Source organism: Vidua macroura, chromosome 10 (assembly GCF_024509145.1).
Source record: "Vidua macroura isolate BioBank_ID:100142 chromosome 10, ASM2450914v1, whole genome shotgun sequence".
Lineage (NCBI taxonomy): Eukaryota > Metazoa > Chordata > Aves > Passeriformes > Viduidae > Vidua > Vidua macroura.
In genome coordinates, this window is record NC_071580.1 from 12021923 (window position 1) to 12166101 (window position 144179).

General features: G+C 41.1%; 2 protein-coding genes across 5 annotated transcripts; one reads left to right on the top strand and one right to left on the bottom strand.

The window, feature by feature from the left end:
- Window positions 1-2898: 2898 nt before the first annotated feature.
- ATP13A4 (ATPase 13A4) lies at window positions 2899-40493 on the bottom strand. Its single transcript, XM_053986037.1, has 30 exons — window positions 40412-40493; window positions 32824-32997; window positions 30245-30379; window positions 27949-28019; window positions 27776-27856; window positions 26860-26929; window positions 25906-26040; window positions 25418-25490; window positions 24647-24778; window positions 23318-23488; window positions 22719-22876; window positions 20999-21187; window positions 20623-20684; window positions 19748-19898; window positions 19082-19168; window positions 18265-18418; window positions 17542-17653; window positions 15127-15251; window positions 14138-14301; window positions 12988-13110; window positions 12277-12356; window positions 11461-11503; window positions 10763-10872; window positions 9887-9983; window positions 9086-9158; window positions 7640-7814; window positions 7009-7217; window positions 5976-6064; window positions 3871-3951; window positions 2899-3389 (listed from the first exon to the last, which is right to left on the bottom strand). The coding sequence occupies exons 1-30, from the start codon at window positions 40472-40474 to the stop codon at window positions 3168-3170; spliced, it is 3609 nt and encodes a 1202-aa protein (XP_053842012.1). The 5' UTR covers window positions 40475-40493; the 3' UTR covers window positions 2899-3167.
- Window positions 40494-44212: 3719 nt separating this feature from the next.
- OPA1 (OPA1 mitochondrial dynamin like GTPase) lies at window positions 44213-92690 on the top strand. 4 transcript variants are annotated; one of them, XM_053986131.1, is made up of 31 exons: window positions 44213-44301; window positions 46488-46806; window positions 47112-47208; window positions 48462-48569; window positions 49792-49845; window positions 50706-50773; window positions 54102-54200; window positions 58212-58265; window positions 59370-59474; window positions 60391-60477; window positions 61345-61458; window positions 61777-61857; window positions 62255-62329; window positions 62659-62730; window positions 62872-62971; window positions 63514-63644; window positions 64152-64224; window positions 64316-64388; window positions 65146-65261; window positions 65864-65928; window positions 66519-66595; window positions 66834-66999; window positions 67522-67674; window positions 68265-68373; window positions 68993-69072; window positions 70154-70294; window positions 71617-71733; window positions 73011-73104; window positions 73423-73533; window positions 90148-90225; window positions 90744-92690. In XM_053986131.1, the coding sequence occupies exons 1-30, from the start codon at window positions 44273-44275 to the stop codon at window positions 90210-90212; spliced, it is 3033 nt and encodes a 1010-aa protein (XP_053842106.1). In that variant the 5' UTR covers window positions 44213-44272; the 3' UTR covers window positions 90213-90225; window positions 90744-92690. The 4 variants fall into 4 exon arrangements, with proteins under 4 accessions (XP_053842106.1, XP_053842108.1, XP_053842107.1 ...); XM_053986133.1 differs by lacking the exon at window positions 54102-54200; XM_053986132.1 differs by lacking the exon at window positions 49792-49845.
- Window positions 92691-144179: the final 51489 nt, after the last annotated feature.

The window sequence follows — 144179 nt, forward strand, 5'->3', positions numbered from 1 at the left end:
ATGTGTTTGTTTTGTCCTTTGTAGAGGAAGATCTGTCCTGCTCTGTGTCCTTATTTATGCAAGAAAAAAACCATCCTGTGTCTGTCGTAGGAGAAAAGGAAGGTATGAGCTGAAAAAAGCAATCAAAAATAGCAATTTTGCAAATATTTCCCTCTGTTCTAAAACACACTTGTGCTTTACTCTGCTGTTGAGGCCACAAGCAAGCCCAGCAGCAGCATTTCTCTGGTGATTTGTAGTCTCTGGACTACTAAACCAAGGCTGTTAAAGAGGAATGAGAGTGCCTTAGCTGGACTAAAATAAAGATCATTAGCAAGAGCCTCCATGAAAGGGCAACTATGATTTGGCTGTGGTTCCAGCAGCTGCAAAAAGCACGAGCACTCCAAGTCTGTGTCGCTGTTCAGTCAGGAGACAAGATGTCCCTGTCCACAGGAAAAATTCTGTCAGGAAAAAGGACCAACAGCAGAAGAGAAGGACATCAGTCTTTGACAGTACTGCTCTTCAAGAAGGGACACAGTCATCGTAAGGGAAATATTTAGCTGTTACAAGTATGTAGCACCTCCTTAGCTTCCTATCATTCCCTGCAACCTTCTGCCAGGAAAGTGTGCTAATAGCCAAAGAGGTTCTGCAGCTTTCCACCATGGATTATGTCTATGACGTATCAGTCACCCCATCCCAAAGCACCCAGGTGAAATCTTTATAACTGTCCCCGCAACTGCTTGCCTGACTCACTGCCCTCTTTGAAAAGGAGCAGAGGTGATTACAGTGCTTAGAGTGGCAGAGGTTAAACATTACCTAGCATCTGAATTCTGCTCTCTTGCAGGTAAGGCTGTATTTCAGCAGCAGGCAAGCAGTTCTTTATCTCCTCAACCCAACAATTACTGCAGGTTTACCAAGACTTGATACTTTATAGTGTTAGTGATATCTAAACATAAATCACATGCCTGGTCTGCAATGCTACTGCTGCTGTCACTGTATCACATGAAGCAACATATTAGTTTTGTCAGGGAGTTCATAATAAGACAGTGAATTTTGTCTTCAGAAAAATGTTATTTTACGTAAAAGATAGGATGTCAGGAGTAACTCCACAAAACCTGCTCTTTGGTGCCCCAAGCTGTAAGGAATGCAGAGAGCATCTATCTAGCCTTCCCCTTCCAGTGGCTTTTGCTGCGAGCTGGGAACCCGTGAAAACTTTAGAGACACTTCTAGGAATTAATATGAAATATTTCTAGTTTGTATCAAGTTGTGTGGCTTTGTGACAGGCATTTACTGTTAGGTAAACTACTGTAGGCAGGAAGGTATTTACTCCATTTGCTTATGTCAAACTTGTTAAAAACAGATGATAAATTTGCTTTGAGTCAAATAAATGTTTTTTTCAAGTTCAATCAAATATTGTTTGGTTAAGTTTGTTGGGGTTTTTTTCCTTTTTATTCTTAACTATTATTTCTTTATTTTCTTAGTTATTTTTAGGTTCAGGCTAGATTATTTTCAGACTCTGCTCTGGTGCAGATATGTTGACTCAAAACAATTAATGATTTCTTCTGATTTGTTCTCTGTTTCCCAAGCTGATTTTTAAATCTGAAAACCAAACAAGTTTTCCCCATGATTCCCAACTTGCCTGTTTCCTGTCTTTTTGTGGCAGCACATGAGTGCTTCAGCACACAATGGTGGGAAAATACAGTTTCCAGTAATAAAGTGCTTCTTAGCCCCACCCAGTAAAAACATAGATTAGCTTCAGCTATGGAAAACAAACTATGAAGTCAACTCAGAAGGCACAGCTGCCCTGCACACCTTATCCACAGGAGGAAGTGTTCCTCTCGATCCAAAGCCCTTCTGATTGACTATCTTGTTGTTTTATCCAGCTGGGGACCAAAATTGCAAAATGCAGTGAGGAGAAAGGCAGATTAACATCAGAGATTAACATCTCAGGGCTAAGAGAGTATGTGAAGGTAGAAGCTGCTTTTTTTTTTGACTAGGTAACTCTTGCAGGAATGTGCCGTGTTGTTTCATTTATTTATGGCAAATACAGCACAGCAAAGTGAAAAATTCTTCATCAAAGGTTAACAGATGAGGGATATGAGCTGATGATTGAATTGCTGATGATTGAAAAACCAGAGACTAAACCTCAGATGGTTCAACTTAAGAGCATGCCACAGAATTTTAAAAAATTATTTTGAGACCTAGCTGGCTCCACATCTTTTATTTCACACCTTAGGTCCTTGAAGTTAATAACCCCTTCAATGTTTGCTTCTTTTAGCACTGGTAAAACTGATGCCAGGAGGCAGCTCAGCTGTGCAGAACCTGCCCTGGTAAAGCAAGCTCACACCACAAGGGACAGCATGTCCTTGAAGGATGAGATCATAACTTGTAATTAACACATTCTACTCTATATTTTTAATGGATATCCTGAAAAAAACACCTCCTGCCCCCCCAAAAAATAGTTAAATAATGAAATAGTTCTGCTCTGCAGGTCAACAATTTTTTACACATAAAATGCAAATATCACTTGCTAAAAACTAAGAGGGCAAACAGGTTTCCTGGTAGCAGTGAGCTAGCAAGATAGTGCATCTTGTTCCCATCATAGGACAAGCACAATGGTGCTGGGAGTGGACACTTCCAGAAAGGTTTGGCTGTTTGCAGCTTCTTTCAGCTCTGGAAGCCAAGTATTGCCAGAAGGGTTAAAACCTCCAAAAAAAAGCAAGACACTGAGTAGCAGTATCTGAAACTCCACGAGGAATCCCAAGAACGCCTATGCTCAGCAGCCTCTAGCAGCAGTTCTACTTGTTTTCTCAAAGGGGATCTGCCCAGAGGAGTGCTGCTATTGCAATTAGCTACTTTTCATCCGGAGCATCTCCCACCCTTAGGGCCTGCATAATACAGTTCAACAGAGGGACACAGCAATGGGGTGTTCCAACCACAAATACTTTACCAACATTCAGCAAGGTGTTCAATTTACAGCTGGCAGCCATTTGTATATGGGCAAGGGGATAGAGGAAACATTATCGTGGTTGTATGTCACTGCAGCAGATTTTATGCTTCCAGTTAATTTAGATGTAAACAAGAGCTGGTTACTCCTAGAATGGGAGAGTCAACCCTTCCTCTTTTTAAGTCACTGAGTCCTTTTAAGATCAAATGCAACTGTCCTGGACATGTGTCCACTGCAGTTTCCTTCACAGCAAGTCCTCACTGCTGTCAAATGTTGGATTGCTATGGCCTCCCATATTTCCTTCTACTGTTACTGCCACAGAATCTGAAAAGAAGGTTTCATTCAGAGGTGGCCAGGCTGAGTCCTGCTCCAACACCTGCTGCAGCCTCTTGTAGTGGCTCTTTGAGCGATACCGGAATGTCTTTTTCAGAAGCAGCCACAGGGATCTGTTCTCAATGACAGCTTCCTGTAAAGGTAAAAGCAAAAAGAGAGTTTAAGAGGACCTGGACAGCCTTTTACTCTTCATCCAGAGTACAAACATGGGACAAAGAGCGGAGATCCAGATCTCCCACCTGCCCTGCTCATCCATGTCCCTTAAGCAGCCTTTTATTGACCACATTTCATACCAGCTCCTCCAGAGTTCTCCACCAGAGAACCGTGACCAGTTCCTCCTGAGAGTCTTCAGGATCTGAGCAGAAAACACCAAAGACTGCCTGTATTTTTCCAGCCTGGGGCAGGGCCTGATAGGTCCCACTCACCAGAGGAAAGAAAAGGTAGCCAGGCCTTATCATTCAGATGGAGTGCTTAAAGAAAAGGGAGCAAGGGTGAGGTAGCAGCAACTACTCCTGTCCAAATTGAGGGAATATCAAGGAGGGAGAAAGAGCAAGACTAGCCCATTTTTCCACTCCAGTTAGTGCTGACCAGCACATCCAACGATCCACACTCACCTCGACAAGGAAGGACACAGCAAATGTCACTGCAAGCATTCCCACCATGGAGATTCGCCACGTGGTGGGGGTGCAAACAAGCTGGGGAAAAAGCAGGAGAAGCATTGCAAAGCATTGCCAAGTCCACCATGTCCCTAAGTGCCACAACTACACTTCTTTTAAATACTTCCAGGGATGATGGCTCAACCACTTCCCTGAGCAGTTTGTTCCAGTCTGTAACCCTTTCAGTTAAAAATTTTTCTCAATCTCCAGTCTAAACTTTCCTTGGCACAACTTGAGGCCATTTCTTCTCTATCACTTGTTACATGGGAGAAAAAAAGTGGCTACAATCTCCTGTCAGGTAACTGTCTCCCCTGAGTCTCCTTTTCCTGAGACTAAACAAACACAGCTCCCTCAGCCACTCCTTACATGACTTATGCTCCAGATCTTCAGCAGCTTCATGTCATAAAAAGCCAGACTCCCAAACTGGCTTACCCTGCTGATGAGTTAATACTGCTATTTGCCTTGAGGAATTACTGATAAAGATGCTTTTAAATCTATGATGCAGTAGAGAAAACAGATAAAACCATTCTTTAGAACTGCAAGAGGAAATCTAACTGCTTTTTAAATTTCTAATATTAAGAAATAATTCAAACTAAGTATTTCAGCCTCAAATCCAGTTCCAGCTTCCCTGAGATGGGACTGGCTTTCTGGCTGTAGCTGAACTGTTTTTGGAGATGCAGCTCAGATCCACAATTTGGATTGGCATTTTCTCCAGAGCTAGGCTATTGCAGAGGTTTTTATTGCTACTCCCTCCTTTTCTCTTCTCAGCAATTCCTGTAAATTCCCTCCAGGCTGCTCGGGATGGAGTATTTTGCCGTTCTCCCCAAAAGCATTTTATCCCCTTGCAGCTGCAGTGATGAAAAATGTCCTGTGCCACCACATTCCACAACAGGACGGTGACTTGCTTTAAAGTGCCATCTCGTGGCAGGTTCTCTAACTGGGTCTGCCTGCTGAGCCGGGCTCTGCAGATAGTTACAGGCAACAGTGGTAAGTGGGCTGTTTGACATTTAAAATCGAGACTCAGACTTGATTTTAAACTACTATCTTTGACTATCTTTCTTTTTACAAATTCCATTAATCCCATGTCTAAACAGACTTGCTAACAGGCATGCTAGCATACAGGACTGGAAGCTGCATTGTGTTCAGCACTTGTGGCTCAAAACCACTGCTCTGTTTGCAAATGTACAGAAAAAAATAGCTGTGAGGTGCTTTTCTTGTTTTGTTCCTGTGACTCCTACAGCAAGACTGTGAGAGTGTCACAGCAGAGGAGGTTAACATCTCCCAGCCTCAACATACTGATTGTCAGCTCCACTGACAACCCCATCCTTCAGCTGATGTAGATCTTATCCTTCCCTCACATTTCCCTTGGGATGGATTTGCACAAGTCAACTCCCAGCTTGCATTCTGCCAGACTACATAAGTCAAGCCTTATTGGTATTTTTTAATCAAGGATCAAGACAGATACTCTCTTGCCATGGCAGCCACACTAGTCTTTCCCTACAATTGTTCTAAACCCAAATCCTGCTTCAGGAAACTGTAGGCTTTTTCAAATTTAAATGGGGAGCCTCAAAAGATTGGGGACTGGAACTGAAAGTTGCTCTGAGTGCCAACTGGCAGATTTTGGCAAGAGGACCTTTGCTCAGATTAGCACAGCTTGAGAAACACAAGAACATGGTGCTTTATTTTAAACTCGCAGAGCCCAGCCCTGTTCTGCTCCTGGCTTCACAAGCCACCAACATACCACACACAAGCTTAGTGATGTTATCTTCTGTTGCTTGGACAATGTGCTGAAACAATCAAAATTACATGTGTAGCTGTCCCACTGAATGAACAGATAGCATTCTGTAAATGCACATGACTGTATTCTGTATTCTGGAAGTACTTCTGTATTTCCAGAAGTTTCTACAATCCACCTAAATCTAAAATCCACCTCTTTAAATATTATTTGTCTTTAGAGGGGCCATGTCTCCCTGCAAAAGTCTGTGCCTCTTGTTAAAACAATCCCAGTGTACTTATAATGGACTGGCAGTAGGAAGAAAAATCCCCTTTGGAACAATACTCACATCCATCTTGGAGTAGAGATCATCAATGTCAGCAAACATCAAGAAGAGGCAAATGCCCAGCTGCCCTGTGAGCACCAGTATGAACACATCTGAAGGGATAAGAGCAAAGAAAGAAACCCACAGGTTTATGAGCAATCTCAGCTGTTTGCCTTTACTATAGAAGATTGTAATAATTTTCTGTTACACAGTCATCAAAAGAATCCATGACATAGAAAGGAATTTTCAACTAAAGAAAAATGAACAGAGTAAAACTCCAGCTTTACTTAATCAAGTGGCTATACATGAGTGTGGGACAAGCATTGTAGCCACAGATTTAAAACACCAAATGGGTATTTTGAACATTTGATTTGACCTTTTACATCTGAGAAGCTTCATAGCCTTCCAGTGAGTTCTCTCTGATCACAGTATATCCTGTGATTCAGATAAACAGCCAGGATATAGTCTTGATCTTGTTAACATGGTTAGGAATGCTGCCTTCAACTTCAGTGATGTCAAGACTTTGCTCTTGATCAGGATCTAAAGAGTCTAAGTAATGGAGAACCTATTACCTTCTCCATCTGTAGGTAAATGTTCCAGTGATGTAAATTCATTTTCTCTTCAGTTGGCATGCACCAAACTTCATCCTCCACCTACTCATTTGTGTTTTGCCTTGTTCTGGGAGGCTGATGACCCATTTTTCTGCTCTCTATAAAGAATGTCCCCTCCTCACTATTACTATACTGAAACATCAAAGCCATGAAACCTGCAGAATTATTTTAACTCTTCAGTAAAATAAAATAAAAAAGAGCTGAAGACAGTTTTGTCTAAGAGCATGCTGCAGGATTTGTCCCAAACAGGAAAAGAACAGCTCTTCCATGACTCACTGCATCTTCTGGAATTGTCACAAACATATGTGCTCATCTTCCCTTCACATAACAGTTTTTCTCCTGATTTTTTGGCTGACATAATTTTGGTCAAGTTTAATTTTTCCCTGTTAAATTGACCTCCTTATATAAGTTGACTTATATATAATTTCTTCTCTCCCCATACTTACAGTTGGTGTAGATGGGTTGCCTGAAAGGCTTTCCCTTGGAAAACACCAGTGCTACAATGAGGCAATTGATGGTACTAAGCAGCCACACTGTGGTGTTTTCATAGCTCTTGAAGCCATTGTCTATTTGCTCATGGGCTCCATCTCTCACCCCATGGAGCCCCAGGCTGGAAGATGAATTCCTCTCATAGCTGTTCACTGGCAGGCAGGCACTGAAAAAGAGTGTCACACTGCTCAGGGAATGATCATTGTCCTGGTTATTTCCCCCAGCTTCCACTGTCAACTATCACAAATCCTCCTTCGCAGCCATGATATTGGCAATGCCTTCAGTCTCACCACTGGTTGAGCTGGGTGAACTGGTTAGACCTTGAGCTCAAACCTGGTCTCTCCTGCAATCAAATCCTCCTCTCTGTGCCCAGCAGAAGCATTCTCACTACATGAACAGTGTGTGGCAGGTTGCTGGAGAGCTTAGGGACCTCAGACAACACTGGTTAAAGTGTTTGCACCCTGTGGGCAGCACAGGGTTTGCTGCAGCTGCTCATCAGGCCTGCAGTTCAGCTGACAAATAGTTTCACACAGACCTGCCTCACTAGGTCAACCCTGTGGTACCCAGAGTCCCAGAAAGGTGTCCTACCTGTGTATGTCGGTCTTGGAATACCAAGGCTGCTCCTGCACCACCACAAACCCGAAGATCTGCATGCCGAGGCTGAAGAGGATGTTAAGCACAACAGAGAGCAGCAATGGGGGTGAGATGAGCTGGCTTGGAGGCCTGTAGGGGACCAGCTTTGGATAGGCACGTGTGAAACTCACTGAAATATGCACAGATGTGTTTACTAGTGTGTCCAAAACACAAGCAGTGATGCTGTGTAATGGCACTGTATTGACTGTATCAATGGCACTTTTGCAGTCTGTAATATTCTTAATAAAACATACAAAGATTGTATCAAGTACAAAACACAGAGTTGTTTTCTTACAAAATCATATTGACACAGAAAAGGTTAACTAATGTCATCTATCATGAGGTATTTTGGAAAAATAAAATGTTGGCTTTTTATTTTATTTGGCTACTGTCAGGCCCAAGATTATGAACATTTACTTATGCTCTTCTGTTCTCTTTCTGTCACTTGTCAGCTGTGGCTTGGGATTCTTTACTGCCCATGTTCTGTTCATCTTCCTGAACTAAACACCTAACCAGGTTATTTGAGCTGGAGAAGGACAGCATTAGCTGACACAACAGGTTTTCCTCTGTTCTTAGGTTTAACAAAATTATCCAGACTTTGAGTTCAAGAGTTATGCACAAAACTTTGATGCAATTCCAGATAAACTACTTACAGCAATGTAGATTTTGGCACCCCAGTGTTGTTGTGGCTGACCTTTTAAGGCTTGATTTCATCAAAGTCTTTTCCTGTTGTCTGTGTTCCAGCATGGGTGGAACCTACCAGGATGTGGTTTTGCTATATGCTTTTCATGGCCCTGTCCTTGCCATTCCTGTTTCTAAAACTCTCCCTGCACTTATTCTGTCTCAATAACATTGTCTTTCTCTTTCTGCCTCAGCACTGGTTTCCCCTCTTATTCTTGGCTTACAGCTCCCTGCTCTGTAGTGTCTAATACCTGTCATTTCTTTCTTCTATTTTCACCTCTCTTCTTTCAGGGCTCTGGTTTACACAGCTTCAAATGTGAGCTGGACTCATAAAAGCTAATCCCTACTTTTTCATTTGGGCATGGAGTCAGGTGTCTTCTTAATCTACCTTCCTAAGTCAACAGGAAAGTGCCTGAATAGACTTTCTACTGCACTTGCTGTGGGTTTACTCCTTGGTCCTAAAGATAGCATCCAGTTAGCAACAACCTACACACTCAGCAAATGCACCACTAAGTACTTCCCATCTTTAGGGCTTTTTTCAAACAAGATCCCTCTCCTACTAATCCAAACATCCTGTATTCTACATAGAGGATGATTAGTCTGCAGAAAGCTTGGTCTCCATTTCCTTTCTTTCTCTATGCACAATTATGTATTTCCAAGGAGGAGAAAAATATTTGAGATCATTCTCTCATTAATACATAGGATGACTAAGGGGCTTACTTGTCACACCAATTACGGTGGTAATAGCCAAATCTTGGAACAAAAATTGGTAATTCCCAAAGGCGTTTAGTTGCTGAAAAGAGGAAAACAAAGGAAAAAAATCACAAATGAGACATTTGCCATGGACATGTTTCTATCATCTCCAGAAAGCCGTATTATATCCATGGAGCTACTGCTCTGCTCATTGTTCTGAAATGCTACTCTGCAGATAAGGAGACTACACATTTTACCACCCTGCCAATAGGTTCCTCACCATTGGGTCTGTGGTGAATATTCTCATTTTGCACATTGTTCAGACTAACTACACTTTCAGTTCACTCCAGGCAATAGAAGAGAAGAATATTTGAAGAGACTGCTTTCTCACTGCTGGGTTATTTCTGAGCACAAAGCCCTCCTATCCATCTGGGAGAAAGCCATGAAAAAGTGGTTTAAGGCACTCCAGGGGATTTGCTTACTGTCAAGCTAATTCATGCTTTAAATGCTGAATAAATTGTAACAGCATATGCTTACACCAGATTCTTCCTTTTCATAGACATATGCCCTCATCCAAAACACCATTCAGTATCTCAGCTTTCTTTCTGCCTGGCTTGGATCTTGAGCCCTCTGGCTGAAGTTAATGGGAAGAACCTTGCCAGTTTTCTGCTGAGGTTACAGGAGGACCATATGATCACACCACAGAAGTTTGCACCTCAGGTAAAGGTAAATCTCCATCTCCCAGTTTCATGTGGCTTTTATGCCCTATTTCTCCTACAAGGAAATAGTAGCTTATGCAGTTCCAGCCAATGTGTTCCCAGTACGTACCCAGTAAAGCAGGAGAACACCAAGGTACTGAATTATGCTGTACAGTGCCATGTACTTGAACATGCAGAAGGAAGTGACAAGAGCAGCACGGCCTTCCCTGTGTGAAGGCACAAATAAAGTACAGCAATTAGGTGGTGGGTCTGTCCTGGTGCCAGTTTTCTCAAAAGGCTGTTGAAAAGAAGGCATGTGTCACAAGCAGAGAGGCCTCTACCAGTATCTTGCTGGGAGGTGAAATAAATAAAATCTGACCTAAATGAAAGTAAAGACTTCACTTGCCGATATCTTGTTCAATGAAATAGCTTGATTCCAGTCACCTGTGTTCTTTAGACTACAATTTACCCCAGCAACATTTTCTGCTGACATTAACAGTGTAGGTAACAACTCCAAATGAGGAAAAACTTGCAAAGCCAAGCAGCTGCTCAGTAAGCTCAGAACTAACAAGTCCTCTCCTCCTACAGTGAACATATAATATCCAATCAGAATAATGCTCTCTCCCTGGCTCCTCAAACACTCCAGTAAGCAAAATCAGGATCCTGGCATAATAGATGTCATATTTTACTAGCATAGGGTATCAGAGGTAGGACCTAAAATTTTTGTACAGGTTGGCTGGTGGACACTTGATTAATCTATACAGAGCATTGTTCATTTTGTTATTTCTTTTGCATATAAAATATTTTTGATGACATAAAGCTCAATACCCTCCTCTTGTGATAATTAATTCAGATAGGGACTAGGCAAATGGCAATTTCAAGGTGAAAGACATTTATTTTTCTCTAGATATGTATATTGTGACTCGATGGGAACACCTAAGCCTAATGTTTGAGAGGAGTGGGAACTTTGTTCTTTATGAAGTAGGAAGCAAAACCCCATGCTTACCTGACTAGCTCTGGAACACAGGCTATGCTGGGCGTTCGGGATGTGAAAGGTGAAGCCACAGACGCCTCCTGCTCCGACAGTGATATCCCTGCATGTGCCACTTTCAAAGCCTGAAAGTCACATTCCTCCTCAGTGCTCACCATGAAGACACAGCAACTTACATGTCAGCCAAGCAGTGACCCCCTTATTATAGGATGTGTTCTGTGGCAGCAGTCCCTCTTCACTCTCTGGGTGTGCTCCACCCTGAGGGTTCCTCCAGTGAGATGGCAAGTCCAGGGAAAGAATGGGGATGACAGCATGGGAAAGTTCATTTTCCACAGACCCCACAGCCATCCACTACCAGCTGCAGAAGACAGTTTTGGCTCTGCCTCCTTTTTTAGCACTTGTTTATTCCCACACTTTATGCAGCTAGTCTAAGTTCTCTGTTTGCTCCCCCCAGAAGTATCTTCTGGTGGTTTTTGCAAGGAAAATGAATCAGTCTTTGAGATCACAAATTGCAAAAATCTCTGCGTAGGACAGCTCTTGCATGGAAAGGACCACACAGTGGGATCAGATCCAAATCAATACTGGTGATAGTTCAGCTGCTCTGTGAATAAGTGGTACACTCCCATCTCCAGCATGTGCTCAGTTTGGAATATTCTACTGGCATTGCATTAATTTCTCATTTTAAAAATATATTGTAAAAAAGTTTCACTTACCCCACAGTCATTGGCTCCATCTCCACACATGCCCACAAAGTAACTAAAAAATAAAGTGATAAGGCAAATGAGGAATCAGACCCTGCTCCATGCAAGTCATTTATGCAAGTCATACAAGATTTTTGTTAAAAGCCTTTTTAGAAAGTTAAAGCCTGTCTGGCCAGACAGCAGTTGAGGTGCTCACAACTGCACACACCAAGTTGATAATCTGAAATGGCTTAAAGTTCACCTTGCTCTAGAACAAGGCCTAGGCCTAGCTAGGTGAAATAAGGGTGAGGATCTTCAAAAGACTTGGGAAACAGCTGAACAACAGGCAACAAGATGCTTGTGACTCAGGAATCTCTCTCTCTCTCCCTCCCTCTCTCTCTCTCTCTCTCTCTATATATATATATATATATCACTGTGACTGTGAACAATCCAGACTGCCCTGCCACATTTTCTAACCCATCACACTGAGCCAGCAGTAGCACTGTAAAAAGGCAGCAAGTTCAGAAAAGCTGCAGTGCTGGGAGAGATTCTTAAAAATCTTGGGGAGACAAATGTCAATCATTCAGGCCCAGAGAGAAATAAAGATGAAGGATGATCTGAATAAAAAAAAAGCCAGGACCATTGAAGAATTTGATCTTTGACAGGTTGCCAAACCAGAATTGAGTTCCGTCTCTTTTTTAATGGACTTTTGGAATTTAATTGCCAACTTGCAGATGTGTGAAGGTTTCAGTTTTGTGCAGTTCCACAAAACTCTATGCTAGACAAAAGCTAGCTCTTACTCTTTTCAAGCCTGGAAATTCAACAATTTCAAATTCATTAGGAACTTACTCCAGCTTTTGAAACTCTTCTACAAGGCTGGATTTCTGACTAGGAGACATTCTAGCAAAAACTGTTCCATTCAGCAAGAGCTATAAGGAGAAAAATAGGAAATTGTTTTTAAAACAATTGAAGTGACTTCAGTAATAATCTGAATTAAAATCACCAAATATCACATTTATAAACAACTGATTCTAGACTCTGAAGCAGGAAAGGCTGATGGTCAAAGATAAAGGGGATATTAATAAATATTTTTTAAAAGTAACAATGACAATAAGGGCAAGAGGCCTGGTATGCCATTTGAGTTACCTGATTAACACAGATTGCCAGGCAGCTCTAAGAAGAGAATCCATGAGACTATCCTGTCCATGGAACAGACAAGCTATGCTGAATTGCACCATGTATAATATCACATTTTCTCCTGTTCTCCAAAACAGGTCAGAGTCAGTGCTGTGCAAAGGGTAGGGATATGGGCACAAATGTTTTAAATCATGTCCGCACACCTTAAGACATGCCTGCTCCTCTAATGTGCAGAGAAAATGACAGGGATTTTCAGATCCTTCCCCATATAATAATATCAGAGATTCATCCAGCCCATAAGCATTTCAGGGTTATAATTGTTCCCAAAGATGTCCTGATACAGGTCTCTTCAGCTAATTGGACCAGGACAATTCATATCTCCTGAATGGCAAGGCTACTCCAGTTACATAATCCAGATCTTACCTTTGGAAGTAAGTGCCTGAAATGCTGTGCTACAATTTGGTAAGATTTTCCACTCATGGCAAAATGATACTGGCCTGATCCCAATGACAGACTGATTCCTGGCTCAGTCTGACTGTCATCCTCCTACAAAATGAGACAGAATGAGTGCTGTGCCCAGACCCTCAAAAGCTATTCTGCATTTGCACAGACACTACTACAGACAAAGTAAAGGACATACTGTGAAGAGGGTGTTTTGAAGGCTCTGTGAGACTTGGATTCAAGCCCCCTTGCCTTTGCTTGGATTTGTAAAAGGATTGAGGCATATAACGCCAGTAACTTCAGTGTTAACTGAGTGTTCATTGCATGGATTGTTGCATTTGGTAGAATTCATGCAACAGTGCCATTCTGGTGGGCTGCACTGGAGATGAGAGGGACTAAAGACAGCAGATGTGCACCACATCTAAGGAAGTCTTTGTGCAGTGAAACACAAGGCACAAATTGCTCAGGCTGAGGAACCACTGCAGATACTCCCTACCATCTGCCTGACTCTGGGCTTCCCAGAGAAGGGTCAGCACTTTCAGACTAACTCTTCTAGAAAGTAACTGGAGAAAGGAGAAAGTAACTGGTCTTTTTCCCAGCTTCTCTGTGGAGATGCTTGATGAAATAAATTTCTTAGCCTGGCTTGCCTATGATTCATTGTGTATATGCTATTTCTCAACAGTGGGTCTGTGTTTTAATTCTGCAGGTATGGGAAAGTGCTAACACTCTACCTGCTTGAACAGGGCTGGTTCATTCAATGCAGCTCCACAGATTTTAAGTCCACATCTACACCATCAAATTTGTCTTGTAGGAAAAGCAAGCATTTAAACTGGCATCAGCTAAGCATGCAGGCTAGAGACAAATCCCAGAAATCTTTCTGGGATTTCTTCAAAGCTGGTCTCAAACCCAGCTAGGTAGTTAGCAAAAATGTGTTCACAGGATAAAATGCTAGGAAGTAAGCTCTAGGGGAGCACATTTTTATAAATATCCCCCTTCATAAACACTCTTCTAGCATATATTCTGGTGGTGAATGGCAGTTCTCTGTTATACTACCATAATCCCATTCCTTGTTTAAAGCATTCCATCCTAGTTTGTTTTCCTGCTGCACAAAACCTGCTTCTGATATGCTCACCAGGCTTCTGTAGTCTTCAATTTTGTTTTCTTCTAGGGATTTCCACGTTATATATGCTGAAAAAGATCCAGGCACTTTGTTTGCTTCCACAAGAATCACTCTGTGTGTTGGAGCTATCATGCCAGCATTTTTGGCAACTGTTATAGCTGTCTGAATGTTGTCCCCTACAAAAATCAAAGGAAGTGTTATCTAAACATTTCTGCAGTGAGGAATTGTTTATTCATTAGCCTGAATTCTGAGTTTTCAAATATATCCAGAAGAATTATTAAAATTTCAGTGTCTGTGCATAAGAAAGTTTTTGATAAAAATTAAAATTTCGCAGTTAAGGTTTGTCTCAATCAATAAACATATTTTTATTTGGAAAAGAAACATTTTGATCTGGACATGCAGTATGTTCATATTCAGCTCGAAAAAATCCATACGGGGAATGTGCTCCTAGATTATTTGTTTTAAACAAAAAATAGTAAGGGGTCCAGTGCTAAGTTGCTGCTGGTATCTTTGATTCTCATTGATTGGCTATGGTGTATGTGGGCTGAAAGGGGTGAGGCCCACGTCTTTGGACAATGGAAAAACTTGGGGTTATTTTATCCAAACCCTGGTTTGGATAGAATAGCCCTTCAAGAAAAAAGAAAAGTATAAAAAAAGGATAAAAAAAAGGATAGACAGGTACTGGTAGGCATGAGTTACAGATGTCAAAATGTTTGGAGATTTGTCCTGAGCACACATGCACCGTTTCTGCTCATTTCAGGAGGCCCTATAAAAAAGGGATCTTGCATGACAAGCCTTTATTAGAATCAGACACAGCCTGGTGAAGTTACCAGGGACAATATGCTTCACCTTATGTCATTATTAAGACACAGATGTTTCTTGGATTAAATATCCTTGCCTGCCTACCAGTGGGGTTGACAACAGCAGACTTTTCACTTAAACATTGGTGGACTCCCTATCTGGGCCAGTGACCACAAAAATAATCCACCATTTTTAGATACCTGTGACCATAACACTCCTGATGCGGGCAGCAGTGAGCTCTTCCAGAACAGGCTTTGTCTCCCTCTTTAATCGATTCTCCATTATCAGCAGACCCAGGAATGTCAGATCAGATTCCACCTCCTCCCTAACAGTCAAAAAGAGACAGACAGATTTAATCATTTATTTTACCTTTATCACCACTGGATTTGGTGATAGCCAGTTATAACTATCAACCATCCCACCTAACTCAAAAGAATTAAAATAATTTGTCGATTTTCTGCAGTCCCAGGATGTCTCTCTTTAGTGATGCTATTTCAATACCAGCAGTGCTAATTCACTACCAGAACCCGAATTTCCTTCAGGACTCCCAGACTGTGGTGGTCTGATTTGGAAAGTCCCTGCACACTAGACCTTCTCATTTGAGGACTGCACAACAAAGAAACACACCTTAGTTAGTGTGTCTGCTCCTCTTGACAGCTGGACCTAAGCAAACAGCCAGTGGCAATTTGGAAATTGTTCCCCAGTTTCTTCCAATTCTGTTTCCCCCTACATTTTTCTTTTCGCCTGTGCTATTGCTTTTCTGCAGTTAAACATATGTAGTTGAGAACAGAATTGAGTAGACACCCCACCCCTGAGTCATGAACTAGGGGTCTCTAAGGGACAGATTCTCTGAAGAATCTGAAAAGAAGAAAAGCTTTCAAGCACTCATTTTAGACACCAAGGAGATGCCAAACACTTGCATGCAGTCAGAGTAGCTGAGTCAGATGGTGCTTGAATGGTCACTGCTTTCACAGCAGATCTTGTGTTTGACCAGCAGCTTTCTCCTTTCTTTTGGCAGCATAAACATCACACATGGTGTAACTGCATACACAACTGCAAAATCTGGGCCATTTCACACACATTTGCTCATTGGGTTGGATAGGTCTGTTATGACACCAGTCACAAGAGTGAAAGAAGCACTTGCACTCTGCCTCAGTGTCATCGGCCCTTTCAGCAAAGCAAAAAACCTCATGAAAAAGCAAGTGACCCTCACCTGATTTAGGACCTACAGCTAGTAAAGAGAAAGGAGATGCTCAGTAACTGCAGATGTTTCAGAAGTGGTGTTTCTGGAGTATCACATACAAAAGCAAAAGGGTTTTAGAAAAAGCTATATGAATTCATATGCAAAGGGCTCTTTTGTGATGCTCAGTTTTTACAAAACTAATACCACAAGCATAATAGAAGAGTTTGCTGACTTCTTTAGTAACTAAACAGAGCAAGCACTAGAAAGCTAAATGATTGAACTAACAGAACAGCAAAATATAGTTTGCTCTGGGCTTTGTGGTTTTCAGAATCCTAACCCTAGCCATAACCCTAACCCTAGGCAGAGCAGTAAAGGCAGCCTTGGGCTAAGGCTGGTTCAAAGGAGAAAGGTGTGGAACAAGGGATATTTTTCCAGTTCTGTCTTCTCATTGGCATGCCTTTTGCAGCTGCAGTGTGCTTGGATCTCTGGGCTTTGTGGTTTTCAAAACCCTAATTCTAGGCATAACCCTAACCCTAGGCAGAGCAGTAAAAGCAGCCTTGGGCTAAGTGTGTTTCAAAGGAGAAAGCTAAGAAGGAAGCCATATTGTTCCAGTTCTGTCTTCCTCTTGGCATGCCTTTTGTAGCTGCAGTGTGCCTGGAGCTCTGGGCTTTGTGGTTTTCAGAACCCTAACCCTAGGTGGAACCCTGCCCTAGGTTGAGCAGAAAAGCAGCCTTGGGCTAAGCTCAGTTCAAAGGAGAAAGCTGTGTAGGGAGCCATGTTGTGGCAGTTCTGTGTTTCCCCTTGGCATGCTTTTTGTAGCTGCAGTGTGCCTGGAGCACTGGGCTTTGTGGTTCTCAAAACCCTAACCCTAGGTATAACCCTAACCCTAGGGAGAGTAATAAAAGCAGCCTGGAGCTAAGGCTGGTTCAAAGGAGAAAGCTGTGGAGCAAGCCCTGTTTTTCCAGTTCTGTCTTCCCCTTGGCATGCCTTTTGCTGCCTTTGGGCTGGAGAACAGTAATGGGGGTCATCTGCTGCCTTTGCTTAATGGAAGAGTGTGGATAATAAAAAAATTTTGAAAAGACTTCCCTTCAACCGAAACATGGGTAAATCTGCAAGGAGAGTAGCGTAAATGATGGAATGAACAGGGGCCATGTGCTAGTCTTCAAAGTCTAATAGGAATATGCTTTCTCTGTAAATCCAGACTTGAGAAAGTTAAGAAATGTGCAAGGATTCTGTGCATGTGCCATAGGAGTGCCCTCTATCTAGTCCCAGACCTATATCCAGATTTAAATCAGATTCCCACTGGCCTGAATCCAACAAAACTCTGTACTATGACTCTGCTCTTGGCAGGGGTGATGTGGTGATGGTGCTTTGTGAGGCACCCCTGGCCCATGGCTGAACGTGGCCAGGAGCAGTGTTTTTTATGGCTTACCTTGTTAGAGCAGCAGGCAGCTTCCCTGCCTGCAAAGACTTACAGGCCAGGCCGATGACCCGAAAGCCCTGTGCTGTGTAGAGCAGGAGCTTGCTTTCGAAGTTCGATGGGACTGTGCAAAAGAGGAAAACACAGTTTATCACAGCATTTAACTGCTTTCTAATTAAAGGAACCCTTGGAGCACGGAAGGTTTATGTCCCAGAGGACCTGTACACCTGAAGTCTACCTATAGGCCAAGCACATCAAAGAAAGGAGCTTTTGTTCAAAGAAAGGAAATTTTGTTCAATAATAAAATCTTTTCCTCTCCTTTATAATTTTGGTCCTAAACTGCAAAGACGTACCTTCTTCCAGGGTCTCATGAATGATATGTGCTTCTCTAAGATGCCCTCCCAAGGTTTGGAGGAAAAAACCCAACTTTTTTGAGGGAGGTGGTCCTGTAGACAACTTTTCCAAATATCTATTCTGCCAGAGAATCATCTTGTAAAGAAACATCTTGTAAAGGAGTTGGTAGTTACTTTTATCTCTTATCTCTCTCAAAACCCTTCTTTGTTGAGAAGGGCTGTGTGAGAGCTTAGCCTTAGACTTGGAATACAACACAGACACTTTTCAGGCTTTACTATAAAGTCTTAGACAGAAATCTCATTTCAGCCTTCCATTTCATTGCCCCATCCAAAGTCACTTATACATATATGTTTCTAGGATGCATTTATAAATGTTTATTACCTGTTTCTGCTCTACACAGCATGGCTACTGTTTCAGGAGCCCCTTTTATGAAGGCCTGTGGGGCCCCACCAATTTCCTGGGCAATGACAGACATTCTTTGCAAGGCCGAAGAAAATGGGAACTGATGCATAATGGTAATTCCTTCCACAGGAGCCTAGGAGAAAAGCAAGTGGATTACATACTCTAGCAAGGATTTTAAACTCAGACTGAAGGATTTTAGGTCTGTCCTTTGGGCCATAGTAAGAAGCTAACAATGTATAATGGGCTAATTTGTTACACTTAGACAGAAATGACTGGTACCTAAAGATGAGATTAAATTTGTGCAGAAATATTTAGCTTAAGCAGTAGGAAAAGTTTGTCGACAATTTTAGCAGACTACAAAATGTAATTTACTGAAAGGAATTTACTAGTCCTATTTCTTTAATAAGACTCTGTTAGGTCTTACACTGGTCTTGCAAAGGGAAAATGGTTGTCAGAAAGTGTCCTACCAGTGTATGTTACCAGTAAGGGTCTGACATCAGCCACCAGACTCCACTGCATTCCCCACTCAGCTGAGCTCAGACTGAGTCTCAAGCCATGAGGACAGGCACATCCCTGAGCTGGACAATCTCTAATGCAGCATCCCCCTGTTTCTCGTGCAAGCAGCAAGCTCCCCCAGGCGTCTGTAATCAGAGCAAGGCAATCTCTCTGCAGGCAGTACAGGAAAGTGGGGAAGAGCTCTCTTGAACAAGGACATCCAAGCTTTCCTATACTGAAAGGTAACCCTTACACCGACAGTCTAACTTGATCGTGGATATGAATCTTGCAATTAACTTACAGTGGTGGCTTTAAGTCCAGGTCTAACAACAGTGGCATGTGTGGATCCTTGACCTTCATTCTGGTGTCCGCTGGAATCATCTATCACCTGCGTAGTGAAAGACAAAAATATTTCAGACTGAAACACCAGTACAGCTGAAAGGAATGTCAAGGATCCATTTAGAGCTTTTCCTTGCCCCTAAACAAGGTATCTTGTTCATTCCTGGGAGGGGTCTCTCTGATGTCAAACTAAACACTTCCAATAATGGAAAATCCACTGCCTCTCTCAGCAACCGAGTAGAAAGCCTCAGCAGGTTCACTAAGACACTTCTGTACCCTTGCACAGCAAATAGACTATGTCCTCTCATTGACAATAAATCCTTTATTCATTACAACAAAATTAAATAAAGAAAAATCTTGAGATATAACATAGACTCAATGAGACAATAATACACAAGAATTTATATTAATGTAGAAAGCTCTGCTCTTGAAGTATTCCACAAATAATATGGATTTTTTATCGTCACAACATGATTGTGAGGAACAAAAATATTTTTTGGTGTCAAAAGAAACCCAAGTTATTTAACAGAATTCCTGAGTTTTTCATAACTTTGATAGGTATCTGGCTAAACCTGAGATGGCAAGGTTATCTACCCACTGTTTGCATAACAGCAAATCACAGCTTTACCCAGTTAGTGGCCTCAAACATTTTCACATCCAGTGGGTCTCCTTGGATCTTGCCCTCCCAAACAATTAATGAGTGACAAACTGCCAGTGCTTTGAACACTGGCCCCCAAGGCAGGCCATGGTCTGCAGGGAAACTCTGAATATCCTGAAAGCTAAAGCAAAAGAGAACATAAAAGTTACTCTCAGAGAACACCAAACAACATAAGACTAACAGAAAAAAAATCCTAAATTGGGGGCAGTTAAAGTCTCATCCTGAGCCCACACCACACAGATGTTCTGGGGAATTGTCCTCCCCCATGAACTGCTTTTCATGCTCCTATAAAGGCTGGGATACACATGCTCAAACCAGGTATGTTATGCCTTGTTAGGAAATCCAATGGGATGGAGAGAGGATCAGATTATTATAAAATATCTTCCTCGAGGCTTGTGCAAAGATTCTTTGAGTTCTGAAGCTGATATAAATTTGAGCAGCTCTGTGTATGCACATTTCTGGAAATGTAAATGGACAAAATCAAGGCCACTGAAAGAACAGAATGTCAATCTTGTGGGTAACAGTGACTTCATGTCATAAAGGGTTGGGGTTACACTGCAGCTTTGAGATCTAACCCAGACTGTCTACTGAACGCTGCCCAGACATGCTGTGCCAAATACTGGCAACAGTGGCTGTATCTTTTCATGTGGAGCAGGACCCCTGGGATAAGGCAAACAATTCACTTTCCAGGGGAAATAGAAATAAAATTTCAAATCTAAACATGGGAAACTTCAAACTGCTTAACTGTTTAACAATAACTGTCTGTCACATTTGGTCCTTTGTCTAGTAGAAGAATCCAATCACTAACCAAATTTAGATGCCATTCATGTGTCAAGGAGCCTTACCAGTTTCTTTCAGAGGGCAGCAAGCCCCAAAGATCCAGGCCATCTTCTGTTAAGGTGCCAGTCTAAGTTAAAATGTACACTAAAATTAACTTCCCACATGAGAGCTCCAATAGGAATAAAAAACAATACATATTTTAAGAAGTTACTGCCCAGAAAATACCAGCACAGAGCAGAGCAAAAAGACTACCAGACAATGCCTAGGTTCCAAGAAAAACAAGAAATTACCACAGCTTCTGTTCAGACAACAAGAACTAAAGTACAGAGCACTGGTCATTTTGTTTCTAAAATACAATGGAAATGCTCAATCAAACCCCAGCCTCCCACTCCCAGCATGGCTCCATTACCAGTGAGGGCATAACCACCACATAGCCATTACTTTATCAAAGCAGACAAGGTTCAGCTGTCCACACATGTTGATCCTCTGTGGGCTGATGCAAAAGATGCCCTTTTTCTTCAACCTCTGCTGGGTATAAATGACTCCTGTTGTCAAGGCAGCTGGCAGAGCTGGTGGGACAGCAATAGTGATAACATCCAAAGCCTTCTTCACCACTTCTCCTGTCTCCTCCTGACATAATAACAAGGACAGTTATCAGGAAGAGAGTGGCAAGGAATGCTGCTTGCACGGAGCCCTCTTCATTGCTCCTCCCGACATAATAACAAGGACAGTTATCAGGAAGAGAGTGGCAAGGAATGCTGCTTGCACGGAGCCCTCTTCATTGCTCCTCCCCTCCACTGCAGGTGCTCCAGGCTGTGCTGTTTTCTGCCCATGGTCCACCACATATTCATCTCCATTAGAAATTAATAGGCTTGATTTAACCAGAGGCTTTAAAGCCTCATCACTGCTATAGAGCAGCCTCCAGGCCTTCATCCATTCTCCATGCAAACAAACCTGCCAGGTTCAAAGCCTCCATCAAAACACATGTGTTCAGACATGCCAGCTAGATCATTGCACCCTCAGTCAAACCCATTTTCCCATGACACAGCACACAGGAATCTGCTGTCTATATGGGCATTCATCCAAATGCCTACAGGCACAGCTCTGGACTCCATGTTAAGGTGACAGGTGAGACATATGGGATGGTGATGAAAATGAGGGCAGAATGTATGAGCTAATGATTTCTTCTGACCTTATGTTCTAGCAGTTGTGAAAGAAAATTGCTTTTACTTGCAGGAAGAGACATGGAAGTAACAGTTACCTTTGTAAAAGCAATCTATAATTTGGGAGCTTAGAGGTCAGTGTAAAACCAACTGCCAGGATGCCAAGCATGGACACTGTTATTCTGGGCACTTGATATGAATGCTAAAGAATTAAATGCTTTTCAAACTGGGGTCCCAGGACTGAGACACTGTAAACTAAAGCAAATTTGCAGTTCAGAAGTACTTGCAAACTCTCATAGAGATCTACTATTACTACTTCTGAGCTTGGGACTTTGACCACAAATCATGCTGCATTTGATGTACTGAATTTCCGCCATATTCTGGTTCTCCCTTCGTTCATATTTTCTCAGACCACAGAACACACCAGTTTGATCATATTTTGTATCTATTTTATGTTAGAATGAAGTACTTACCACCCACCGTTAGATAAAGACTCATAGAAGAGAAAGCATTTAGTACATCCTATGATTCAATCTTAAAAGTTTGACAAGACAATTTCAGTGGTTGAGATAGCATCAGCATGTATTTACATATTACAATGGGGAAGTTAAATTTAAAAAAAAGAAACAACTGCAAAGCAGATACAAGAATATGTTCTTAAATATGCTTTCTTTGATATCATAAGGAGAAATAATATTCTGAGCTAATTGACTGTAGATTATTCCTCAGGAGGAAATTTATTCAAAAGCTGAATTACAGAATCAACCTTGCAACTCGTGACTTGGACTTTACATTGGCAGATAATTATCATGGCATGAAATGATTTCTCGAAAGCTTCTGAAAAAGTTCTAAATCAATTAGGCTTTAAAATTTGCAGAACTACTGTTTACAGCATAAGTGTTCTCACATTGACTTTGATACATAAGAATGAGTAAACAGTTTTAAAAGGGTTTCAAGTGAACCATTTCTCCTGCATGTACTCTCCTGGAGTAACTCACCCCATTAAGTGCAAATACACACACTGTGTAGATCATTCCAATGGCTGCCAATGCTATGAGGCACATCAGGAACCGGAGGGCATCTCTGTACAGCTTGAAGTTCATGGGTTTAGGGTAGAGAATGGACCTCACCAGATCTCCCTTGGCTGTGTTGAAACCTGGAAAGACAAATTAAAAGCATTCCAAGGGGAAAATATTTCAAAAAATTCTCTGCAAAGAATTGAGGGCTTCAAAATCATTCATAATTTCTGCAATGTATGAAGGAAGGCCCAGGTATTTCATTTTAGTGTATGTGACCTTATCTGCAGAATATAGAAAAGAGTTATTTTTGTCTTAGGGGGAAGGATTTTTTCAATGTCTTAGAAGCAAAGCAAAATTCTTCTTTGTAATTATATGCTGGCAGTTTTTGTAGAAGTTATGTCAAGCAAAAAGAAACAATGCATAATAACTTAGCCCAGCCCAGGATAATGATTCTCCATTCTCCATCTGTCTGTTGTAAATATGGATTAGTGCCTTTAACTGAATGTGATTTGATACTTTGTCAGACTGTTCCAGTGAAAAAATCATGGAAGGAAAAGTGAACTCAAGTGTTGACTGACCAGTCCGCAGCACCACAGCTTTCACTACTCCTCTGTCATCTGCCTTGGTCTGGATGACCTCTGTTCCACAGAAGAGGACATGTTTTCTGTAATCCTCTGCACAGTACACTCTCCAGGGCTTGAAATTATCAGCTCTGGGTAGGTGGATCTTTGTTACAGGAATACTTTCTCCTAGGGAAGATTAGCTCAGATGAGGAAAAGTACAGTACACTTAATAACAGCCTGCTGACGTTCAAATAAGTACCTAGACATCTAGGTGGTAAGTTAAAGGTATTTACTAGAGAAACCAGTTTACAGAAATTTTACTTTTATATTTTGACATCTTCAGAGTGAATAGAGCTTAAAGCCTAGCAAACAGACTGCCAAAGAGTTTTCCTTTGCATCAGTACAGCAGCTTCATGTAAGTCTGAGAACTGAAAGCAGTCCAAGGACTCCAAAGCCTGACTGTACATGTAAATACTTGAAAAGAGGCCTGAACTGGTGTTGCATGACTGCCTTTGAATGGCCACAAGTTGTTTACCTAATTTCATCCTCATGTGTAGGTCACTACACATTCCCTCAAGCAGATGGGAACATGATATCCCCTATTCTCCCTCTCTAGTAAAAAGGAGAGCCTTTAGCTCAATTCTTGACAGGTGACAAATACCCTGTTTATGTCAAAGCAAACACTAAGGTGAAGAAGAAATATTTTGTGACAGATGAAGTTTTCTAAATGAAATGTGTTTCTGGAATTTCTCATTTATATGAAATTTCAGAACTGCCAGTTTCAGTTTGATTCAGACCAAGACCATATTTAAAGACAAGAAATAGAACTGTGACCTCCTCCTGCACCAAAAATCCTGCTTTCCAGTGACCTCTCCCATCCACTGTGTCCTTCACTGCTATCCCAGGAATGTGAGTCTCTGGAGGGCTAGACAGACACTCCACAGTTTGGAGATATTGCAGTGATGAGACATCCAGTGAGTGACAGAAACTCGTGCAGCCAGAGTGGACTGTGGGCGCTGTGTAGGAACAACTTTGCTTCACATCCATTTTCTTCTCCTGTCCTGCTCACTTCTCTTCACTGTCCACTCTTTCCCTTCTAATCAGATCAGCTCTTCCTAAATGCTGTACCCCATGAAGGTAGGAAAGGATAAATTGCCCTTCCTAAAGTTCATATTGTGTTTAGACAATTAACAACAATTCAATCTCTATTATATCGAACCAAAAGAATCCCCTGCTCTCACACAAAGAGATGTACATGATAACGTCATCTGTCCTGTGTCACTGGCTGAAGCCATGGGGCAATGATGGTGTTCAGGTGGCAAACCTGGGAGGGATGAGCTGTACCTGTCAGCATGCTTTCATTTACAGTGCACTGCCCACTGATCAGGATGGCATCACAAGGCAAAAGGGTTTTGCCCTCTTTCAAAATCAGCATATCTCCAGGAACAAGATGGTGTGATTCCAGCTCTTGGAAACCTGAAAATTACAAGTAATGCAAACTTTGTGCTTCATATATTTCTCTGTAGCAAGGGGGGGAAAAAATACGAGGAACTAATTGCTGAATAGAATTCTTTATAATGGCTGATAAACAAAGGACCACAGCAGGACCTATGTATACAACCTCCAATATTTAAGAAAAGCCTAGGCATCAGTTCCAATTGTAGAATTCCCCCTTATCTACCCAGGATCCCAACCAATGGTTACTATTCCATTGCATTGACCTAACTGAAGAGCCTTGGATCTAAATTTCTTCATGTGACTTCATCTCTTTGGACTGAGCTCTAGATACCTTGACAATGAACAGATTTTGCATGGAGCAATTAGGCAGGCTCACAGGCATTTAATGGGTATGTTGTTGGCTATGTCAGTACTGCTTTAAGAAAAATTACTTAGTTTTCCTTACAATTTTCAGCTAAGGCTGCACTCAATTATTAATATGTTTGATATGCCACAACATATTTCTAAGTCAAATTAACTCTATGTGCAGAAGTAAGTTAACTGAGCTGAGAAACAGAAGATGAAAACCACTTTAGAATAAATCTGGTACTATACATGCATTATATAAATTGTTATAGAAACAAAGCACATTGAAAAAAAGAAGCATAGAGGAGTCACCTTCCTTATTTCTGCAGACAGTGACCATGACGTTGTTATGAGACTCAACCAGTCTGTGCAGTTTAATGGATTGCTATAAATTAAAGAAGAACACACAAAAGTGTTGCATCTTACTTATGTGATACAATTTGTCCACTAACAATTATTTCCTTTTGTTATTTGTGGTTATGAGAGCCTTCAGAAACTGGGCTCCGGCTCTACCAGGAACTATACAACCACTCAGAGAAAGAAATTCCCCACCCTAATTACGGAGAGTGTAACAAAATGTTACCAAGTGAAGCATTGGAATGGGGAAGGGAGGATGTGGGTAAGGTACCACACAGAGATTATGATGACTGGGAGGCCAGGCCATTGCACCTGCTACTACACAATGTCACAGGACTAAACCTCTGAGTAAGTCTTGTAGCACTGTGTGCATGTTGTAACATGCTGGCCTGTCCCAGACATTAAAAGTAAATCTGCCTTGTGGAAAGTGTGAGGTGTCTCACCTTTCTAAGTTCATATACAGTCAAAAATATTGAGAGGAGAGACATAAATATGATGGCATTGGCATACTCCATGTAATCTTCAGCAAACCACAGACACACACTGAACAGCTGGAACACGTAAAATGGATTTAGGACCTGTTTGGAGAGACAGCAGCAGTAAAGAGCTGGCCACATTTAAATGGCCCCAACATACTTAGACAGTCCAACCTGTTAGAAAAGGTTTGAAATAAGAGACATTAAATATTGTGACTTCTGACCCCCTTTGTAATTTTCTTAGTAGTCACTTTAGTCTAATCAGATTGGACCAGCTTTATCTGACAGAAGGGACAAATAATATGGACCAATAGGATATTGTCTGGGATGTGAATGACTCGACCCAATCCATGTTTTGTTTGCTTCTTACAAAAAATGTAACAAAGGTGAGAGAAGAGCAGATTGTGCTGTGAGCATGTAGCTCATATACGATAAGCACACTGCCACAAACACTCTGTTTAGGCCATATATAGGCTGTTCCTGTCTGAAAGAGATATTGGTGCTTTGTGTGGTGCTGTGCCAAAAATCATGAGCCCATTGGAGCTCTCTGCAGCCATAGGCATGTACCAGGTACTGCTGTTCACTTAACCTCTGTTGATTAAGAGACAGCCCTTGTCTGGAAGGTTTGATCTCCAGTGCAGCTCGGAAGCCTTCAATGGTCCTAAGAAGGCAAATAGAACGAGCTCCCAGGACAGAGATACATAGAAATACCAAGCAGACACAGAGGTATGAAGGTGGAGGATAGAGAAAAAGGGAGAATGAAGGAATTTATGATGATTTCATAGAACAGCTTTCAACAGGATTTGAAAAAGAAATGTGCTTGAAGAATGAGTAGTGGGAAGTTAAATCAGATATAGAATCAATTATATGTACACATGGCCTTCCAAGCAGCTTAGAATAAAAGCAACAGAAATGCTTAACCTCTTTGATGAGTAGTTTCCAAATAGGGATCACTGGAACATCAATAGTGTTTGGCCCACATATAACTCTCCTGTTCAGGATAAAGATACATCACTCACAGATAAAATAGTGACAATGTCACTTGCTCAAGAAAATACAGATTTCAGTAGTCCTGAGAGCTTCTTTTGATCCCAGTTTAAAGGCTGGGAGGATATTTTTTTCAAGAAAAATATTTTAAATGTCCCTACAGTTCTTATGACAGAAAAGATGGCTGTACCAGTGACATTTACTTTTGCAGACAAGAGATGTAACACAACCTATTAGGCAAATGTTTCCATCATACAACAATTACTTTGAGAGACCATAAACAAAGCAATTCTGCATCTAAAACTAAAAGATCCAAACCCAAATAATTTTACAAAAAGTTAAGAATGATTGGAATGTAAGATTTTATATGAGCTAAGGTCAGGAGCTGGATTTTCAGTATTCAATCAAGTGAAGATTATTTCTCTATAGCAGTTTCATAAATACATGTTCTGTAACTTGCTTAATGATACAGTAGTTTATGAAAATAAGTTCAATGACTAGAATGAGTTGATTTGGAGCTCCAGTGAAGAAGCAAACACACAACTTATCTGCACTCTTCCACAGAGACTTTCTCTTCTCCAAATAAGAACAGCTTAAAGTTAGCTACAGGACATAGTTATTTCCTGAATGAGAACAATAACTGAGACACTGAGACACTTCAAAAACTTTGACAAGGAATAAATAACATTCTTTAGCCCATTTCATTCAATATTTCTATGCGTGGCTGTTTCATCTAAAATTATGTGCATATTAATAAATACACAAAAAACTCATGGGAAGCGCACCAACAGAAGGAATTTACATCTCTTTGAAATCGGTATGTTGGGTGTTCATGTTTTAAAATGAGTACCTGACATTCTGTTCATTGCAGGTGAGACCGGAACCAAATTTATCATGTATAGCTGAGCAGGTGTACTGGTCTTCTAGGACTCTAAAATAGAAAGGGAGTGTGTTCCTTAGGACATTATTCACAAAAACACTTGACTTCTTCAGAGACTTGTGCAACCAGTGCAGTGAACTCACCCAATTTTCTGGAACTGTTGTGCACAGACATTCCAGACATAGCGGATTTTTTGTACTTGGATAGTTTTCACCTGGAAAACAAGACAGGGACAGCAATGCATGCAACACAGCATGAGACTTGGTCACAGAGTTCATCTAGGCATCCTCACTGGGGTCAAGTACAGGTAAAGGAAATTTTGTGGGGGCAAGGAGGGAGAGAAGACAGGATTACATACAATGACACCCTAGTTGAATTACAGATTGGGATCCCCAGCTCAGTGCGGGTTCCAGTAAGCTTTACAGATCTTTAGGTCAAGCAAGTACAAAGCAGTGCTCTTTCTGAAGAAAGGAATAATCTTCACTCTGATCTCACAGAATAAATGTAAGAGATCACTGATGACATGGTGGATACAGAGGCAGCTGAAAAAGACTGTCTTCAGCCAACAACTCCTTTGTCTTCTGTCTGGCTTTGGTGAAAGCAGGGGGTTTTGGGCCATTTCCAAGCATGGTGCTGAGTCCTTCAGCTAAACAGATGTGCCAACAGACAAGAAAGGCCATCCCAGGATACTGAGTCACTGCTAATGCTAAGCCCTTGCAGAGCAGTTACCCATTAGGAACACACGCTGTCATTTATAACTTGCAAGAGGAGTCTGTCCTGTCCTGCACAACAATAACAAAGCCTATTAGAGATAATGGCACTTCCTATCAGCTGGCAGAAGGCAGGGCTATACACCTGTACACATGAGTGATAAAGAAATCAGCTCCAGGGAACTCTCCCTGCCCAGCGCAATAAGCATTATTACGGGCCAATGAAATCTAGACTCAGCTCATCCACCAACTCAAAATGGAGCTATAACTACAGTCATTAACTTAACAAGAGGTCTGAAGTTAGGATTTCATGCAGTAGGAGCTGAAATATCTGCAACGCTAAAAACTGGAGTGAGAAACAAGGGATCAGTGCCCTGTCGGAAGAGGTCCTTGGACAGCTCTTGGGCACTACACAGAACTCTGTGCACTTAGGTAGCTTAAATGGCAAAACCACTTTATAATTGACTTACAAGTAGGGGCTTTTGAATTGCTAGGGAAGGATTAAACTGTTCTCTCTTTGCTGCTTTGAAATCTGGTCTTTTCTATTTAGATGTTTTGATTGATATGAAAGTGGTGTTCAAAGGGCCTATTATTTGAGGCTATATTTGGCTTTTTTATGTTACTAATTTGATCCTCAAAAGAATGTTACAGACCTGTCTCCACTTTCTTCATATTGTGCCAGTTGATTAAACTAGTTGGCTCTACAGTTTCCTATGTACATTAATATATGTCCACAGCAGAAATAACAACAGCTTTGCTCAGCTAAAGTTAGCTTTATATTGAAAATATTTACTAAAAAATGTTGTAGATATAAAAAGAAATTTTAGTAAGCTAGAAATTTATTTCCTGAAAGAGAAAATAGCTCTTTTCTGGATTCCTCAGTGCAGTGCTCTAGTATCTATAATCAAGAGCCAGATATTAGTAAACATATCATTTTGCATTCCTATTGCTCACACAAACTTAACATGTAATGCTAAGCAAGGCACATAGCTGAGCTGTCTGATACATATTTTAGACATGGAATAATTACATTTACTCAGCTCATGAGGGACATTGAGATCTGCTAGGATCAATCCATCATCTACCTTCTCCCCAGTGTCTCACTGGGATCTCATATCTATGGGACTGGCAGACACCAGAATACATTTTTGCAAGAACAGTTAACAGTGACTCAAGTTAACCTGACTCCAGCAAATGCTCTTTAAAGAAGAAATTGGTGCACACAAAGGCAAAGAAGCAAAACGTGTTGATGAAATGTTTCTGGAAATACTGATGTAGCTCAGGTACTTTTCTATTCTATTCCCTATCAGATGCATTCATCCCTGTTTTCATGTTACTGGGGAAGTTGCATTCAGTTCTGCACAGTCTCCTTTCAGACACACAGTCACCCCTAAATTCCCTGATTCCTATGCCAGGAATGTTTTTTTTTTAATTTGGAACTCTGATTCTCAACTGCCATCCCCAGTCTCCTGAAGCTCTCCTACTTATAACATAGGTGTTCTCTCAAAAATAGTGAGAATTCTCATTTCATAACCCTCCTCAGAATAAGAGAGGATTTTTACAGAGGTGAGTACAGTTGAGTACAGTTCTCTTCTTTTTCCACAGCTCCCTGTGTTCCTCAAGCTGCAAGATTCTTAGCTGCGTATGTTTCACAGCTCACTTTTACTTCATGAAGCACGGCTGAGATTTGCCATTATCTCCCAGATGCTGCAGAAAATACTTTACTTACTAGCAAACTTGGCTTCATTATGGCTTTGCTGAAGATTGAGTCCTCCTCAGTGTTTGGATAGTCTGATCTACTTTTGATAAATGCAGACACAGAGATCCATGTCACAGTCTTACGAGAATAAGTCCGAAAATCATCCTGAGTGGGTATAGAAGAGTAATGTCACAATTTGCCCCAAACACAGACCAAATTCACTTTCACCTTGGAGTCAATGATTACAGTAGCCTTTCTAGAGGACTACTCTAGCTTTTTTAAAGGATTAGCCAACAGAATCCTCCCAACACTTGCGGTTTAGAGAAAAATCATTAGAATAGGAACAGAACCACTGTCCTGTTGAAATGTGAGTACTGCAAATACTTCAGTGACCACAGGTCTGGTGTTTGGCTTGTAAGGATGGAACGTGAACACCCAGGTCAAGATCTAAGACAGGCAAACAGCACAGGACAATCTGAGATGCAGTGACCGTGCTGTAAAGGGAAGATCAAAAGGAACACAGTGCTATGCTGCAGAATGGATGTTTAGTGCCAGCACCTTTACAGTCACTCCTGAGTTAACACTTCATTGGAAGAAGTGTCAGCACTTCTGGCACCTTAGACAAGCTTTCACCACAACTGAGTTCATGACCTTCCCATTTTTTATAAAGCAAGCTGAACATCAGAACTGTCTGATAACAAGGGTTGGTAGTACAGTCTGAGAAATTAGAGCGACTACTGTAGTGAGTAGCCCCATGCTAAGTTTCCGTCCCAAACACTGAACTACATGCATTAAGGCCAACTATGAGACTGACTTACATTCAGTGTGTGAGCAGTTTTGCAGTAAGGAAACTTTAATTGGAAAAGGGAAGAGTAAAAAAGATTTCTGTACCAAATATGAGTCCTTTGGAATAATTTAATTATTAAAAGAAGAACTTAAATAAAGTTTATATATCTTACTTGCCTGCTTTTCTTCTTAAACTGGTCTTTTGAGTAGAATAACATTTATTTTCTGATATTTATCTTTAATTTAGATTTCAGAATGAGTAGACATTGGGATGCAGATTGAGATGGGAACCAGTGAATAATACAGGTGCTCATCATTTGAAATAAAGTGAATCAAAATTCAATAACAAAAGTGAGTTAATAGGCTCTTATATTGCAAATGCAGAGATAATGATGACTTAAGAATTAAGGTTTTATGTGAAGCAAAAGATAATTCCAAGGATCACGCTGATGAGATTACTTGTATCCTCATTAGAAGTAGCCATTACATTTGAGAATGGATATAATCATAATGTAGAAAAACAAAACAAAACTGTCATTTTAACACAAAGAATCATGAAGGAAATCTTAAACACTTAAAGCACATTTAAAAAGCTTCTTGATAACAAGAATATACAATATGATTCAATTCCTATTTAATTACACAAAGGATCATTTAAAAACTCATTTATTTGAAAAGTGCTTGACATGGCACATCTTTGTAAAATTGCACACAAGAATAGGTAATTAAAAATGCAAACTGAATTGAAGATTAAGAAGGGATATTAAGCCTAATATGATGTTTTTAATAAAAGAAAAAACATACCCTCAGACTATTAGGATGCAGATTGTTTCATTATAAAGTATTCAACAGGCAGATCTGTGCTTTTCGAAACCTGGGATTTTAACTGCATACTGGTCTGCTCATTTAAGAAGGCAGGTCAAACACAGAGGCAGTAAGTGATCCATTTTGTAATTGCAAACATTGAAAATGCCATTGTTCAGGAAGCTTTGAAGCAGAACAAATCAAATTTCTGGAAGTGAACCAACTCTGCCAGCTCCTGGAGTATTCAGTCTCAGCTGGGATTCAGACCCAAGTCTCAGTTTACCTCTTTAGTGTTGCAGTAGCTTCCATGAAATAAAACCAAGGGTTTGCATATGTTGCAGTGCTTCACTACAGTCCTCAGCAGGGAGAGACCTTTATCAGGAAACTACTAGCAAAATGTGCCAGGTCTGAAAGCATTAACTGCAGGATTGCAAGCTTATTGGACATGGGGAAGGGCTGATGGGAAATGGAAACACAGAGCCAAAAAAGCAGTGTAGGCTTGGCCTCTTCTGTGAACTGATCCCTCATAACACACTTGGACACTGCTGGGGACACTGCTAGACAAATTTTTAATTTGTCCCAGTAGATAAATTTTGGCAGAGAAGGACATCTTCGCCAGAACAGCCAAGTGAAAGAAATGGGATCTGCTGTATACTGCCAAACAAACAGATGCTTTAGAATCTGGAGCGCAAGGCTACAATGTAGAAAGCACAGGGATGGTAGAAGGGAGGAGGAAGGACTGAACAAACAACAGTCTTGAAATGACAGATATTACAGGTTTTATCAGCTCAATGTCTTTCACCTTGTCTGATCAGCTGTTACACTCCATTCCCATCATCACCATCCACATAATTTGTGGGATATTTTGAAGGTCTTTAGATCAACAATGTTACACATAAGATATTATTGCAGGAAACCAGCAGTGTAAGAGATTTCAGCTAACTGGATATTTACAGTTAACTCATGTTCCAAATAGCCACCTACTAGGGACGAATTAAAATATTAAAGTATACACCTACTGTTGTTCTAAGCAGAACAATATCCGCTTCTTCCAAGCTGCATCGGATGCAGTTTATCCACACATCCCACTCTGGCTTCCAGTAAAACAGCAGCCTCAGAGCCCCACAGGACAAGATGTATCCAGCAATGCACAAGGCCCTTCGCCAGCCTTGAGTTTTGTAGCCAAATATGTCCTGTACAGCAAAAAGAAGGCAAAAATCATAACTGCTTCTCCTAAAGAATTGCCTGGAATACTATACCTTCCTGTCACTCGCTGCTCTCCCATAGCTACTGTTAGGTATGGTACTGTGAGAAACATCCACCTTCACAAAATCCATATTGCTGTAGCCTGACCACCATTTTTATGTAGTTGTGAAACTCACCATGAGACATTGTTGTGTGTGTGCATAAGCAGGAATGATAACAAAATATAGAGGTTCAAACCTTTATTCCAAGTCAGGAATTCAGATTTGATTATCAGCTTTTTTAAGGGTCAGACAGCTGAAGAGCTTAAGTACATCTGCATCAGGGGATGATGAGTGATCAGTGCAGAGCTGCTGCCTTAAAAGGGCTGCTCCCCTGCTCTAGCAGTGATCTGCAGTAATGCACCTACACTTCAGAGACTCAGCCAGTGTCTCTGCTTGGTGCTGAATGGCACTGTGTGCCTGCACCAGCTGGAGCTGCTGTGCACAACTTGGCACAGACACAGCTTTTGTAACTGTTACCCTCTTCCATGACAGCTCCAGTATGGGCATTTTGGAGCTTGCCAATATGCCATTGGCCTAACATCTAATGACAATAATAATAATAATAATAATAATAATAATAATAATAATAACTGTTAGGAAGAACATCTAATGAACACTTGCAGAAAGCTTTACATGAAGGCCAAAGGAAGCTACTTATTTTAGTATGAGTATGTATTATTATTCCATTTTTAAAGCTGGAGAAATTGTTACAGAGAGGCAGGATGACTTGTCCAAAACATGTCTGTCAGCATTACATTTTAAGAGCTGCAGGTCTTGGTGCCATGGCCAAATTTCCTCTCAGTACTGCTAGCAGGGACTTAGTAAATGTGAAACAAAATGTATACAGTGAATTTATAGAAAGATGCAGCCTAAGCTAAGATGGGAGATTCCACGGCTGCAATTACATCAGGTGACCAGGAGAATTTGCTAGCATAAGCGTTAAGGTTCCTCAATTCCTTCTTCTGAGTATGTTTGCAGCAACTGTGCAATCTGCTTCTGAGGATCAGATATCTGCAGCCCCAGATATTGCAAGATCCATTTATAAGGTGAGAAGAAAGGCAATGTAATTGTAAGGATGACTAATGCATAATTCCTGGCTCTGTGCTGGTGTCTTTGCTTGTTATGTGAAATGCAGGCCCTGCCCAGTGGTTCCACATGCTGCCTCGGCACACCTGCTCTGTAGTATTCTCCAAAAGACAGACTGTCATCCTAGGCAATCTCCAAGAGGTTTCTAAGGAGAAGAAGTTGGCAACTGTGAGGAAAAGTATGGTAAACAACACAGGAGAGTGGTCTGCACTGCACAGAACCTAGTTATGCCACCTGTGAGATGCACACACAGCATTTTCAAAGGCTTCTATAATTTCTGAGCAGACCAAGATAATAACTGCAGCAGATAGAAGGAAGCCCGTGGAGGATAGCAGACAGGCAAGCTTGCTAGGAGGTAGTTGGTGAGGCAGTCATGTGCAATTAATATTCACATGCTCCTACAAGAAGGTAAAGGTCTCCATTCAACTCTCTCTAGCTGTAATCTGACTAAAAAGGTTAAAGAAACAGTGTCAGCACCAGCATATAGAATAATACATAGGACAATGTGAACTTACTCTTCACAGCAAATGCTTACTAGCAGGATCCAGATTGCTTACTAGCTTGGATCCAGACTTCACTTGTCAGCAAGGCAAAGGATCTCCCAAGGAGACAGAGACACCTAAGGGAAGAACTGTTAAAAGAACACACCTTTGGACTTCCTTCAGTATATGGCTGGACCTGGAATAACTGGAATAGTATTTTCAAATTGGGATGGGCATGAATATCAGGGTGGGGAAGAACAGGATTACTGCCATGTGCATCTAGCTTCTGCCTGTGAATCACTCCTTTAATTTTCAGTTTTTGTGTCTTACACCCAATGTCCGAGAAGTCAGTAAGGCTGTACTAATAGAATTAAGAGAGAGGGTGGATGCTCTGAATATGATTGGCAGTCATTTGGGATCATCATCTGTTGGCAGTGTTCTTCACTGAAATGTTCAATGGTTTCCCAAGTCTGATACAACAACGTAACCACAAAACCAGAGCAAACTCTGTATTTCTCTGTATTTTTGCCTAAGAAACAATTCACCAATATATGAAAATATGTATCTGAGTCCCCCTATGCCAGCATATGTTTTAAGGCCTTTTTTCCAGAGTAGTTTAAACTCAAAAAGTTATTTGAATCCATAGATTCCAAGACACTCCCCAGAACCAAGCATGCATCAGTATTCCTCATCTTGAAATACAGAAGAGAGGCAAAAAAGGAAAACAGCTCATCTTGGAAGAAAAGACCATGCTTCTTAAGATATCCATTATGCTGTGTGCTGGATCTTGCTGCTTCTCACAAGGGACTTCCCTGAGACAGACAGAAAGATAGATAGATAGATAGATAGATAGATAGATAGATAGATAGATAGATAGATAGAGGGATACCATTGAGCTGTTCTGACCCTTCAAGGGCATGATTTGCCATATGAACAGAGGTGTTGGTTCAGGTTTGTTGGTTCATGTCTTGAGGAGTGTGACATTTCTGAATACAGCTGTTTAGGAGTTCTACAACGAGTAAGGTGGGAAAGAATAAACATCAGATGTTAACTGATGCATCTAGATGTCCATGAAGGAATCTAATGCCAAAGCAAATAATTTCCCACATTTTGGAAATGTCTGGAATGGGTCACCTGGGCCACGTCACTGAGAAGTAAAGCTAGGCAGGGAAATAGACTGAGTTCCAAATTTGACTTGTGCCAAAGTCCACTGAGCCAGAACCTTTCAAGCTTAACTTCAGTACAGAATGTTCTGTTAGGTTGAGGAGTTTTTTTCTGGCCCTGTGCTTTCAGCTGGAAGGATTATAGCAATGAATGCTGCATTCATAAAAAAAAATTAATACATGAATGACTCCTTGTTGAAGCAGAAACTTCTCACAACTCAGATAAGTCAAAATGAAATCCTTTAGAAGAATTCTTAAAACTATTATCTTCCATGAAAAAGTGAATATTAGACCCATAACAGAGGTATCCACAATGTGCATGAAGAAGGGAGGAACAGGCACACACATGGTTCAGGTTTGTTTAGCCACATGAACGACTTATAGTAATTAGGGTTTAGAAATTCTCGATTCACTCGGCCTCTGCTAAAAGGATCTCTAAGCAAATGCATGTCTACTATGGCAAACAATACTTTCAAGGCTGGCAGAAATCCTGGTGAGAGGATGCAGTGAGGGCATGTCTGTCAGGTTAGTTTTATGTTGTTAAGAAACTTACTTTTGCTGTGTTACATTTCATTGTGCTGGTGCAGACATGCTTCTTTTGAAGAGGATCTGATTGATACAGATTTGCACTTTGACAACTTTTCTAATGCATAAACAAGTTTTTAGAGTTAAATGAGTACATTTGGCATATTAAACAGTTCACAGTCAAAAATTCTGGGTTCTTGAGTGCATCAAATTAGAAAATGGTGGAAAATAAAATGAAGATTAGCTGTCTGTAAAACTCCTCATGGGAGGTAACACCATCTACAGAATAGGCTGGTATACAGTGTTCATCTCATCGCTATAGAATAATTTTTAATAAATTGTAATGTATAGTAAAATTTTATTTCCTCATCTGTTAACATCCCTTTTCTCTTGAGACTCACAACAGTAGATGAGTGATTGTAACAAAATGGTTTGACTTGTGAGTCAAGGGTCTGAGAAGGGGCCAGGATTATTGGACAGAAAAAGCTGCCAGACCTGCTCAGTTGGCAGGTAAGGTTCTTAGCTGCTTTTACAATCACACAAAGCCAGCATTCAAGGGCTTATCACTCTAGTGTCCAGCAAGTCTTTGTTACTTATGTTTAAAATAAAAATTGCCTCTAACTGCAAGGTCATCTGCACAGCAGAATTTAAATGCAAATGTCAAACAAATTCAGGCACCTTTTTCTTTGGTGAAAACAAAGCCCATAGCTACCATCAGGGAATCTAAACAGTGGCTGTGAATGGTCATATTTCTGGCAACCTCAACATCAGGTACCCTATTATGAACAACCTGTTGCTATAACAACAGATAATAGGATTAGACTTGAAAGACTGGCTAAGTTTCACAAGCAATTTAATAACTGAATCTCATTCTTACCAACCAGAACCTGTTTCATCAGAGGTTTCTTCTTGTTCTCTCCGAAACCAATAGCAACATTGACTATTGTTCCATTAGCAACAAGATTGTACCTTTCAGATTTTATTGCAATTTTTAAAGTTATGTTTTCCAAATTCAAAGTATATAAAATTCCTGTATCAGATTCCCTTCAGAATTGCGGCATCTCAAAGGAGGCAGACAGCTGCCAAGATGCAGTGGTAAACTGGGGTGCACCAGCTGACTGACTGCAGTTCTCCCATTCCTTCAGCCACAAGCAATAGGGGAACACATGCTAAAGACAGGCTGCTGGCAAATCCTTCCCAAAGCAGCAGCCTGTCAAAGTCTATCACAATCTTCTGCATTGCAAGACTTAATCTTCACACTTTAGGTTTTGTGCAAAGGGAATGATTATTCCCAAGCTGTGCAGAGAAGAACATCAAATTGGAAGAGGGCATAAAGCTGTGGTTTTCCTTTCTCTTCATATTACACAGTAAATGTAGTTCTCAAAATCTTGAAGCAGATTTTTCTGAAGCGAAGTATACTATTAGCCCTCTCTGAGGCAAGCTGCTGTGTGCAGAGTTCTCTCACACTACTAAGTTCTTTCTGGTACTACAAATGGTTATGGAGAGAGAGTTTATCTCGTGCTCTGAATACACTTTGTTAAGTTTTAGCTGCATAGCAGAAGAGTGAACTTTCATTCAAGCAAATGTTCTGCAGAAATTGTAAAGTAATCCCAAAGACATGCACAAGAATATACAGGATAGATTTCCTAAGTCAGAGTGATTACTCTTAAATCCAGGACTATCTAGCACCTCAGATGTACAGAGAAATGGAAATACTGAAGAAAACTTCAAAGCATTTCTTCTTATTAGAGTTCCCCAGCTTTCCTCAGCAAAGAGGACAGCTGGTTCAACACAGGGAAGCATTACACATCCAGAGTTCAAGTGAGTTACTTATATGCTTTCAAATTACTTGAAGTATTCCACTCTGGAAGAACTGGCACTTGCACAGCGTCAGCTGTTACATTATTAGACCAAGAGATCTGATCTTGTCTGGAAAGTTAAGAAGTGCTTGTTAATAATTTGGTTCAGGTAGATTAAACTGACTGTTGAAAACAACATTGAAAAAATATTTTTCATGGCTTTGAATTTTAAAAAAGTAATTCTCTTTACTTCATGTATTCTTCTTCACTCCTCTACTTAAAGAGAGCCTTCTTCTCTTTCTTCACAACTCTCATTTACATACTACTTTCTTTTTTCCTTTCACACAAATACACACATTAGCTGTTCTCTTTTTTCTATACACACATTGCTTTTTTTATCATCCTCTTACAGTACCTCATACATCTTCAGGGATATATTCCTCTATCTCATACTTTTTTTCTCTCTTACATCTATGTAACAAACATACACACATTCCTACCTAATTTAGCATAATTTGGCTACAATTTTAATTGCATTTTCTACTCAAGTGCTTTGTAAGTCTTTTTTCTTCAATTTCCATTTGGATACCCCAGGTGAGTGAGCACTGATCCTACTCACTGCAGGCATGGAGAGCATGGCAACTGCCAGACACTCTGGATTCACAGACATTCTGACTGACTCAACACTGGGCACACACAGCAGCTGTGAATGGAAAACCTCAGATTCACAGATCCCTGAGCACCAGATTCAGAACACATGGGCTCAGTATGATACTGCTGAGAAACAAAACCATCCTTGGGATAACTGGCTCCATACAACCACAGCTTGGGCATCCAGCTGGAAGTGCACAGCTGGAAGTGAACATTCAGGGTACAATAGTGTGACTGTACACAGCACCAGACAATCCACTTAAACCTAATTAGCTCCAGCTCAATTCTGGCATTGCTAGAGACAGCACCAATAGTGGTGAGAGCACAACAGGGTGTTTATAGTCCTAGAAGGACAGGGCAGGGTGGAGCAGAAGCACAAACCCAGCAGCTGTTTGGAGCTGGGGAGCAGTGGCACATCAGCACCAGGGCTAGAGCCAGGAGCGGGGTGCTGCCAGCAGGTTTAGTAACTGGCCGGCGGAGCCAGTCGGGTTCTGCATTGCACGGAGCTAATTAGTCCCCACCCACGGAGCCAGTGCCTTCCCGCACTGCTCAGTTCATGCTGCTGGGTGACTCTCTACAGCATTCCCCAGGTCTGCATTACGCAAAATGTGGCACCTCCCCTTCCCTGGATGGCTGAGAGAGCTGTCTGAAAATCTACATTTTTCTTTGCAAGACAACAAGTATCCACGTTTGCACACGACACAGTCTCTTTCACTGGAACAGGAATGTCAGTGAGGAGATTTTGAAGAATTTTCCAGGATTTCTGAAAGTGAACAGTTGTGTCAACTTGTAAGTGACTTTGCTATTGAAATCCTGCAGGCACTCACAGCAGTGCTCCAGTGGCTCTGCAGCACAGGAATTATGAGAAGCACTCCATTTACCAGATATGCCCAAGAACTGTTGTTGTACAGCTGCGTCGTGGATCTGATATCTCCAGCAGAATCTATTAGAGGGACAGAACCCATGTGAACAGCTGACTCATAACACACAGTAATGCCAAAGCAGCTCAGCAGCACTGCATTCACTTCATTCGTGTACTGGCATTACTATTTAAGAGCATTGCCATGCAGGAGACCAGAGATTTTGTGTAAACATAGGACTTATTTCCAGATGTTACAAAATGCATGCAAACATATTTCTCCCTGGGCAACTCTAGAAAGAAATATAGTATTTCAGTATTTAGGAATCCCAGCTTCTGAGATAGTGCTGGCAATTCAACAGACTGCATTTATCAGTAATTTATGCAAACATAACAGGTGTTTTTATGTTTTGGAGAAAGCCAAGGTTTCCAGTTCTCTAACTGGAGCTGATCCTGAAGACCCAGCTGTCAAATGGTTGGGGATGCCAGTCTGGCCCATCCCTCAATCTCATATTAAACCATCTCCATCTAGATTTGTAACATCACATGAATAATCTGTTGAGCCATCATCCCCTGTTGGAAAGAATAACCAGTTAAATCCAACGGACACAACCAACCTTCTTTTCTTTCTGCTAAAAAAAAAAAAAAAATTATATCCCCTTCTAACTGTTATGTTTCTGCCAAGGAAACACTCCAACTAGCAATAACTCAATTACAGTCTGTAGCATTTTATTGCAGAACACGTGCCACCTTCTGCTTCAAGCTAAGAAAGACTTAGACAGAGATACAACTCACCATCTCATTCTCTTCTCCCTGGTTAAGCTGTGCATAATGGTTCTTGGCAGGATTTTCCCCCATGAAATGACCCTCTGGAGACTTCCTACAGCACCCTCAGGACAGGTCTTCAGCATAGTGTGCTTTAACTTCTACATTGAGGAAGTGCTCTAAGTACACACCTTCCTTACAATTCTGATGATGTTTGAAGTAGGGAGCTCCTCCCTCTCTGGGGTTAGCAGGTAACACTTTATCCCTCCTCCCTCCATTCTGTTGTTGGAGTTTTGCAATTGTGAGGGCTCATGCAGAATTCAGTCAAAAATGCAAGAAAGAAAAAGTTCAATCTTAAAAGTGTTTTCCACAATATGACTCCAGAGCATAACTCTGGTAGGTGCAAGCAAGCGCTGCTGGCACAAAACTTTTAGGGGAGGGCAAGAGGGGAGTATTTTTCTTCAAGAGATTATGGAATCACTGGAGACCAGGAGTGTGTCCAAATAAGAAACAAAATAGCCATTGCTGTTGCTAACATTCTTAGCAACCAGTCTGAGCTAAGTGTCCAGCAGTGATCTCCACATATGCTGTAGAAAATAAATCAAGCTCTGGCACTGTAAAAAGGGGCCCCAGTTTGTGCAGGTGGATTTATACACTGACTGTGTGTCAGAATTCAGCCAGGTAGGAGCTGTAACCAGGACCTTTATTCATTATTGAGAATATCCTCATAGAATGTCTTCTGACCTCACCATACAGTTTTGGGAGATATCACTGAGGTTATTTACTCACTCCTGCGGAAAACTGGAGCTTCGCACTGATGTCAGTAAACTGGATAAGATGTCTCTGACCTTTAAATCAGAGCCAAAAGGAAGCTGGCAGAAAAACAACACTGAGAGTTTTGCCACCTCTTTTTTTGCATTTGCTGATTAGTCTTGTGATTCATTCCCATTCCACTACTATTTCCTTGTACTTTGCTACTTTTTAAGAAGTTACACAAGAAATATTTTAGGAGTGAGGTCAGGAAAGGCAAACCTGTTCTTCCAGCAAGTATGTTAAGAAAACTAAAACATACTTCTAGGGTGACTGAAACAGATCAAGAGGTATCAAGTTAGTTCCTATTCCTCAGCATTTTGCTGCCACGAGGCATGGACTTGTACAAGTCCATACCTCAAGTGACAGGAAAGACCACTGCCTATCCCCAAGTAGGCAGGCTCAGAGAAACTGAAACAGAGAAATGCAGGAAACAGAGAAGAGAAATGAAGGAATTAGGTCAGGTAATACAAACAGATGTGCACCCCTGTCCAGCACAGGGACAGATGTGTTTGAAAATGCTGGTGATAAGCACTGGAGGCAAGTTGTTCTGCCTTGACACCTACCACACCTCCAAAAGGAGCCCAGACCAGAGGCTGGACTGACAAGGATATATCTGTACTAAGCTGTGTAAGGGTGATTTATTGCACAAGATCAAGGGGGAAGAAGGTTCTCCCCAGACCCAACTTCAGTGCTACCCTCTCCTTCCTCTCACTGCAACTTGCTCTGAGCCTCTCAACTTACCATTTTATTCTTCTGAGACCGAGCAAAGGGAACTCCAGTTATTATATGAGAGTCACAGTATAAACTAAAACTAAAAAAGAACATATTAAATTCCATTTCTGCTAAACCTGATTACATGGGGGAAATGAGCATTGCTATCTTGAAGCTGTAACAGACAGGAAACAACTGCAAAGGTGCCTTTTCTAAGGCAGGCTGATGATTTTGGGAAATGACTCATTATTTTGGGAGGTGCTAGGGGTGAAAAACAGGACGGTCACACATGCTTTTTCTGCCTGGTCAGCTTTTGCTGCTTTCCCAAACATTGCTCTTTCTAGTGTCTGTAGCAGACTAGGGTGCAGCAGGGGTCCTTGGATGCTGTGGCACAGAGAAGAGAGATGCAGAGCTCCCACGAAAGCAGGGTCTCCAGGGAAGAATAAAGGCTCATACAATCTTTTCACTATTTGTAGTTTTATTCCAGCTCCAAGGTGTTCTGCACTCCTAGAGAATACCCTTGTAGGAGTATTTATACCTTCACAACTGAAAACAAAGAAAAAACAGGTTAAAGGTGCAAAACATTAATCATTTCCATAGTCTGACAATCTGTCATAATAATTCATCAAAGTGTTAATCTAGAACCAAAGAAAATAGTGACATTTGTTCATTTTCTTAAGCATATTCACCATCACCTGGAGAAAGAGCAGCCCAAATTGGAACCTTCAGGAATATGATGCTCTCTACTGTTTGGAGTAAGAATTACATAGTATATATTCATAAAAAATTATTTGTTAGCATGTCCTATGGAGTGTCATCATTCATATTTTTAAATTGAAACTTGCCTTAAAAAATCATAGATATATTACAAAAAGAACTGGTCAAGCTAAAATATAAAAGCAAAGTAGGATTTAAAATATAGTCCCTTAAACTTATAAATAGTCACAAAGTAGGCAAGCAAGAGACAAAACCACATGCCTTACCTCAACCCAACTTTTATCCCAGTCCTGAAAATACATGTATGTATTATGTCATCCTTATACAATTTATTTTGCTTTGAAAAATCTCACAGTATAAACAGAAACCTGACCTCTAAAGCACCCCAAATCTCATTTTGTTTCTCAGTATGTGACACCCAGTTCTGGCCACATTACAGAAAGGAAGCTGTGAATCAACTGGTGACATTCCACAGGAGAGCACAGAGAAGAATGACAAAGGAGTCATAAAATATGGAAGAGGTACTTAGTGTTGTTCTGTCTAAGGAAAAGGAAACTGAGAAGAGTCAGGGCAACAGTCTTCAAACACCTAACTGGAGAATGGAATATTATCCATGTCCACTGTGGACATGTTACAAGAAAGATTCAAATCAGGCACAAGGGAATACTTCCTATTAAAGTCAGCAAGCACTGGCACTGCCAGGTGAACACTCCAATGTCTGTGGTCTTTAGGGACAGGTGTGGCATGCACTGCTCAGAAATGACCTAACCAGAGGTGATCCTGTGTGAGCACAGATGGACAGAGCTGACGAACTCTTCTGGTGCCACCTCTGCCTCCTGCTTCATTGTGGCCAGAAAATAACCCCAACAACTCACAGAAGCCCAGTGGGAAACACCTTGTGTTTTCCAGCTTTCAAGGCAGCGCTGCCAACCATGTCATGCACTCCCCAGGCACAACGACAGCTGGGGACTCATCAGAATCTCATCTGTACCAGCGTGGAAGGCCCTGGTACCACCATCCCGGCTGGGCTTCACCTCAGCACCCTCTCCAGGCCTGCCCTGCCGGGCCCGGCCGCGCTGGGATGCCCGAGAGGAGCCGCGGCACAGGGACGAGACCCCGAGGCGATCACGGGGGTGTGGGGGGGGATCCAGAACCCCAGCGTGAGGGACCCCTGATCCAAGTGTGAGGCATCCATGATCCAAGTGTGAGGCATCCATGATCCCAGCGTGAGGGACCCCTGATCCCAGCGTGAGGGATGGCTGACCCCAGCGTGAGGGATGGCTGATCCCAGCGTGAGGGATCCCTGATCCCAGCGTGAGGGATGCCTGATCCCAGTGTGAGGGACCCCTGATCCCAGCGTGAGGGATGGCTGATCCCAGCGTGAGGGATGGCTGATCCCAGTGTGAGGGACCCCTGATCCCAGCGTTACAGAGCCAGCACTCCTGGCCGACCAGCCCCCGCGGTGCGCCCTCTAAACCGTCCCTCCTTCTCCGCAGCCGAGCCCGGAACCTTTGCGCGGTGAGGCGCGGTTTCCGGCGGGGCGGGTCGCGCGGACCGCGGTGCCCGGAAGCGGCTGCCGCTGCCCTTGCCCTCAGCCCGGCCGCGCTCCCGCCGCTCCCGGGCCGCTCCCGCTCCCTCCCGGCCCTTACCATGTGGCGGACGCGGGCGGCGGCGGCTTGGTAAGCGAGATGGGCCCCGGCGGGCTGCAGGCGGAGCAGCACAGCGGGTTGGGCTGCGAGGTGCGGGTGTGAGTGGCGCAGGGCTGGGCCTGCGGCTGCTGCAGGCGACAGCCTGGTAGCCCCGGGCTGGGCAGTTTCGCACCCTCCAGCTCCCCTGGGACCTGGGGGAGGCGGGTAGGAGGGGGCTGCTTCTCCCGCATTCTCGCCCTGGGGAGCTCAGGCCGCTTTCGTGTCCAGGCGTTGTCCCTCCCAGCAGCTGCCTTGCGTCCCGCTTGTTTTCCACCATTCTCCTACAGCATTCCCGGCTGGAGCAGTGGCAGTGACTGGTGGATAATAGCACGGTGTTCCTCGGAAAATTGCTTAGAGTCGTGGAGTGGTTTGGATTGGAAAGGGAACGTGAAGATCATCTAGTTCCAACTGCTATTTGGGAGCAGCAGTGGGAGAATAAGCGTTGTCTAGTGCTGAGTGAGAAAGAAAATGCCACCGTGCTGTTCGCTGGGTTACGTTTGCTTGGTAGTCAGAGGCATAGCGAGCCACTTTTTTGTGTTTTGCAAGACAGTTATAATCTCAGCACAGTGTTACAGGTTGCAGGCCTGTAAATCAGGCAGAGCCACTCGTGTCTGGAAGGATGGTTTTTGTTATTGTTAAAACCAACGTTGCAGAGGCTTGAAATTTGGACCTCATTCAGTGCTTCATTTAATAGCATTGCTCTGCCATTCTTTTCAATCTGGCTGTACTTTTCATTGAAGAGCTCAAAGTGATTTTTTTGGTCAGCATTCATCAGGAGATTTAGCAGCAGGAGGAGGGAGGAAATAGAGAATGGAAGTTTGGGTGTGATAGAGGAGTAGTGGGGGTTTTAATGAATTATAAAGTTTTGGATGTGCAAGTAAAGCAGTTGAGTTTGAAATATGCAATAACACTCAAAAGGAAGTTGTGGATTGAGGTTTTGCCAGACAACTGTAATAGAATTCAATTTTCTCTTCAGTTTAAACACACAAACAATGCTGTAAAACGCAATGTGTTCCAAAAGAAAAGTCACAGAGAAGAAAATTAAATAATATTACAAAAAATGCCTTTAGCTCAGGTGAAGATGAATAATGAGGTGTGACTGCCACAGTATGTGCTACCACATGGTCTCTGCTGCAAATAATAAATATCTGAAACGGTAATGACTGCAAAACAAAATAATGAACTGCCCAGTCATTGGCATGCTTCATACAGGCTTATCACACCCTGATTTAAAAACCTGGCTTCAAAACTGGGAAATCAAACATTTCAAGTGTGGAGGCATTTTTCTGTTGGTTCTATTTGTAGCTAATTTCTGAGCCTTTTTTAATTCCATGTCCAAGAGGAGAAATGCTAACAAAATTGCCTCCAACTGTTGCAGTGTGCAGATAGTGTAATCAAAAGTACACAGGTTTTATTCCAGACCACGTGTTTGTATAACATAGGCAGGATTGATTAGGCTCCTCTGTTTTAACATGTGCTTTTTATGGCTGAGCTCTGCTTTCAGAGTCAAAACTTCCAGAGTTTTCCCTCTTAAATCTGAATTCCTTCATGAAAGCATCATTGCACATGATGCAACCACCTCGAGAGCTAATCTTGTCTATGCACGACCCAAGACAAAACCATAGTCTTGTATTCCTAGAACCACAGCAAGTGAAAGGAATGAAAGATGTCATTAAGCACATGCTTGGCCTAAATAGGACAAATGTATTCTACAAAGAATTCTTTTCTGTATATTGGGTTTTTTTTAAAGTTTGGAAATCCTCTACTAACTCATGTTCTCTAAAAGTTCATTTAGAGAATAAGACAGGCCAAACTGTTAAGTTTTCTTCTATGTTGGAAATCTTCTGTGGACTCTTAGCCCAAACAATGCTTTATCACACGTGTTACTTTACTGCCTTATTCCAGTGTGAAAGTTAAATTTAATCCATAACAGACTTCAGAATTTGTAGTTAAGGGTTTGTGTCTGTAATCACTGGAAATACTATACCCATTAACAATGTTTGCAGCTTTTTATTTTCCTCATAAGTATAGCAGTAGTGGCTGGAAATTGTGGATTCAAGGTGATGTAATAAGGTGATCTGTAACCAGCTGAAATATAATGTGGATTGCTTCTAAAGAGGTTTGAGTTAATGATGTGTTGAGGAAATCAGTTAAAGGTTTTATTTTTTTTCTCTTAGTGTCATCTGCCAGAGTCTAGCAAATAGCAGCTATGGTATAAAGAGAAAATCACCACTTCAAAACCTGCATCTGGTTTCCCGAAGTATACATCATCCCTACTATCCAAGTTCAAAGCTCCAGAGACCTCCCTTAAGGATATCCATTCAGCAGTTCTCTTCTCTGAATCGTCTTCCCCTTCACAAAACAAAACTTTTAAATGTAAAACATGGATACCAGTCCCACAGGAACTTTTGGCTGGCCAGATTAGCCTCAAGGCTTCTCAAAGTTCGCTATCTCATCTTAGGATCTGCAGTAGGAGGTGGCTACACAGCTAAGAAGGTATTTATCTCTGGAAGATACGTTATGCATTTTGTCTTTGTTATTACATACTTCAGAACAGAAGTTCTTGTTATAGCCACAAAAATAGGGGATGCCACTGCTTGGTTAACTGATAATAATGAAGATGAGTGAAAATGGAAAACATTGCTTAGGAAGCAGCAGTAGATCTTAAAAGATCAAAATACTACTCATATCTAAAGATGGTGGGTTAGTGTGTTTTATGTGTAGGTAGTAGTTGCTCATACACTTCTCTATGTACATTTCTTTTTCGATGTCTACCATGATTTTTTTCCTTTCTCTGTTAGACATATGAGCAGTGGAAGGACATGATGCCAGATCTCGAGGATTATAAGTGGATTGTTCCTGACTTCATTTGGGAGCTTGATGAACTTGTTGACTTCGGTATCACAAAGCCATGATGTTACTCTGTCTAAGGACTGGCATGTGTAAAACTTAAACATAGGAGTATAGGTCCTCAGGGCCTCACTCCAGGAGTGGCTTTTCAGATGTAATTTGAGTGGACTTTTATTTTTGGAGTTTGATGTGTGTTTCACCAAAGCATTTGTATCAGTGTGTTTGTAAGAAGAAATGAAGCTCTGTTTAGCATGGATATTCCCTAATGCATCCTTTCATTTGAGAATGTTCTTGGTCCTTTCATAAAGCCATATATTCCCATTAGTGAAAGGAGAGTTGCAGTGTGATCAAGGGGACTCACACAGGTTTTGATAGTATTATGCAGAAAGTGTTTACTTTCTATATGCATAACTTACAAATGAAGATATAAATAGATGGTAAAAAATATGTGTGAGTAAAAGATCAGTTGAAAATGCAGAATAGTGAACCTGCCTATCCACAAAATTATCTTGAAGATACAGAAGAAAAGAAAATGAAAAATAGAGACTTGCTTTCCTGAGCCTTCAGGTTGCAATAGAGACTTTTGTGTATTATTAGCTGAAATACAGAAATCTGAAAATCAAGCACTGACTTATATTTTTATATGCAGGGTAGAAATGTGATTTTTTTTTTAATCATCTCTATGAAGATTTTACTGCATAGAATTGTAGAATGGTTTGGATTGGGAGGGACCTTATAGATACTTAGTTCCAACCTCAGTGCCATGTGTGAGAATTGCATAGATGTATGCAGAGATTGAAAACTGATACAAGTTTTTCTTGTTCTTACTGGAAATGGACACTGCATTTTTATAGTACTGTAAAGCTAATGATTTTTTACTTTTAAGGATCACAAAATTGGCTTGTATATTAAATTGAAAACTAAGCTTTTCTTAAAAAGATTAAAGACATGAGCATAGTTACAGTTTCACGTAATTTTAAAACATTCTCTACAAAGTATGTGAAAGAATAATGAATGAAATATGGTAAAATGCAGCAATAAGTTTTTGGCAATTATAAAGTACCTGAGGCAGCCAACTTATCAGGAAGTTCAAAGTCTAAAAAAGCAAGTGGTTTTTCAGATCTGATAGCCTTTCCCAACAGTAGTGGGGGGAGGTGCATGTGGAAGGAAACTTCTTCATACTTGTTTAAAAAAAAATTAAAAGCTTGAAACAGTTGCTAGGTTTTGTAGCCTAAGCCTTTTTTCCCCGCAAAAATAATAGAAGAAAGCCCAACTCACTAACTGTTGTACTGTTTTCCTAGAAAAACTTCTCAAAGCCCTCCCTGATGCAGATGACCTTGCCAAACTTCTGCCTGACTTTGATAAAATTGGAGAGAGCCTCACTTCACTGAAAGGATTTCTTTCTCCTGGTGAGAACAAATTTTCAGCTAAGTTTTAATTTCAAAAACTGAACCTATTTGATGATGAGGGTGTAGGTATGTCCTTAGATGCTAAAAAAAAGCAGATCCTGAAAGTGTTTGTGTTTGCATTGAATATCTCTTCTGAAAGAGTTGTGGACACAGGTAAGTGTAATGTATTTTTAAAAGCAAGAATTCTAGTAGCAAGTGCAGAGAACTATATTGTGAAATTGAATAGAAAACTAGAATTGGTGTACAACTCTAAACTAACAGCTTGAAAGCTCAACTCTTCAGTGAGTCAGAGAAGCTGGATGTGTCCAGCTAGAACATGGTGAGAGTGTCACTGGACAGTAGCAATATCACAGCTGTTACAGGAGAAAAGAGTTGGATTATTAAGAGTGAAGGTTCTTAATGTTGCAAGCATGTGAAATAGATTTGTAACAGAGGTATTCTTCTGGGTTGAATGATGTTTTCCATCTGGTCATGCACCCAGGAATATTTGCTTGGAGATTTAGGTTAGGTGGGACAGTGTTTCAAAGGAGCAGGTGAGTTTTAAATCCTTCAGAAAAGGCACAGGGATGGTTTGTCTATTCAGTGTACCCAGGCAGTAGCAGGCTTAACAGTTTTCAGGTTTCAGCAGACTAAATGAGACATTTCTGTCATTGGGCTTTTAAAAAGTGAGAACAATTAGATTTGATCATCATTTCTGACTTGTTAATGAACACAGCTCAAAACTTCATTCATTCTTATAATAAACTGCAAGATTATTTGTATTTTATACCTTAGTAATTGTCAAACCTCATAAATCTGTACTCATGAAAGAGTCTATCTGTGAGGGGTTAGATCATTGTTCTAAGTGTGTTTGAAAATATTTTCATATCAGTGTGCATTAAGAAGTGTGGTTTTTTTTCTTTGAAATACTTTCAATGGCAGAACTAATCTATTAATCTTGCAAACACAGCAAGAATCTAAGTAGGGACCAAGTTCAGCAGAGTGGCAAGTAGATTACAATCTCCTATGTATTTTGACTGTTTAAACCTTTAACAGTTTAAAATTGTGTTGTTATTGACTGATAGTGAGATGTCACCTATTACTTGTTATCATACTCACACTGGCATAGTGGCCATTTATGATTGTGTGGTCCTCCAAATGAAAAAAAAATCCCTCATCTTTATTTTGCATTTTGTTTTGTGTTTATAATTTTTATTTCCCCTCTTCTGCTGATTTTTCACAGGTTACAATTTGGTTAGTGAAGTCATAGGAGCTTCTGATCTACTTCTGTTGTTAGGTGTGTAAAAGCCCTTTTTCCTGCCCTTAACCTGCCTTTTTACAGCAAACTGTTAAAGCACTATATACTAAGAGGAGTGAATATCAATACAAATACAACTATTTACAGCAACTTAATATGAATTTATAAATACCTTCCAACTATTTTAAAAATACTTCATGGAATCACAGAATCACAGAATATGCTGAGTTGGAAGGGACCCATCAGGATCACTGAATCAAACTCATGGCCCTTTTCAAGGATATCCTAAAAATCCCATCATGTGCCTGAGAGAGATGTCCAAAAGCTTGTTGAGCTCTGCCAGGCTTGGTGCTGTGACCACTTCCTTGGGGAGCCTGTTCTAGTGCCCAGCTACCCTCTGGGTGAAGAACCTTTTCCTGACCTAGGTCCTCCCCTGTGAGAATGAATAGATGAATGGTTGATATATCTCTGCCACAGTCCTTAGCAGATGCTTTTTATTTCAGGCTTGTTCCAGAAGCTTCTTTTGAAAACCTGTCATTACAATAGGAAAGTTTTTTTTTTTTTCTCATTACAGTAACATCAGTGGATTTTGCATTATCCTTCTGTCTTTCTCAAAAACTAATTCTACAATATTTTGAGAACTTCTAATAGTCTAACTGAAGCTCCCTGCTTCCTTGTGATATAATTAATCTGGGTCATAAACTAGATATAAAATTTTCAGATGAGTTTTAAACTGATTTTCTTCTTCAATTTAGGATGAATTTTTTTTTATAGGAACTTCAAAGATTATTGAATTACTAACTCATAGGGGTTGAAGCTTTAATTTTCTAGTAACTGTAGTTTGAGAATTTTTAAGTGCCTTTTGCATCTTATTATTAGTTTCTGTAATTGTGTCCTAGGTTCTCCAGGGGAAACAGCATTCCGGGCTACTGACCAGGGATATGACAACGACAAACAGTTCAAGAAGGTAATTACTCACTTGCAAACCTGAAAATGTCTCTATAAACAGGTATTTATTGTTTGAGAGTACATCAGTAGCCTATTGCAGAAGTTCATTTGAAGCAGCTTGAAAAGAATTTATTGTTGAAAATTAGTTCAGTATGCATTGCTACTTTTTGTATATAAAAGTGTTGCAGGGATAATTAACATTTTGGTGTAAGGAAATACAAGGCAGACATGAAAATGTTTAGTAATTGCATTATTAAGAAAATTGGTCCATAATAAGAATGTGATTTTAGGTATTATATGTGCATTTGCAATTTTTCAGGGCATGGTCCCCATGGCACTTGAGTTTATAACTTGTTACTGAAGTTGGTTTAGGTGTTTATATTTATTTTTAAGCATTTCTGCTTGCAACCTCATTTCTCTTGACATTTTCACAGTTGTAATTCTTACTTAAGAATTTCTGCCTTAAAGAATTTCCATTTCTTAAAGTAGTCTGTTTTTTACTTTCTTTATTTAAATAAGGCATGCATCATATTTTTGTTACTGTTTTCTGAAAAATAATATTACTGTATTTTGATAACTTAATGTTTTAGCACTTTTTTTCTTAAAGTCATGAAGGTGAAGTTTTTTTTTGTTTTGTTTTCATGAATATTTCTGTTAAATTCTTAAATTGTCATATTGCTCGTTCTTTAAAGGCTTTTTATTTTTCTCATGTCTATTTTTAAAAATTGTTTTACAAAAATTGAAGGAAAACAATATATATCAGGGAATTTGTAAATTATCATATAGTTACTTTTTGAACTGAAACTTTCTGAACTATAACTGTGGCTTTTCCATAAACAACTTTTCTGTATATGCAGGCATGTATACATTTATTCTACATTAATTCTGCATGGTAACTCAGTGACACATGTACAAAGGTCAGATCTTAGAACCATTTTTCCCCCTGTAGAACAGTGATGGATTTTTAAATGAGAATTAACCTAGCTTTTTATTTCCCCATTGTCTGTAAACTGTCTATATTTTTCTCCAGAGTGATTGCTTAGCACAGGTTTCACTGTATAAAAGAACGCCTTACTATTGATTTGTGAAAAAGTGGCCATCTTAGTTTATTGTCTCTGATGATTGAAATAACTGGCACTTCTATTGAATACTAGTAATATCATTAAAACTTGTCATGATCCTGTGGTTGTTTCGGATGCAGTGATATCTGCATTTTAACTTTGACTGTGGTGTGGAGAAGATCACCAGCTTAAATTAATATGATTAAGAAAATTTTGTCTGGTCTAATAATTTTATCTGATAAGAAACTGTTAATTTGCTAATTTATATGATCAGTTTGGACAGACTATTTCAAACTAGGCACATATGAATACCTAACAGAACATAATCACCAAGTTTGTTGGCAGGCAAAATTATTACTTTCAAGACAATGGATAAGATGGCCTTTTTGCATTCAATGCTTACCGCCGCCAACCACTGCTAGTTTAAGAACTGTAATTGTATGGGTTCATAAAGTGATTGTATGGGTGCTATATGATATTAAATGTTTCATTGTGAAGAGATTAGTAACTGATAAATCTAGAAATTATCTGTTTGGAGGAATTTTCTGAAGAATTGTTATAGGATGTGATCCTCAGACAGGTCTCTAAAAGCTTCCAGTAGAATGAGTGAGAAACCAGTTGTGTATAGTTCTGTGCTATTTAAGGTTCTTAATTTTTTTATATTAATTTATTTTTTCATCTAAACCAGTGAATTAAGAACTAAAATATAAAGGAAATAATAATGCAATTATTGATAGATAGATACAAAGAAGATAATGTTACAGTGAAGTCTTTTAAATGACATTTTTTATTTGAATATTTTATTAAATGGTGTGAGTGTACTTGAAAATTATTCTTGTCATACTTTATTGTGGAATAGAAGTCACATGTACCAGATGTCTTTGAAAGGAATTGCTAATTAAGTAATTAGATTTAGTGACTTCAAACTTCTGTTACATTTCCTGTTTAAATGCTGAAAAGCCTTCATGGCAGATTTTGTTCAGTGTTTTTTCTTGTATTTTTGGACCCATAGCATAGTGTTTAAAGGGAATGTGTTGGGTCATACTGAGAGTTTCCTTGTCTGCAATGTATTATTATTGTTCTTCTAATACTAAATGTAGCCATGAGGCTTCCTCTCCTTGCTGCTGTGTGGGAGTGAAATCTTTTGCCTGAGTTCCGGGCTCAGTTGTAGTGCATTTGCTAGTCTGGCATTAGAGGCATTTATTAAAAATGAAAGTGGTTCAGTAAAATGCAAGAAGATTTTTCTATGCTTCAAATTATACAAATCACTGTTTAACAAATGTTTATATTTGGTAATTTCATTGTGTCTCTCCATTTATCCGTTCTCTTGTGTTGTTTATCCTTATGTGTACATGCCTGTGTGTGTATTTCATGGAACAAATGTATACCTTGATGATGGATGTCTTGAATTCTTACACCAAAGTTCTGTTTCAGAGCTTGTTTTGATTGCTGAAGTTCATTTTTGAAGCATTTAATTTCACTGAGTGTTTTATTAGAAGATGTAGTATTTTTTTAAGAGCTTTGTTTAAATAGTTCATTAATATTCTTCTCTACATTCTCTGAAATAAACAGTTCACAAGTTTCCAGTAGTGAAAACTTGGCATAGCTGGCATAGTATTTCTCAACCAATTTTGAAAGGCAGCTCACCATTATAGGATTGTGTGGTGTGGAGGGAGAAGAGAAGAAAACAAAGCTTTGTGGAGATGCTGAATGAGTAAAAGAATAAGCATCAAGTTTTAGGGATTTTTGGAATGATCAGGAAGGGTTATGACAGCATGAATTTAAATTGCAGTGTGTTACAGAAGTGGAGAGGGAACTTTTTCTTTTTTTTATGCTCGAGAAACTATTTTTCTTCTGCTAGTTTGAGAAAGTTAAGTAGCAGGCAAAAATCGTCTTTTTATGTATGTTGCTAGGAATAAAATCAAAGCAAAAAAACCCTAAAGAGCTTTTACTGACAAAGCTGAAATAAACAGTGGCAATACTTTGAAGCTGGGATAGTTGTAGATGGAATTTTTTAAATATTTAGATGCTTAGTTAAATTTGACTATAACTGTAAAATGTAGTTATATGTTGGTTGCTTTGTTCTACCTGGATTTGCAAAATGCATGGTTTTGCTGGCTCTGTCCACTCCAGCTAGCAAGAGATCTTGCTAATGAAATTTCACTTGCATTTGAACTGACCCGTTCATACCTGTTTTTCATCTGTCTTTGTCATGCCTTTTGGTTTAACTTTGTTCTCCTTACACCCCAAATTTTTCCTCTCCTTTTTATTATAAACTCACGGCAGGGCCTGCTTGGGGAACTCATTCTGTTACAACAGCAAATCCAGCAGCACGAAGAGGAAGCACGCAGAGCCGCCGGCTTCTCTTCCCAGCAGAAGCGAAAGGTGATGCCTTAAGGGACGATATGTTCTGCATTCACTCTAATCCAATACTTCAGCTCTCTGCATTTGAGCTAGAAAAATCTAACTAATTAAATCGTGGACGCAAGTAATTGGCCAACTTCACTACAGATGTGTAGTCCTGTTTCAGTTTAACCAAATTGCATTTAAAGCATGATGTTAAAAGCAAAACAGGTACTTTGTGTCACTTTGAAATTGTGTTATCTCTGCCTTTATAAAAACTGTTACTTAAAGTTCGTACATGAAAAATGCATTTAAGGAAAGTACATGAATTAATGTCAAACCTGTTTACTGTTGCTTGTTTCTGGTAGCTCTGTCTTGTAAGAGTGTAGCTATTTACAGGGAATATATCTCTGGGAGTTTGTCTCCCCTGCTTTATAATGTTGCCAATCTGAAAATGACAGCAGCTCCTTAGTAATAATTTTGCACAGACAATAGAATACTGGTGATAATAACAGTATCTACTGTGTATTCATCAGTGGTAGTCCCTTGTCTGTTTTCCATCTTAAAGCAGAATTTTTACAGAATTGTTGCGCTTGTTGAACATCTGCACTTCTCTTTACTTAATTAATTTAAGCTCTGATCATTTTGTTAATTAGTATATGCCTGATTGGAAATCCCTCTTAAATTGGGATATTTTAGTTGTCTGATCTGTTGCAATCTGTAATTCTTGACTACGTTGCTTTGTTGGCTGCTTTTGTACCTCCTTAAAAGCTTTCTGATTAGTCATACTTTTCAGCAGCTTTGGAATTGAGCACTGAATGCAGAACTTGATCTTCTGTACATCTGAAGATAAATCCCACAGAAAGAGGAATGCACTAAATATGAATTAAACTTTTAGACATATTTTCATGGCTGTAATTGTCATGCTTTTTAGTCCATCAACAGAGGAAAATCAGTGTTCTCTGAAAGTATAGTAGTACTGCAATGTTTTATTTTCTTGCCATATTATTTTATATGGTTTAGAGTTACAAGCTCCCTTGTCAGATTGTATACAGTTTATTGAGAGAGCTGGAGTATGGAATAATAGATTGAAGTAATAATAAAATGTATGAACTTGTAAAAATTGCTGGAAAAACAACATAATATTTGATATATAAAAATTTATCAGCCCAATAAACACATTCGGGAAGAAAAATGAGCTTGATACATTTGTTTGAGATTCTGCTTTTTTAGTACTTTGTTGCAACTAATTCCACAATTCCCAAGCTGTGAGGAAACTGCAAGGGCTGTCTTTGTAAATGTTATCCTGTCCTCCATGGCAGGTACTGTGTCTTCAGAAGATTGAAGATCTACCTTCCTTTGCATGTAGAAAGTTTTCACTTAGGATTCAATGTGCTGTTTGACATACATGCCTTCAGACAATGAATGAGTCTTGTTTGTCACACTTTTATATTTGAATCAGTTTGAAAGAGATGGTAAACTATTTTCTTTAATACCTTGATATGAAGATATGGGTCAAAGAAGCCAATTATTGATTCACATTCTCTTTTGGAAGAACAAATTGTGACTGTCATTGAAATAAGTCATTGCAGGCCCTTCTGACATGGCATAAACTAAACCTTTTTATTTTTTAACTGAATTGGATTGCTTGCATGTCTATAAGAAAACATGATATTTTTATTTCTGTTCTTGAAAGTTTTGTTGCCCAATTTGCCTGCTTATTTTTCCATTTTAATTTATTTACTCAGTATTAAATCTACTGCAGTTGTAAATTGAGTAACAGTACAAACCATCTCACAATCAGAAGATACTAAAAACAAAAATTTAATCCTTTCTTGTTGATTTTTTTTTTTTTTGGGCAGCCTGTTAAATATTTAGCAGTAAAATTGTTTACAACTGCACTGTACTTGGCTGCTTGAATGCATTTTGTCTGGGCCTTCATATTTTCATTTAAATTATTGAAAATCGTTGTAGTTCTGCACATAATCAGTTTAAAATTATTTGCCCTGTGTGCAAGAGCCCTTGATTAAAAATAAGTCTCCAGTATTATTTTCTCATAATTCTTTATGGTGGCAATGGGGAAAGAGGGAATAATCTTGAGTTACAAACCATATTGAATTGGATTAAACAAATACTCATGTGCCTGTATAAACATACTTTAATAGCTGGTTTTTTTGGGGGGGGGGATAGAAATCCTGTCTTATGTGATTGTTAGTACTTCAAATTGATATATTAGCTTTAGCTTTTATTGGCAACTTAAAAATTTCTAGCAATATTATGGACCACATATTCAAAATACTGTATGTACTAACATTGAAATGACACCTGCACCAAGCACTGAGGCAAACACATCATTCTAGAGCTGTTTGTTGGTTTTAACATAACTTACCTAAAGTCCTTGTTAGAATTAATCATCTAGTGCTAGATAATTCTTTGCTTCAGATCTCGCAATGCGAAGCTGTGCATTATTTTGGCTTTCTGTGTTGAACAGAAGCATCAGCCCACACAGACATTGCCCGTGGTTGGAGGTGTCTGTCGGGAAGCACTTCAGAGGTGCATCATGGCCCCACAAGTCCTCTGAGAACAGCAGAGAGCAGGAAAATGTTACCTCCTTTGAAAGTCTGCAGCACATGGAAACACTTTGTTTTCCTTTTCTTTCCTAAATTTTCTAGCTTATTTTGGCTTTCAACATGATTCTCTTGGCCTCCTGTTTTTATTTTCCCCTTATATCTCTGAGGTGTTGGAGGTTTGTGTATATGTAAATGTTTATTTACATATAGCAGCTTGTGGCTGCATGCATCAAGTCCTCTGTTCAACTAATCCTGTTTCTGATGTACTTTTGCTACCACTGAACTAACAGCAATGAAAAGTTAATTTACAGCATTTTGTCTTTGCTCTTTATGAAAGAAAATAATGGCAATAAGATGGAAGTGTCAGCTTGGATTTCTTTCTGTAAAGTCTAGGCATAATTCTTCAGGCTCAACAGCTAAATTATATTGACCACTATGAATAATTGTGGATTATATTCTTGTAGTGTGTAACAACTGTTGTAAAGTTTTAGTAATGGAATTAATTTATGTCTAAATAACAGCTGTTCTCTGCATATTAGAATATAGTCTCTTTGAAGCCAACTTGAATTGTAAATGTCACATGGGCTTTATCACGTGAATGTCATTTAAATATTGACACACTCAGTAATTGTTTAGGTTATCATTTTTTCTAAATTGGATATTTCATCAGTCAACCATCAGATTTTATTGTTTATAAATATTTACATCTAAGAATTTGTATTCCATCATTAATGCTTTTTTGTCTTTGTGTTATTAAAAGGGAATTGTTTAAAAAATCTGTTTACTGCATCTTGATGAACACATTTTAGGAACATTTGGCTTAGAATATTTCTTAGTGCTTGATCTTATTACATTAATTCCTTGAATCTCAAAATCTCTTGTACTATAATATCCTAATTTTTCCAGGTTTAATGTAATTTAAATAATTTTGAAATAACCCTTCAAGACAGTCCTGCCTATCTAAAATGTATGATGTTGTGTAGCACATTTAGAATTCTGACAAACATGAATAAGAATGCTTATGAATATGCATAAACAGTGACTACTCACCTGAAAGTATTTTCTATAGGAAGCAGGTGTTCAGTGATTTTATCACTTTAAGATGGTGCTGATTCAGAAAGTGGATATACAAGATCCTGAGAGTTTGACCACTAAAACTGCATTTAGTTCAGTGGCCAGAAATCTCAGCACCATATGAAGCTGCTTTTCCTTAAGCCCACTTTCCCAGTATTAAGTCTTGAAGGGTTAATTTTTACATTTGCATGTACTGAAATTCAGACAATTCTTCGATGTAAAGCTCCTGTTGCAGATGGGGCTTTCCATCAGCTTTAAATTCCAAATGCTAATTGAAGAATATTACTTGCTGTAAAACGCATGTCTAGTCACTTTTCTTATGTGAAATGAAGCTTTCAGTTTCTAATCTGGTTACTTACAGTGCTTAAACTAAACAAGTGATGGTAGCCATGATTATTTTTCTTTGTAGGTTTCTGACAAAGAGAAGATTGATCAACTTCAAGAAGAACTACTACGCACTCAGGTGACTTTTCTGAGTTACTGATGCCTTAAGTAGTGATTTATGTTCAGCAGACTCAGATTTACTAGACAAAAGCACACCTGAAGTATACTTGGTAAAAATGCAGTGCTTTTTTCAATCTCTGAATGTATCAATGCAGAGTCCCCTCTGCTGGCACAGACCAAAGGTCAGTCTAGTCTGTTCTTCTCTGACAATAACTTATAGAATGCAAGGCCTCATTCCAACCAAGTTTTAATCTCTCCTTGATTAGCAAGACAGAACTAGTTCTTTGTAAGCTAGATTTTTTCAGGGATGATGCACATTAGTCATATTTGTCAATGTTTTGATTTTCTTGCTCACATTAATGTACAATTAATCTTTTATCTGCAGGCTTCTAAATTGATTGGCTCTTTGGCTCAGCTACATTGTTTTATAAGGGCTTTCCTAAACTCATTATATATTTGCTAGTTTTGAGTGCATTTATTTTATATTACAGTATACTTACCTTTTTTAAATAACATATTGAAATTTGTTGGTTTTTTTTTTTAAGTACACTCAGGCCAAATACATTTCCACATTGTAGAAAAACATTTTCAGAGTAGATATCAAAACTATACACATCTCTCATATTCAGAGTACTACTGCAATCTCCTAAACAGGGCTAAGCTGTTACAGTTGTCTTGATCTGAGGTTTTATGCTGAAGAAAGGGTCTAAACAAGGCTTGCACATTTACATTCAAGCTCCATTTTGGTTGAATGGCCAGTTCCCACTGACACTGATTTCTTTCTGGTTCCATATGTGTAGCTTCTTTGAAAATGATGCATTAAGATGCTTTAATATTGATTTTTGTGTCCTGAGCTTTGAACAGTGTGGTCTTATAAAAACTTTTGAAGCAAAAGTGTTGCATTGCAAAAAAAAAGTAATTCTAACACTCTTCTCTTGGTGACCTTGTATTCTTAATACACAAAGTGATCACAAAGGTGATTCTTAAAACCAGTGATCACGAAGGTTTCTATATTTTTGAAAGATTTGCCTGAAAGATTATAAGTTTTTCATAGGTAAAACTTTGCTCATGTGACTCTACCATGTCCATAATTACACAAATATGTTTGTACTACTTTTTATAGCTCAAATACCAAAGAATGCTTGAGCGATTAGAGAAGGAGAACAAAGAATTGAGAAAATTGGTACTGCAAAGAGATGACAAAGGAATTCATCAGAGGAAGTTAAAGGTATGTGTTACAAAACCACATTGAAATATAATTATACCATAATTTCCATTATGCTATTCTAAATTGCATTTGTTAATTCATATATAATCTTCTAACATTTGTTTTAAGATACCTCTGTTAATTTTTTCAGTCATCAGGACTTTTATACATCCTTTATTTTTTAACTATATAACTTTTGGAAGTGGCTTCAATTGAAAACCACAAAGGAGTTACCATGTCTAACTAAATAGCTTACCTAAGTGATTGGCAAATGTGGCTTGGTTTTTTCATGTAGCTTCACTGTATTTTCAGATAATCTTGCTTCCAGCTCTTCTTGCACACACAGTCTGATACCTTTGTGCTTTGTCATGGGCCTCACTGAGTTTGGTAGGAGTAAGTTATGGGGTCAGGGAACATAATTTAATGATTGTATAAATCCAGTGAGACTGGCTTTTGTTTTTGTCTGCCAACATCCTGAGCATTTTTAAGATAGATGTTTTCTACTTCTCTGTGTCATTTGTTAACCAATATGGATCTTACTCTCTCCTCTGGGATCTGAAAGATGAATCTTACTTGTGCGTAATAAGTTTGATAATTCTGTATCCTTGTTAATGTTTATTGTTCATCAAACTGATTAAGTCTAGATTTTAATGGAAGAAACTCAATTTAGCTTAACTTGAATGCTGCAAAGTTTGCACTCAGTTGTTCTCTTATGTACATAGGAGCTCTCATTTTCCTCCTTCATCCACAGGAGTCAATGAATGACTTTACTTTGTATTGTATTTCATAGAACAAAGATCTGTGCTGCAGTATAGATAGCTGTGGTTTCAAACCATCAGGAGAAAGTAAAAACATTTTTATACCAATTTACAGAAAAAGTAGTCTGAAACCTTTGTTCTCTTATTTGGCTGTTTTCTCTCTGTACTTCTTTTTGTAGAAGTCATTGATTGATATGTATTCTGAAGTACTTGACATCCTGTCTGATTATGATGCCAGTTACAACACTCAAGATCACTTACCTCGAGTAAGTAGATAACAAGTTCAATGATTCTTACTAAAGCACCAGTTTTACAATTAAATAGAGCATTTAATTATATTCCAGAATAATCCAGAGTTAATGCCAGGCTATTTTCTTGTAACTCCACCTTTTTGCTTAAGACATGTCTTTCATTTTAAAAGCAATAAGATAATTTTGAAAATAACCAATTTAACCAGGCTAAGCCTGTTTTGGCTCTTAGATAAACCCTGTCTAGATTCAGTTACTGCTGCTGTGCTCAACTTTTTATTTTAAATGGTTTCAGTCTGTGCACCCCATCCTCCTCAGCTTTGCAAAATGGTTGTTGTTTCCCACTGTGTGTGAGTGGAGCTGAGCAAGTAAGGTGCCCTGCCCATCTCCCCACAGCATGCTGCTGTTGGGGGGAATTTGGGAAGGAGTTAGCCTGACTGCTGGTGTAAGAGAGAGCCAGGAATGTTTCCTGCTTTCACAACCACCTGTAGCATTGGTAGCTTCTATAGGAAGCCACTAAGATGGAGAAACTCAGGATTCAGCTATTTCCAGGCAGAAGCTGCATCTACCAGATGAGTAATGTTTTGCCTGCAGAAGAGAAGAGCTGCCTGCCATGAGAGCAGCAAGCCCTCCCTTTCTTTCTTCATTAAATGCCCTGGCAGGGTGCTTTGTGGGCTGTACTGTCTTAAGCACAAGTAAATTTTTTTGCTTGACTACAAGTTAGTACTTCTTCAAAGATTCCATCTTTAAACCAATGCATTTATTATCAAGCAGAATACAGCTGGTGTTGATACAGATTGTCAGGTATGTCTTCCTAGTCAGCTTTTGTCTAAGCTTCCGAAATATCCTTCCAAAAGCCAATGACTGTTTAAACTTTCACTTAAGGTGGTAGTGGTTGGAGACCAAAGTGCAGGAAAAACCAGCGTGTTAGAAATGATCGCCCAGGCTCGCATATTCCCTCGAGGGTCTGGGGAGATGATGACACGTTCCCCTGTCAAGGTAAGAAACAGCCTCATCTCTGAATCAGCATTTGCTGTATTGTTCTCCCTCTGATTATGACATTGTTTGAAGCATACATGTACATAGGTTTATAAAATGGCCTGTAAGCAAGGCAATTGTTTCAGCCAATGGCAGAAGCTCTGCTGGTCTGTGATCCATGTGTACTGAGTAGTAGCAGTGCCATTTAGTAATTTTGTGCTAAATAAGCATTACATATAATTGTGTTTCTACAGAGGAGAGTGTACATATGCCATGTACTTCTCATGTTTCTTTGTGTTAGATTTGCTATACTTTCTCATTAAAGCTTTTAACATTTAGGTGACCCTTAGTGAAGGTCCCCACCACGTGGCTTTATTCAAAGACAGCTCTCGGGAGTTTGATCTGACCAAAGAGGAGGATGTAAGTATAATAAAGTGCCTGGAAGTTAATGAGACTTCTAGTGATTCTCTGAATAATTTTGTCTGTGATCTCTAAGCCCCTGTTTAATTAGAGTGAAGGATGTTTAGTGGGCAAGGCATTGTATTAGTTATTAAATTATCTCTTTGGCTGGCACTGAAGTGGATAAAATGTTGAGTGCTCCTTGTGCCAAGACACTTTTTGAAGCATGAAGGGATTTGCAGGTAATCTGTCATTTAGTGCCCTCCACATTTACCAGACTTACTAAACATGCATTTGAAATAATACTTACAAACTGAGATTTTCATCCTAACTAAAAGTGGTTTTCTGTGTAGGTAGTTTTTCTTCTATCATAGTTATAAAGAGTTTTGTGTTTGATATTTTGCTTTTCTTGTAACAGCTTGCAGCTTTGAGAAATGAAATAGAAATCAGAATGAGAAATAGTGTGAAAGAGGGGTGCACTGTTAGCACTGAGGTAAGACTTTTCAAATAGTTCATGGTAAATATCTGTATGTGTATATGTTTTGGAAGTATTCTTCAACTGGGGGACTGTGATGAATCCAGTCTGCATATACATCGTATTTTGCAGTATACAAAATGTATTTGGACTGTTAAAATCAGTTTTATACAGTACTGCATTTATACTTGCATTAAAAGTTGTACTTCCTATTTAAAATGACAGGTTGTTGCTGAATAAAATGTGTGTAAATATGTGTTCATATAGTTTAATATATTCTGTTTGTCTATGTAACTGTATTCAAAGTAGATTGTGTATAAACTTCTAATTTCAATTTTATTTCATAGACCATCTCCTTAAGTGTGAAAGGTCCTGGTTTGCAGAGAATGGTATTGGTTGATTTACCTGGAGTCATTAGTGTGAGTATGCAATAATTTAAAAAATGAAGACATGTAAATGAGGTAGTGTTATTGATGAGAACTTTAGCTGCTGGGGGTTTTTTAACATGTTGGTTTTTTTTTTTCTTTGTTTAAATATTTATCTCCATATGCATATTAAAGACTGTGACATCAGGTATGGCTCCAGATACAAAGGAAACTATCTTCAGCATCAGCAAGGCCTACATGCAGAATCCTAATGCCATCATCCTCTGTATTCAAGGTACTAACAGTCTAAGCAATTATTCATTTATGTTTTTAATCATGGTTCTTATGTTACTCTGGAGTCTGTTCTTGTTGCAGCGTGGCAGGGTGGTATTTTTCCTTTTGTGATAATTTGTGTAGTGTACAAAACAGCATGCTGTGAATGTCTGTTTATAAATTAAGACAATCTGTGCAAAATTTGTGGCAAAAGCAGCTTTTTGCTAAGAGTTTTTTTAGCATTAAAGAAAAATGGTCGTGATAATAAAATTCAAGTTTTCCACAGAAGTGTTTTTGGAGGTAGCATGCAATAATACTGAATATTATACAATGTTGAATATTTTGAGTAAGCTGGTACTTGTTGAAAACTTACAGAACTACAACAAACTGCTTTGTTTTGATTCTGGGAACAAAGCAATTTTTCCAGTATGTGTATCCAAAAATGGAACATAAGTCTACTTTTACTGTTAAATTCGTAACATGAAACTTACTTGATGATGGCTACTGTGTTTTCAGTACTGTTAGATTACATAGTCCCTAAAATAAACTTTGTATTTGTTTTAGATGGGTCAGTGGATGCAGAACGCAGTATTGTTACAGACTTAGTCAGCCAAATGGATCCCCAAGGAAAAAGGACAATATTTGTACTGACTAAGGTTGATCTTGCAGAGAAGAATGTGGCTAGTCCAAACAGGGTGAGTTGAAACTCTTTTTCTCACACATGGTAAAATGCTTGAGATGCTGGCAGAGATATTGGACCTCACCTGTGTGCTCTAGATGGTTTTGAGTGCTTACTTCTGTATTTAGTATGATGATTTTTTTGGTGGTTGTTGTTTTAATCTCTCTCAGGCCTTGCTTTTAGTGATCAGCTATGGGACTTCAGTCTCAGCTTGCTGTAATACTGATTCCTTTCATGAAGGTGACCTGAGCAAGTTCCATTTCCCAAAAAGGCTAAGGATATTCCAATATAGTAATTTTTGTTGTGTTTTGTGTTCTGCTGCGTTATGCCTTTTTAGATTTATGCCTTTATTTTTTTCATTTGTTTTGTTTTCAATCTCAGTAGAACTCATAGTCCCACGACAACCTGCTTCCTGCTGTGGTCTGTGCATAGCTATGACTATATTTGGCCTTAAAACTGTGCTGAAGGAAAGAATGTGTCTGTGCAAAGTTAATGATTTTTTTTTCTTCCTTTATTTTCATAGATCCAGCAAATCATTGAAGGCAAACTCTTCCCAATGAAAGCTTTGGGTTATTTTGCAGTTGTTACTGGAAAAGGTAAAGAGAGCTCTAGCTCTGCTTATTTTGTCCTTGGTAGCCCAGAAGGTTGTCTAAGTGGAACTGTTGCAGCACTCTTTTCTTTCTGCAGGAAACAGCAGTGAAAGCATTGAATCCATTAAAGAATACGAAGAGGAATTTTTTCAAAATTCAAAGCTTTTAAAGTATGTTGCTATTTTATTATTTCTATTAAAATGAGCCTCTGTTGGTAAATGCTAGCATCAGTTTTTCTTGTGGAATTTAAAAGGATTGCAATGTAGAAGCACTAATCGAGATTTAATATGCTTAAATTAAGTATCATGTTGAGGTGACCAATTTATCCTGGTTTCCTAATGCTTGCTGTAAGTCAGTGGAGACAGACGGGCATCTTCAGGCAGCAGCTGATTCCACTGCAGTTCTGGGCCACTCTTGCAAGGTTTGTGTGTCTCTCCATCAGCTCTACAAGAACTAAGTTTCAGCCTGTCTAAGCACTTAGAGCTGAGAGGAGTGAATCGAGCCCAAAAGTGAGTGTTAGTGCCTCTAAACATCAGTTGTTGTGGTGTGACCGTGTTGTATTCAAAGGGTTAGCTGGTATTCTGAGGGAAGCTCACTGAGTGGAGTTTTGATTTCACAGGCTGGTATTCCTCAGGAAAATACAGTAGATGATCTTTGGGACTGTAGTACCTGCATTGCAACCTCTAGAATAAAAACTTATTTAGGATGGGGTTTTTTGTTCCTGTGTTTCGTTTTGGGGATTTTTCCCCTTGCTTTGGTGATGATCTACATGGAATATTTTAGAGTAAGAGACTGGAATTTGGGTTAGGTACACAGTTATATGTTATTTTCTGCTCTGAGAAGCAAAGCTTTATTCTAGAGAGGAGCAAATGGGGATCCAAAAGCATAGGTATGCAGAGAACTTCCTCTGGCTGTCTTCCTTTACAGGACAAGTATGCTGAAAGCACATCAGGTAACAACCAAGAACTTAAGTCTTGCTGTCTCAGACTGCTTTTGGAAAATGGTGAGAGAGTCTGTGGAGCAGCAAGCAGATGCTTTTAAAGGTAAACATGTTTGGAAGAAAAAGGGAAATAGCAACTTGCTATTAAACAATTGTTTCTTCCATATGCATATGTTTTGTCAGCATGCTTGTGCAATTGTTTCATATGTTTTAGATGATCAACATTTCCCATTACTTGATAATTGCCCCGGGTAATTTCTAGAAAAAAACCTAAAAAAGTAATTTATGTTGCAAAGTACTACTTGCTCTAAAAACCAAAGGAGTAAAAAAGTATGAAGAATAAAAATCAAGGTTGTTTTGTTTTTGTTTTTGTTTTTGTTTTGTGGGCAAAACACAGTTCTTACACTGGATTAAGATGTTTAAAATGGCTTCCTATATAAATGTACCATCTGGTCAGCCAGGGCAGAGCTGGAAGTTGAATGACTCCGCTGTGCTTTTTTAATGAATGAATTCTGCAATTTGTAGACAGAGTATCTTGGCATAGACAGAAAAAAATTCTGCTCATTTGCAGACACACTTTAAGTTCTTGGAGAGCTTTTCATAAGCAACATTTGTGGCAATTTTAAGACCTGCTGAACTTCTAAGGTAGTCATGAAGTGCTTATGGACAATTAAAAAAACAACGCCCTGTTTCTGATTTTTGCAGCCACACGTTTCAATCTTGAGACAGAATGGAAGAATAATTACCCGCGGTTGCGAGAGCTTGACAGGGTAAATTATACTACTGCTATTACTGTGTGCTACAAAGGGTTGAAGACTATGAATTAAAATGTATGCCTTTTAATTTCATTTATAAAGGTTTCTTAAAGTTACCATAAAGTACTGACATTTCAAAATGTTAGGAGAGTGTAAATTATTATAAGGGAAGGAAATACTGTTCTTCAAAATTTGTGATGCACTTATGTCTTTGACTCTTTTAGTATACAGTTGCCTGGCCTAGCTTGCCTCCAGGGACAGGTCAGTGTTTCTTTGTGATCATGACAGAACTGGCAAAGAGAAGTTACATTCCCTGGTCTACCAGACAGAGTAACAAAACAATTGGGATCTCATTTTGTAATTCTTTTATAGAGATCCTGTATATTGAAATGCCATGCCTGGACAAAGGCATGCAAGAAAGAGATGGAGGGGAAGATGTATGTTAAACCAGGGTAGCTGATGATATGCACACACATTGTTTAGAACATGACCAGGAGGTATCATTTGATGCTTAAAGGCCTTAAAGAAATGGTTTTGGATTTTTTTCCCTTTTGTATGGAGACATGATCAAACTACACTTAATCTTATTATTTCCTTTTGCACAGAATGAACTGTTTGAGAAAGCAAAGAATGAGATTCTTGATGAAGTCATAAGTTTGACTCAGGTCACACCAAAGCACTGGTACAGTAATTTTTTTTCTATATTTTTTTTTCATAATTTACTAGGAGAAGTTTGCCTGTAAAATGGATTTCTAGTAAACAACATTCTCAATTATAAGTAAGAAACTGTTTTTCTTGGACAATGTATTGTGTTCCTGTGATCTGTAGTCTTGTTTTCTGTGTTCCTAACAAATTGAATGCACACCTATTAGTCACTTGTGTACTGGAAACCATCACATATGTTACAACTCTCATTTTAGGGAGGAGATGCTTGAGAAAACTTTATGGGAAAGGGTATCTACTCATGTGATTGAGAACATATACCTGCCAGCAGCACAGACTGCAAACTCAGGGACGTTTAACACCACTGTGGACATAAAACTGAAGCAGTGGACTGACAAGCAACTGCCTAATAAAGCAGTAGAGGTGAGAATTTAGTTGCTTAAATTTAAAAAATCAAATTAAAACTTAATTAAAATTTGAAATGAAAGTATAATTCCAGAGAAGTAAGGTGGTGTTTGAATGGCTGACTGCAGTTCTTTTAACTAGCTTACATGTCAGAAACGGCTGGCAAGATCTTGATGTCCCAGAACCATTCAGAGCAAAAAACATTTTATTTTGCTCTTCTGGTGAATTTTGCCTATTAAAGAAAAAAACACCTATTTTTACAATGTTAACAAACCCTTCAGGTATGTATATTCACATTTAATAGATTTATGCAAGTTTAACAGAATTCTGCTTGATACAATACAGTGAAGCAAAGTTTAATGTTGCTTTTATTAGTAGTGGATAAAGCAGCAAAGGAAAAGTCAGTGATTTATGCTTGCATGGTTTTTTTGGAAAGTCTCCAGATTTTCATACTTGGAAGAACTGTAGTAAATGTTCCTTTATCAGCTGGTGCATTGTGTAATGGTCCATTTCAGGAGAAACTGTTTGCTAACTTTCCAGGTGGCATGGGAGACTTTGCAAGAAGAATTTTCCCGTTTCATGACAGAAAAAAAAGGAAAAGAGCACGATGATATCTTTGATAAACTGAAGCAAGCTGTCAAAGAAGAAACTATTAAGCGACATAAATGGAATGAGAGAGCAGAAGATAGCCTGGTATAATGTAGTGGGTTTTTTTGCCTTGAAATGTTTTTATTAGAGTTGAATAATCAGTATTTTTGCGTTCTTTCACTGTAATCATAAAATGATTGTTGTTGTGTCCATCTCACGTTTTCTATATTATGTTTTAATTCAGTGTTTCTCATTTCATTATTATCTTTTATTAGTTATTGCCCTAAATAGTATTTAATAAAACTGTTTTGGTTGGTTCATGAATGTCCTCCATAACCCACTGGATGCATAAGGGCAGCCTGGTGAGAGTTGCTTGGCATCAGCTTATTTATTCTGTTCAGTGTAGCCCTATAAAATAACATCATTTCATTTCCTTCTTTATAGATTCTGTAATCCAGAGAGATTTCATATCTTTTGCTTTATTTTTTCCATTATTTATGCAGGCTGTAGAAAAGAGTCAGAGGCACACAAAATTTTGACAATGCTTTGAAAGATACCTCTTGATTAGCTTGTGTGTGCCCAATATAATCTGTTTTGGCAGACATTAAAAAATGAAAAGAATACTAGAAATGGGTTATTAACTGAATCCTGAATAAATGATTTCCTGTGTGCTAAGGTGACATTGTGTATTGCAGCGGGTGATCCAGCACAATGCTTTAGAAGATCGGTCAATATCTGACAAGCAGCAGTGGGATGCAGCCATTCATTTCATGGAAGAGACGCTCCAAAGTCGGCTCAAAGACAGTGAGTGGTGTCATGTATTCCACTCTTCTTCCCTTTTTAATCTGAGCCAGTCTTGATAGCTCACTTCTCTGAAGGGCAGCCTTTTTATCAGCCCAACTGACACAGTGGTGACTGCTTGCAGTGGTACTGAAACTGATGGAAAATTTAGCAAGATACAGCCTCAAAAGCTCTCATGCTCTTGCTCTTAAAAGCAACTGAATGAGAAGCAGTAGAGATCTATAGAGTCAAAAAATGGTCTAAATGCACATGTAGAACAGAATAGATTTGAGGAAAATAGTTGGTCTGTTTATGGTTTCTAACATAATCAATTTTGATGCAAGTTGCAGCCAAGGTAAGATTTTTTTTCAAATGCATGACTTGGGACTGGGAGGGTTGTCTCAGTAGAGGGTTGTTGTGTTTTTTATGTAGTTCTTGAAGTATTTACTTGGAAGTATTTTTAAATTTTAGTAAAATACATCAACGATTGCTTGAAGTAAAATACACCTGACTTAACTAAGTGTGATATATTTTATGTTCTTCAACATAAAATGTTCATTCTTGCTCACATACTTAATTTTGAAAGTATAAATTTGGCTGGTTGCATATATTTTGTTTGATAGTATCATAACTCCTTTTTCAGCTGAATCTGTTATTGAAGATATGGTGGGTCCAGGCTGGAGAAAGAGATGGTTGTACTGGGTAGGCCGCACCAAAGAACAGGTAAAAGAAAAAAAAATAATAAAGAATTTAGATTATTACTCAATAAGTTTTCAAACTACCAATTCTCTTTACACTATCTAGATGACTACAAAAAAACCTCACTTGTCATTGTTTTAAATAGTATGGAGAATTTAGTATACTTTTTCCGTGCTCCATCTACAGAGTAACTTGTAAACTGTTTTCCATTTTTCATCTGAATTACATCTTTGCTATTATGCCATTGACCTGTATATTGAAGTTCTTGCAGTAGAAAGAATCAATGAAAGCAGTGGAAACTGGGCTATTCTCTTCTATACTTTTCATGTCTGCCTTCTAAACAGAAGTCACATGCAGTTTTCTGTCATGCTCCATTTGGATTTAGTTAGTATGTGATAGCATTATCAGTTGCATTATAATCACAGTTGTATATTCTGATTGGCCATACTCATCATAACATCTCATTTGCTCATAACTTTTGGAAATTTCCTTTGAATTTTAATTGCACCTTTTTTTTGATGCCCAGAGATGATGGGCTTTTTATATTAATTTTCCTGGATGTTTCTCAAACAGATTCATACTTTAAAGAAGTAAGCAGAATTTAAAAGGATAGAATAGGAAGTAATTGTTTCAGAGAAAGGAGTTTTACAGTCAGCTATATGCAGCCAGCATAGTTGATTATTTGACTATTATGAACAGCAGCTTAAAGGTATCAGCTCATGGAGAGTTCCTGCTAATTAATAGTCAAAAATTACAATTTTAATCAGTGTCACAAGTGGCATATGAATGTGAAACCTTCTAGGAGATATTCATGTAGGGGAAAGGGGGTTGACACCTATGGTTTTTTTTTTCACCCTTCTATTCTTGTTCTGCATTTCTGTGTATAATGAAAAGGGAAAAAAAATGAATTGACAGTGAATTATCCATTAAAATGCTACATTTGATCTATCTTTGCATAAATTCCTTTTGAAGTAACTTAAAAGTAATAGTTAGTAATGTCAGAGATTTTTTCTGCCCTGGCTTATTAAGCAAATAGAGTGTTTATTGAGGAGGTGCTGACGATCTCTGAGTCAATAATAATTCCAACTAATCATTCCTATCCTAGAATATTCGTAATGAAACAAAAAATGAACTTGAGAAATTAATCAAGTGCAATGAAGATCATCCAGCTTATCTGGCAAATGATGAAGTGACGACTGTCAGAAAGAATCTGGAAGCAAGAGGAGTAGCAGTGGATCCATGTCTGGTGAGATGCAGAATTGTAACAAGACACATGGAAGCCCCCTGTGAACATCTGAATGTTTTCTAGATGCCAAAGAAAAGATTTCATCTGAATACTGAGTTTGTAATGCAGATGTTTCCAAACAAATCACTAAGTGACTGCTTGCACGCAATTCACACACTTCTGTTGGCTGGCAGAGAAATGCTTTGGAATCTCTCCGTTTAGACTGGAATCAGAATCTGCTGAGCAGACTTTATTGCCTACATTGTAACAAAGCTTGTTAGAAATTATTGTTTAGATGTAATCAAGGCCTTTGTGAGCATGTTACAGTAAAAACATACTGTGTATCCTAAAGCTTTCAGTGTGGTTGTATGTGAAGTTGGCAGACCATTGGTATAATGAAGAGAGAGAATTTAAAAAAAAAAATACTTAGAAAAAGGCAGGATTTTTTTAGAGTATTCCAAGGGATTGTATTGTACATCTGAAATGTTCTGGAAAATTACATATCTCATTGCAGTGAAAGGCCCCTAAGGGTAATTAGACCTCTCACCTAATTAAATGTGAGATTTTAAATAAATGAAAATTCAGACATTAATAAGTAATAGATGTAGATTTTCTATAGCAGTGATTTATTTTCTGCAATAACTTTGGCTACCTTTGCACTATTAATACATGCACTTCTTCCAGGAAGAAGAGTTGTTTTAATATCTGCTACTCCCTTCCTATGCAGCACTTATCATTTTTTATAAAGGTCATAGTAGTGATCCACATCCTCTGCATGAGGAGGCTGAGTGCAAATTGAGGTTTGTTTTTTTTTAGCTAAGCAACTGATTTTCTTAAATATGTTTTATGAGTTTTCCAGAGAGGCATCTTGATACACAGGTTTAATTTTGAAGAATTGAAACTAATAAGCCTAATGAAGAAAAGTTATAAATGTTTGTTTACGTAAGACCCATTAAATATTTCTCTACGCTTTAATCTGGTTTAATTTGTAAATTAATGGGTACAACTCAAAAATGTGTTCTCAGTGTTAATGTAAAGAATGTTTGCTAGTATATAATTTTAACGTGTTTTGGCCACAAACAGTATTTTTAAGCATTCAGTTATGTTCATGGAAGAGTAGGATTTTAAATTGACAAGTCATCTGTACTGTTTGGCAAGTGTAACTAGCACATTAATCATATCCCGGTTGCCAAAAATTGCTGAGAAATATTTAGATGTCTGTTACATGATAGGAACAGTGGAATTTGGAGTTACATTTTAAATTAAATGCAATCATTAATCTAAGCACGATAGTGAGTTTATGCATTTATTTATTTAGTCGAATTTAAATACTCTTTTCCTAGATTAAAGACACATGGCACCAAATTTATAGAAGATACTTCCTGAAGTCTGCTCTGAACCACTGCAATCTATGTCGAAGAGGCTTCTATTATTATCAGAGGCATTTTGTGGACTCAGAGGTAAATTGAAGAACAGATGTTCTTCATCTCCACTGGTGTTTTGCCTTAATATTTCTATTTCAGTTGAAAAAAGAATCTAAAAATACTTCAAAGCAGCCTGATCAGATAGCTGGTGATCTCAGATATGTTTTACATGAGGCTTGTAATGGATAAAATGCCATCCTGGTGGTAATTATGTAAAATGACCACTAGGTATCAGCCATGACCTAAACATCTGTTTCTAATTGATGTGTATTAAAAATGCACAGTTAAAACCAGTAGTGTACAGCTGTTGATATGTTTTTGATAGCCATTTCTCCTGTTTTCCCATTGATAGTTATTTACTTCACTTATACAAAAAAATTTATAAAACATCCCTATGGATTTATAGGAAAACTATGGTCAGTAAATGTTTATAGTTAGTGCTTCAAACCATGTGTGATCAGTGGGGAAAAAAAATGAACAGCTATGAAGTTTCCAAACATGTCTTTAAAAATAACTTTTCCGGTTTTGTGAACCCAAGCAATAAATGACAGTATACATCAAATAACTCAAAGAATACACTATTTTCTTAACATTATATTTTAAATCAAAGAGAAATTGCTGGAAAGGTAGAGCTCCTCACTTTTTCTCTTAATGAGCCATGAAGCCAGAAATATTTGTTACTTTAGAAATACCTTTGCCTGTAAGAGATAAGAGAGAAGGAGATCACAATATGGAGAGCTGCCTCTTCATGACACTTAAACTCCTGATCATGTTCCTGTCTTCTTTAAGGTGCCCTAATGTGAACTTAACGGTCCCTCCTGCCATCCTTGCAGGTGTAGAAACTCTCTTCTGTTGTTAACAAATACAGCCCTTGGCTGAGGTCTGTCTTCAGAAGCATTTGTCATGCAGGGAGGCATAGCCTGGAGCTCAGCTGTTGTTTCTCACTATATTTGCTACCAGCAGTGGTGTCCAGTGAGCATTAGGTTACACTCCCCAGCCTGCATTAAGTGTGTGCAAATTGTTTTTCCATGGTTTCCCGTCATACAGCTCTTTCTGTTGAAAGTAGCAGACGTGAAGGTGATGCAGTAGATTAAATAAGGCTGATGTGATTATTGTGAAGTATTTTTGATGTGACTCTTGTGAAGTATTTTTGATGTGTTTCCTTGTTACCTACCCCAGTAATTTTGTGGAATTTTTGTCTGGATATATACACATGAGGTTACAGTTGCTGCTAAAAGTGTCAAGAGATTCTTGTGTGTGTAGGATGCTCTCTGGACATCAGAGGTCTGACACCACAAGTTCTGTCGTTCCAGCTCGAATGTAATGACATCGTCCTCTTCTGGCGAATACAGCGAATGCTGGCCATTACGGCAAATACACTGAGGCAGCAGCTCACTAACACTGAAGGTAAGGCTCGGTCAGTGGAAGGGCTTGAAACAAAAAGTTATCTCCTTCTAAAAAAATCATCCAGTAATAATTTTGCTTAGAGGGGAAATACCCTTTGAAATTTAAAAATCTTTCTCAAAGAATTTCCATTTTTAATGGCCCAAAAAAGTGGCTTCTCTGTTCAGAAGTTTGCTTTCTCTCCTGTCAGATTAATAAGTATGGTAATATATACTGTGTCTCCAAAAGACCTTCCCAAAATTCTGTCCTTAGGTCATTGGAGTTGCAAAAGTGTTGCCCCTCACTTTTTTTTGGTTGCTTTGTTGTTTTGTTTTTTTACAGTAAGGCGCTTGGAGAAGAATGTAAAGGAAGTGCTTGAAGATTTTGCTGAAGACAATGAAAAGAAAGTGATGCTTCTAACTGGCAAGAGAGTCCAGCTTGCAGAGGATCTCAGTAAGTACCCACTCTGCAGTGCTTTGGAATGAGCTTGAAATGAAGCAAATTCTACCATTGTCCTTGAAAATATTCAGTGTGTGAATATTTTCACACACTGAAAACATGAACAATGCGCTGGCATGTGCTGGCATTTATTTAATATCATGCAGATTTTTTCCTAAATACAGTCAGATCTTACTGATTCTAAGGTGGACATGGATAATATAGTGTGATAATATAATTTACACTAGATGTAATTTCACTTAGGTAAATATATTGAAAAAATGTAGTTAGAACAGAGTAATAGGTAAAGAGAGATTCCCCTTCCAGAGGGATTACAGTAGTTTAATGCTCTGGGAAACTCAAAAAGTGCTCAAAAACCATTAGGGTTTTATGATTAATATAATACAGTTTTAAACAGTGAAAGTTTTTAAGGTGACAGTCCAGGTTGAGGCTGTCTCCTGTTGTCTGCCTGCACATCCAGTAGGGTTTAGACTGACTTTTAGCTGATGGACCTTGTCTTGCACAAATACCATTGTTTTTTTGGCAGTATTCTGCCATTCTGTGAGACTTCCACTTAAACCCCAGCTGGGCACCTGGTCCGGGAGGGGAAGAAACAGTGCTGTGCAAAAGGGAAAAGAAAAAAAAACTAGTGATAAATGAAGTTCCTGTAGTTACATAAATATCTGCATGTTCACATCACAGGTGACCATTCTTCTTAGACCTCTATCTTGTGTTTGATGTAGAAACTAATTTTTGTCTTAAAATATTACTTGGGATAGTTAATTCAGAATAAATGAATATTGTGATCAGTGTTTTTTCTTTCAATTAGCAAAGTAATTAGGAAAGTTCTTATATCCAGAGTTCAGTGGGACAGAGAAGCCTGCAATAGCTGTTAGTTACCTACGTGTGAATCTTTTTTTCATTTTTTACATCCAAAATGTAATATCAAGTAAATGTTTTGCTTAAAATAAACTCAAAATCTAAGTATTTACTTTTAATAGTGCTGGTTTGGCTACACTGAAAATACTGTCTTATTGGAAGTATTGTTACTGAAATCCCAGTGAATTGTGTTTGTTTTCCTTTAGAAAATGTAATATTTTGGAATTGTGAATAGGAGTTTTGGTGATCTAGGGCAAATTGCCTAGGTTTTCTTGACTGATCTCTGAAGCAGGTGCTATGACTGTATAATTTTCATATGAATATATAATTTTTTCCAAACATCCTGTGTTGCTTTTGAAATCCTGTATGAACCTTTATGTAAACAGTCTTTTAGAGTAGGTAGAACATGTTTTACAGCATAAGAGGTTCTCCTCCTCTCTATCTATGCTGAGGTAAAATGAGTGGTAGCTGCATAGTAGGATATAGACTTTTATTGAGGAAGTTCTCTTTTTCAAGCAATGCTGCTTGCTTTATTGCTTTGATGCTGGATGCTGATTTTTTGGGCTTTTTTCCTGTGCAAATGCTGGTATGGAGTGAACCTTGGTGGTTTTGATTTATCCTCAAGTATTCCATGTTTTAAAACAAAATTTAAAAACCCTAACATGCCCATGATGTTTAAATTAACGTGTCTTTATTTTGCACTGAAATCAACTTAGAATTTTTGTATTGTCAACTTAGCTTTTCCCCAGCCTCAGTAATAGGCTCCCATTTCAAAGCAGTGGCAGCTGAGGTCATTATTTTGTAAACTAAGACTAGACCTGTGGGAGGAGCCTGTGTGTGTTCATAACCTGAGGTGTCAGTGCTCTGGTATAAATGCTTGGAAGTGTGTAGTTTGCATTTCATAAATTACTGTGTAGCAAAAACATGTCACTGCACTGTATTTCTTTAAATTCAGGAGGTCAGAGATCCCCCCTGCATTATTCTAAAGAAATAATTGTTACTCAGTACAAAACAATGTATGATGACATGTTCTGCTTTATTGTACCTGTGGGAAGATTTTAAAAATACCACTGCTTAGCTCTGTACTCAGATCAGCTGTGTTCTTTCTGCATGCTTTTATTGCTAAGTGATTTTTATGGGAATATGACTGAAAAAGGGGGTTTGTTTGCCTTTCCCTTGGTGAATAGAATGCTTTTCTATGGTGCAGACATTTTTTTTATATCCCTGAGACAGATTTTGATAGCATAGGGCATTGAACTCTCAGATGGCTGTAATTTCCTTCTTGTAGCACTTAGTAAAGTTCAGAACTCTCCTAAAGGAAAAAATCCTGACTCTTGAGACATATGTTCATAAAGTATTGGTATTTTAATTAGGAAGGGAAGTGATCTCCTGAATCACGAAGTCCAGTCTCTCTATTCCATGCAGCTGTGTTTATATAACCCAGCTGATTCAAACATCTTGAGCTCTGTCTTCAAATCAGTTATTTGTTGGGGCACACTTATTGACACTGAAAATATGTTCCAGGATGTCATTCTTCTGGTGGTTACAAATAGACTTCTAATTTCCAGTCTAAATTTATAAATATGGGGCTTGGATTCACTTCCTGATTAGAAACTCTACTTGCAAATGTAAATTATTTATATACCTGAGGCTGGGATGGCTCCTCTTGATGCTGATTATATGGGAACAGTCTCACTTCTGTTACATCAGCCTTTCAGCGCTGAAGCACTGAAAGTGTTTTATTGTTTATTCAGGATACTGGTTAATGGCTATTACTAACGTGGGTGACTGAGTCTGATGATGAGAACTCACATAGGACTCAAAATTTACTTGAGCAGGTTTTTTTGTTTGTGTTCTACAGCCATGAATGGTGCTTTAATCCTTTACAAGAATATTCCTTACATGACATTTATGCCCTGAGTCTTGCTGCTTCTCACTGTTCATATCTCAAGTTTTATTCTAAGTATTTTAAAGAGTGTAAACAGATCTTTGAAACAAATGATTAATTTTTTTATGTACTGAAGGTTGCTTTTTCTTCAAAAGCATACTTTAAATGTAATGTATATGTATTCCTTAATGTAAGTATTCTCATGATACTTGTACCAGTGAATGGTTACAAGTTTATGGAAATAAAGAAGCCCTAGGATTAGAGTCCTTTGGGAAGAAAGGATCATAAGGTGCAAAAAGGGGCAGAGGACAGTATGAATAGTTAAATTGGGAAAATATACTTCAAAAATGTCCTAAAATGCAATCACTCTATAAGAATGCTTGTACTGAAAGATACACCTGTGGTTGATGTATCCCAGAGTCCTGACCCTGGCAGTGAGCAGGCGTGGGAACAGCATAACCATACAGTAGTACTTGCCTGTTGTGCTCTCACAGCAGCCCACAATCTGTGGTTCCAAGATTTCCTAATCCTGAGGTAATATCTGTGTGATTAATAGGCATTCATGGAGGTTTTTTTTTTCCTCCTGTGAATTTTTCTAATTGCTTTTTGAACTCATGTAAACTTTGGCATCTGCAACATCCTGTGGCAATTAGTTCCAGGGTTCAACTACACATTGTGAGAAAAAGTACTTCCTTTTGTTTGTTTCTGAGCCACCTGCCAGTTTCATTTGGTTCTCCTTAGTTCTTGCACTGTGAAAAACATTCAGTAATCTTTTTCCTTTTCATTTTTTGCCATTCATGACTTCACAGACATGTATGCTATCTGCACTTGATGTTCTTTTTTCTGATTTGAAAAGTTCTCATGGTGTATCTGCTCTTTGCATGGACATTGTTTCCTGTTTTCAATCAGCCTCGCCACTCTTCTCCTCTTTCTTAGTTCCACTAAACCCTTTTTGAGGTGAAAGAGCAGACCTTGCACAAAATATTTGAAATGTATCTACATTATGGATTTATATACCTGTGTTATGATGCTTTCTGGGTTTTACTCTGGTCTTTTTACAGAAATTCCTTTTAGTCTGCTTCCTCTTTTGCATATTACTGAACAGCGAGCTGATGCTGCAGTGGTCTATCTGCTACAACTCCCAAGTTCTTGGGTGAAAAGTAACTGCCATGATACTTTCCTTTTCTTGTCATGTTTTAAAACTGTAGGTGCAGTTGAGATGTGCTTATTAGTTTTTCATTATGAGGATTCAGAAACAATAGTAATTTGCTATTAGTCTCTTACATGTCTAACTGGATACTGTAGGCTTATTCAGCAGTTGATAGGAACCTGTTTTAATGCAGTTGTTCACAGCTCCCTCACAGCTTTGGGGCATTATCTTTATTGAAGTTCTTCACCAAAGTTGTCTGCCATTTGGGGAACACAGCCCTGACTTGGATAGCTTCACCAGAAATAGGAGGAATTACATTTACTTTCCAGTTGGCACCTGCATCTTGATTGTGCTCACTGCTGACGGACAGAATACTTTGATTTGAAATTTATATTTCACACAACTAAAGTATTTGATTAGCTGTATCAGTATCTTAAATATGCTGTGTTTCATAAGAAGTAAAATGGGATAGAGGGAGCTAAAAGTACAATGGTGAACATTAATATTTTAAAAGAAGAATTTCACAGGAAAGCCTCTAGGCAAGACTGCCCAGTTTGCATTGCAGGCTTTAAGGCACTCCTTTGGGCTGGAGGGAAGATCTAACGGTGGCAAGTCAGTCCCTTCAAATTCCTGCAGCTGTTACACACAAGTGTGTGCACCTCTACACAAATATTTTCCACTTGCTCTTTTTTTTTAGGCATTAATTACCCTTTATTTCTACAGTACCTTTGAAAATGGATGAGTCAATATATATCCCTAATCAGTGAACATTTGCCGTATTTGCAAGTTCGTACTGTTTTCTCCAGTAATTGTGTTTACCTTTTCAAAGTGAATGATACTGAACATTCATGCAGGCTGCCTCTGAAGTTACTGAAGGTTTTAAATGTTACGTGTATTTTAAAATGCCAGCTTGGTTGTTATTTATAAAAGACAGTTATTTGAAGTCACACCTTCCCTAGAACTGTATATTTTTAATTATGTTCTTCAGTATTGGGCAATACTTTTTTTTAAAGGAGAATAATACATAGGTGAAAGACTTCCATTTCAACATGAATAATGTATTTTCTGCTGTTTTATTTTTAACACAAATGACAGACTGATAATTTCAGCAGAAATACCTGATAGCATGTGATAAATCATACCTTTCTGTAGACTATTTATAACATGGTAACTTTTGGAAATGTTGAGCTCCCAGTAAAACACTTCGGAGGAGTACCTCACTGATTGCAGGCTCTCTGTGTGCTGGACGTGCTGTTTCTCCGCGGGGCTGGAGCAGCTGGGGCGAGCTCCGGCGGTGCCGGTGCCGAGCGCGCGGTGGCGCTCCGCGGCCGCGGAGGGGGCACGGGGCGCCTCCCGGGGCTCCCTCCGGGACTCCCCCCCTGCCGCCCGCAGGAAGATGCGCTTGCCTGTCCATGTCCCTCTTGTTCTGCGCTCCCCCTCGGCGTTTTCTGGTTTGTTTGAATGACATGTAATTTACGAAGATTATAAAGGACATTCATTTATTTTTCTCAGCTGCACATTTCTGGTCAGCAACTGCATGGAAAGTACTAGTTTAGTAAGCTTTATTAAGAAAAGATTGTTAGGAATTGAATCCTTTAATCATTTCAGAAAGGAAGTGGATCTTCCAGTGTCTTATCCTAATGCTAAGTGCCATCTCTGCCCATTGCAGTAGCACCTGAAGCATGCTAGGTGGTGCACATAGATGTTGAATGCTTCAGGTGAATCCAAGCTTCAGGCAGGCAGCAGGAACTTTGCCATTCACTTCACTAGAGTTGAAATCTCACTGACTCAAAAGAAATACATATGTCCTATCTTCATTTATTTCTTCTCCTTTTAATCCTTTTGGACAGCAAAACTATGAATGTTGCAAAGCCACAGGATAAACAATACATAGTACATACAAAGCATCTTTCCTAGGTCAGCATTCTATTCATCCAATATCCTGTGTCCTCACAAGCTGGAAAAGAAAACCCAGTTCTTCACCAAATTATAAGTAAAACCATGTGCACAGGAGAGTCATTGGCAGGAGGTGGGAATGCCTGTGGAAACTTGATTCTGAAATTGCTAGGAATGAATGTGAATGGATCAGCCTCCAAGTTCATTTATCAGTAATGCTGACACCTGTACAGGTGTCATGGGCTAGCTGAGACTTTGTTCTTCACAAAAGCTTTTTGAAACATTTGAGGAGTAAGCCCTCACATGAAGAAAATACAGCTTAGGGCCATTTGTTTCAATTCTGTCATACGTTTGTAAGCTATGAAATGTAATAGTTTGCAGAACTTAATTATTTTCTTGTAAAGACTAAAACATATAAAAACTAAGCAAACCAGAGTTACAGTGAAATACTTCCAAGTTTTATATCTAAAGTCATTGCTTTGCAGTCACAGCATTAAATTTTTTATTTACTTTTTCTTTTGTTGAATGTAAGCCATTTGCCAGCTTGGAGCATGAATGATTTAATATCATATAGTCATATAATAAACTGGCCATTTTAATGGCGTTAGAAAGCTAAGGTTGGCACTTCCATATGCAAGTTGCTGACTCAGGACCTGAAGTTCCTGTGATTTGGCTAAGCTGAGTGGGTTCTGTTGTGTCTGTTCTGTGTAACAAACTGGTTTTAATCCAAGTGAGTCCCCTTTTTTGTTATGCATTTATTCAAAGTTGGGGATAAAGTCTGTGAAGAGTACTTTGCATATAATTACTTGCTCTGTGGTTACATTTTTTCTTTCATTGCTGTTAGCTGTAGAACAAAAATGTTGCGTGAAAGTAATCCTATACTGTGGTCATTACTGTAGCCTAATTAAATTTCAGTTCCTTCAGATGACTGCCAATCGTGTTTTGATTTGACCTCTATCTTTCATGACATTGTTGATTACATGTGCTCCTTAAAATCAGGCTTTGATTTGGCTTTCTAAAGCCTTTACTTCCATTTGTTCTTCTATTATAAGCTTTAACTTTTTTTTTAAAAAGGTCACAGTGTTTCATAGGGGCAAAGCTCAGCTGTAGGGGGAAAGATCTCTCAAATAAGCAGATCAGAGGTAATTTTCCTGTAGAAACTAGAGGCAGACAGAACAGCTCAAAAGACAGTGGTTAGTAGTTCTTAAATCAGAACCAGTGTGGTTTTCAGTGTTTACGAGATACAGAAAAAGGGTATAATTTTCAAGACATTTGAAGGTAGTGCCCAAATGTCACCCCTGCTGCCCAAAGACAGATATAGGAAAGAGAAAAGCAACTTAGGAAATGCACATGGAGGAGTAATTTTATTAGAATCTGATTAATTAGGGTTATTTTGTGTTCTTATTTCTTCCACAATGCCTAAATATTGGAGTTTTAGAAGCTACTTAAGTAAAAATATGGTTACTTTGTAGTTGTAAGACAATTCCAGAGGTGTCAGCAGTCTTGCTTTGATCTCGTTCTCTTTTCACCTGGTCATAGCAGCAAGGAACACTCACTCATCTCATCCTGGGCTGGCAGAACATTACACCAGGAAGATGGTGTGACCTTCTACCCAGAGAGATGCACAGCAGCCATTTCCCTCTGGAAATCACCAAACAGATTTCCAAGTTCTGCTAAGCATGTGCAGGGTAGCTGCTCTCTTCACAGTCCCCTGCCAGCAGCTTCCCTGAGGACATTAGTATGGCCTGTGTCTTATCAGGGGCTGCTTGTCATTTAGAGCACATTCATTTCAGCCCAGATCTCAATCAGTCACAAAGTGTGGGCTGTCTGTTTCTTAACGAGTTCAAACTTGTGCTGGTGTCACCAGTGTGCTGGTGGCAGCACGACTCCTGTGCTCCCTTTGAGCTCTGTAGAGGTCCTGGTGCTCCATGACGCAGGAACTTGGGGGACAGTGTGCTTGGAATCAGTCTGTATGGTCGTGTCTTTGATTTCCCCTAATTTTGAACCCAAGCAATATCTCACAGTAGACTTGCAAACTTCCTGTTAGAATGCAAATTAATTATTTTTGCATGACTATCATGTTTTTAATTCCCTGTAGATAATTAAAGAAACCGACCCAAGCAAGTGTACTTTGATGTGAAAGACATTGATTAAATGTTCAAGTTCTTCTTTTTTTTTCTCTTGAGTTTTGAGGCAGCAGCATGAAACTAATGAATTAAAACCAGAAGAATGTGTAGGATGGTCTGTGTGTCAAAGTGCAGATAAGGTAGTTCCTGCTTTGTGTCATGGCAGAAAGTGCTTTAGAAAGCTGCATCTTCTCACAGAGGGAAGTAATCCTCAAGGGAGAACATACATCACTTGCAGATATCCTGTGATGGAGTGATGGTTTACTTAACTTAAGAATCCCAGATGACCAAAGCCTGTCTGCTGTGATTTCTTAGTTATTGATGAAGAGTTAGGCACTGATGTCCAGGTCCTAAAACGGATCCTTACAAAGTTCACCACATTTGTCACTGACTAAAAGAAGCCTATCACTTAAAGTTGACATTGAAAAATAGTGATAAACTGCTACATGAATAATGACATATTTAATGCCTATTAATCTTTCTCTAGACCCATGTCTCTTGTACTTGAGGGTCATTGTGGTGTTGTCTGCTGAATTTATTTTTTTTCCTAAAATTTTCTGAATGATGCAAGGATCAAAACATCTAATTGGATGCTATTTTCTCTTTAGTACTGGTTCCTTGTGAGGGTACTTATTAATCAAAATTTAAGTGCTTATCATAGAGAGATTTACTTATCATGGAAAGATTTAGTATTGGTATAAATTACAGGCTTGTAAATGGACCAATATATGCTTTTGTTCTAAAGTAGTATGGAGCTCTGGAATGTAACATTCCCATTTCCAAAAGCTGGAGAGGTCAGTGTCATGTATGTTGCACATTGTCAATTGTAGTAGACTCCATTTTGCCCATAGGAATGATAGCAAAGAAAAAATAATAGAACCATTTGGATATGGTGACTTAAATTTCTGACTATTAAACATTATTGTTGTGATCTAAAAAGTCATCTAATCACCATTTCATGTTCTGTCATATTCTAGAAACACTTTAACTTAAATAGTCCTGATGGCATATTACTTCATTATTGAACTGAGTATGCTTTCTTTTGGGTGGAGAAATGCCCAAAAATGTATCAGTTATCTTCTGTGTTAAAGTCTATACAGTTTTATAGCCTTAAGGTTACAGTAGCCTTTATGTAAGTAGTTTATCTTTATCACTGTATATATTCTTTCTGCATAAGGAAAAGTTTATATTTGTTACATCAGTGGATGAATTGTTAGGTAGTATTTCTGATTTGCCTCTATGCTTTTCACTATTTGCACACAAAATAATGAGCATCACCACATTCTGATTCATTCTAGTTTAACAGTTTTGATTTGGAAGTTCAATCTTCCTGTATCTGTAAGTCTGATACAAAGTATGAGATAGTTTTATAAGGTTGCCTTGTCATTCTGCTACTGTGTTCTTTCCAGCTGCCCAGTAAGGAACACAGCTAAGTTCTGTTGAAAGACTGAGTTATTAGAGCAGTTTTAATTAAAACATCTGAGATGGAGACAGAGGACTGAAAGATGCCCAAGTCCTACCTTGATATTGCAGACCTTGTGACTCTCATAAACTTGCAACTTAATACAGGGTAATGATCACTGGTACATTAGGCTAACCTCAATGATAGTGTAGAAATAGTTTGAGACCTCACATCACAGTTTAGTAATATTGTTTCCTTATGTATACAAGCAGGATTTCCATGAGTATGAATAGCTCATGGAAATGTCTGTTGTATAAAGTCAGTAGTCTACATAATTGTCAGTTTTGCTTTAGCCCCATAGCTTGGTTCTGAAATGCTCTGTCAGAGACAGGATTTCATGCTTACCAGCCTGAGGAGCCCCAGGGATTGCTCCAAGAAGCTCAGCCAGCTTCTGTTCTATTCCACCAAAGAGGGGGCAAACAAGTGGCCAAAACTGTTTTGTTAAACTGAGAGCTCTCACCAGTGAATCTGGAACAGCTATAGATCAAGACATGGATTAGTAACCTACTATTGCAATAGCACAATACACAGTTCCATTTCTGGGGCTGAAGATTATTGTTAGTAATGCTAAAATACTGTTGTAGTGCTCAGTAGCTTGCAAAAATAGCTGAAGTGTTTTCAGACAGGCTGCTTCTGCTGCTGCCTGGTTATCTTTAGTGTGAAATAAAGGTAATACTGTTTCATACAGGCAGCTGACAGCTTTGCTCAGGTGTGCTATGAAGGGATTAATAATTCATATGATAGTAATACTTTCAACAAAGTAACTTCAGTGATGGCGGCTGTAACTTGGGGGTTTTTTCTGTCTAAGATTTTTTTTTCTTGATTTCATTATGTTTCTACATCAGGCTAAATATACAATTTGGAGGTCAGCTGTCCCTGTTTAAGAGGTGGATTTGCCTACAACAGGGAAAACAAAACTGTATCTTTGTAGGAAACAGGCTCCTTGACGTTTTCTCCTGTTATGGCCATGAAAAATGAGATCAAACTGGATGCAAATTCAAATGTCCTGATAGATTGCAACACATATAAAAAACATAGCATTAAAGGACAGCCACTACAATGTAGCATCAGTGGCATCTTCATTCAGGCTAACTACTGGTAACTAATGACCATGCCAGCTACATTCTGCAAGCTTGCATTTTAAAGGCTGTATATTCTTAATGATTTGTGGATTTACTATATGAACTATTATAAATTCCATTTAAACTTTTCAGGATTCTGCAGTGCTTTTATTACACTAATGAGCTAATTGTTTAAGAATCATTCACATGATTCATCCTCCTGCTTAGCCTCTTTTTGAAAAAAAACTTTTAGCTGCTGTAACTCTCTTGACAAACAGTATTTATAGTGGTTTGACAGCAGGATGAAGAACAGCGTTTGTCTTTGTAACAGCTTAAAGAAAAGACCTTTCCAGCACCCAGCCATGCAGTTACAATCTTGACCTCTTTCTTTTGCTGGGAACATACATACAGCATACAAGCAGCACCTCCCATGTGTTTTCTTGACCCTTTGACTGTCCATTCACTTCCCATCTGTTTTGCAGCCTTAAAGGAATAGAGGGGGCCCTCTACTTATAAATCTGTCTTTGCGGCTGACAAATGATGTTCTGTCTCTTTAAGGGCAGCCTGGGTGGTTTTGCCTTTTTTTTCCTTCTCCCCCCCTTAAAAGTTTAGCTTTCCTCTCAGTCTTATCCAGAGGAAAATATGGTATGTGAACAAGAGGAAACTGGCAAAAAATGTGATAGGTAGTTTCAAAGGATTTTCTAAAATTCAGCAGGACATGACCTTGCAGTGATCAGGGAATTCTGGCAGTGTTTGCATGAAGCATGAGTAAGCGTGTTGCTGCAGGTAACTGTGGCTGGGAAGTCTTCCTTCTGAGGCATTATTTGGAGTGCCTGGGAGTATGCTATCTCATACCATTTTAACAAGAACTAAAGCTTTCGCATGGCCCTTAGAAAATCAAGGAATGTGGCACAAAAGGCTGAACTCCAAAGAGATGATTCCCCAACCCCCCTGCTTTCTCCACCTGACTGTTCATAGGGGTTTATACAACTATGGAGTTTGTGTCTTAGATAGCCCTAAGGTGAAAATCAGCTTTCAATAGAAAACTTTGGATTGACATCTCTAGTTTTAATGGTGTGTTTCTGGGCATTGTGATGAATTCTGACTGACAGGGCTTTCCTTTTTACTAGAGGAAAGATGATGCATTCACAGCAGTAAATTCCGAATTTCTGCCTCTGTGGTTAACTAACCATAACATAGAAGTAGCGCAGCAAGAAGTGAGAATGTTTATAGGCAAGGAAGGGATTAAGAAAGGAAGGAAGATTGAAAAAAAAAAAAAAAAAAAAAAAAAAGGGCAGGGGAGAACTCAAGTCTAAACACAATCCAGAGCAAAAGGAGCAACAACCATGAGCTTTCAAATATCAAAGCCATGTAAACATGAGTTGGAGATAGAAGTCACTTTAATATAGAATAGGAGGATTTATAATAAGATATTAACACATTTTTTGTGGTCATTTCATACTGTAGATTTCATCAAAGTACAAAATAAAGATGGATTTGTGTCCAGAAAGATTTCAGAATTTGTTTTGTTGCTGCAATTGAAATTTGATATCATATGTGCACATTTGTAATTGGGAGGGGAAAGCTTTTTGATTTGCCCAAAGTACTCGTGTTCTCTGGCACTGACAGACATGAACATCTTTTAAATTCTGTGCTAAAATTACTGGTTTGTTACAGGTAAATATGTATTTGAATGTCCCAAAATAAATTTATCTTGAGAACCATCAGCAAGACAGGTTTTGTGGACAGATGCCAGATCTCTTAGTAATAAGCCAATTAACACAGCTGGAAAATACAAGAAAACCTTTTCTTGCCTCTAGGAGTATGTTTGAAATAAATCAGTAATATACTTTGCTTTTGTAATTTGTGTTTATTATTTGGGATTATTTGGCCTTATGTCAGGAGATTTGCTTGATAACTTGCTTCAGCTGTTTCATTTTTTCACTGTTTATTGCTAGCTAGCTACACTTGGGTATCTCAGGCAGCAATCAGAAAGCAAACCTTCCTTGTAAGACTGAATATTTCAGGGGGATTCCCTTCTGGCCAGGTTATGATAGCAGGAAAAGCAAACTCTCTCTGTGCCTGCATCTTTCTGTGTTCACAGTGTATTCCAAATCCTCATTACAGTTCAATTAGTCTGGTTTTGAGCCTTTTAGATTTGGGATCACAGGATTAATGAAAAGAAAATGAGAGGGTAGCAATATCATTTCATATGGAGATAAGGAGAGACTGAGCATGAATGAGGATCTCATGACATCTGAATAAAGAATTTCCTCATTCTGTCAGTAAAGTTTTATGGGATATGGAGGGAGGATTATGGGAATATTCATGACCAGATCAAGAGGCATAATGAGTTGATGTATGAACCAGCTTATCTTTTAGGTAAACATGGGGTAAATGGGAAATAGAAAAACCATTCATCGCTTCTAGGCCTGTGAATTTTACTGTTCTAAGATGGAAACAAGGGTTTAGTTACAGTTATTCTTCATTGATTTAATTTGATTTTTGATCAGTGTTTAACAGGTGCTGGAAGAATTGCTTATTTGTAACTTCAGGTCTGCATTAGAGCTAGCAAAGAGCACATTGTCTTTCTAGAATCCAGTGCAAGCAATATGTGTATTAAAACTTACATGGTAATAAGTGTATTAATAAGTGTAGCACTTTAATAAAAGTCCCTTTTGTGACATGGGAGCATTGTATGAAAGAGCTTGGGTAGTTCAACCAGTTACAGAAGTAATTTGCTAGCAAGCTGAGTGCTTTTAATCTGTGGTTTACTTATCCTTGGAAAAACACAGTATCACAAGACATAGAGCAACAGGTCACTTTTAGTCTACCCCTAAATTTACTTCTACAGTAAGTATTCTTACCTGAAACCCAGATGCTTTTCTGTGTTTGGCATGCTGATAAACTTCCCTCAAAACAGTGATTGTAATTTACAAGTATAAACTACTGATAGCTTGATTTAAGTGTCAGTCATAATCCTACAAATGTGGGTACAGAGCTTGTGCATTTCATTTTCCCTAAAGCTGGGTAACATCTGATTCTTGAATTGTGAGAATAAATAGTTGTTCCACGTACAAAGTCACGTGGTGCTGATGAAACTGTGTAGACAGTTACCCCAGAACTGCAGGCCCTGCACTTGCACTCCTCTATTAGAATTCTATCCAAGCAGTTATATTTACTGGTTTATTAAGATGAGTGTTGTGTAAATGCATAACTCTGCCCTCAGCCTATTTCAAAAGTGAACCAATTCAGCAGGCTGCTTCTCTGAGCTACAGAATGGACTTGCAGGAGAGTGTTACAGGTTGCCTGGGATCTGCTGCTGCAAAAGGCTTTACCATGGCTAAAAATACAGGGCATAGTGTGAATAATTGCAGCTATTTGGCACTCATTGTAGCTGTTCTTTTTTAAGAATAGCCAGCATATTATTTCAAAGTATTAAATTACCTCAAGACCTCATAATTATTACAGTTAAGTAATCATTTCAATTCAGTCCAAGTATAAAAACTAATAAAGTACTCATAGTATGCAGTCAATTTTAGTATATGTGTTCTCTGAGTAAACACAGCTGATTCAGTATATTCTGGTAGAATACATATTTGCTATCCTGTTATTTTAATATGCCTTAATCGGAAAATTAGAATAGATTTGTTGGCACAAACCTTTTTTTAAGGGTGAAATAATAATTACAGGTTTTTGCTGATGCTATTAATTTTCAGAGCTGGAATATTTCATTAGCAAGAGGTTGAGAAAGGAAAATACTTGCATTTAATACTGCTAAATCTGCCTGCTTTCACTGGGTCTAATGGCTTGATCAATACAAAGAACACACTTGGGAAAACATGTTGCAATTGGGGAAAAAAGTGCCACAGAAAACCACAACATAAAGAGCTCTTCTGAGTGGTGAGAGCTCATTCCCAGTTATCACGGGCAACTGCTGTTCATTTTGGAGAGCAGCATCCAGGATTAATAATTTCTAAACCCAGAATCATTTTAGATTATTTTGGGTTGGAAGAGACAATAAAGATCATCTGTTCCAACTTCCCTGCCACGGTCAGGGGCACCTTTCAGGCTGATCAAAGCACCATGCAGCATGGTGTGGTCAAAAAATGTTATTTCTGTCCAAAGTAGTAGAACATTATTTCAAGGCCTGATTTTGTAAACATTCATAGAGCAACAGTATTAAGAGCTGAGCTAAGTAGTTGCCTAAATTAATGCCATAGAAATAATATTTTCTATACACTAGAGGTTTACATACAGGCATGCAGTGTATATTCTTTTTTTCATTTAAAAAGATAGTAGTGAAAACACTTTGAATGTGCTCAGTAAGGAGAAGTGATCATTGGACTACTTTTTTTTCATTGATGGCTTTCAAAGATTCTGCTGAACTGAATCAGATTTTTTTTTTAACCTGGTAAAAATCAGCTATTGCTGTTTCTTAATTTCTAAAGTACAGCTTTTGCCCTCACACTGACTCTAATCTTCATTTAATATCAAAGTACCTTAAAAGAAAAAAAAAATCAGCTGAAATTCAGTAAGCTTCTTTGGTGTTTTCTCTAGGACTTGAGTGTGATTCAGCTTCACTGTACTTCTGTTTGTAGATAAGCACCACTGGGGAGGGCACGCTGAAGTGTTGAAAGTGTCAGTGCCTTACCCTTCATCACCTAAGAGTTGCAAGAGAGAGAAGCTTGAGTTTCTTCACAGTCATGCAGGCTATTTTCCATACCTTATTTCAAATGCTCACTAAAATTCTCTACTTCTGTTAGAGCAGGACTGCTGAGTTGTTATTATTATTACTATTACTCTGAAATGGATTTTATGTTTATGTTTGGATTTTATGTTTTATGTTAATGTTTTGTTTGTGGGGTTGTCATTTTGTTAGATCAAACTTTCAGTTCCCGTACCTACATTAGTGTTCCCTTTGGAGGTAATTTTTTTCCACTTATATATCCCATTTAAAGCTGATTGTTTTTCTTTTTGTTTTGCTGTTACTTCAGCTCAGTAAAGTTGATAACATATGGTATTGATAAAGAGAAGAAAACATAAAAGATTTTTTTAAGAAGCTCAAACCCTGTATATCAGACAAGGGAACATATGGCTTTAATCCAATAGTATTTTTAACTTGGAAAAAAATATTTGTCTGTGTTTATGCTCATCTAACTTATTTTTGTCTGTCCTATTGCTTTCCCCCATTCCTTCATATTCCTGAAGTGTGTGTTTTTTCATGCCTATAATCACACACAGAAGGAGCTTCAAATGAGGATGTGGTGAGAGAGAAGCAGGAAATCTCACAGGCTTTGGATTCCAACTGCGTTCTAAATCTTGCTTCATAAGCAATTTAATAAATCAAATAGGTTATATGATGACAAGTGTCGTACGGAATTGAGAAAAGAGTGGGAAAATGCCTAGACCCCTGGATTTTTTGCAATCTATTTTGCCTTTTCATTCTAACTATTTGTAGTTGTGGTCAAGTCTTGTTTTGATAGGAAAGTAAACTCCCAGATTTAGTTTTTATATAAAATGATATTCTGCCCACATCCATCTGGTTACTACTGAAATGCAAGAAAATAAAATGCGAGTTTTAAACATTCTTAACATCATGTGTGCCCTTTGGAGGAGGTGTCTTGAATACTGACGTGTGGTTTCCTGAAATTCTCTTGGGTGAAAGGGCATGAGCTTTCAACTTTATTTAGAATGATTAGTGGTGTTTGTTACACTTGCTGTGGAGAATGAGGACATTTGGTTAAAGAAGAAAGGGGCTAGCGGGCATTATTTAAAACCTAACAGCTCCCTGCATGTCACAAGTGTACAGTAGTTCTGCTGTGCATGATCTGATGGAAAATTCAGGTTTTTGAACTACATTTTGAGTATTGGATTCCTTCGGGAAATTTTTTGGATTATTAAATTAGCAGGATAATAATAAAATATATTTGTAGGAGTTCTTCGAACAGGACCTTTTTTCTGATGCAGAAAAATGTTGTAAACCTCGGCAGTTGAGAAACAAAATTCTTAGGGTAATATTGATGACAACATTAATTTTTGTTTGTGTTTGCATGGTTTTGTTCATGGCTTTGTGTGGGTTGGTTTGTTTTTTTTTCTTTTGGTACCTGTCCTCAGGTACTTAATAGTAATATGAATTTGAACAGGGGTCTTTTTATTTCCACCAGAAAAAGTTCGGGAAATCCAGGAGAAGCTTGAAGCCTTCATAGAAGCCCTTCATCAAGAAAAGTAGATTGTTCAAGCAGGTAATCATGTTTTGATCATAAAGAGATTGCTACAATTATCTCATTGCTCTATATAAAATTATCCATCTCATTTAAATGCATGTTTTCATACAGACTTTGTGAAAATTCCTGTTTGTTTTATTCCATTCTCTGGCTGCTGCTTCTTGCTTCTAATCTGCAGAACTATACTTGCTGCTTTTACACTACAAGCAGACATGAAACTTAGTAAAAATACAATTACTGACCAGTTATATAAGTACTTTGAATCACTGTAGGCTATTTGATTACTCTCAGTTCAAGATTTTTATTTGTTTTACGAGAAGAAAGCATAACTAGCTGGAATCAAAATTAATGGAACACTTTTCTATGGAAGCATTTTGGTTCTTTTGTTTTTCTTAAATACACTGTATATTGTTAGCAAAAATACTTGCATGCAGGTAATTTCCAAATCTCATTTCTATTAATTCTCAAATCTGTAAGATGAAGTGCTGTCATGCATTTGTACATATTTTAAAATAATTGTCATTCTGTTTCAACAGCAACTTTACACAAGAATGCAGCCTTCTCCAGGATACCTTGCACAAAGACTGAATTGAAATGGCTTTTGTGTCCCATTCTCTTTCCTATCTTTTGGGGAGCATCCTAAAATGTTGAAGGAGAAAAAAAATAATGTCTCATGGGATTGAGAAGTTCAGTTAAGATCCACCTGCTCGTTTAATTGTTGAAGCTACATGCACAGAAGAATCTGATTTGTATATTAATGAGATAACCTGGGAGCTTGCTGAAGTTGTACATTTAAGGGGCTTTTTTCCTGAAAGGAGAAAAAAGCTTGTTATTTTTAGTATGTGTCTTGTATGGTAGAGCTGGATCAGATTCATAAAATGATTTTATCTGTTGTCATCTTCTTGCCTGCAGATGATGCTGGGAGTTTGACATAACATTTTAGTATTTGTATGTACATTAAAATGCCCTTCTGAGTAATGCTATTTGTATCTGTTATGCTCTGTGTTGAAGCATTTGCTGATCACTGTGGTACAGATTTAAAAGCATTGTATTGACATCCTGAGAGGAAGTGGTGGATTTTGTTAAACTCCTAAACTATTGAGAGATGTCAGCCAAGCAATTCTTGTAGTTCTTTCACCTGAAAGCACAGACTGCTATTCAGTGACACCTTAAAAGGTTTAGGCTCAGGAAATAATGTCAGCAGCTGGTCCTTTTACCTGTTCTTTCCTGATATATGTGGTTACTCTTGAATGTCAGCCGATTACATTTCATTTCTGGGATTGCACAGACTCGGATTTCCTTGTTAACTCCTCCCTTCACCATAGGTACAGAGAAACCTGATGGAATAGATGTGAAATGTAAAAAGAATATACAATTCCAACTTTTCCAACTTCCTAACAAAAAAAAAAAAAAGGAAAAATTTCATTAATTTAATTTTTACTAATAGCTACTGTAAGACTAAAATAATTTCTATAAGAATGTTATGCACAAGGTCCTTCCACACCCACTTGATGTCTATCATTCAGTAAAATTAGTAAGACACTGAAAACTGCCTTTCTGTTTTGCCATAGAAATGTTACTTCTGACAAATTTAAGCATGATAAAAGCTCTCTATCATAGGTGCCTGGTGGTTAATCACCACCACATTTCTCTGCCCACACTTTGCCACAAATGGTCTGGATACACTTCTGAATACTTGTGTGGAAGAAGGTGTTCGGCCTGAAACAGTTTGTGTTGCAGTTGTCTGATTATGTACATTGAAAAACTGACCTGGATTTATTTTCCCTTTTGAAAAGGCAGTTGATTTTGATGTGTAGAAATGAAAAGAGAGGAATCTGAATGTTTTCCAACAGATACTGTTTTGGTTTGCTCTGAGAGGAAACAATACAAAGTTTGGAAAGATGTTCCCCAAATGTTTGGACATAAAATATTCAGCTATGTGGACAAAAAGCTAATATAGAGCTTAAAATTATGTTGAAAGGTTAAATATTTCAAGGTGATCTAACTGAATGTTTGGAGATTTTCTGTTTAAAATTAATTCCTGAAAATGAGCGTTTGAGAACCGAAAAATGAAAAAATGGCTTTTGTCATGACCATCCTCTGAAGATAACTTCAGAAATGTAAGTTTGCACAATTTTGAAGGCAGACACCTTTGTGTATAGCAAGTGAAATAAGTCTGTACTTTGTAAAAAAACCAAACCAAACAAAGAAACAAGCAAAAACTTTTGCATTTACCTAGAGATCACTGTTTGAAACTTCTGTGTAATGTAAATGGTGCAAAATATCGCATCCAGTGGCCCAACGTTCATTTCTTTTAGTGTGATGTTCCTATAGGTTTAGTTCCAACTTCTCTGTGCTGCTCATCCAAGACTTAGCATGATGTATTCCATGGAAACTAGGTATTTATTGAATAAAAATGTAACTGAAGGAATAATAAAATGTGGGTTTTGAACACGGTGCTATTGCACCTAACTAAGAAGTCAGTTCTACCTTCTTTTTCTCGTTTGTTAAGTTGTGAACAAGTGTACATTAATGATATCAGTATATGTTAATGATATCAAAATGTCTGATTCAGAAGAGCTGGGTCAGCACCTGGTCATCGGTGACTGTACCAACTGTTATCTTTATTATATAAATTAATGTACCATTTATGTAATACATTTAGACAAATATCTTAAGCATCATGAGAAGGATTTGTTGAATATTACAAGAGTTTTGAGACAGAAAACACAATTATTTGAACTGCCTAAAATTCATGTGGTACTGAAGAGTATGTTATTCCAAACTGGTTTGCAGAAGTTCACGGTATTTTTCTGTATTTCGTAGGCTACCTTCAGATTCTGGATACAGCCATTTATTGTAAGGAGCAATGACTAGTCTGAAATTTCTGTATCTTTTTACGTTTAGGGAGGAGAATCACCAAATGTAAACACTGTTGTTCCACAAATGGATATTTCATTTCCAAAGCATGTTCATTACTATTGTGTAGATATGCTAAGTTATTTCTACTTTTTATAAAATCAACCGTTTATGAGCCAAGGTTTAAATACTAATGGCCAAGAGGTATTCTGACACTTTTTCATAAAAAATATATAAATGATGTCTTTTCAAATTTCAGGAATTACTCTTTCTTAGTGGTTACTAGTAAACTCATCCTAAGTTATCAGACTGTGAGACAAATTAAAATTTTGGAAATGTTTAGAAGTGTAAAAACCAAACACAGAGGCTGAATACATCAATGAAGTTCTTGGTTATTTCACACACACTGGTGTGCTCTTTCACCATCAAAGCCACATGAATCTGGTTCTTTGCCGAGTATATTTTTGAACATAAGCTGAGTTATGATGTAGTTCCAAGGCTAAAGTTTTAGAGAATTTTCATGTATCTTAATGTAGCTTAGTAATTCTTAACAATTGTATTTTAAAAGATGACAGTTGTATTTAAAAAGATGCAAGAGATTTCATCATTTGAACTATCAAAATACGGGGATCTCTAAAACTGACCCAGGGCCCTTTGAGTCAGCTAGAGCTCTTTGTTTTCAGTGGGATTTGGTACTGGAGAGGTCTCTGGGATCTTCTTGTGTCAGGGAAGATACTGCCATATGAACTGTCTGTGTAAATACCTCTGTGTTCTTGCGGAGTTGCAGCGTGAGATGTTTTTTGACTGTTTGGAATGTGTTTCTGGGTCCTGAGGTGGTTTAGGGAAATCTTCCAGCAATGCTTCCTTGCACAAATGGGATGTACAGTGGTAAAGTTTACTCAGATTCTGGGAATGCCCTCACAAGAACTTAATGGCTATCTGAAAAAGCTTACCATCTTCATGAATTACCATATCCAAGGAACCTTTTTCTTTTTAAACGTCAGTTTAAAGTTCTTGGATCCTATTCTATTTTTTAATTAGTCCAGTAATCCATCTTCCCTTGCAGTAATTTTCATAGACCATGATAAATCACTTGCTAGTTTTTTATTCAGCAAGAGAAATTAAATGCATTATAAAACTCTTGCAAGATAGGTAACTCCTACAGCTGTAGTTTCACAAGTGCTATGAGTTCTAGATGGCTGTTATCACAGAGCTTTCACAACATATGGCTGTTGCCAGGAATTTTTTAGTATAAAGTACTGTATAGAAAGGATGGGAAGAAGCTGAAATGGTACAGAGATTGTAATGGTTGTTTATACTGTGGTGCTGGAATGGAAAACCCATGCATATTTCTGTTTATACAAATCTTGCTTGCATCTGCCATCACCTCAGTGCTTCAGCACATCAGAAGGTGAAATTATCCAGGTTGTTCTGTAAGAAGTGCTGAAAGTCAGAGACATTATTTTTGTTTTGACTAGTAATGACTGAGGAAGTAGTTCTGAAAGTACTGGTGAAACAGTCCTACAGCCAACCTCACAAATTGTTCTAGAAACATTTCTGAAATTAACTGAAGTTTCTTGGTATTAGCTTTAGGTGCTGTTCCAGTGCCAATTCCAGAAATATTTCTAGTCCTATCTGCTGAAAATCAGTTCATTGCAGATATCTGCAAGTGCTTATGTGTTTGTGTTGCAGAACACTGATAGAAGATTATTTACTGCTCTTGGAAGTCTGTAGGCTCCAAGAGGACTTCCAGAGCAGTGGTGGTTTCCCAATATGACCTTAATACAGCTTTCTAAACTATCCTTGGTAGTGACAACCAGCAAAATGAGCTTTGCTCAGGTTTTTCACCCAAAGAACAACAACAAAGTTTTTGAAGGTCAGTCAGTGTGCTGCAATAACAGCCTTATACCGTTGCTAGTATAGGGGAAGATGTGAAGTCTGAATTAAAAGGGTCTTTTATAATAAGTTTTAGAATAGAAGCTTGTGTGTTACATCCTCAATAACATTTTAGAGACCTTTTCAGGAAAGACCTGACTAAGTGAGCATTACTGAACAGAACTGACAGCTGCCACATCCTTAGAACTGCAAAGGACAAGCATGTTTGTGCTCCATTACTACCAACCTTACAGTTTGGAAGCTCTACCTTGGACTGAATCTGCACATTCATGTTTCAGAAAGGATCATCTCTTCCAGACTGCTGGAAAACAGTAAATTGCACAACAAAAGCCTCTTTAGATCTAGATATTATTTCACTACAGAAATCATAACTGAAAACTATTTTCACTTCTGTTTCAAGCAACTGTCCTCTTTGCCAGCCTCATGAAATAAGTATTAAGGTAATAGTGTGCCCCCTATATTTAGGAACATTGGAAGCTGTATTTGCCTCATGTTCACAAGCCAATTGCCTGTAGCTTTTGATGTTTAGAGATGGAACATTCATTGCAGCCTTCTTTACAATTAGTCTGTTCTGGTTCATGTGAAAATCAACATCCTTTTTTGTGTTGCTGCCTGACAGGATGCTACAATACTATTAGCATTTGCAAAGGGTTTGCTCCATCTAATAGTGCAACCCCCAGATCACAGGCTGCTCAGTTTGTGTTTCTCTATTATGTGAAAGACACAAAGAAGCTGAAGGCTGGCAAAGGCCTGTCAAATCTTGTAATGTAGCAAGCGACCCCAGAGCTTCATTCCGCTTTATATCATTCCTTGTTCCCCATCCCACCCCTTTCCTTGAATGGGCTCTGAGGTAGGTAAATGAATTCAGTGGTATGGTAGGCGGATGATTCCTTTCTGACCTTGTTCCTGTACCATTTGTTTCCAGGCTTGTTGGAGGGAAAAGGACATATCTCAACCTTTTGTTTCAAATAATTTTCTCGCAGGTTGGGGAGTTAATGCAGACCTTGTCTGAACTCACCCGAGCGGAAAGTGCTCTGGGTACAAGTCTTGACACGCTTGGTCCCTTGGAATTGCCAGATTAAAGGAGAAGGCAGTGAATTGGAATTCTTTCACATTTGGCATTGCTTAAACACCTGGACACCTTTTTTTTTCCCCCAGTATGCACGTGTTTATATCCTCTGTCGTGCCTTGGAACATCTGTCTTAAGAGCAGTCAAGAAGCAAACAAAGAATGACCTTTGAACAGCCCAGTGTTATGTGTTTTAGTTGGGCAGGAGGTGAGGCTGAGGCAAAAGCTGAGTACAGCACACACCAGTGGCTTTCAAAGGAGTATTTCGGACTGATGTCTGAAATTGGCACAGTACTTCTTGAAGAGCGTCAGGTTTGTTTTAGGGATTGATCTTGGATCATGTCTTTGACAGTAAGGAAGGCAAAGCCTTCCTGCATGCCAGAACTGAATCTTGGGAGCAATGAGACTTTTTACACCAGAGTTGTCTGAGCTCTGCATCCTTGAAGATACTTCTGTAGAAAGAAGACCAGAGGAATGTGACTAGTAGCAAAAAATGAGGTGGGAATACCACTACAGCTGTCCTGCAGAGTCATACATTTGCCCTCTGCACTGTCAGTGCCATGAGGTTTGGAGGACTGTTCCTACCTCCTGAGTAATGGTCTCAAAAGGTCTCAAAGGTCTCAAACAGAGTACAAATTATAGAATCATAGTCTTTCCTGAGTTGGAAGAGACCCACAAGGATCACTGAAGTACAATTTCTGGCCCTGCAAAAACACTGCTCTGTCCAAGTCTTCATTGTACACAGTAAGTTTGCTATGCCTGAAGTGTCCAGTTCAAGTGTCCATCTGCCCAGCCCAGCACAAAGCTGGTGAGAGGCCTGTTTATCATTTGAGCCCATCACTTTGTCGTGCAGGTATCCTTTACTAAAGGCTCCACAAACCAAAACAGACATTGAGACAAATCTGTAAGAACATCAGGCCTCAGAATTGATACAAAAGACACAGGCATAAAGGGCATGAATGAGGATGGTCATACCCCATGTTTTCTTAAAAAATGTAGATACTCATGATTTTCTGTTGGTAGACTGTAGCTTGAAAGTGCAAGCATAAGGGATGTTACCTATAACAGCAATGCCTATGCATATTAACATATTTTCTGCATACAGTTATAGACTGATAATAATGACATGTTACGGAGTAAGTAGTATTAAGTTTGAAAAGCAAACTTCCACATCCTGCACAAATTTGTGGTATCCCCAAACCAAACTCTGCTCATGCTTCATTTGTGATTCTTCTGTGCTATGTTTGTATATCTCAGGGGGATGATGAGTTCATCTAACAGTTGTAATCTCAATCCCACCTAAACTGAAAGTTATTTGCATGTGCAAACTATTTTGTAATTTAGGACTAATTATGGACTAATTTTTTTATCCAAATGGATAAAAGCTTTGCTGCCCCACTTCCTGGATTCCTTGCTAAAACACTTCATGCTTTCACAAGATTCCAGTATTGCAGATCTATAGCTTTCTATAGGCCTTTCTTACTATCTCACAAGCAAGACCAGCAGGAATATTATCTGTATAAGGCCCTTCAAGAATACATACAAATAACTGAATTTTTTAAAATCTTCCAAGAAAAACCAGGAAGACAATGTTATCCCTTTTGTTCTTATTGTAACTCTGCTCTCACCAATGGTCAGAAGATTAGTTTTTATCTGGAAACTCTAATCAATTAGATCTTTTTGCAAGAAAGCATTTTTAAGCTATTAAATGTTTCTTTTATTACTCAAGACTCGTTACCACTGGAAACTACTGCTATAACGACTAAGAGCTTCTCTTTTAAAAGGTCCTTTTTTCCCTCCTGTCAGTTTATGCAAAGTCCCATCAGCTGGAGGAAATAACACATCCCTTGTCAGAAAAAGAAAATAATTTTCCACTGCCTAGTGTCTGAAAATTGGAATTCCATAAAGCTTATGGAAGTACAGTTAGCCATAGGTTATCTGGTGAGGTTCATTTCTGGACTCTGCTTGGGTGGATGTTTTTGCACACCCTGCTTGCTTTCCCTGCCAGCACAACTTCCTTCCTTGTCCTTCTCTGCCCTATGGGCATGAAAATTATGTCCTCACCAGGTGACATTTGCTGGCCTGTGAGGTGCTGAACGTCAGATCAGATGCTTGCAATAATCTGTCTTGAAAATATACAGTAAAATTTCTCTACTACTGCTCATGTCCCTTTTCAGTTTTATTTTTGCTGTCTTGGCTTTAGCTACAGGCGTGTATCACATTTTATAAATATACCTGTATCCCAACATTTATATTACATATGCATAATTATGCAAGAAAAAAACATGCTGACTGCCTCAGAAATCGTGACTTGCTGACTGATCTCTGCCTAGCCCAAACCAGAATTTAACTAATCCAGTCTGAAAGACAAATGCCACTAGTAGATGAGTAACAGAGAAGAAACATTGGAGAGTGGTTCATGGCAAGAGGCTGTTTTCATGTGGAAACAAGGGAATATTATAGTACTTGCTGAAGCTTAGAGCAGCTCCCAGATCCTCACTGAAATCAAGCTCTGTGATGAAAAGGCCTGTAGCCTGTTGGGCCAAGAGATGGGGATTATGAGAATATTCATGACTCCTGAGAATCAGCAGGTGAGACCTAATGCACACTATTGCCCCTCACCCCTTTCCCCAGCTCATCCTTTTGGTAAACAGTACATAAAGGCTGAGTTCCCAGAGTGACTGAACTCAGTTCCTGATCCTTTTTTTTTCTTCTCTTTTTTTCACCTCCATTCTTTATAAAAAAAGATTGCAGTGGTTTTACCACTTGTCCCAAGCAGAAGCATGGAATCTCCTTTTCATTTCTAAAAAGCAACTGTGTGGCCAAACCAGAAGTCTTGTGATATTACTTAAGAAAGCAGAATGGTATCTTAGCATCCAAGGCCTCTTTTAAAACTTAGTGAAAAGCCTTTCTGAGAGCTTGGATAAGCTGGAGAAGAATCTCTGTGACATATGTGCATTGTGTTAGAAAAGCATGGGTTGGAGCCAACTGTGGGCCTCTGCCTTTAATATACTGGGTATTTGTCATGCTTGTTTTGGTGTGCTTGCTAGTCAGTAAACACCCTGTGTGTAGAGTCCATGCAGTTGGAAGAAGCTGCAGTATGTCATTGATGCAGGACACTGTTCCAGGCCAGTGAGTGGCAGGGGATGCTCTGTGAAAGGAAGATTCCTTGGGCAAGATGGGCAAAAGTATTTTGCCAGCTTTTCTCCAATGCAGCACAAGGGCATATTCTATAGCCGATCACATCAATCAAAGTTTTGTAAAATTGTCTCACTGTGATGTAGGTGAAGAGGGATTCTCACAAATGCCGATCCTGTCCTGATTCTGACAGCTTTTACCTGCAGGCATGAAGTTGCATGTTCAGCCTGGTGGGGTAGGGATGATTGTCAGGTCTTTAGCTGAAGTCTAAGTGTTGTCATCCCTTTGAAGCCTGAAACAGTGCCTGCGGTAAACAGAGGAGACCATGCTAGATCTTTGCTCTTAAGTGTTGTTGCTTGCTTTTTCTCTGCAGGAATGTGTCAGCCCATTCTGCTGGATTGTGACTCTCTTGTACATGGACTGCAGCTATAGATCAGTGATTTGGCAGTGGGAGGTGTTGCAGTGAATGCAAGCACAGAACATTTAGACTGCTGTCAGCCTCAGGCCTGTGCCACTTTTCCAGGACTGGGTGAAACCGGAGTACTAATCCTCCCTATATGTGCCCTGATATATGACAAGGGCAGGCACTTTTCCTGGCCCATCAGCCTTCCCAGCAGAGATAGGTAGTCAGCTCAAGCCTTTCTGGCTGTGCTGAGGCAGGTGATTGCAGAATTATGGTTTGGTAAAAATGTGTCCTCATGCCAACATTTGCTGTAGCCTAATGCTTGCAGGACATCTGTCCATGAAGCCAGAGTGATTATTCTGCATTAAGGCAAAGGTAACATCTTTTTTTAAGGTTTTTAACATTTCCAGGAAGGATGGTTACATCATTTTAAATCCCTCTTGGAATTTCAGTCTGCAGGAGCTGTAGTCCCTGGCTCTGACAAAACTGTTGTTACAAAGTTGCTTTCAAAGTGTCTCAGCATAAGGCTGTTTGTTTGTTGTATCCCTGTGACAGCATCCAAACAATACTTCAACAGTTCTTTCTGTTAACCTGAATGTAACTAATAGCACTTAATTCTATGGCTGGAATTTGGTCCCCAACAACTGAAACTGAACTGCTATCTGCTCAATATAGTTTTTCTAGTAACTGATGCATCTAGGTCAACAAACTGACAGGCATTGCTCATTTTACTGCTTGGCAAATATTGAACTAAAGTCTTCAGCACTGTAACACTGTTGACAATTGCAGGATAAAAGCATTGTCCTCCTTTGTTACCATGAAGTGCATCTTCACGTCTGATTCTGGCATAACACACTTGGTAAACAACAAGGGATGTTGTGCTCTGGGGTCCCAAGTGTTTGCTCTGACAATATAAACTTACTGCCTGCTCTCTAAAACCAAACATCTATCTCTGCCATGGTTACTTCGAACTGATATTGAAACAATCCACTCTCTTCCTGAAAACACTGGAGGGTGACGGCATGGCTGCTGTTGAAGTAGCTCCTTTCTCTTTTTGAAAGCTATCTGTACAACTCTCCTTTATTATGTTGCAGGTCTACATTGAGGAGCCCAGACTAGACTTCAAGGGTCTGAAAAATAATTCTAGACAGGAAAAAAAATCACTCTGGATTAGTACAGTTAAGACTAATTCCACTGGAAAGGAAATGCTATGTTGCAAGTCCACTGTCAAATCTTTCTTTTCCAGGAGAGCATGTTAGGAGATACAAAAGAGTAATGAGCCAAAATGCAGCTGAAAAAATTCTGTCACAAACATCCTGTTACCTGAGCTGAGCACTGCTCCTTGCCTCTTCCTTCTCCTTTCCAAAATTAAACCTCCTCATGACTACTGTGAAGGTCCAGGGTCATTTGTGTCCCAGCACCCATAGCATCAATCCAAGGCCTCTCCCTTCTGCTTTGCCAGCATCTCAGGTTCACTCCTGTGCTGCTGTGAGTGACCCCTGTGGATCAGACTGGAGCGATTCAGCTGTGTGTGATCCAGTGGGACGTGCCCCATAACAACGGTGTCATTCACAATGGTTTTCTTCCCTGCTACCTTTGGACTTTTTTCACTACAGCTTTGTTATTTGTGTCATATTTAGGTCAAGGGTGAACATTAAAACAGATCTGCCCTTCCTTTGCTTCACATCTTCACTTTTACCTAGTTTGTTTTGCATGTAAAGTGCATGGAATCTTTATTTAGATCAGCTTGCAAGCTACACTAGTAACCTATATCACACCCAATCTGTTTGAAAAGTGTGTAGCTGCACACCTGTAGTTACAATATTACACATGAAACATTAGCCCAAACAGTGACTGAAGGTGAATCTGCAAGAAGGAGCATTTACAGCCATTTGGATCCTGCTGCTCTAGACTGGTCCCACCAGCATGGAAGATTGGTCCCCTCCACAGAAGTATTAAAAAATTAATCCACAGCTTTTTGTATCCTTGATGGAGACACAGATAGCGACAGCATATGCTGTTTGTTGCTGTTGGACTAGTGTTGCTTCCTTTTCCTTTCTGCCTCAGAAAAAAACAACAGCTTTGCCTTTGAGATTAATGCAGTCACATGCTAAAAAGAAATGTAAGGCCCTAGAAAAAAGAAAGAGGCCAGCATGGATTTCAATATCAAGTGCTGAGACAGGACAAGCCCTGTGACCATTTTGCATTTCAGACTCATCTTGGGTCACTAAGAGCTGAAGGGAATGAGAGATGGGACTGTGATTGTGTTCCCAGCAAAAAGGGAGAGACAAAGCTGCACGCTTCAGGAAAATGCCATCGTAATTCTTCCCATATTAGTTCGGAGGTTCGTTGATCATGAGGCTGGAAGCTTTTGTGGCTGATGTCAAGTGACTGCTTTTGGGTATGATTCACCCATTGTCTATAAGGCTCCTTTAACCAAAAAGCAGCTGGTGAAGCCTCTATTTCCCTTAAACAAAACTGTCTTGAACTTTCAGGGGAGAACAAGGCCTTCACTGTGCTGCCTGGACTGAAATCCCAGCCAGGAGGGAGAAGTCAGACCTGTTTCTTGCTTTTGCAAAAGCAAGTACTTTTTTTCCCCCAGCAATAGCTGTGAAGTAGACAAAGAAAGCAGCCATCAGCCCTATGAGAGAGATGAGCCTGACCATCCCATAAAGCTGCAGTATTTTGGTGTCACCTGAGAGTGTGGATGGCAGAAGTGGCTGCTGTTCTGGCTGAGCCAGCCAAAGCTTCATACAGCAGAAACTGATTTCCCAGCTGCTACCCAGTTCTGGTGTCTGGGTTTTTCACAGGTTTAAAGCTCATTTTTATACAATACACTCAGCTCATGTGATTTTTTCCTTTTAGATGGCATTCATCTATATGCACTCTATGCTAGGAATGAGGCAACTAACTTGCAGAGCCTGGCTTCCCTTCTGAAGGAAGCAGCTCACAGAAAGGCTCAGCCAGAGCTTGTGGGCTGTTTGGGTGAAGGAAGCAGAGGAGGAAAGGTACTTCAGTAAAGACAGCACTGAGTTCATGTGGGAAGGGGAATGGCAGCCTTCAGATGAATCAGTTGGGTTCTGTGTGAGGCAGCATCTTCCAGCTTCCCTCCCAGCAGGAGCTCATCAGGCCAAATACAGCTGGCAGCAGCTCTCCACCCTGCTGAGACTGTGGAGTTGGACTTATGACATGGTAACAAACTCCCATTCCTCTACAGATGGACAGCTGGTTCTGTATTAAACAAAGGCAAGAACATTTTATATTGCCATTTAAAGTACTTGTCTGTTTATTTCACAGGTTTGGTTGTGCCTGCCTTGAAAACTGCATATACGTGTTTGACAGCCTGGGAGTTCCCTATGGACTGGTGTCAGTTCATTAACTCTGCTCCTTCAGAAACTGCTGTCTTCAAATGCATTCTTCAAAATTATCCAAAACAGTGTCTTAACCCCAAAAAGGCATTTTTTTAGTTAAGAAGATATTTGAAAACTAGACTTCTGATAAATCTGAAGTCCAGTTCCTAAGTAAAGAAGCTCCAGAGATTCTCAGCCTTTTTACTCTTCTATTCAACAGCAACAAAGAAATCAACTGTAACCAATCAACCAGCAGAAGAAATTTGATTGTGAACACTTACATGTTGGTAATGGTTCTTTCAGCCACTGATAATCAGAATTTGTAATGGAAAAGACCCAAGCAGTCTTTAAGTAGCCTCCATCAACTCCACCTCAGAAAAAGTGGAAATGTGCATTAAGCCATATTCAGAGTGAATATGAAGCATTGAGCTTCAAACTTTTGGCTGCACTGATTTTTACCTGCAGAGTTGATTTTAGGATGAAAATAATCCCTGAATACGACCTTTTATCTCTCAAAATGGCCATTCATGTATGGTAGGAGAGTTTTCCCAGAATTTGTCAGGTTCACTGGGCCTGATAATTTTAGAATAAGTGCTAATGTGAAAATTGCATTCTGGTTTAAGGAAATACTCACTTGAACAAAGGCTTCACTGTGACCTGAACTGAGTATTTCCTGGAGTTTACTAACACCTCATCCTAAACATTATCAGAAACACTACTCAAACTCAGCAAACTACAACTCCATTCCAACATTTAGGGAGAAAGAGGTTAGCAAGGAGCAGAGGAGCTGCCTTGGGCAGACAAACCTGCAGAGAGAAGAGAATGGGCAGGGTATGCCACACTGCACACTCACATAGGGCTATTCCAGGCTCAACAAAGCCCTGGAAGAAACTATTGTGTTTTAATTGTGCAAACCCACGTGGCTGATGAGAAGTACAACAGTGGCTTTTTTGCTTGTTAGAATTCTGAAACTAGTGCTTTGCTACGGCCTTTTTTCCCTGGAAATTCCTCATGGTTGAAATATGCTGTGCCTGAAATCCCCTGTTTCTAAGTCCTTCTGGAAATAGCTTTCCTGTATGTAAGGCTTAATTGTAGTCAAGAGACAAAAGGATTGCCGTGAAATCACGTCAGGTTAGATGACAGAGCACTGATAGGTTGTGCAAAGTCTGAGTCAAAACCTTTCAAGAGAACTATGGCATAAATTCCCAAGAGCTCATGTATATCCCTTTGTTTTCAGGAATTTTGCCAGTATTCCAGTTTTCAGGTCCCACAGAATGCCATTCCTGTTAGTTATGTTTTGCTCAGGCATTGCTGTGACAGTGATATGAACTTTGCTTGCAATTACTCTAATGAGGAACAAGGGCAGAATTACCTCAGCAAAGATTGTCCCAGCCAAACACCCCCATGCAAAATTGAGGGCTTTAGGCGATAATGAAGACAACAGGGTTAAGGAGTGAGAGGTACAACACCTCAGGTAAACATTTTTAAGATAACACCATTTCATTTATAATAAGCTGCAAACAGACCTGTTAGGTCCAAGATACAGAAGTAAGGTGAGTTTGCTTGGTTAAAAGGAGATTCTGAGGTATAATGGACACCAATGATCATCTGGTCTCCTTCTGTCAACATTAGTTGTTTGATATTACTTGGGTGGGGGGTCCACTGACTTAAATGAAGTTTTTCCTGCTATTTGTTTCCACTTACACTGGAAATAAAAGGAGTTCAGCAATCCTTGACATGAAATATTTGAGCCAGACCCACCGTTTGTGCTTTTTCTTGCTTGATTTTTTGTTTTTACAAGGCAATTTTCCAGTGTAAGGTAAATATCTCATAAAGAAAAGTATTTCTACATCAGAGATTTTTTTCCTTATTTTCCTATAACAGATCATCTTGGGGAATTTGGAGATGTCAGGGAGTGAATAAAAATCCATTACCTGCTTATAAGCAGTTTGTTAGAAGTGTTTGTATTCCTACTCCTCGGTAGTTCTAGGTGGTAGAAATGGGTCAGAATGGATCACTGTGACCATCTGCACCAAACTTCTGCTGGACTAAGGGAGACTTATAATAAAGAAGCATCGAGGGCTAATGTAACAACCCTCTGTGATGGATCTTGTCACCAGATAAGTTTGCTAAGCTTATTACAGTCATTGGTAAACAGCACCACCTTATTTTGTCTAAGCTTATGCTGTAGTTTCAAGCACTGAGGTTTCATTCTGCCTTTTATCTGATGCATTAAGAGTTGTCTTGAATTGGATGTGTTATCACAGAGTGTTAATTATGACTGGATGCTGAACTTGGAGGTTATTTATTCTGTTCCCTACCAGCCTAAGCAAAGGTATTGAACGTGGGTTTCCAAGCACATTCTCCCAGCTTCAACCAGATTTTTTCAGTGCTCAGAGTGTTCTGCAGAGATTGGTACCCTGCTTTGCTGATGGAAACTAAGAGTGGCTGAATGAGCCAAACATGCAAAACCAGCTCAGCAATCCTGGCTGCTGCTCCTCCACTATCTGACCCCAGGCCCAAGGTCCTGGTCTGGAACTGGATCATGGTTTTATGTCTGTGTGGCCCTAGCTGGCTGGTTGCCATCCCTTGTGGGATAGGCCTTGCAGTGAGCATTCCCAAAGGTTGATGAGGTCTTCAGTGCAGTCAAAAAATCCTTTCTTGGAGCTAATAATTCCTCAAAGTCCCACCCTGGTCATCTGGGGGTGACTGGCAGTTCTGCCCCTTTCATCTTTCACTTTTTTAATCCAACTTGCGGGGTCTGGCAGAACTTTAGATCACTTTGCTTTTCATTTGGCATTAGCCCACTTGAAGTAGGAAAGTTTATGCCTGGAAACAGTTGGTCGAGATCTGAAAGTAGAAAATATTAATTCCAGGCATGGAGAGCTTTTAAAAGAGCAGGAATTTCATGGAAATAAAACAGTCTAGTCTATTAAGTTCCTCTCATGGACTTTTATGAGGACAATTATTAATATTGTTGAAAATTATACTCATGAAACGTGTTAATGGGAATTGTGCTGGCTGCTGCCAGAAGAAACTGCAACCTTTACAGCTCATTTGGAGACAGAAATATTCGGCAAAGTAGCCTACAGGGTGCAAAGGTTCGCGTGGTGCCGGCTTAGACTAACTTAACATACGCCCTCTGTAGCCCTGGTATTGTCCAAAACCTAATGCCCATAATAAAAGAGAGGAAAATTGGACCCCAAGTGGCAAGGATTGTAAGCCCTTGGAATTCTCCTAATCAGAGATATTCAGCTATTTTTAGTTCATAATGTTTAGTCAAATAGCAACAATGATTTTTCTTCTTTTTTTCAACTCAGCTGCACGGTGTGTTGGAGGGGGTCTCGATGGCCTGTGACCTTGCCTTTATCTGTCAGTCTGTCACCACTGGTCTTCAAAGTGCAGCTTAAAGGATCTGAGGCTTCTGTGTGGCCTTGATGTGATCTGCTTTCCTGGTAAAGTTTTTCATTAGCGGGTGCTTTTTTAAGCTGGTTGGAACTTGCTTTGCTTGCTCTGTGGGACGTTACTGGCTTGGGGGCTCTCCTGACCCCCACAACCAGGTTTAATAACCCTGCATGGCCTGTATTTGCAAGCATTGTGTGTATGGTGGATGCTGCTTCTGCACAGTGGATGCTGCTTCCTGCCTCATTGATCAGGCTTATTCTTTTCTCCTCCTGCCTCTGAAATCTCCATCAAAGACTCTCAAAAGAAGAAATATTTTTTTAAGTACAGTTGGTTAGATACAGTGACTGAGCAACAAACCCATCCATCTGCACAGTGCTTACCCACCTGCTAAGGGTACTGCCCTTCCATCCAGCCCAGATCCTTTCTGCTGCTGTGTCAGCCATGCATTTCTTTTCCTCTGAATGTTAGGGAGAGAAGGTACCTAACAAAAGAGCAGTCCTGCTGCATCAGACCACTGGGTAGTCCAGTTTCCTGTCTCCAACTTTAGCCAGCAGCACATGCCTAGGGTAGAGTGAAAAAGAGGACAAGCGTGCATGATACTCGTGGTTAGGAGCCTTTTGAGCCAGAGCTGTTTATGTATTCAATATAACTTAACAAAGGACAAAAAGTATTCTGGGGACATGTGGCTCACTTGCATGATCCCTGCATTTGGGTGGCTTTTTGTGGACACCTGGATGCAATTACTGATGATGCTAAAAGACCTGTCTCGGTCACCAAAGGAAAATTATTTATACATCCATGGCTGGAGCAAAGGTGTTGGGTGTCCCTGTGCAAAATGAGTGGAAGAGCTGAGTATGAAGAAACTTTGCCATGGCTGTGGCTGGCTCTGAGTGACACTGACCTGTCACTGCCATGGCAGGGGGGCCTGACTTGTTCCTCTCAGAGGAACAGTGTGTTCTTGCAAAGATTCTTTCTCACGGCAGCACAGCCAGTCCTGTGTTTTGCCCATCAATAAACAGGTGGGACAGCAGCATTGATCAGCTGGTGCCCTTGCTCAGCAGGTTCTGCAGACATTTGACTTCTGTTTCATGGCTTAGACTAATTTGGTCTCAGCCAAGTGGGAACCCATGGACACTTCTGGAGAAGCCCAGACTGGTTACTGGGCACTGGTGTGGGGAGATGCAGCCTCTGCCTGTGAAGGCTGGGCCCCCTTTATTGCAGAGCTGGCCATCGACATGCAGCAGCTCTTTTCACCCAGTTCCAGCAGAAGGGTCTGACAAACACTAAATCCAAGAGATGGGAAGAAGGATTCCTCCAAAATGTTTGGTTTACTTTAGTGCAGTCTATAAGGGGCAGGCCAGAGCAATTACCAGCATGCACAAGATGCCTGCTATGTTGCTTGGAGTGTTTTTCTTTACTACGTGTCAATGCAAACCTAGAGCCATTTTTCAGAGTTTGCCAATGGCTATAATTGAAAAGGCATGAATTGCCCTCAAGAGATTCCCCACTGCTCTGCATTATTATCTGCTGGATGGCAGCTCTATAGGCCATGTATCATTTTTTTCAAATAACCAGTTAATTACTAAATAAAACAACCTAGCTTTCAAGCTGATTAGCCTAGATTAATGACCAGCAGCATGTTTCACTCTCCTCAACAATTTATCATGGAAAAGAACTATGTCTTTAATGATTTAGGTACCTGGTCTATTGAGGCTTGCTCCAATCTGTACAGCCTCCAATTTGATTTAATTGCTCTTCTTAGTTTGTGACCTGGAAAAAACCAAGTGACAGCTCCCATTAGTGAAGCCCAGCTTGTAACTTGCTTACAGTGTTACAAAGGCTCACTGGGTGTCTTTCTCTGCTGACTTCATTAAGAAGATATATAGAGGTCAAGTGTCACTTTGGCACAGAACAAGTACTATGCCGTTTATCAGCTGAAACAGGTTGAATCAACCTGTGTATTTTATTAAAGTTTATATTCATTCTCTTTCCCCTCTTACTGTTTTTAAAAGATGTTTTTAGAAGCTCCTTGTTTTGTTTAAGCTAAGATTGAATTTACAGACTGGCCTTAAAGGCATTAATTGCAGTTCATTTATTGTTACTTTGGCATGGAAACTTTGGCATTGCACTCCTCTACAGTTATTCAAGAAAAGATCTTTTGTTATAAGGGCTTATTCAGGGCCCTTGAGTTTGCTTCCTAATTAATATTAGACTTCCTCGCAGTTGTGCTCTGGAGTACAAATGCTCACTTCCCAAGGATGTTGCTGCAAAGGCACATTGAATGTGTTCTTTAAGTGCATCCTGAATTACTGACTTATTATTGGGCAAATCTCCGAAGTCTTCACTTAGCCAAAACTCTCACTTAAGACAATGGCCCATGGGAGTTGTCTCGTCATTAACTGAGCTCCAGCAGTTGTCTGGCACTCAGTGAACTGAGTCATGGTCACTGCCCCTGAGAGTTTACCATCTACACTAGAGACAAAGACTCAACAAGGCTGAGAAGATAATGAGGCAGCATGAGCTGGAGCTGGGCTCCCAGACCTGGCATTGCACTTTGGACTCAAGGCATTTGTGAAGGGCAGAGGAGCCACTGCTAACACCACTGGTCACTGTTGTGCTGGCATATTTCAGTGTGAGCTATGGCTAACCTGCTATTTCTTTGTGCTTTTCAGCAGAGAGGCCAAAATAGATGAAGTCCCTTCTATGTCCTCTCTTTCTAAGGAGATTTGTGGCCCTCTTGAACTGGGAGCTGCTGTCTGCTGAAAGGGGTTGCTTTGCACTGTCCTGTTCCAGGATTTTCCAGTCTGAGGGAAAGTTACTGTCTGACTGACCTCCTCTAAGATTTTAAATACCTGAAGTTCAATTGCCTGGTGGCAAAGTCAGAACAAGACCATCAAACACTTGGATAAATGTGTGTGTGGTACCAGCCATTCCCTAACTGCAGGTCCCTGTGCAGTGATCTGGGGAAAGTTCTCCTGCAAGGAACAGACGTGGTCACCGTGTCAGTAACACTGGGTCAAGTGGCAGGAGCACATCCTGCCCTCAACAGGCTCACTCTGTGGTGCTGGTTACACATGAGGGCCAAGGAGAGAAACCTAGAGAAAGAAGATGCACTGATGGGCTGTTGAGGTGGAGAAGGGTTTGGAGAGAGCAGGAGCAGTGGATTGTGCCTAAGAAAACTACAGCAAGGTGGGGAAGTGTTAAGTCTTTTCATAGATGAATTGTTACCTTACTGCGAGGGGTAAGCAGGCTCACACAGCAGCCACAGAACTCAACTCCCTTTTTTTTTTTTCTGTCAGGAGCAAGGCAGGTTTAAGAGGGAATGGCTGTGACTTCCTGACATATTCACAGGGATCTCAAACAAACCCAAAATTTTTGTTCCTTCCTTTCCACAGACAACTGTTACTGCTAACCCTTTTTGCAAGAACGCAGTGTCTCAGGGAAAGGTTGATGGGGTTGACTGGTACTAGCATGAACATTATTATCAGTGTCTCAAACCTATGTTGAATATGCTGTAAAGATTCCTGCCAAGCCTGCTCTAAAAGTCCAGAGACCCTTTGATGTATCTTCAATACAAGCCTTGTTACTGCCCATGTGCCCTGCATGAACACTGAACTCTCATTTTATCATTGCTGGACAGAAGACTCCTGCCTCTACAAAAAAAATCCCTTGCAAAAAAATGCAAAATTCATTTCATTTCATATAGTTCTTGCTACTATTCTTGACAAAAATTACAAAGATACTAAGAACAAGGGAAGACCAGGGTCTGTGTAGCAGAATAACTCCCTGCAGTCAGCCTTGGATTTTGTGCCCTGGATAGGCACACGCATACATCTCCCTATCCTGTGGCTGGATTACTCTAAGTATGGAATCCAATATAGTTGAGCAATTCAGGGTTACTGGCTTATTTGCCAAGGTTGTACAGGAAATATCAAGCAAAAGTTTCCAAGTTTTTCACCAATTGTCATTCCTGCAGAGAGACACCCCTATGTTCTTATGGTGTGACCCAGTATAGATGTGTTCCTGCAGCAAGTCCTTGTGGGTGCAGGAACCCTTAAAGCACTCCTCATTCCACAGGTTTGTGCAGCAGGGCTGGGGACCCGGACAAGAGCTCCTGGTGGCATTCAGAGAGCACAGCAGCTCGTGGCTGTGTCAGATCTGGGTCTGTCTTAATCACTTTGCAAGGGTCAGGAGGCTCCATCCCCCTGACCCCTTCCTTCACCCAATCCCCCCTGCTGCTTGAGCCATTTGATCAGAGCATGAACCCAGCTGTGAGTGAATGTGGCCAGGTGTAAAGCCCCTTCCTAATCCCCTGGCCACTGCACCTGGGTTCCCGTGGTACACTTTGAACATGTGCCTCAGCTCTTCATTTCGGGACGTAAGAACTGCTTCTCCTCTGAGCACGCCGCTGTCTTATGCATGCTTTTTGGGTTTTCCTAAAGCAGCCTAAAAATCTCCTAATCCTCCCTTTCTGCTGCATATTTCCTGCTGGTTGCACTTTTGAGCCCTCGTGCACATTTTTGTCACAAGAGAAGGTGGGTGTTTGCTTTTGCAGTGAACGTAGCTGCTGCCAGCTGACAGAAGAGGTGTGTGACAGAGCCAGTGCTGGTCCCAGCTGCTGGTGTCTGCACCAGCTGGGTGTGAGGATCGACACAAGGGATGCATGAGGGCAACAAGTCACCTCTGTTGGCTGCAGCATCTATTAGTGCCAAGCAGTACAAACCTCTCAAGAGAGAAAGAGAAGGGGAGACCTCTCCCACTTCAAACCCTCTCCTGTTACTAATGGGGACAGGTCACAGCCATGGAAATAAGGCACGAGGCATTGATTCATTGAGCTTTTTCTTGTAACGCTGTAGATCTTCATTAATGTTCCCAGTTGTGCTTTCTGCTGTTCCCAGTGGGGCCACTTAATGGCATAAAGAGCTTAACAAGGAGAAGCTGTGGACATAGCTGAGGAGAAGGGTCTGGTTTACTGCTGCCAAGGGTTGTGCTGTTCATCACATGCAGCATCAGCCTCTAAATATTTCTTACCATTGGGACTGAGAGAATCACTTTGCAGAGAAGGTTATCCAGTAAATCTGGCAGGGCAGAAACAAGAGACCAAGAAGGGAGCCTCTCTTGTGACAGTACTGGTCTCTGAAAGCTTTTGGCAGGTATCTGGAGAGGGCTGTTTCCTGTCATAAACTGTGATTGTGTATTGGCCATGGATATGAGATCTTATGAGCCATGCAGTGGGGTTTTTTACTGCTGTGTTTTCTTACCTGTACCACTATCTCTCCTTGGGGAATGCCAGAGCTCCAGGCAAGACGCTGCACAGAATCTGCTGATTTGGAAGGGATCCACAAGACTCGTCAAGTCCAACTCCTGTCCCTGCTCAGCACCATCCCCAAGAGTCACACCATGTGCCTGGGAGCATTGCCCAAACACTTCCTGAGCTCTGCCAGGCTGGTGCTGTGACCCCTGCCCTGGGGAGCCTGGGAGTGCCCAGCCACCCTCTGGGGGCAGAACCTTTTCCTGATATCCAACCCAAAGCTCTCCTGACACAACTTCAGGCCACTCCCTCAGTCCTGTCACTGGTCAGCGCAGAGAGGAGATCAGTGCCTGCCCCTCCTCTTCCCCTCAGGAGGAAGCTGTGAGTGCAGAGGTCTCCCCTCAGTCTCCTCCAGGCTGAACAGACCGAGTGCCCTCAGCTGCTCCTCACAGGTTTCCTCTCAAGGTCCTTCACCATTTACAGCCCTCCTTTGGATGCTCTCTGATAATTTAGTGTCTTTCTTACATTGTGGTGCCCAAAACTGCCCCAGCACTCGAGGTGAGGCTGCCACGGTCAGAACAGAGCAGGAGAATCCCCTCCCTTGCCCGGCTGTGATGCTGTGCCTGAGGCACCCCAGGACACAGCTGGCCCTGCGGGCTGCCAGGGCACTGCTGCCTGACATTCAACTTCCCATCAGCCAGGTCCCTTTCTGTGGCACTGCTCTCCAGCCTCTCATTCCCCAGTCTGTCTGTACACCCAGGCTGTCCCATGCAGAACCCATCGCTTTCCCCCGCTGAACTTCATATGGTTGGTGATTTCCCAGCCCTCTGCTTTGCTGAGGTCTCTCTGCAGGGCTCCCTGCCTTTGAGGGAGTCAATAGCTCCTCCCAGTTTTGTATTGTCTGTGAGCTTGTTCAGTATCCCTTCCAGTGCTGTGTCCAAGTCATTTAAGAAGATGTTGAAGAGCACATCAGCTTGCTGATGCTGGGCCCAGTGCTGTGGAACTGGGAAAGCCCAGAGCTCTGGGAAGGAGGAGCAAGGAGAGGGAGGAATCTGGTCTATCTGTGAGAGAAAGGAGCCATAGAGAAGGGAAGGCACCTCTGCATGATTTTCCTACTGAAACCATCAGGTGCAAATATACTGCAATTTATCTTTGCTACTTGTTGAAGCCGTACCAAACTACATATTATTGGCAAGCATACTTGAAATGTAACTGTACAAATGCATCTTAGATGTAGATTTCCCCTTATTTATCTCGACTGCCTAAGCTCCTGCCTTCCCAGCACTTAATGCATTTGCTAAGCATTACTCTTTCCAGTGGTATTTCAACTGGACAAGTTTACTTTGCAGCTAGAGTTTGGACAGGCAGATTAGAGTCAAGTAAGTTATGATAGTTCCAGATCTACAAGTCTTTACTTTAATGGGAGAAAGTTGTGTGAAGCCACAGTTCAGCTGTGCACTTCAGGGTCTTTCCTCCAGCTGTCCACCCAAAGCCCCCACTGGCAGAGCTTGTTGAGCCTTTGCCATTATTTGGGATGCCTTCACTAAGATATTGGTGTGCAGGAGGACACATCTGCAGCCAGAGTAGCCATGGGGTGCTGAGAACTTCTTAAACCCAGCTACAAGCCCAGTTTTCATCTTGGTGTGAATTGAAGCTCAACATTTATTGCAGAGCAGGTGTTAATGGAAGGTCACCTAAGGCTTCTCTGCAGCATAATTGTAGGGCTATTTCAAGCTTTCTCATTTGGTTTTAATGCAGATCAATGCAATAAATTGTCAAGAATCATGAAGTAAGAGTGTCTGCAATGCTGCTAGATCACCTACCTTCCAAACTGCTTTCCAAAACTGCTTCTTGCATATCAAATTTAGAAATTCATCACCTGAGAACCAATCTTCCAAGCATTTGGAATGCTTTCCAACATGGAAAGCATTGCCACAGGCTAAAGACTGGATCATGCCACAAGCATAAAAAGCATGCAGATGGAGCTGCTGCTGGCTCTGCAGTGGATAACCCTGCGTGGGCTGATTTTCCCCAAATGACACTGTTTCTCCTGCCTGTTCCCATTAGTCACCCAGTCTCTGCTCTCAGGCTCACATCTCTGTATGCACAAACTGGGGCATTGTGTTCATCCAGTTTGGGGCATCCAGTTTGGGGCATTCTCATCCATTTCTACCTGCCCCACACAGAGCAGACCTATCTCTGTGATTTGAGTTAAAGGAACTTTGGCAAGATTGGCTTTAATATCCTCTGCAGGATCAAGCTCTCATTGCAATGAGTCCCACTTTCCTCTGCCAGTTCATGCTCTAACAGCTTTCTTTTCTTTCTCACGTTTCTTTTGCCCACAATTTAAAGGCACTTCAATTAATTTCAAGAACTTTTTTTTAATGAGAAGTTGGTGATTATTAATTTGATGAAAACTGGAACTCTGACCTATGCTTTTCATCCTAGTTTTCAGGTGTGACATCAGATAACTTTTGTACTCTGGGATTTGCTGTGAGTTTAAAAGCTCTCCCCACAGCAGCGGGCTGGTGATTTACATCGTTGACAGGCATGTGTGTTGCAGCATTTCACACCATCCCTCTGCTGAGTCCCTTCTGTGCTGGGCATCCTCTGGTTGCACCCTTCCACTCAGGTTGCTGTGCTCTTGTTGCTTAAATAAGTTTTATTGCAAGGAACAAAAGTATGTTGAAGGGGAATTGTTTTTAAAATCAAGACTAACCCCTAGACTTGGTGGTGTGCCTAAAACAGGGATTCCCTTTGCTGGGGAAACCATAACTTTTCCAGGTTGGTGTTGCTATAGAGATGGTGTCCGATCTCTCTCTGTTAATATTGCCCCTTTGGAAGGGCCCTGAATAGGCACTGAGGTAGGTAAATTTATGCAGTGACACCGAGCGGGTGATTTTATTCTGACAAATTCCTGCAACGTTTGTTTCCAGGCTTGTCTGAGGGCTGGGACGCAGTGTTGGGCTTTTTGTCCCACGTGCTGCCCTCACGGGGACGGAGTTAATGGAAGCCTTGTTCAGAGCCGCTGGGGCAGAAATTTTTTTGCTGAGAGAGACAAAAGCTGAACGGGCCACCTCAGAGGTTGCTTTGGGAAGGCCGTGTCTTGTGGGCTCTCAAAGGAAACAGGAGATAACGCTTGGCCCAGGAGTCTCATGGAGTATTTGCAAGCACCCTCCTCTCTGCCCCGCTGCCTTGTGCTTCCACATCTGCCTCCTGCAGCATCTTTTCTAGGGTAACAGGGAGAGGACTTCTCCAGAAAACACTAATTAGAGTTGTTTTTTCACAGCCTAGCAAGAGAATAATTACCAGCATTGTGAGGCATGGCTCAGAGATGCTGTTGGAGTGGGATGGCTGTGATGGGGCCAGCAGCAGAAAGCAGCAACAGGAAAGGGCACAACATGGCTGTACCTGACTGTGGACCTGTGCAGGCTGGTCCCAGCACAACAGGGCTGTTTGGGTCCCCATTCCTGCTCAGTTGTCATTGTACCAGCCAATACAACAGGGAGTTGAGCTGGGACTGAAAAAACACCAAAGCTGTGTGTCAGCAGCTCTCGGTGGTTTGGTTTGAGGATCTGGCTGTTTGAGTATTTTCTGAGTACTCAGGAGGAATCCAGCTCCTGGAGTCACTTGGTTATGGCAGACCATCAACTGCACTTTGTGGAAATAATTTCATGGATCCAGGAAACATTGCACACCATGAAAGCTCTGAGTGAGCACTGAAGGTAGCCTGGGATCACATCATGCAATGGCAGGATCTCCACCAAGCTCCTCCTAACCAGACCAAGCTCAAGACCCAGATTCAGCATCACATCACCCTGGGGCTGGGAGCACAGTAATAGCAAGGGGCTAAAAGCACAGCAAGGGGCATCAGAGCATCTAAATAATCCTCAGGGATAGTGGCAAGTTGTTCTGGTGCAGAAGACCTCCAAGACAGAACTGGGTAAAGCACTTAAGTCTAAAGTCAGGCTGGTAGTGCTCCATGGCTCCTGCTGTGCTCTCTGGGGATAGCAACATTTCAGAAAAAGGGAAATGCATTCAGCATAAATTTATCAAAGAGCACGGGATCTTTAGAACTAAGCAAAGCTTTATTATTAAAATATGGCCTTTTGATTCTACTGATTTATAAGGGAGGAAATAATTTCTAATGAATAAATTATTGAATTTAGTCTGTTTCTGCTGTTTAAGTGTCCAAGTTGTTCAGATGTAGTTTGCAATTTTTTGGCATTATTTGATGGTCTGCCTGGAAGGGACAGTGTTTTGTGGCGAGTGGAATGTGAAATAACTGTTTTTTCTAAGTTCTGCTCTTTAGCAATACAGATGATCATACCGCTATTCCTCTTACTGGAACTGGGCGTCTCTTGTAGTACAAATAATCAGATCAATCCAATTGGATGTTGGCATTTTTAATGCAACATATTTGAGTATTACATCAGCTGCAATATTAATGTAGAGATTATTAATCCAAGGCAGCCCATGGGCTCTGGTCAATAGGCTCCAGGCTCTTTGGTGTTTTGGTTTTTTTGTTTTGTTTTGGTTTTTTTTTTTGGGGGGGGGGTGTTTTAGTTTTTTTGGTCGGTTTAGTTTTGTTTTTCTTTTCGAGAATAATTTTTTTTCTGCTCCATCCTCTTCTCCCATGCAAAGCTGCCATTTCAGAGCTGCTTTTTTACAGAGAGAGGTACTAATTCTTCAGAAAGATGAGCACAAAGCTAGTTGTGTTCACACGGAAATCAGGGTTAACTCCATAGAACAGCGAGGAAGGATGCTTACACATTGGCTGGAGTGTACAAGATGCTTTTAGACCTGTCAGGAAGAACAGCACTAGGCATAAAGCAGGGCTCTCATCAGGATGTCTGTGTGTGGAGCAAGCAAGGCCCTTCCTATTGTTGATATAAATTTCATAGGAGCAAGCTGGAAAGCAGTGAAGGGGGATGTCTGCCTGTATATTTGCAGTGGGTGCTGATGCAGAGCAGGGAACAAAGGCCTCTCAAGTGTCAGCTAATCTGTCCCTTGGGCTGCGCTTTGGCAAACCAAACACTTGTGTCTGAGCTGTGCTGTGCACTCACGTGAGCTGTGCCACTGAGCTCACGGACGTGGCTCACGTGCAGAGGCTTTTGCAGAACAGAGACCCTAATCCCAGGAGTTCTGTCAGGGTTACCGAGGACTTTCCCCATGTTATGTGCCTGTTGTAGAGGCCAGGCAGGGTTTTTGCTACCTTGAGCCCGGCTGAGAGTAGAGAGGACTGTTGTTTACTTGCTCCTTTTGTTGTAATAAAGAGGTTCATTCTCTCCAAACACACATGGGCACCTGCCATTTGCCCTCCTGGGGCTGGTGGCCCACAGGGGACTGCAGGGCCCTGTTTCTGCTCCTCAGTGTAGGATGCCTTTGTAATGCAAACTGAGAAGGGCTACAGCTCCAAGCCCGGATCATTCACAACCATATAGCCAAGCAAGAAACCACTCTCAATAGCACACAGCAGCATTTTCAGCTCCTCTAAATACTCCTCAAAGCACACAGCACACTTATGAAGAAAGTCTGTCTGGATAGCTTGGGGATACTGTGCTTTAGGGATGATACACACCATTCTACAGCCTCAAAGATTAAAAAAAAAAAAAAGTCTTCTAATATAACACTGCCATTTAAGAGAAATCAGAACTGAAAAGCAGCTGTCAAACTTTAATTTCCTGGCTAATGAATGACCATGAATCCATTCTTTAATGATTCTTGACCCTAGAAACAAAATGTATTAGCACTTTCAGATTTTGCACAGTGGTGCTAAATGGGGCATGTAATGTACTAATTTAGTGCCTCTTTAGCATAATCACAACCTACATGCACAGCTACATTTCCTTGCCAGGCAGCTTTCACAAGACCTGCAAAGAACTTACGTAGGATGTTTCACCCTATTATTCATTTCACTGATGCCTGAGAATCAATATATGTGGTTTTTTCCCCTATCCTGTCTTTCTCCACAAAAAAGCATAAAATCATCCATTGATCTTCATGGGGTGGTTAAGATGCCAAGAAATCTGTGCTTTTCTCTACCTGCAATGAGGCAAGACACCTGGTTTTACTGTGTTTAACTTGTGACTCTAAAAGCCCAGAAAAATGCTGCATTTGGATATAAATCCTATTTTCCTGGAGAAATACAGGGTAAAACGGAATAATGACCAAACACTATATTTTAAAAATAAAACAATAACTAAAATTGATTTTAAAAAATAGATTAAAAAGTAAAATTTTCAAGTTTATAATCCTAAAAATATATTTCTAGCAATAGCTTACCCTGGTTGTCCTATTCAGAAAGAAAGCAGTCTGAGAAGTGAAAGCACTCAGCTTTTTTTTTGGCTTCCCTTTGGTCACTGTTTGTTTTATGACCATTCTCACAGTAAATATATATTTTCTTCTGTTTAAGTAGAACCTGTGTTTCAGTTTGTGCAATTGCCTGTTGTCCTTTCTTTGGGCATTACTGAGAAGAGCCTGGCTCTGGCATCTTTCCACCCTCCCTGCAGATATTTATACACATCGATAAATTTCTTTTTCAGGCTGAACAGTTCCAAACTGTTCAGCCTGAAACAGGCTCTGACCACATAAGTTCAAATGAACCAGACAGCACTCTTGGCCATGAAAGAGCAACTTGAGTGCTTCTTTGCACTGTTCTAGCCTGGGGTTTGCTCTCCTCTGTCATCTCCTCCCTGTAAAGTTTTGCAATGGATGAGCCCTTTGGAGGGAGCATTTCCAATGCACTTTCAGGGGATGTGGATCCAGATGGAAACGCAAACATCCTGAAGATGTTATTGTAACACCACAACAGGATCCTTGAAACAGCTTGCCTGATCCTACCTGGTTTATACAGATGCATGAGGGTGTCCACAAAGGCTTTGTTACAAGATCAGACCCATCTTCAAAATGCAGTTAAGCCACTTGTTATTTATTATATTAACATTTACTCGGTCTAAATAATATTGAGGCCACTGCAAGGAGTTCTGCATATCTGTGTGGTCTGTAGCCTGCAGAGCCCTGTGTGTGCTGTGCTCCTACATGGGTTTTGTCATGAAATCAATCCTTCCTAAAGCTCATTATTCCTCTGCGTGCGGGAGCCCTGCCAGGTGTGGCCTGGCAGTCCCTGCCTGCAGCGATCAATACGGAGGGACAGAGGCAGCTGAGGGACACCGTGCACAAACAAACACTCCTGGCACTGCAAACAGGCTGCCTGTGCTTACAGCAGAAGGTGTGAAGCTCCACACCTCTTTCTGCTCCTTGAGCATCTCGGGGCTGCTGGAGGTGTTCAGTCAATTAGCATGCCCAATACCTTTCTGAATGTTTTTATTTCCATGTGTAGGCTGCACTTTAAAGAGAAAAACCTGGATCTATGCCACACTCTTTCCAGAAATTCAGGAAAAGGAAATGGGATTGTTAAATAAAATAGCATTGATCTGGGAGTTCCTAAGGGCAGGCTGTGCAGTCTGGCAGCGCTTGCCTCCGCTGTGAGCAGAGCTGCCTGCGCAGAGAGGCTCTGACTGTGGGGAGCACCATGCAGGGCTGGGGTCCAGTCTGGGGTCTAGCTGGCATGGCAAGGGTAAGGTCTGCTCTGAGCTGTGCTTGTGAGAGCCCAGAGAACAGAGTTTGAGACTGCATCTGTGAAAAACTTTCCTTTGCTGCCCTCTCAGAGAAGACTCTGACTTCTGGGGAGGGTCATCTATGCTGAAGGCACAGCGCTGCCCAGTATTTGATTGATATTCATTCTCAGGGCTCTGTGAGTTGCCCCAGCTGTGGCTGTCGCTCCTTAGCCTGTAATTCCCACAGATATTCACAATGAGGTCTTTGGAGGCAGGTGTGTTTGTGGCATTTGAAGGAAGCAGTGCAATTTTTTAGGAGAGATTTCCTGTACGTCATTACCACCATTCCCAAACAGCAGAAATACACCATGTAATTGCTACATCTGAAACTCCTGAGCTGCTACATTAACAAGGAGTTAACAGGAACCAGAGACTGCAATTGTTGCAGCTGTTTTTAATAACACTTATGGAGAAATTGCATCTTTCCAGAGATAATTCACAAAGGATAAAATTTCTACTAAGTTGACCAGATAGCAATTTTTCTTTCATCTCCAGTAACAATTAATGCTAAGGCATGGCTACACAAAAATGTATAGACCATAAGGAGGGGGGTTTTGTTTATGATAGATGCTAAAAAAATGGTATAAAAATAATAATTAACTAGTACTGCCTTCTGATGTGCATAAAAATTACAGCTGACCATTGCTGTGGACATGGAACCCAGCCACTCCTTGCTGGTGTCTGTTCTGTTCTGAATGGAGTCAAATCTGTCTACTCCAATTAAGACCCTGTTTTCATATATTAATTTTAAAGGTGATGGCTGTATCATCGTATCATCTGCAAGCCTTGAAATGCATCTGAGCCTGAGGACTCTGCAGGACACACAGATGCCTGTTCAGCAGGGCTGGGCTTCTGTTTGTGGGTGAGTAGGGAATGTAAGCACCCTGCTATATCTGGGAATGAGGTGGGAGACTACAGCCTGGCCTCACAGAGCCCAAAACCTTGTGCTTGATTGATGTCCAGAGGGCTCTGCTGTTGCTCAGAACCTGGTGGGAGGCATGCTGCCCCTCGAGAGGATGGGGGAAAGTTGTGCTACAGGCTGGATTGTCAGATGTGTCTTCTGGGGCCACAGCCTGCAGAGCCCATACTGTGGGTCTCTGAGCCAAGACTATAAGAAAATCACAAGCCACTGTGTCACTCCTGGCAGCACTTTGCAGCCCTGCGAGTACTTGGTGTCATCCTGTGCCCAAACTGGGGAAATTACTAGAGCAATTTCTGTTGGAACATGCTGGTAAATCGTGTCAAGAAAAGTGATGTGTGACTCGGCAGCTTTTCCCTGAGCTGGGCAGCGAGGGCTGAACCCTGCTCCCAGCAGGGATGCCTTGGTGCCACTGCGTGTATTGAGCCATCAGCCACGGCAGAGCTGCACTCCTTTTAAAAGAAGGAGCAGATTCCATTGCACATGTACTATTTAGCTGGGAAACCCGGATGTGATTTCCATGGACTGTTTCAGACTCATCCCTAACTATTTTGGAAGGCATCCTGGGATGTGCTGAGATGCCCTGGCTGCTGCAGCCAGAAGGTGAAAGAGCTGAGTGAGCTGCAGCCGTTCTTGCCCTGTGCGGGTGCGAGCCCTGGCCCGGCACCCGCAGCAGCCCAGAGCAGCGCGGGCCGTGCCCCGGCGCGGGTGGCGCGTCCCACCCGCGCTCCCGGCAGCTCCCATGCGTTCGTGCGACAACAGAGGGCACCAGCGGCCCTTGCTGGGGCGGCTCTGCCTGCCCGGACACGCGGGGCTGCTCCCGGCTCCGCCGGCCCGCGGGAGGAAGGAGCCTGCCAAGCGAAGGCAGCTCCTCGCGTTCGGGGCACGGCTGCTGCCCCTGGGCTGGGGGTGCTGCTGGGAGCGCTCAGCGCACACGGCGCTGCTGGGGATGGGGCGGGGGAGGGGTGGGGGAAAGCGGGGTGCAGGAAGGACTCACACCCAGGAGGGCACCGTCAGCCTTTAGGAATCCTTACTCTGCTCCTCCTGCCTGGCGGGGCCCGACCCTGTCATGTGCACCCCGACAGAAGTCACTGAAATGTGGAATTTGAGGTTAATCTGCAGTGAAATGGTGCGGGTCAGAGGCTCGGCCCGAGTCTCCCCTGCGTTGAGCGGAGTTCAGGCTGGCTGACAGCAGCGTGAGCTCTGCCTCCAGCGCAGCCCGCAGGGACAGCCCCGAGCTAGCTCCAGGCTGCTCCGCTCCAGCGCTGCTGCCAGCGCGGGACGGAGCCTGGAGCAGCCTGGCTCCTGCAGCGTGAGCTCCCCAGCAAGCCTGAGCTGCTGCGGCTGGGTGGCCAGCAGCCCCAGAGCGGCTCCTTTTAGGGGTAACCCCTGTACCGTGGGGGCAGTCGAGGCACACCCCCGCTCCGTGCAGTAGGATGGGGCTGCTCCCAGCCTGCTCAGCCCCTGACCTGCGGATCCTCCCTCCTTCCGCTCAGCCGCTGGTTTTATCCCTGCCGCAGGCGGGTTCACCTACGGGATGCCCACGGAGGGATGGTGAGAAGGTGAAACGTTTGTAACTTTCCTGAAGCACAGCTATCTAAGCAGGTAAGCAGCAGTCACTCTCAGTGATAGCCCACTGCTTTTGATCATTGTATCACACGACAAAATAAACAGGGAGCAGAGCAACAAAACACAAGCACAAGTCCTTCTGTTGAACAGCCCCTTTAGCAGAACATCCTGATTCACTGCTGCTGTGAAAATAAAAAGAGGCAGTGATTTTATTCCTGCTTTCTTCCATGCAGCACTTGGACAGAGTTAATCTCTGCTCTGGTTTGTGTGACACTTTCTTTGTTTCATCTTAATTTACATGAGGAAGATGAAGGGAGAAAAAACAATGGAAGGGAAAGGGCTTCAAGCAAAGAAACAACTTATCACACAGCATGAAAATGCCACCCAACCTGTGACATTAACTACTTGCAAGAGTAAGAGCTCTTGTGCAAGTAAACCGTAACCTAGAGTTTGTACCAGGGCCTCATCCTCTTCAGTCCTACAAATTTGATATATCTTGCCTATTGCAGCAGGATTATTTCCATACCAGAAGATTACTCACATGAGCACAGGACATTGGATGCTCTGTTTATCCACAGCCTAGAAAGATGAAGGTCCAAAGTTTCTTCCACTGCCAGGGGCATGTGAAAGCTTTGAGCACATGCTACAGAGATAAGTAGAGACATATGCTTTATGCCAGGCCAAGATGTTTTTATAAAGAGTTTCTGGCCTTGTCTGGTAAAATATTTTATAACTTTTCTGCCAGCAGCCAAAAGGCAGTCAAATATATAAAAGCAGTAATAAAAGTTCCTGTGTGAGTCAGAGTCCTACAGAAATCCTGCTAGTGAATTTCCCCATGGTAGCCTGCAGGAGTAGCAAGAAAAAAATCCCACAGAACTTTGCTGGTATGAAGTATTTTTTAACAAGTCCTTGGAAGAGGCATGGAATGTCCCTGCAAAGGCCCTGAAACCAGATCCCAGGCTATGTGAAGCCTGAAAAGCAATTCTAGTATTTTTTTCTTAAGTTATTATAGCCTCAAATCTGATTTTACTCCTAGGGAATCACAGAGAGGCCAGTTGCAGTGTGACCTTTAAGTGGTATCTCACTTGTGTATAGAAGACTGTGCACAAGTGTGTATTCCTTTCACCTGGAATCCAGCATACTCGGATGTCCTTGCCACAGATGGAGCAAAACACTGCCCTGCCATGTGCGTGGCCTGGGCTCAACTCTCTGCTCTCCCTTCCTGCTGAGCTCTGCTCTTGTAGCACTAATGAAGTGCCTCTTCTTTCTCTTTCAAAGTCCTCAGGTGATCTTGTTCTGCTTGGAAACTGCAATGAGACCTTGGGCTTTTTTGGAAAAGAATCTCATTAAGATCCAAGGCCACAGAAGCTTCTCTGCTAATTCTTCCTGCTGCTAAAGCCCTGTCAGTAACCAGTGTGCTCAGCTTTGGCTCTGCTGTGGGCAGCAGTGCTGGGGGGCAGGGGCCAGGCAGGCACAGGTCTGTCATAGGTCTGTCACAGGTGTGTCACAGCAACTGACTCTGACCCCAGGTTCATGGGCTGGCAGATGCAGGCATTCAAATTCTTGATCTCTCAGCTGGCAGATGACACTAACAGAGAGGGGACTGGTGCTGCTGGCACCTGCCTGGCAGGATGTGTGCATGGGCTAGTTGGTCACTGATTTTGTCTTACAAACTACTTCCACACTGCAGTTCAGGTCTGGTTTGGATGCTCTTCCCTGGAGCATCTGGGAGCTGATCTGGGAGCCCTGCTTGGTGTGAATCCTCCTTAATGCCCTTGGACCTTGCCTCCATTTTTTTTTTTTTTTTTTTGCCTCTTCCAGCCAAAAATCTCCCAAGAGCTAATTATGTTTCTTTGGTTATTGCTGTGCTTTTGACACTAAAATGAGAAGAAGAATGTCATTTCCCCACAACAGAACACCAGGAAATGTTTTACTTCAGCTTGATGGTAAAAAGTGAAGCAATTGGTGGGACAGATAAGTCTTTCTTGGAGCTGTTTTGCAGATCCCCCACAGATATGTTACCATATCTGCATCACACTATGATGCCAAGTGTGACAGCATCAGCACAGCATGGGAGACCTCAGCAGAAAGGCTTTGAGCTAAGCAGGATTGGGCTCACACAGACATGGGATGTCACCATGCCTGCCAGGCTGCTCAGCCTGTCAGCACAAATCCTACCCTGGATGTCCTAATTCCCTGTCCTGTGCTCTGGCCATCATCTCCTCCTTCTCTTGTACAGGAAAGCCTGGCACAACCTGCCTGGTCCCCCTTCCCCAGTTCCACTGCTGTTTGGTGTGAACGTGTGATCTTCAAAACAACCTACGTGCAGGATGGAGGCAGCTGCTCTCTAATTGTGTGTGAGGGCAGCACTTCTCCCTGGGAATGGAACATGGGTTTTCTGAGCCTACAGAGAGGGCCTGTGCACCACAGCACGGGTGGTACCGCTGAGCTGCTCTCCAAAGGAGCTGGGGAAAAGCTGGGGCTTTATCACCCAGGGCAGGAGACAGCCTCTCCTTCCTCCTGGCCTTGTCTTGGCCAGAGAGCCCAGCTCCTATAGCCTGCCTGGTGAGCAGCCTTCTTCCCAAGCTGTCTCACCTCCAAAAATGTGCCCATGGCAAGCTGCTCTGAGCACATGGCAGAGAGAAGAGACAGTAAAGAAGTGTCTGGTTACCCACTTCAGCTACCTCCTTCCCTCCTCTCTGGGAGGGAGGTTCTGCCCTCCTGGGTGTCAGGAGAGATTCTTTCAGGGAGAGTTTGGCAGTGCAGATTTATGACAAGCCTCTTACAACTCGTTGCAGATTTGGGTAACACTTGGGGAAAATGCTGTCACCAACTGCATGCTTCTCTCCTTGGAAACCCCAATGTTTTTCTGTGCTCAGCTTGCTGCCACAATTCAGTACTGCCAGTGGCTGGGAGAGTAGCTGGGTGTCCAGAGCCAGCCCTTCCTGGCAGCATGGGGATGCCTGCACACAGCCTGGCTCAGGGTGACTCCCTTGAGGATGGCTGCCATCTCCCAAGGGACCACAGCCCTTTAGGGTCAGCATGGGTTTGCTGGTCATGGGTGTCACAGTCAGCAGAGCCCAATACGAAAGCACAGTCCTTCCACCCTCAGATCATCATGGGATCTATTGAGCAATTCAGGGGGTTTATCTCATAATGATAGTGTAGCCCTGGGCTGTCTCTGAGGTCCTTGCTGGTGCAATGGCTGGCTGTTGCATCAGAACCAGCAGTCAGAGCAATGGGGTCATGCTTCCCGGAGGAGGCAAGTGCTGATTCAAGCTGTCAAGATTGCATTTATCTGTTTGCATTTGCATTTTCAGCTGCAGGATGAATGCATGATCCTGGGGTGGGCAGAGGGGATTTAGGTTAAGCAGGACTTCCAGATCAGCTCCAAGTTTGTTGCCTTCTGCTTAAAATCTGCAATGGGCACTGGTGGTCCCTGCAGTTGCTTCTGGATTCACATGTATTTCTCCTGGTGAATCATTAAACCATACCCTAGCATAAACAAGGCAAAGCTGGGAGTTTCGGCAAGGAAAAGAACTGTTTGTTTGTCAGATGCCTTGGGAGAAGCTGAAGTGAGCAGCACTGAGAAGACAGCAGGCATCCCACATGCCAGATCTCATTCTCTTATCCTCAACATCCAACCTGAGACCACCAGCAGGAGCAGCTGGTGGCATGGATGGCTGCACAGTTGCATTGGTCACCTCTTGCTGATGGGATGTACAGATGCTGGTGTTTCTTGTGTAGTGGGCAATTCATGTTCCACAGCAGCCTGCAGGGTTCTGGTGATTCACAGGGAACAGGAAAACCTAGCTTTATCTTCAGGGAGAAAAGTGCTGAACTTCAGGTTTCAGAGCCTTTGGTTTGGTCGAATTACAGGTTCAGATCCTGAGGTTCAAACAAGGTCTTTCTTCCTCTGAGACAAATGGAGTGCCATGCAGTAAATCGCCAATGATTCTCTTTGTTAGCTGCTGTGTTACTTTGAAAATGACATCGTGACATATTTCAGCTTTCTGCAAAATAAATAACTGCATCATTTATCAAAAAGCTTTGCTTTCAGAAAGGTTGCCACTCTTTTAAGGCATCAGACATTCCTGGGAGTGAAGGAGATAAGAGGAACATAAGATGCCTCTTTTCTTTTCTTACTCTATTTTATTTGACATTTCACTTTTTTTTTTGCTTATTTGAAAAAGCCCTGATGAGGAGTGATCCTTGGTCGTGGCATGTCCCAGCAGACTTGGTGGAGTGTGACAGTGAGGGCCATGTACTGCCTGACTGGCCCCGGAGGCGATGGGGAGCAGCAGGCACCCGTGCTGCCTGCAGCTCCCTTGCTGCCTGCCATTACCCTCACGCAGGAGGAGGTCTGAGATTGCTCTTCTCCCCACGGCAGCAAACATCACCCACCAAACCCATCCCCAGGTCTCTTGCAGCGAAAGACACAGCAAAATCACAGCATCAGGACTGATGGGCAGTGAACAAGCAGCATATTCTGCCTCCTCAGCTGAGATGACACATCCAGAGCATGGATACTTGCTGGAGCATGAGGTTCAGTGCTCCTTTCTCACAGTCCACCACTCCAGAGCAGCATGCTCAGCTCTGCTGTGTGTAGTGGTTGTGCAACACAGGTGTGCTGCCCCAACAAGGCACCTGTCAAATGCAAACGCTGTCACAGGCGAATTTCTCCTCAAAGCTTCTACCAGGAGAACTATGTAAAAAAAAAAAAAAAAAAAAAAAAAAAAAAAAAAAAAAAAAATCCAGCAAGGTAGAGAAACACTTTTGAGACTTTGTATTTATCTTCTTTTAAAGCAATCTCCAGTTTTCAGCTATTTCCACACACTCATTCTTTGTCTAGGACAGGATATAACACACCGGATGAAATGTCAAAAAGCAGCCTCTGTATTCAGCATGCTCAACAGTAATTTGTTTTATAGTGTGAGCAACAGTATCTTGTTTTGTGCTTGACATAGCAAGCATTACTAGTGTCCAGCCAGCACCTCACTAACTTTTTAAAAACTGAAGTATTGCAAGCAGCTTTTTGTGCCATCTATGGGATGCCCTCAGTGCTTTCCAAATGCCTGGGAGTCCTAAGTACCAGGCAGGAATTGGCATCCTCTGTTTGCACGTGGGAAAACAGAACTAAAAGAGTTTATGTCTCCTGTTTCCAAACACAGTCACTAGCTTTGGGTCTCTGTCTTCTTGGTGCCAAACTGTGAGAGCTTTTAATTTCTGGCATGTGTGCAGAACAAAGAGCAACTGTTTGCTGGTTTAACTGGTTTGACTCGTACACAGCTCCGTTGAAAAGGTACCTTCATGTGAAGTCTGTGTAGTGCAGTGAAGAAGCAGATGTTCCCTCCATCCCCATTGCATCCATCAGGTCTGGATTTTACAAGTGCCCCAGTTGAGGCCAACAGTGTTTGCAGTGTCCAGTGCTGCTGAGAGCTAGGCCAGGTGTTAGATCAAATGTCTGGAGCCGTGTGTAACATTTTTTCAGATGTGCTTCTCGGTGATTTTTTTCCAGACAGATGCGGGAAGTCTGTGGTAGAGCTGGGAACAGAGCCTGTTCCTGTGCTGTGAGAGGCTGTGCCCCTGACAAGACACAGGCACGGCCCTACAAAGTAAATGTTGTGATTTCATGGCTGGAGTTGAATGGCACCCGACAGTTGCACCAGGGGAATTTTTTTCTCCCAGTCTCCAGATTCACAGGCATTCACTATGCAGCTAGAGCCTCAGAAAACTCTGAAATTCAACAGAAGTCGTTTGGTGCTTAATTTTGAGTCAGTTGTACCAGTGCACCTTTGTACTCATGTCCCTGTGTGCAGTTACAGGATAACCTTAAGGGACAATAACCAGGCGGGAAGGCTCAGAGAGCTGGTGAGATAGAGGGGGAAAGGACCATGGGGCTGAGTTTAATACTGGCTTGCACAGAAAGTATTTTACCCCAGGAGGTGTCTATTGACTCTAATAGCATGTAGCTAAAGCTGCTTCCTGTGCTGGATGGTGGACTGAGGACTGGGCTTATGGGTGGATGACAGAAGCTGTGGCTCTGTTTGCTTGGTTGAGCTGTCTGGAAGAATCACACATTTCATTCCTTTTTAATCATTAATTGAGCTTATCTGTGACAGGAGAGCCTGTCATATTCTGTGTCTGAGCACGGTGTCCTCTGCTGGTGCCAGCTGCATGGCAAACTGAGGGCACTGCTGGCCCTGCCAAGCCTGGCAATGCCTCACTGGCCCATCCACAGCTGGGCCACGCTTGTAAAGGGTGGCCACCCCGTGGGGGTGTCGGCTGCACATGCAGCTCCCTGCTAGTCTGTCTCTTCAGTGTTTGGAAGAGCACAACTCCACAGATTTTTCTGCCCACCTGCTTCCATGAGTTCACATTGAAAGCCTGCTTTCTCAAGAAATTCTCTTTTATTTATTTAAGATGTGCTGTTTCCATAGGTTGCACCTGTTCTTAAGGATAGTACCCATGGATAAAGGCAGAGAAGGCACAAAGCTGGCATTTGACAGCAGAATGGTCCTCAAGCACTGAGATGGCTAGGACAGGTGAGTTTTCTAAAAAGACCAGTTGAAAACACATCCCCCAGCCACCCCTCTGCCAGTATAGGTCAGGAATGGTGGCTTTTCTTGAGTAAAATTTCAGTCAGGCTCATTTTTCTTTCTGTTTCTGTTTTAGCAAATGCTAAATATTAAGCTGTGATTAGGCAAAAAGTAGTAAGAGGAAATTCAGACTGAAAAGCAGAACTGATACTTTAACTTAAATGGGAAACTGGGAAAATTTTTCAGCAAAGCTGCTTCCATTAAAAAAGGTCACTGAAGAGCATTCTGGTTGAAAGCATTTCAGCCATCTCCCATAAGAAGGTAAAAACCCCTCAGACTCTTCCCACTGTGAAAATTCAGGATTTTCTGTAGCAAAAGGCTGAATCTTTCAACTGTGGTCGAAGAATCTTCTTTTTTTTAATGTATATCATCATCACTAAAACATTTAAAAGAAAGGAGATTGGGGAATATTCCGGCTGATACAGGGCAGGGAACAATCGTGGGCTGGCAAGAACCTGGAATCAGTGACCTAATCAGCCATTTCCCTCTCTAATTGCTATGATTCTACAGCTTAAAGAATTACACAACGTGTATTTTAGTTGGAACAAGATACTATTATTAAGTAAAGTGCATAATAATTGTGTTTCAGAAGGCGAAATAAACGTTTATCACCAGGCACTTCAATCCATCATTGTACTTCGCCAAATTACTGAAATTGCACTACATTCAATACTAAAATTACTTGTAATAAAGTGATTGCTGAACTGACACTCACAAAAAGATGTCTAGTACCCACATTTGTTTTCCTAATTGACAATTTTAGGCTTCGATCTAGGGAGGGAGGAGAGCCCTCAGCCCTCCTTGCAGTTTATAGGAATGGAGGGCATGTAGCTCCTGCAGAGGCACAGTCTGTTAGAATGGAAGGCTCCTGCCTGCATGAAGTGCCTCTGATTTCATACAGCTTTTAAGTCATTGGTTAAGTCACTGTATAAATCCATTTCGCCTACATTTATAAAAATATTAGGCTTTGATACAAGCCTTTCTCATAATGATATACCACTTGATTATATTGCTCTGCAATTTCTTCCCTGGCTATTCATTAATTAATGAATAGCAGACTGGGGTAAGTGACTTGACCAAGAATACATAGCATAGAGGCACATCCCTTGTCTGGGATCTCTGATGGCACTTTGGGAGATGCCCATGACTTTTGTTGTTTCTTTTTCCTGCAGTCTCTCCACCCTGCAGGATTTTAGTTGGCAAAATGCAAACCTTTTTGTTTCAGAAGTCAGAACTCTTTGTTTCAGCTCCTGGATATGACATTTAGATCAGGCCCACCTAGAAGAGCATTACTTTTTTGTTTTAGATAGTAGTCCAAAGATGTTAATAAACTGTGTAATTAACTGATGTCGAGCTAAATTCAGTTAGTCTTTTAGACTCTAGCTTGTGTATGCAGTCACATGCGAAAATACATAGAATTCTTCTACTCAGGCTAAGCAACATCCTTTTGCAAAGGTGTATAACTACTTTTTAATGAGACTGAGTGAACAGCTGAGGAAATCTTACTTTCTGAAGCCCAGAACCCTCTTTTCTTTCTCAGGGGTTTTCCCAGCCTAGCTCAGAATGGATCCTTAAGAAATTTACTTGTAACGTGTTAGAATTTTTCTTTGGAAGGGAAACACATACACCATCCAGAAGACACTGAGTTTAAGTCCCTGCTGGATGTTTCCATGGTCTCAGCCAAAGGGATGAAACCCTTCTTCATGGTAGGTGACATAATCTGTAGGGTTTACTGACTCTCTAAGTGAAATATCAAACACTCTCATAGATATTTTTCAGCTTTTTCTTTACATGAAAGGAGATGTGAATGTCTCCTCCATCAGCAGTCACTATATAGCATACATACTGTAAGGTCTATTAAAAAAGTTTCAATAAGCTAAGCAAATATGAGGAATTCTGATGGGAAGGAATTAAAGCAGTCCATTTTTTTTCTTCCAAAATAAATATGCTAGTTAATCTGAAAAAGTGAAGAGTGCCAAATATTCATCTGATGTGCTAAAGTGACTCATGGCAAAGGTAGACAGTTTTATAGTGCAATTTCTTTACTTGTGTTGGAAATGGATAGCTTCCAAGTGGCACTTACGAAACAATTAGCTCTTCAAGGATAATCAGATTTGTATGAAAATGTAAAGATAAGTGATTTAGCTGTGATCTCAGCTGGAAAGTGACTGAGGCTAGTGGGCCACACTCCCCAGTAGAAATCCCCTTTCTTTTACTAAATGGCACTTTTGCTGAAATGTGCTGGATTCAAGCAAGTAAGGGCTCCCTTGACTTTCATTGCTAGGATGACACACGACTGATTTGCATCATTAGAGATCTTTGCTGATGGCTGAACTGCTTTGCATACAAATGAGACCTAACCTGAACAGCTGCTCAGCTGGTGGGCATGAAGGATTTACAGTTCCAGATCAGGTCCCTGCTCACTACCAGTCTCTGAGGGAACTCGACTCCAGACTGATGGAAAACACATAAGGTTTCATACTTGCATCCCTGGAGATTGGGCAAGTGCAGAGGCTGGCAGTTCAAATGGCTTAAAAGCCTTTCTTGAAGCCTTTTATTATTTTCAGGTGAAAATGCTCATTTTTCAGTCTTGCTCTGTCCTTTGAAATTATCATGCATGGTGGAAGAGCAAGGTAGAGATAGAATAGTCTTGACAGCATGACAAAGGCTCATCCTTGCATCTTTAGGTGTTGCCTGTGGCTTCTCCACAGAGCTCTTCTGCTACTTCCACAACCTGGTCATCTCCACATTGCCTAAGGTCAGGGCAGGCAGTGGAGAACTGTCTGTAACAGCCCTTGGGTTTTCTTCCATTGAGGTATTTGTCCTAGAGCTCCTGTTCACTGGACCTCTGTTGCTGGCCATGTGTTTCTCCTTAAAATGTTCTCTCTCCGCTCTGCCTTTGCAAATGCACTTTGTGGAGAAAGTGGCAGAAAATGAGATTATGGCTTCCTGATCTCAGCCTCAACTGAGCTGTATGGGAAGATCTTTTAGGAAACCTGTTTCTGTGTTATTTTCAGTCTAGTTTCCAAATCCCCAGAAGCCTGGCAAAGACAAGTAGGCAGCCAAGCCTTGAGTAACATCGGCCTGAACCCTTCATAAAGATTCTCCTGTCTATGGAGCAAACCACATTGTCAAGGACATCGTTAATGATGTGTCAAAGATAAGAGCAGCTCTCGGGTCCAGGAGATTCAGAGAGCTTGGACACAGTTAGGATTTTTGGCCAAAGCACCTGGGAAGGGGTATATCTCTAGAGGTGATGGTGACCTCAAATTCAAGGACTAGCAAATACCTGCATCCTGTTTAATGTCAGAGGTATCACTGCCAGTGGTAGGATTCAGAAAAAATTATATTTAGAGGGTTTCTGATAAAGCATTTGTAGATTAAGGTGTACAAACCTGTGAAAGTGTTTGGCCTCCTGGTGATGTTCACACATGGACACAAAACATCTTGGTCTTGAAAGGATGCTTTACGCTGCTTATTCCTCCTGAAGCTGGCAGAACAGGGAATGAGCACTGTGACCTCATGGCTATGCAATAAATCCTTGATGATACGAAGGCACCTGACAGCTCTGCAAGGGGTGTTAAGTGTAGAGGTGGTGGTGGCAAAATCCTTCAGATGCTGCTTATTGTGGAGGCAGAACTCAACCTGTTATAAACACATCCTCCTTCCCTGAGTGTGGTTGGGTTTATCTCCCAGGTTAAGCGAGTGTTGAGATCCCATATGGAAGAGGAAGCTGTTCGGCTTTAAGAGCTTTGTTTACTTATATAAGGCCTAACAAACATGGTTGTTAAGGCCCCCTAGGAGGTCTTTCTTATGAAGCTGGGAGCTATTGGATTAGGCAAATGAGAGCCAGAGATTTGCCTAATAGCTTGACAGGCCATGAGGGATTAGAGCTTGTGGGCTGGTGTAAACCTGTGGGACAGAGATGCTGTGGCATGGGTCTCTTCTTAGCCATGGATAAATGCCTTGTCAATGTGGGTTAATCTTGTTTGCCTTGTCTTCCATAATGCTGCATTGCAGGACACAACCTCTGTCAATTTAATCACTGTAAGAATGGAATTGTAGGCTTTTGTTTCATGTACTCAACTCCTCCCTAATGCAGCACTTTCAGCATCACAGGGGTCAGTGATTAACAACAATTTTCAGCTCACTTCGGTTCAAACTCCTGAAATAGTTGTTCCTTTGGGACTAAAGGTTCTGTTGTCACTGGCTGAATGCAGGTCCATCTGGGGAGGTCCACTGCAGGTCCACTGCTGCCCATTGATTGTGGATCCATCTCTCCTCACTCCTTTCTCAAGCACTGGTCTCCCATGTCTCTCCCTGCCAAGATAACCAAGAACCCCTTCCCCTGAGCTGAGATTTTCCCTTGTCATTATACTGTGCTCCAGGCAGCAGGCCAGCCCTGGAATGGCAATTTGTGGAGCCTGGAAGAGACCCACAGAGAACACCCAGTCCTCACTGGCACACTGACACCTTTCACTTGATTGAAAGTGAGAGTCAGTGGTGACTGTCCTCATAGGATGAATGGATGGTTCACAGTGGGACTGAAGTGCCAAGTGTTAAGGGAGACTGAAGAAAGTGGACATGGGACCCCACTGCTCCCAGATCCCTTTACCTTGGTAGGGAAGAGGGCTGTGAGTGTGCATGGTTTATGGAGCATCATGGCTTTTACAGCTCCTCTCACTTCTGATCCTGACCAACCTAGACAAGAGCAGCCACCTCTGCTGGGCTAGATTTGCTCCCAGGGCACAGGCCATGTTTGTCTCATTACAGTCTAGAGTCCATCCAATCCAGCTCACACTTTTTAGATGTCTTCACATTTCCTCACTCCCTACCTTCCCTTGTCCTCCCTACAATACACCAAGAGCCCAGCAGTGCTGGATCTAACACAGGAGCTGGGGCCCAAACACCTGCAGCTGCTGTGGACAAACAGCTCTGAGTTTTGCTTGATGAATGCTTGTCAGATCTAAGGAAGCCAGAAAAATTCACTGCAGGCATCCCCGAGTCTGGAGGCAGCCTCCCCCACAGCCCATTAGCATCTGCAAGACACTGGAGGGGACAGTGCAGGTGGGAGGAAGAGCTCAGGCCAGGCCCTTTTGGTCCACAATGGGCGGCATCTTGCTCAGTTGTGCAAATTGCTTGTGCAATCTGGGGGGCCATAAACCCAAACTGCTCCTTTGAAAGCCCAGCCCAGCCCCTCCTCAGCCCTGTGCCCAGGCAGTGGCAGAGCTGCAGGCAGTGGGGGCAGATGGGGACAGGTGTCAGTGATGCTGGAGTACCAGGTGACAGCTTCTCCTGGCATTGACAGGGGACAAGGCTGCCTTGAGTGCATGCAGTAATGGCAGTCACTGGGCTCAACAACTGCAGGGAGATTGCTGTGAAAAAGTGCCTCAGGTCTTGTCCCTGACACCTTCACTAGCCCAGCAGAGAACAGATGCAGATGCCAAAAGAGTTGTGAATACAGACCTTGCTGGCTGGTCCTTTACTGACACATCTCCAAGGCAGCATCTTTTCCTGAGGGGATGGAAGGGGCTGCAGGGCAGTGAGATGGTGTGGGGGTAGCAGCCAGACCCTTGTCAGTTGTACACAACGTGGCTGGTTGTGCCACCCACAGGCACTGGGCCCGGCTGTCCCAACACATGAAATGCTATCCACCCCCCATCCACTTCTCTGTGTCTTCCTCACCTAACACGGAGTGGGAAGTTTTAGATTGACATGTGAGCTCTTAGGAGGGAGTGTGTAATGGGGAATTTCTCCTCTGTTCCACAGAGCTCTTGCCACCATGGCTCTGCTCTTTCCATACCCAGCCCTGGGCAAGATTGAAGCTGTGAACTAAAAGCTGGCCAGCACAGAGCCCAAAACACACCAGGGCATCCATGATACAATCTCAGAAGAGTCTGTGCCAGTTTATACATTGTTTGTAGAGTGGGACCTGGAAGAAGGAAGCAGAGCCTGCCTTCATGGACACAACATGTTTGGGACTGAAGCAGTGAGGGGTAAAGTTCATTCTGCACATGTCTTCACTGCCTGCACTGCTTTGTCCTCCAACTTAGTCATGGCTGGCCCAGGCAAGTGGCTGGGAGAACAAGGCTGTGCTGGTTGATATTAGTTCTGCTTGAGGCTGAGGCTGCATCTGGTTTGGATCTCCCTGACTGCTGCTCTGCTCTGGCTGCAGATTGTGATATGAGCTAGGAGAGCCCAGAGCTGCACCCTGCCACAGCCGGGCTCAGCACAGCTCTGTAGGCGCAGGGTGGTCTAATGCACTTTATTACTGCTCTTTATTATCAGGCTTCATTAATGAATTCCTCTAATGTGCAAAACCCTGCATGACAAAGCAGCCCTTGATCTTCTTCCACGCCCTTGCTTCCAACCCCTGTAAGGCTTCCTGCTGTAGCTGAGGAGTTCCACCTGGGACAGGCAGCACAGCTCAGCAGGTGCTAAAAAGTAATCCTGAAGTGAGCTAACAGCCTGGGTGCTTCCTCTCCCGGGTTCTCACTGCTGGTTCTTGCACAGGGAGGACACCTGTGTTTTCACCAGGCCAGGAGCTATCTTGCATTTTGGTCTGGAGCTCATTTAAATCACGTTCCCTGGCAGTGGCTCCTGCTTTGTGATGCACTCCCAGGAGATTCGTGCGTTGGGACGAAGAGGGCAGCTGCTATTTAATGAATGGAGCTGGGCATATCACCCATGGTCCTGCAGCCATCATTCCTCAAACACAAAGGCTCTGCCACCCTTCCTTCCTGAGGCACGGGACCCTCCTGGAGTAGGGCTGTGAGCTTTTGTAATAAACTGACCCTGCAGGAAGAGGAGAAGGAAGGAGAGGGCTCCTGCTGCCCTCAGTATGGTGCAGGCAGCCCAGGGCAACTATCATGACAAGACATCATTGTTTTTTCATTCTGAGTGCTAAGGTATATAAACAGAATAAAATATCATGCAGAGGACTGCTTACATATTGCCCGCGACTTTTGTATATCTTAATTTAAGAGTTTACAAATTACAGTCCTTTTGCCTGGACAGCAGCTATTGAGCTCCCAGAAGGAAGTTCTTTGGCCACTTCTGTCTGTACTGTCCAAATGTCTGTGGAAGAAATACCCTGGGAAGAGAACCTGTCACACTGTCCATCACTGCATGCAGTGGGCTCTTACCTCTTGCTGTGCCTTTGGAGATCACTTTGTTCTCCTATTCCTTTCCTTTAACTGGCTCTGTCTTTACTCATTGGAGGCCTTGTACTTAGACAAGATCCAAATTTTGCATAATAAAAGGGCTCCCTAATAGCTGGCAGTGCATCCTGCTGTTCCCTGCCTCCTGTTGTTGAAGATTAAACAGATGTAAAATTAGGAGCTGAATCTCTCTGCATTTGGGGGTCCTTGTCCATAGGAGGACATAGGAGATGAGAGATTAAGATTTTCCCAGGAAAAGCAATTTAAGAGATCAAGAAATTGTAATCCTTAACAAACCTTTCTCCAAAGAATTTTGCTTTAATTGCTTTAAATCCCACTGGCCATGTACATTTTTGCTCACAGCTTTCTTTTCTTCCCTTGACTGCACACTCCAGTGAAATCCCAGATCCTTTACCAGAAATGCTTTTGAATGCTCCATCCCCACCTACTCTTTTGGCCCCCTAAGGGAGACAAATAAACAGAAGGGAAGGTTTACTGCAAGCAGAAAAGAAGTCAAAAATTTCCCTTCACAACAGGAGGCTTCACACAACTCAGCATCTGCAGGCCTTAGTGCTGTACTGCCCTGAGTAGCTCATGCTCCTGGGCATGTTTTCCAGGCAGAACCAAGTCCCAACCTGTACCAATGCACACTAATATCTTCTTGGTATGCCCTACTCCATCTCTTTAGAACTCACAATTGCTTGGCTTCATCTTAGGGTGGTAATCACATAAAAAAGCTAGAAAAAGTAATCACATAAAAAAGTAGAAAGTGAGTTTAATTTGTCTCCTGGCCTAGCAGCGGACTCTTTTCGGCAAATGGTCAGAACTTGTGTTTAAAAGCTCATTGCAAAAAACAGTATCCATGGCTGATTGAGGTCTCAGTGTTGGGAAACCTTGAGATCTGTAAGTGGAGAAGGAGCCCCATTAATTCCTGTCTAGACTGGCTTCTGAGCCCAGGTTCCAGAGATGAAAGGACACTTTATTAAGACAGGACATAAATCCACCCTGCCAACAAGTCCACACTCCTCTGGATTATTTACACCTCTCTCCCTCCCTCTGGTCATTGCCTGTCCCTACATAATCTACATTAAAGTCCTGACAGGATTAAACCAACATGTCTTACACTTTAAATATCAGGCTCTGTATGCTTTCGTTTCCATCATGTCACAAAAAAAGACATCATGTTTTTACAGATAGACTGAAAATAAAAAAGTAGGTGTCTAATGAAAGGAGCTTGATGTTATGACTGGGAGATAAAATGTGCACTTGGGAGATTTTATTGTGGATGTGGCCTTTGCTGCACCTACAGCTCCTCTCCTTGGTGTGTCTGGCACTGTGTGTCACTAAGGGCCAGCCGGGGCTGTATGAACAGAGCCATCTGGGCTCTGAGCATCACCTTTTGGATGAGGGTGACTGCCTGGGGTCAGGCTACATCCCCTGTCTTATGCAGGACTGTCCTCCCTGGCAGTGCTGTGCTCAGCTGCCAGGACTGGGGACTGAGGGATTGCAGAGGGCACGGGCAGTTTAGGGTGAAGGGTCTGAGGACAGGCTTTTTCATTTAGAGATTTTACAAATTTTCATTGCTCTTGAGGCTTTACTCCTTTATTTTCTGACATTGGAAAGTTCCTATAATTGTCTGCAGTTTTTTTGGTGTTTATGGAAGAGCTGCAGCACTGTATGACAGTAGTAGATCCTGTCATGTCATGTTTGCACAAGCTTCTCCACCTTCCCTTGCAGCCAGGCAATGAGGAGCAAACAGTGCTTATGGAAAAGAGCCTCAAAAGGACTTGGACACAAATATATTTTTAGGTTGAAAATGTAAAATGTTCATTCACTGTATCAATATCTCTGCAATCCCTGGCTCATTTCTGTTGTAGGTCCTGTTCAGCCATAGGACTGAGGGGTGCAGTGAGTACATTAGTGAGATGGGTACTTTACAGAGAAATGAAAGCCAGGTAAAGTGCTCATAGCTACAGGCAGCAACATTTCTGGACGATGTGGAAGTGCTGCAGCCTGCAAGGAGACATCCAGGCACTACTGCAGGACTGGAGTTGGTGCTTCCCAGGCACGCCTGTGTCCCCAGCAGCAGGGCAGATCTATCCTTTGGCAGAGTGACTAATACTTTGGATTCATTTGTTTGAAAGAACAGATGAGTTCATGAGCACACTCTGATGCAGGATTCCTTCCCGAGGCAGGCCTTGTGCGTTTGCAGTGCTGCTTGGTACATCCCCAGTGATAAGAGCCCGTGATGACAGAGCTGTGCAGCGCCCAGGGCCGTGGGGCTCCCAGACGTGCTGCAGATTTCAGCACGTGGTAGCCATGGCAGGCTAAGGAAATGACAAGTGCTGTTAAAAGGACACTCTGAACTTTTGTGTCACCAGACAGAGCTCTCCTTAGTGTCAGGGTCTGCTTGGATCTGTGTTTGAACTGACTGCAGTACTTGCAATCTTTTGTATGCATTTTGTCTTGCCTTTTTATCAAATGAGCTTACTGGCACGGTCAATTTGAAGTCATTAGCAAATGTTTATCTAAAGTGAGTTTGAAATCTATAAAAAAGACCATTTGAAGTGCTTCCAAGATTTGCATTCATTTGGCCAAAGAAATCATGACACCTGGTTTACATGTCCAATCCAACATACCCAGACTACTCCAATTTTGAATATCAAATGTCTTCATTGAGCTTGAAAGACTGCTTCCAAAACAAGGTTCAACCACACTACAGAAATAATTCTAATAGCTAAACAAAAATAAATTAATAGCTGTTCACATACCTGAAGAAAAAAAAAAAAAAATCACTGAACATATTATTCAGTAGCTTTCTTATTTACTTTTTTCAGCAGCATTAAAGGTCAGTGTCAATCTCCCAGCTGTTAGACACCCAGCTTTGGGTCTCCATGTGCTCCAGCAGTTGACAGTGCAGGTAAATACCTTGAGTTTTGCCTTTTTGACTTTACTGTTGAGTTTATTGTTAGATACTTGGGACCTCAGTAAACAATTGTTCTTAAACAGTTTCCATCATTTCCTTTCTAGCGGCATTCTCTGAGCTGGAAGAGCACAGTAACAATCTCCACATCCTTTCTGCTCACACAGAAAAATTTCCTGTGCCTTGTCATGTTTTTCATTCCCAGGTTTGTGTCAGGACGAGCAGAGGGCTCCAGAGCTCCAGGATGCAATTGAGCACACGGCTGAATAAGACAAGAGCCTTATTGAGCCTGTCCCAGCTAGCAGCCTGTCCCCCAGTGCCTGCCGGGCACCAGCCACCGCCTCTGTGTGGGGAGAGCACGTGGCAGCCGCTGGACGCAGGGATGGGCCATGCTGCGTTTGTGCTCAGGATGGAGCTGGAGCAATAGGCTTTTGTGTAGCAGAAACAGACCACAGAGTCTCAGAATTACTTCCCACTGGCTTTCCCTCGGTTCATCAGTTTCAGTAGTTGGTGGGTAGAATCAGCCAGAAGCCATCTGTTAGTCTGGCCTGGGAGAGGAGGCTGAAGGAGGCAATGTAGGGAGAAGAATCTCTAGAAATAGCAGACTTTTTTGCCATTTTATGGAGTATATTTTCACATTCCCACTAGTCTAAACTCACCAGGAATTCTAGCAGGAACAGGCTCTGTTTCGTGTTATCCTCTTGTTTTTCCAGCTTTTTATACAGAGATCCTTGCTAAAAAATTGAAAGCCAGTATATATGTGCAAGGACTAAGTCACCACATACCTACATGACTTTAACCTGATTAACAGTCTCACAGATCTGTGCTGTAGGCAGTGCTGTGATGGGTAACTTGAAACTGGGAACTGCTTTTATTGGGCTTGTCACTGTGGCCCAGAGCTCACAAAATGCAAGGTAATGATGGGACAGATGGCCCAGGAGGACCTTCATCTGCCCCGATGGTATCTGAGCCAGAGTTCTATGGCATCAAGTGTTCTGCATCTCCACATAGTCCTACAGCCAGCTTCACTGCAGACACGCTCTGTGTGACACTCTGGAACTCTGTTCCCAAGCATGAAGAACAGAGCTTCTACTTCTTAAACACTCAAAAACATCATCACATAAGGGTAGCAGATGGGTTAGTGTGAATCACAAGCATTAACAGCTTCCTCCAAACTTCCATCCACTGGATGTTTCACCATTTTGGTTGGTTTAGGATTTTTTTTTTTTTTTGCATATACCTAGAATTGCCTCTAGAATCACCTCTCTTGCCTGCAGCACACAGCTCCTTACAAATCCAGACAAGTCCTTGGGTGTCTCCGTTCTTCCACAGATGGGAAAATGGCAGGTGCTTCCTATGAGAAGTTGTGAAATAATTTTTCATTTTTTAAAGTTGTAAATTTTAATAGTAAATTGATAAAAATATAGTACTTTCCCAAGAAACAAAAGAAGTGTTTTATGACCAACCATCCTTCAGCAGATAATACTGCTGAAGTAAGGACTCCTTCCAGCTGGCATGTGTCCCATCTTTCATTTCCTCCAGGAAGTGAGAAGAGAGAAGGAAATGGCTGGGAGCCTCCAGGAACATGCTGATATGGAAAATCCCACCACCTCTGAACTTCAGAGATGCTGCAATCATGTCTTCTAAAACAGTGTTAAGTAAGAGCTGGGGAGAATTATCCACAAGACACAGAATTCTTGTAAACTTTTGCTATCTAGCACGTAGGGGGACATTTTTCTCTTCTGTTTAACTTGCCTGTTGTTTCCTCCTTCTGGCATTTATTAATCAGACTGGTTAACCATTCAGTCCAGCCTGAAAACAGATCCCATCACAAATCATGTTCTCTGTGGTGGACTCAGAAAAGGCTCTGGCTGAACAAACTCACTTCTCCTGTCTTAACGCTGAAGGGCAGAGCTAAAGGCTGGAGATAGATGTTTACCATAAAATTCACACTACAGGTTTCCTGTTTGGAGCAGCCAGTAGTGCTAGGGACACTAGAATTTCCATTTGTACACAAGCTCTGTTTTGACAGGGCCCTTCATGATTCATCAACAATTTGGATGCTTCTGGCTATGCAGCATTCACTGCACCCATCCCATTCCTGATAAACAGATTCAGGAGCTCTAATCACAGGGGTAGTATACTCAATAACCATTGCTCTTTAATTGTTTATGATCTTTATCTCTTTCCCTCCAAGGGTTTTTTCCTGTGGGAGGACCAGTGTTTCTCTTTGAACTGACTTTTCCTTTCAACATTTATCATTCAGAACTGCTCAAGTGCTGTTTCAGTGCAGAAGCCGTTTGCAGACTATTTGTAGCAACTGCCTCTTTGGAAGTTTGCTGTTTGCAGTGCTTGATCCCTCACTTAAACTACCCAACACTGTCTTTCCTTTCCATCTGTGCACGAGACCCCTGCACCACACAACATGCTTCTGGGGAGCTGGTATGCATCTGGCCTCCTGCCTCTACTTGTTTTGTGTCTGACCCTGGGGAATTTCCAGCGTGCTGCAGGACCCCTGAGCAGTGTGCTGTGAGTGTCTAAGGAGAGGTGAACCAGAGCCAGTCATGATGTTTGGGTTGGGGGCTGATACTGGCTCCAGTGGGACTGTCTGCACCCCTAGGACTAGCCCTTCTGCCATAGAGCTCTGCATAGAAAGCCTCAGAGCACTTAGACATGAACATGTGTTTGGCATAGAGAAACAAGTGAAAATAGCATGAGGCAGAAAGGAAAGCTACAGATCATTTCCATTAGCAGAGTTGTCATGTCCCATGGCTTATGTGTGTTTTCTTGTAATATGGGAATAATTACTTGATGGCTGTCTCCAGTTGTGTCTGATTATCAAAATCAATAATGCATACATTGGTCTGACAGTGATTTGCATGCACAGCTTTTCCTATTTGTTGGTAGCCAACAGAGCTGCTTGTGTCTGGAGAACTGTGAAACCCCACATTTCTCTCTAGACTGTTCCTGTCTAACACACTCTGTGGCTCCTGGTTTTAATCTCCACTGGTCCCCACCTGAGCAGTTCCTGGAGGAGAACCTTGCTGCACACCTGGGAGTCCCGGCCAGGCAGGATGCAGCCAGGCCAGCTCGGTCAATATTGACTTTGCTGCAGGCTTTGGTGCAGTGATGGTTATCTTGTTCCCCAGGTAAGAGTTAGCCCATTAGCACAAGCGTCTTTGAAGCCATTAAATACACAAAATCGATGAAGCTGCAAAGGGGGGATCCTTTCAAATGAAGGCACCACGTTATCAGCCCATGCAGGTCACACAGACCAAGACTTGCTCTTTGGACTGCACGCTGGAGTGCACTGGGTGACAAGTGTAAATGGGACTTTCACAGCGTGCTCTCTGTCCACCACGGACAGAGAGCTTCCCTGTCTTCTCTCCCTTGTATCCTGGGCACAGTAATTTGCAGGATTTTGTTTCCTGGTGCGGCTGTGCAGCCCTACTTTCCCAGCTCTGGCATTAGACAGGATGAAAACTTTCCATCTGTAGATGTTTGCTTTATGGGAAGGAGTTTTTTGCACAGCGTGAAACTTTCCATTGTATTCACAACTGGTTTCCAGCAAACTAAGTAAAGGTGAAAAATTCCTCCCTGACTGCACGGCAGTGGCACCCCAGGGCACACACAGCCTCTCTGGAGCCAGGCCCCAGGGGCAGGATGCCAGAAAGGGGTGGCACAGCCTGACCTTGCAGGTCTACCCACAGAGACACGCTGCTCTGGAGAATGGGGTTATCTTGGCTCAGGCCATGCCAGCTGGAAATTCAGGAGAGAGCTCACTGATGGTCTCTCCTGCTGTGCACAAAGACCTGACTGCTTTCCCCAGTGGGCAATGGAAAGCTCCCAGGTAGCAGCAGGATTTCCTCCCTTGTGCACAAGCCAGCTGCTTTCCTGGTAACAGAGTGAGCTTTTATTTAGCATCCCCTGAGCTGCCAGAAGGATGAGTGTGTATTTCTCGAGTAAATCCTGGTTCCTTGCAAGTCCCTTTTCTCTCCCCATACTGTGCATCTGCTAGTGCTCCCCAGATTTCCTGCAGGATCCACAGGGTTCATACAAAAAGGGCTCTGTAGTCAGTACACTCATCCTCTGCATGCTGAACGAAAAGGGATTGATCTTTGAGGAGGGCAATAAGGAGCTTGGCCCTAGCACAGGAAGAGTGTGAGCAGGGTGAGCTCCTGCATGGTGACTGTTCACAGACATGCAGTGCTCTGGGTTCACTTGGTGTTGTGCCAAGGTGTGCAGATCTCCCTGGCCTTCAGCTGTGCCTGGTGTGAACAGCTGTGTCTAAACCAAGAGGAGGGAGTGCAAAATTCGACAATGAGGCCCATGGGCATGTTGCATTTAGAGTAGTTGATCTCACCTGAGAAGGGTGAGTTACTGCTGTACTGGCTACAAAAGGTGCTGGGGCAGGAGGAGGGGAAGCAGTCTGGCTTGCTGCCATGGAGGGAGATGGGCTGCTCTGAGATAGGGAGCTCTTGTGGGGAGGGGAGCTTTCTTTCCTTGGCTATAGTCCAGAAGCTTCTGTGGTAGGGATGAGAAGGGAGGTGAGAGGAGAGTTTCTGAGATCATTCTCAGGGCAGCAGAGAAGTTACTGACTTTAGTGAGAGGCTCCAAATAGAAAATGGAGATAAACCTCTGTGGGTGGTGTCTGATCTAGGACTGACTCATGGGAGTCTCTGGAGATACACAGCCTCCAGCTCACTGCCCTCTCCTACTGCAAACAGTCTTATGCTCCTGAGAGGAAAAGTTTGAGGAAGGTGAAGTGCCTTGGTGAAAAGAGATGGCAGGGAGCTATCAAAAGCTTTTCTGAGATGAGCTGTATTTTTGGTGGGGTGCATGCAATGTCTGCTCCTCTAACCCACCCAGCAAGGTGGTGGTGGCCCAAAGCAAAAGGAATGCTGATAGCTTTATATTGCTTCCCTGTGTTACAAACCAACCTTCACTTCATGTTAAAAGCTTGAGGTAGGACTTAAATGTTCTAAATTAGAACAAAACACCAGGACCTGTCTCATTAGGAGGTCATTAGCAACCAGGACAGGTTTAACCATTGAGAGGATAAATCTGCAGCTGGATTAAAGCCTAATTGACTTTATGATGAATCACACTGTAATATTTCATACAAAGCACTGGATTTAAAACCAACCCAAAGTGGGGAGGTCCCCAGTGTCTGTTGTCACATTCAGGTCACTGATGCACACTCCTATTTTAACTTGATTCTGCTGCTTTAAAGGAAAGTAGGGAAAAGAAATAATTTACCAATTTTTTCAAAGCAACATGAAGATATTTCACTCTAGCTTTTTTTTTCCAAGTAGAAAAGAAGCCACTGTGTCTTGCCCTCATAGCCTGCTGCAAACCAGGGGCCATTTCAGGATTGCATTTGTGCTGCTGTCTGAAAGCTTGGCTGCGAGTCTGACTCGCTTGGAAAGACCAGGGCAGTGCCAGGCCAGTGGCTTATGTGGTGACCTTAGTGCTGCAGCTGCTCTTGCCAGAGGCATTTATTTCCCTAAATGCCATTCCTCAAGGTATTTTTGAGGGGTTTGTTGCTAAGGTCCCTCTGGCTGTGAAGTCATGCCTCTTGCCACTGGATCAGAGGTTTCTGCAGAGTGTCCGAGGGTAAAGCTGAGGGATGTGTCCTTGTTAAAGCTGTGAGAGAGAAACGTCGCCCTGGACTTACCCTGTTTCCTGGGGAGGCAGATTGTTTTGCTGGGTTTTCCCATTAAATCCCTATCTCCTAATAAAATACTACAAGAAAAAATTCATTGTTCCTGCCAAATTTAACAGGAAATTGAGAATAAATATTTTTACTTCAG

What these genes read in the sequence shown, in the direction of transcription:
- ATP13A4 (XM_053986037.1), bottom strand. Translation starts at nt 40,474, where the DNA reads ATGGGGGAAAATCCTGCCAAGAACCATTATGCACAGCTTAACCAGGGA. An exon ending in CAACAGTTCCAGAAAATTGG is followed by an intron (nt 27,857 to 27,948) that starts GTGAGTTCACTG and finishes TTTCTATTTTAG; the next exon opens with AGTCCTAGAAGACCAGTACA. An exon ending in TGTCTGCAGAAATAAGGAAG is followed by an intron (nt 24,779 to 25,417) that starts GTGACTCCTCTA and finishes TGTAATTTTCAG; the next exon opens with GTTTCCAAGAGCTGGAATCA.
- OPA1 (XM_053986131.1), top strand. Translation starts at nt 44,273, where the DNA reads ATGTGGCGGACGCGGGCGGCGGCGGCTTG. An exon ending in CTCAAGATCACTTACCTCGA is followed by an intron (nt 60,478 to 61,344) that starts GTAAGTAGATAA and finishes CTTTCACTTAAG; the next exon opens with GTGGTAGTGGTTGGAGACCA. An exon ending in CCAGCTTGCAGAGGATCTCA is followed by an intron (nt 73,534 to 90,147) that starts GTAAGTACCCAC and finishes TATTTCCACCAG; the next exon opens with AAAAAGTTCGGGAAATCCAG.